This window comes from Perissodus microlepis, chromosome 4, assembly GCF_051167445.1.
Source record: "Perissodus microlepis isolate ML-2025 ecotype Zambia chromosome 4, ASM5116744v1, whole genome shotgun sequence".
In the NCBI taxonomy this organism is placed as follows: Eukaryota; Metazoa; Chordata; class Actinopteri; order Cichliformes; family Cichlidae; genus Perissodus; species Perissodus microlepis.
The window spans coordinates 18319533-18436403 of record NC_140464.1 but is presented as its reverse complement, the minus strand read 5'-3'; the positions used below and the strand labels follow the sequence as shown (position 1 = coordinate 18436403).

General features: G+C 40.4%; 4 protein-coding genes across 13 annotated transcripts; 2 read left to right on the top strand and 2 right to left on the bottom strand.

Annotated features, from left to right (window-relative positions):
• The first annotated feature begins 6752 nt into the window (after nt 1-6752).
• ier2a (immediate early response 2a) lies at nt 6753-7847 on the top strand. Its single transcript, XM_084926270.1, has one exon. The coding sequence runs from the start codon at nt 6853-6855 to the stop codon at nt 7417-7419; it is 567 nt and encodes a 188-aa protein (XP_084782396.1). The 5' UTR covers nt 6753-6852; the 3' UTR covers nt 7420-7847.
• A 4633-nt stretch (nt 7848-12480) lies between these two features.
• Nucleotides 12481-98895, bottom strand: cacna1aa (calcium channel, voltage-dependent, P/Q type, alpha 1A subunit, a). 8 transcript variants are annotated; one of them, XM_084926262.1, is made up of 49 exons: nt 96871-98892; nt 77840-77946; nt 77418-77557; nt 69317-69408; nt 68531-68683; nt 68041-68228; nt 66006-66109; nt 65741-65856; nt 63668-63712; nt 63475-63558; nt 62266-62472; nt 61853-61965; nt 61504-61616; nt 61288-61419; nt 60994-61066; nt 60538-60655; nt 58197-58264; nt 57932-58038; nt 55502-55552; nt 54502-54670; nt 53638-54233; nt 53199-53548; nt 52988-53111; nt 51608-51737; nt 51112-51171; nt 50895-51007; nt 44338-44437; nt 43994-44154; nt 43671-43811; nt 43380-43581; nt 43129-43293; nt 42820-42930; nt 41178-41261; nt 37404-37520; nt 36756-36821; nt 36350-36447; nt 36085-36235; nt 35428-35555; nt 34136-34232; nt 30034-30139; nt 29380-29487; nt 25416-25516; nt 23681-23796; nt 23446-23578; nt 21927-22040; nt 20660-20698; nt 18959-19175; nt 18419-18690; nt 12481-16830 (listed from the first exon to the last, which is right to left on the bottom strand). In XM_084926262.1, exons 1-49 carry the CDS (start codon nt 97199-97201, stop codon nt 16036-16038), a joined length of 7506 nt encoding a protein of 2501 aa, XP_084782388.1. In that variant the 5' UTR covers nt 97202-98892; the 3' UTR covers nt 12481-16035. The 8 variants fall into 8 exon arrangements, with proteins under 8 accessions (XP_084782388.1, XP_084782390.1, XP_084782389.1 ...); XM_084926264.1 differs by having other exon boundaries at nt 23681-23772; XM_084926263.1 differs by lacking the exon at nt 34136-34232 and adding an exon at nt 33174-33270.
• Nucleotides 98896-99163: 268 nt separating this feature from the next.
• alkbh7 (alkB homolog 7, RNA demethylase) lies at nt 99164-107924 on the top strand. Its single transcript, XM_084926261.1, has 4 exons — nt 99164-106194; nt 106558-106731; nt 106815-106939; nt 107095-107924. Exons 1-4 carry the CDS (start codon nt 105922-105924, stop codon nt 107213-107215), a joined length of 693 nt encoding a protein of 230 aa, XP_084782387.1. The 5' UTR covers nt 99164-105921; the 3' UTR covers nt 107216-107924.
• Nucleotides 107925-109619: 1695 nt separating this feature from the next.
• Nucleotides 109620-116257, bottom strand: gtf2f1 (general transcription factor IIF, polypeptide 1). 3 transcript variants are annotated; one of them, XM_084926257.1, is made up of 14 exons: nt 116184-116257; nt 115583-115659; nt 114534-114583; nt 114246-114318; nt 113839-114032; nt 113450-113620; nt 113111-113316; nt 112859-113009; nt 112685-112740; nt 112112-112243; nt 111920-111999; nt 111524-111665; nt 111242-111374; nt 109620-111082 (listed from the first exon to the last, which is right to left on the bottom strand). In XM_084926257.1, exons 2-14 carry the CDS (start codon nt 115592-115594, stop codon nt 110878-110880), a joined length of 1605 nt encoding a protein of 534 aa, XP_084782383.1. In that variant the 5' UTR covers nt 115595-115659; nt 116184-116257; the 3' UTR covers nt 109620-110877. The 3 variants fall into 3 exon arrangements, with proteins under 3 accessions (XP_084782383.1, XP_084782386.1, XP_084782384.1); XM_084926260.1 differs by having other exon boundaries at nt 111926-111999; XM_084926258.1 differs by having other exon boundaries at nt 116176-116195.
• Nucleotides 116258-116871: the final 614 nt, after the last annotated feature.

Sequence of the window (116871 nt, the reverse complement as noted above, 5' to 3'; positions counted from 1 at the left end):
ACCCAATATATATTTTACACTATTAACACTGTCGTACTGTTACATTCCCATGTAGATGGCAAGCTATTCTTCAGATGTGGAGTACAAGCATTGCTTGCACAAAACAAATCGTCTTCCAACATGATGGCTGCTGCCCCCTTGTGGACCATGAAGGTATTGCTTTAGGCCAATCCTATAATGAATACATAGAAGAAAGAAAGAAAGACCTTTAACAAGCGCATTTATTCATATCACAATTCAATAAAACAAACAAACGCTCACAAAATCAAAGGAAACATCACAATAAACCACCCAAACCCACACACACTTAGGTCCATGTGTAGTTAGCAAACAAATACACTGAATAATAATAGTACTCTAAAAACGCAAAACAAGTCCACCATCCTCCCTCAATGAACATAAAACATTTTGAATACACCACAAATCTGTAAACATCTGTAGATTACAAGTTACACTATAAAAAGCATGCTCCACTTTCAATCTCGATGCAACTAACCCCTTAAAACTAAGTGCTGCATCAGTCCAACCCTGTCCAAGCATTTTATTCTTCCTTGTTTTCCAAATTGCTAACTTAGCCATACCAAGAAGGAAATTGATTAAGACATGAGCCTTCTTTTTAGAAGCTCTGTACTTAAGACTAAAAACAAAAACAGCCATAGAAAAACGCTCACCCAGGGCTTCCACCCATTCCTGCAATAAACTAAACAGGCTTTTTAACCTTACACAGGACAAAAACAAGTGTTCCAGTGACTCCTGTTGTTCACAAAACAGACATCCACCCCTAGTAGTCGGGTCAAAGCTCTGTGTCTGTTCGTAGCTATCAATCCATGTATAATCCTCCACTGGAGGTCACCCACCCGTTTCTCAGCGGGTGGCTTATACAGGACCCTCCATCTGCCCTTCGGGGCAAGGTCTGAACCAAAAACCTGAGTCCACCTCGACTCCCTGACCCCTGCTAGAGAGCACAAGTTCAGCACCTTGACACAACTTTGATACAGGTGCTTCTTCCCACATGAACTGAGAACACCCAACAACGGTGTTCTCAAAGAGAGAAGCAGTCCATCCTCCTCATGCCAGCCATCAAAAGCTGGTGCAGCTGAAAGTACTGGAAATACGTACTCATATCCATTATGCCACTGGTCAGCCAGATTGCAGCGTCCAGCAAATACTTTCATTGACACGGGTAAGTACTCCCAGACCTCTTCAAGGATCCTCTATAAGATCCTGGTGGACTTGATGTTAGTAAGGTCGCACATCCTTTCTATCGATAGTCTTGCAAGGTGACCCAGTTTCACAATCCCAGCTTGAATGAACTTGGTCCTTATTGTAGGTGATTACAGCAAACAATCCCGTACAAAAAAGTCATTGTGAAACAATGGTTCCTCAAAAAGCAGGGTCACGGAAAATCTTCAGCGTTTTCCAAGCATCCAACACTGAACGATAAAAAGGTGTTAAACCCGTCATCTCAAGCTCTGAAGAAAGAAAGAAAGAAAGAAAGAAAGAAAGAAAGAAAGAAAGAAAGAAATAAAGAAAGAGATTTTATATAGGATTGAGGTCCTGAGGTCCTAGGGGATTCCATGACACTAATGTGTTTCTTCTTTAGCCACTCCTTTGCTACCTTGGTGTTATGTTTTGGATGACTGTCATGCTGGAAATTGCAATTAATTGTGGCAATGGCTAGTGTGTAGCTCGGGAATTCTCTAGTTTTTCTGGGATTTAAGTGATGCCTTACTGAAGTAAAGTAATGCATTGCCTGACAAATTTGAAATGCAATGTAGATATCTGATACTGAATGAAGACATTAATAATGCATGACCAGAACAAAATGCAAGGCAGCCGTAATGCATCAGCTTATTCTCGTGTACCACAATTATCAGAAGACTGAATACTCCACTCTTTAAGACAGGAAATGCTTTGTTATGATTTTGTTTCAGCAAAAAAAATAAAATAAAAAATTTAAAAAAAAATCCAATTTTAAATGGCAAATAAAATGTTACAATTAAAGAGCAGATGACTTGCTGCCAGACATGATGTGCTGTGTTATAAAAAGTTACTGAATGCGGTATGACAGACTTCTATCTCTGTCCTTGCGGCAGCAGATCAGAATCATTCTGTTGTGTTCCTAACCTCTTACTTTTGGGCGTGATCACCATCTCTTTCATCGTATTCGCATTCAGAAACAAATCTCCCAGACCACACAGTTTTTCCTTAGGTGTTATGATCTGCAGTTGAGACTCTGAGGTGTACAAAGTGAACACGGTGGAGGCACTGTCCCCTGTGGAGCTACTGTACAACAGATCACCAAAGCAAACAGAGTACTCTCCAATCACAATTCCTGTGGTCTACAGTGGCTTGCCAAAGAATTCGGCCCCCTTGAACTTTTCCACATTTTGTCACATTACAGCCACAAACATGAATCAATTTTATTGGAATTCCACGTGAAAGACCAACACAAAGTGGCGTACACGTGAGAAGTGGAACGAAAATCATACATGATTCCAAACATTTTTTTACAAATAAATAACTGAAAAGTGGGGTGTGCGTAATTATTCAGCCCCCTGAGTCAATACTTTGTAGAACCACCTTTTGCTGCAATTACAGCTGCCAGTCTTTTAGGGTATGTCTCTACCAGCTTTGCACATCTAGAGACTGAAATCCTTGCCCATCCTTCTTTGCAAAACAGCTCCAGCTCAGTCAGATGAGATGGACAGCATTTGTGAACAGCAGTTTTCAGATTTTGCCACAGATTCTCGATTGTATTTAGATCTGGACTTTGACTGGGCCATTCTAACACATGGATATGTTTTGTTTTAAACCATTCCACTGTTGCCCTGGCTTTATGTTTAGGGTCGTTGTCCTGCTGGAAGGTGAACCTCCGCCCCAGTCTCAAGTCTTTTGCAGACTCCAAGAGGTTTTCTTCCAAGATTGCCCTGTATTTGGCTCCATCCATCTTCCCATCAACTCTGACCAGCTTCCCTGTCCCTGCTGAAGAGAAGCACCCCCAGAGCATGATGCTGCCACCACCATATTTGACAGTGGGGATGGTGTGTTCAGAGTGATGTGCAGTGTTGGCCAAAAAGTTCCATTTTGGTCTCATCTGACCAGAGCACCTTCTTCCACATGTTTGCTGTGTCCCCCACATGGCTTGTGGCAAACTGCAAACGGGACTTCTTATGGTTTTCTGTTAACAATGGCTTTCTTCTTGCCACTCTTCCATAAAGGCCAACTTTGTGCAGTGCAGGACTAATAGTTGTCCTATGGACAGATTCCCCCACCTGAGCTGTAGATCTCTGCAGCTCGTCCAGAGTCACTATGGGCCTCTTGGCTGCATTTCTGATCAGTGCTCTCCTTGTTCAGCCTGTGAGTTTAGGTGGACGGCCTTGTCTTGGTAGGTTTACAGTTGTGCCATACTCCTTCCATTTCTGAATGATCGCTTGAACAGTGCTCCGTGGGATGTTCAAGGCTTGGGAAATCTTTTTGTAGCCTAAGCCTGCTTTAAATTTCTCAGTAACTTTATCCCTGACCTGTCTGGTGTGTTCTTTGGACTTCATGGTGTTGTTGCTCCCAATATTCTCTTAGACAACCTCTGAGGCCGTCACAGAGCAGCTGTATTTGTACTGACATTAGATTACACACAGGTGCACTCTATTTAGTCATTAGCACTCAACAGGCAACTGACTGTACTCAGACCAAAGGGGGCTGAATAATTACACACACCCCACTTTGCAGTTATTTATTTGTAAAAAATGTTTGGAATCATGTATGATTTTCGTTCCACTTCTCACGTGTACACCACTTTGTATTGGTCTTTCACGTGGAATTCCAATAAAATTGATTCATGTTTGTGGCTGTAATGTGACAAAATGTGGGAAAGTTCAAGGGGGCCGAATATTTTTGCAAGCCACTGTATATGCCAGGTAGTCAGTAATCCAGAAGATGGTGGATGTCTTTGCTTATTTTTCCAGTAGATTCTTTTGTAGTAGCAGCTGAATTGTGTTAGGTGCATTTAAGGAACCAAAGAAGGTGATCCTCACAGTGTAGCCATTACTATCTAGATGGGAATATAGTTTTTGCACTACTGTGACTGTTTCATCCACCCTCAATTTTGGTTGATATGCAAACTGCACAAGACATATTTTCATTTCTGGTGGGCTGAGATTAGTATTTTTATCTCCCGTGAGGAAGCTCCTGTGGTTTGAACACAATTACTCAATAGTTATTAACCTCTGATGGTGTCAACTTCAGTACAGGAACCAGAATGGATGCTTTTCCACAACACCAGTATCTTCTCCTGCTTCAGACTCAGGTTGTAATTGTGACCCACCTGTGCTCTCCAGTCTGCCCTCTAGCTGTCTGTCACCTTAAACCCAGTGATTTTATTTATTCCGCTTAAGACATCCCTTGTTTTAAGCCCCCAGCTTCCTCTTCTATGAGTTTTTGCATTTCCTCAGTTTCACCCTAAGGCCATGCTGCGCTCTCATCAGTTCTTCCCCATCTCAAGACCTAGAGAGTAAATTCTTTATGAGCACATATTATAATTTTTTAATAGGCAGCAAACACCAACGTTTTGAGTCACTTCCATAAAACAACCACGAGAGGGGAGTCTTTAACTGATCTAGCATTTTGTCACAGGGGACCAGAAACAACTTTGAATTTACCAAGGTTAAAATTGACCTCTACCTTTAATGTGGGAGCCCAGAAAAATGATTGCAGGAGCAGTCATTTTTACACACAGTCTGCTCAAAGTCTGAGCAGAAAATAAAGCTCAAATCACTTCACAATTCATCTGGTAGGTGATTTTCTTAAACTTGTGTAGCTTTTAGATGATGTAGATGTTTAGTCCAGATTAGTCTACATCTAATCTGGACTTTCTGTCTCGTTCTCCCACTCCTAGTTTTCTCGCTTCTCTTTGGTAGATTTGTTTAGGGTTTTCAGTCTATGTATTACCTGTTTTACTAACACTGAGAGTTAATGCAAATGCAACATTTGACAATCATCTCCAGGACTTTTACTTGCTTACTCTGTAAAGAGATAAAGAGAAAGTCCCACAAGTGTCTGTGAAACAGCTTTTGGGGGAATTATAATTGTATTATAATTAATTCTCCTAAAAATAAATCACTGTGTATAAATAATGCCTCTTCAGCTTTTTTTACGATTTTGTTGAAGGCCTCAAACTAAACTGAAATAACCAAAATGTTGTCAACTTTCAAAAATGTGTCAGCCTAAGTCTATTTTTCCAAGTAAGAACATGTTTCAGGGGTTCAGACCTATCATTATCGAGAATTTATGTTTTAGTGAGAGGCATTCTCAAGAAAAAACAATCACCTGCATGCCAGAAATTCCTTAGGAATTACGCAGCTCGAGATTCAAAGTCTTCGCGTTTCCTTCATGACCCAAAAATCTTATGTAGCACATCTTTAAACCGGTACAGTATACAGTAATTTTTAAAAGTTTAAACTTCTCATATTTATGTTATATTTCATGTAGACCGCTCTGGCACTGAAAAGGGAAGCGGGCACACTGCGGTTTCTGATCACCCCATAATGTAGCAGAGTGAGTTTCATTGTCCAAATATGGTCTGAAGGAAGCAGCAAGCACTGACGCAATCTGGTGTTGTTACTTTAAATGGCTTCAGGAAAGCAGGGCTCCCACTCACGTCATGGGTTTTCCTTTGCGCTGGCCCACTACAGCCGGATGAACTAAATATGGGCATCTGTGTGTGCGTTTGTGTGTGTGTGTGAGAGCGCAACACACTCCACCTCCCATTTTTCTTTCTTCCTGCAAGAGGAAGCAACACCCTGGGGGGATGGGCGTCATTGGAGAACTCACAGACTGATTGGTATTAACCCTAGAAGTGAAACATAGTTCGTCTCTGGAGTAAAAATGTGACTGAAAAAACAAATAAACAAAAACGATTGAATTTATGCACTTCTTAGTAAATCTGCTACAGATTGCCTGCAAGCAGTAGAAGCTTGTTGAGTGCAAAAACACAGGTAAATAATTTCCTTAGGGAGAAATAATAATAATAATAATAATAATTATTATTATTATTATTATTATTGTTGTTGTTGTTATTATTATTACTATTATAAAAACCCGCATTGTTGTAAATGAGCAGTGTCATTAGAAGAGACACTATTGACTCTTTTAAAAAACACAGCCAGACTCCAATTTTTACATTTATTTATGAATTGGTACTAACTGATGTCAGAAAAGGGCTTTTTCAAGAAATTATTGTTTATTCTCTTTTCCATTAATTCACTTATGTGTTATATATCTCTACAAAGATCTGCAATAATGTATATACCTTGGACACTTCATAGACACTAATAACTGTATATAGGTTTATATCATGTGTAATTCATATTTATATTTTGATGCCTCATATTCACTTAGCGCTCTGTTTTACATTATTATTTTTCATTATTTCTAGATACAATAAAGCTGACTTTGAATAATTTTATATATTGTTTATCATAATAATCATCGCTGTTGATATTATTATTAGTAGTTATCGTTGTTGCAGTAGTAGTTTTATCACTGGGCGAGTTATTTTCTGCTTTGTGTGCGTGTTTTGCAGCTTACAGTAAATAGCCGAGCTTGTTGTGTATCTTTGAGGATTAAAATAGCTACAGTTGTCTAACCAGCTGGTGCACGGCTGTTTGAAACAGGAGTCTGGGTATGAGGCCGGTGGGCGGGCCTCTCGTGTGACGCTGCACTGAGTGACGTCAAAGAGGTGATAAATAGCTGTCTCGCGCTTCGTCCGTGTCTGTGTGAAGTCAGAGGGGGAAACACGGGATATACAAACCTTTTGACTGTTTGTCTGGGAGTAGTTTCAAAACAATCCGTGACATGGAGGTCAGCGCAGAGGCCAAGAGGATCATGGTCGTGGCTTTGGGGAAACTGTACAGCTCCCGCACCCAGCGAGGGGGTCTCCGTCTTCACCGGAGTCTCCTGCTCACTCTGGTCATGAAATCTGCCCGGGACATCTATCATGCGGCCCAGGCAACAGCTCAAAGTGCCGCCCCGACATGTGAACCACAACACCCGGCTGTTAATGTGATAACCACAAGGCCAGCTGCCGCTCAGGGGCTCCAGAGTCCCGCTTCTCACCCAGCTGAAGAGTCACGGACCGCCGGTTCATCCACTGAGCTACGCTGCGCGCGGCACGCGCACATCCGCGCGGAAAACAAGGAGAATGTGTGCCCGTCCGGCCCCGCACAGCACTCCAGGAAAAGACGGGGCAAAGCGGCTGCTGAACCGGACTTTCTGCCCTGCAAGAAAGCAAAACTCGAGCAGGTGAACTGTCATCAGCAGCTCATTGTCAGCTCCGTTTTGAGTGACTATGTGAAGTGCAGTAGTGAACTGCGAACAGCCCCAACCCCCATTCCCGTGCAGACAGCCATCGCAGCGTGTTGAAGACCTGCTGAAATTAAAAGCAGTGAACTTTTTAAGGCCTGGATGTCTGGACGTGTCCATTTTGCAGGCTATACCTGCTCCAGGGACTGGCTTTGGATGGATGACCCAAGAGTCCCAGTCATGGCTGAGCAAGGAAGCCCCGGAGCATGCCCACCGTGGAGGTCTCAGTGACTTGTGATCTAATTTATGACCTCACCTGATCAAAGGCTGGACTATCATTACGCCTTAAACTAGACTGTATGAATTGACTCTATGTACATTTTACACAAGTGTGTTTGGGGACCATGCTGTCAAAACAGCAAATGTACATTTTTACTGAAGATTTTTTTTTTTGCGGGGAGGGGGGGGGGGGGGGGGGGGGGCGGTGTAAAACCTTGAATGACTTTATCTACCTCAGTATTTATTAAACCTTTGGTATCTAATATGAATCTGAAGTCGTGTGTTGTTTATAAGCTGTCATATTACAGTACAGATAGCACAGTGAGAGACCAAGGTGTTGTGTGTAATGGGTGGCAGGGTGGAGCTGCTGTGAGGTGCAAGAAACCGTGTGAAAGTTGGATGTGGGTGTGTGTTTGTTAGTCTGACAGGAAACTGGCTTGGGTGTTTTCCTCCCCCATGCCTCTTCCACCTCCAGGCTGATTTGCAGAACAAAAGCTGGGACAATTCCAAGGATGGGGGGCTCTAAAGAATGAGGAGGAGGAGGCTGTCAAGCCTTTTGACTGACCAAACAAGGAGAACAATCGGGGTCCTGTTGCCATCCAAGAACTACACTGCTGTTTTTTTGTTCACATTCGTATGCATTCCATACGCTCTAAACCTATAAACGTGGATAAAGCTCTTGGCTCTACTACTATTTGAGTGTTGCAGCAATTTGCAATTATTTAAACAAATCAAATAATTAGACCTGTTTTTCTGATTAAAATTAAATTTCCAGATTATTATTTTTTAATCTGTATTTAAAGGTTTAAAAGGCTTATGATTGTTTAGCTCTACGGAAAGCAGTTTGTGAGTTTGTTATGTTTTTAAAACTCAGTATAAAAGTCACAGCATGAAGCAAGTACAACAGGGATTCACCCGCTGCTGTGTTTGTGTTGGGGGAAGGGGGTTAAGCCTGGAAAATAGAAGCAGGAATGTGGGGGAAGTGCCTGTGTGGCCTCCACGAGGCCTCAACTTGTGCAGCTTAGTCTTCCGGCTGAAACCGGAGGGCCCAGAGGGGCTGGGAGGAGTGGCCGGAACTGTCTCTACATGCCTGTGAAAATACACATCAGACACATGAAACTTTTAAGTGCATGTGTGTGGCTATTCCAGTGCAGACTCCTTCTTTACTCCACCTTCACCTTTTTTTTTATTTTTGTCCACACACAAGCTCATTTGGAATTTACATGCTGACAAACTCAAGTCTTCTTCATGGGGAAGCATAAAGGAACTTATTTAATATATACTTCAGAACTGAAATACAAAATACAGGGGGAAAAAATAATTCAAATTAGACCAATTAAAGCAACTAAAATGAGGAAGCTAAATGAGCTGACTGAGCCTTTTCAGGCAGATGTGTCAGCGAGCCTCAGCATAGTGTTGCAGAATGGAGGAGGCCTGTTTAATTATAATTCATTTTTATGCTGAGCAAATCATCATATTGGGTGTGATTATTATGATTACTGAGAATATTGTAGCTGACAGGCATCTGAAGTCTTTACGTTTCACCAGTGAATCGCGTGAATTTCAACAAAACACGTGTTCCTGAACACGTGACAGCTGACTGCCCTTACACTGCCCGGAAGGTTTCTGTGTCTGGTGTTTGTGCTCACACCAGTTGCTGCTGATGGTAAAAGCAAATATGGTTTAATACCACAGTTTTCTTAAATTCTCGAAGGAGAAAAAAAAAAGAATGAAAACAAACAACAAAAAAGGGAGTAACTGGATTTTATCATTAGTATGTGAGCAACCCTGATCCAATTTTCATGCAATCATGAGAGCACTTTAAAAGGAGCTGGCCATTTTACTGTGCTTCTCAAATTTTCCAAAGTAATCTCCAAAAAGATAGCAGGGTCACTGACAATCTCTCTGTTCTCTGACTACTTCATAAAAGTCAAAATGTGTAATTAAATTGTGAAGGTGAAAATTTTTAGCATCATCAGTTCTGCAACCTCCAGATCAGGGTCCTTTCTTTTTGTCAGTAAATGGATTGCATTTATATAGCGCTTTTCTGGGCACCCAAAGCGCTTTACAATTCCACTATTCATTCACTCTCACATGCACGCACTGGTGGAGGCAAGCTACAGTTGTAGCCACAGCTGCAGCTGGGGCAGACTGACAGAAGCGAGGCTGCCATATCGCGCCGTCGGCCCCTCTGGCCAACACCAGTAGGCGGTAGGGTAGGGTAAAGTGTCTTGCCCAAGGACATAACGACCAGGACAGAGAGCCCAGGGATCAAACCGGCAACCTTCCGGTTACAGACACGCTTCCCAACCCCCCTGAGCCACGGTCACCCATTACTACAGTACAGTACAGTACTACCGTCTCCAAACTCACAACCATTGCAAACCTACCTTTTTATTTTGCTGCTATCCTTCTGTCATAAATCAGCCCTGACAGTCATTTCCAGCTACTCCACCCTGCCTGCAGTAGGGTGTATTAAAACTTATCCGCCCTCACTACCTCTCCTCCTTTCATATTCACCTGTCTCCTTCTCATTTACACACATGTACTCTATCTTACCTCTACTGACTTTTTTTCCTTTTCTTTCCAAAGCATGCCTCCACCACCTGTCCAGGCTCTCCTCCACCTGTTCCCTACTCTCACTACAGATTAGAATCTAGTCTGCCAATGTTGTAGTCCATAGAGACTCCTGCCTGACCTCATCTATCAATGTGTCCCATCACTACTGCAAACAAGAAGGGGCTCACAGCCAAGCCCTGATGTAATCCCACCCCCACCTTGAACCCATCTGTCATTCCTACAGCACACGTCACCACTGTTTCGGTGTCCTCATACATGTACTGCACCAGCCTCACAAACTTCAATTCCTCATAGTACCAAATATCCTCTCTTGGCACTTTTTGTTATACACTGTTAAAAAACTTTGAAGGAACACTTTGAAAACACATCAGATCCCAATGGGAAAATTTTTTGTTGGATAGCTATACTGATATGGACTGGGTAAAGTTTTAGGAATGAAAGGATACCAAAGTGATTAATGGAAATGAAAATGACCAACCTACAGAATCCTGAATTAAAAGACACCCTGAAAATTAGAGTGAAAAATGCTGCAGACTAGTCTACTGTGCCAAAATGTCATTGCAGCAACTCAAAATGGGTTAGGGTTAGCAGTTTGCGTAGCTCCTGCCTGCTTTTATGCATGCCTGACAATGTAGGTTATGCTCCTAATGAGATGACGGATGGTGTGCTGGGTTGCCAGTTTTGACAAATGCCAATTGGGCTCCTTGTTCCGGGCAGTGAGTACAGGGTCCACCAGATAATGTCTGGCCCTCAGGCAACCCTAATGAAGTCTGTTTCTGATTGTTTAGTCATAGACATTTATAACAGTGGACTGAGACTTTTATACCAGTATTCCTGTACTTCCTTCAATTCTGTGACTATCCCACATTTTCTTTGCTAATCCTTCATAAAGTTCTTCGTTTGGTAATACATTCACCTGCTATTTTATTAGGTACACATTGCTAACAAAGTGGTTTTGCCTTAAGAGCTGTTCACAGATCTTGGTCCTTATCAACATGATTACATCATGCAGTTGCTGCAGATTTGTCAGCTGCACATCCATGATGTGAATATCTTGTTGCACCACAACCCAAAAGTGCTCTATTGGGATGAGATCTGGCCAAGTGATTATTTGAGTTTTGTGATATGGTGCATTACTCTGCTGTAAGCAGCCAGGAGAAAATGGATACACTGTGGTCATAAAGGGGTTGACATGCTCACCAACAATACTACAATTAGGCTGTGGTGTTTAAACAATGGTCAGTTGGTACTAAGGGCCTCAAAGTGTGCCAAGGGAATATCCCCCACACCATTACACCATGACCACCATCCTGAACTGTTAATACAAAGCAGGGTGGATCCATGTTTTCATGGTGATTAGGCCAAATTCTCAGCCCTAAATCTTAATGTTGCAGCAGAAATCGAGACACATCAGAGCAAGCAGTTTTTTTCAATCTCTCATTGTCCAGTGTTTGTGAGTGGTGCTAATTGTAGCTTCAGTTACCTGTTCTCAGCTGACAGGTGTAGCACCTGGTGTGATCTTCTGCTGCTGTAGCCCATCTGCGTCAAGGTTCAACATGTTGTGCATTTAGAGATACTCTTTTGCATAGCTTGGTTGTAATGAATACTAATTTGAGTTACCCTCACTTTTCTATCAGCCCAAATCAGTCTGGCTATTCTCTTCTGACCTCTCACATCAACATTTTTACTCAGAGAACTGTCGCTCACCAGATACTTTCTCTTCTCCATAATGTTCTCTGTAAACCCTAAAGATGGTTATGTGAGAAAATCACTGTGGACCAGGTGATTTAGGATCACTTAAATCACCTTTCTTCCCCATTCGGATTTTCAATTTGAACTTCAGCAGGTTTTCTTGACCATGTCAGCACACCTACACCGAGTTACTGCCATGTGACTGGCTGATGATATATTTCCATCATCCGTGGTTGACGTGCTGTACCTAATTGAGTGTATTTCTTTAAAGTGATTATAAAAAGCAGAGTAAAAGTAAATATATATATAAAAAAACATGTGCTTACTTTCACCATGACTGCAAATCTTTTTTGTAATAAAAAATAAACCAGTTGTTAGCTGTTTTTTTGTGATAATACTACACAAAGGTATTGTGGCCAAGAAATATGAGTACAGTTTTAAAGTTCATGTGTGGCTTTCATTTTCTGTGAGTAATGCTTACAAGCGTTTATTTTTCTTGACTGACTGACAGGTAGAGGAAATGGACTGAGAAACCTATGCACTTTCCTAGGGCACACACACACACACACACATGCAAATTCAAAGCTGAAGAAGACTTGGCACACAAAAAAGAAATGACACAAAGCAGTATGCATTCTCTCTGGATTTTATTCTTTAGGAAGAGTTTCTGTTTGGAATTACAAAATGCACTGGTAGAAATAGCGGTGAGACTGGCTGAGAGTGTGACAGGTAAGAGCGTGAGAGAGACAGGGTAGAGAAAGAGAGAGAGATAGAGGGAGAGAGAGCGAGAGAGAGAAAATAGAGAGTGAGTGAGAGATCAAAGGACCATCAGCCAGTTTTTAACAAGTACATCAACAGTTTTGGCGAGCTCCTCCATCCCTTGACCCTCCCCCAACACAAAAGTATAAGGAAGAATACACCATCGTCTGAACTGTACTTTCTTTTCTTTCTTTATATTTTTATTTTTTTCTGTTGAATTAAAAACAGTTCTTTTTTTTTTCATGGTGTCCTGAACATGGTTGTGCTGTGCCTCAACCCCATGTAACAGAAGAAAAACAAACAGGACTTTGACTCTCACCAAAGTCTCTTTTTTGTGTTTTTACTCTTTAGATTTTTTTTTAAGTTTTTAAAACATTTTTTGTTTTCAAAAATAGAAGGAAAAAAAGGAAACGTTGCTTTTTAAAAACATCTATCTATTTATATATCACTTTTTTCTTTTTTTTTTTAAATTCCTCTGAATTAATTAATCTGCTTTTTCTTTTATGTCCTGAAGATGACTTTTTAACCCACGGTGTGGCATGCACATAGCACATGCATTTCTGGAACTAGATATTTTTTCCTTTTTTAAAATCTTTTGTACTTGAAAAACGAACAAAAAGGAAAAAAAAAAAACTTTTTTTTAAATTTATGTATTTTTTCCCCCAGTAGCGACTTTACATTGCTTTTTGAAGACTTTGTGTGGTTAATCAGCGTGTTAGTGGATTTTACTGCAGCATATACACAAAGATGGAAGGTGAACATTTTGGGGCTTTGCACGTTCCATTCAGTGGTGGGGGCAGGTGGGAGGGGCTTTACTGACATCACACACGCACGCACACGCACAACCACAGAGCTGAAGGTCGTTACAATGATTTGACTTGAATGTCTTAAGATTTCAGAAGAGTTCTGGAGAATTTTTAAAAAAGCATTCAGAAAAACAAAACATAATTTTATTTGAAACACACCCACCCGTGTGCATACATACACGCAAAAACCCACTGACACACACCACAACCAGGAGCTACATACCTTAGTGTGCTTTCTAATTTTACATGTAGTGGTGTGAGAAATATTTTTTGTGACATTCCACTGAGGTTGGAAAGACACTAATAGGCAGTGTTTTCTATTTTTTTTTTCTCAATGCATTCTCTGGTCAACATGTGATAGGCCTCCAGGTAAGATGTGGGTCAAGTAAAAGAATGAGGAAAAAAAAGGAACTTAAAGTAAAAAATAACAGTAATGTTGGGTCTGACGGTGGTGTGCGTTAGTGAAAAGTGTTAGTTTGAGGCACACAGAGAGAACTGAAACTTATACAAGAGTGATACGCACAGAACGCAGGTGATTTTTAGGACTACAGCGAGGCCCAGGCATCCTTTCTCCAGCCCGTCTGCTACAATACGACTCACACACCTGATTTTTACACAGATAAGGCGGTCTACTAGCGAGAGAATGAGCTAAACTGCATTTTTGGTGCACTAACTGTATAAGTATAGTGAATAGACCGGGACACTATTTGTCACACAGCGCCATCTGTAGGTCAAAGGCGATGGCAAGTGGATTGTAAAACCTGCAATTCAATGCATTTTGATGTACAAATTTCAAATAGTTATTAACTTTGAAGAAGACTCAGAGTAAGAGGACAGCTCTGTCCTCCTGATAACTCATTCTCCCACAGTGTAGTGGTGTGTTCCAGCGCCACCCAAGGGTTGGAAAAAGGATTATTTTCAAATCTTCAAAGATCAAAATAAAAACAAGCACACAGAAGAAAATATAACACCAAATATGGAGAACTCGCCTCATTCTCACGCTCATCATGATCTTTACAAACGATGGTATAAGTTTATCCCTTATTACGTTCAGCAACAAAGAAAACAAAGATGAAGAGTTTCTCTCCTTTCTGCACATTTCTATTGGTCTCTTTCTGCTGCCTCTGTGTTAACCCCACACCCTGGAAGACTTTTGAGATGTTACTGATTTGTCAGACATAATTCACCGTATCCATGTTTATACCCTGCGTCCCATTAAACCATTTTTTTTTTAGCCTTAATTACAAAAAAAGGTAACTTCCACAAAAATAAGTACAATTCCAGCTGTATCAATGGCAGGCATTTGGCACGGAATAGACAGTAGACGAGCAAGCAGAAGAGTTATCATTTTGTTCCCTCTAGATATACATACAGTAACTATCCAATCTCCATGTAACTTTCGGGCCACTGGTGTTTTTAGCGTATGTGAAGGTACAGAGAGAGGAATGTCATTCAGAGGAGAGAGAGAGAAAAACAGAAAGCACTTTTAATCATAAATAAAAAAAGAGAGAGAAACCCTGCAGACCATAACAAAAAAACAGGACTGAAGAACATTTTCCCTCTGCAGACAGTAGATTCTCAGTGTTACTATTATTAGTATTTTTTTGTATCATTCATGCAGGATTCCATAGAGTGTACAACTCTGCAAGTCTACAAAAAACGAAGCTGTGTGGGGGTGCAACAGAAGATTCAAGCTTCAATGTTTTGAAGAAGTAGAAGAGAAGGAGGAAGAAGAAGCAGCTCCAGGAGTAGAAGAAATACTGCAGAAAACAGTTTGTTTCTCTGTTTCTGAAACCCATCCTCCACTATTTTTTTCCTCTCATAGGTCATAGGTTGAGGTTGGTTAAATTGTTTCTGGGAGGAGTGCAATCTCTCCAGTAACTGGGGTAAACATCCCCAGATGCACCCATCCTCTCCTCCAGATGTCCACGGAGGGACTCGTCGACCCCCGTGCAACACTACCCAACTCTCCCACCCACTTAGCCTCCCTCACCTCTTACAGGTGGAGGGCTCCGTGTCAGGTTTTTTTTGTATTTAAAAACACAGATGATAAAACTCATCAATATTCAACTGGTGGCTGGGAGGGTTGGTTTGAAATCTTTTTGCAGCTAACTTAACAGAAGTTAGCTCAGAGAAGCAAAGAAAACAAACAAACGACAACAACAACAAAAAAAGAGGTCGCTCATTTTTGTCTCTGACTGTAAAGTGTCTTTTGTCGAGTCGCAACTCTTGACATCTTGTAAGTGGCTATAGCTCATGGCCAGAGGCATAATTTAAGACACAAAGACTAGTGTCTGACGCTCCTCCAGTTTGGTCTCATTTGGCATCAAAAGAAATGATCGACAAGACGCGAGCAGAACGCGGAGGTGTTTCGTTACCTCCTCGTATCGCTTTTGGATCTCCAGATTCTGTCTCTGCATTCTTGTTCCATCCCATGACACCGGTTGTTTCATGTAGCTCACCGTCACTTAGACAGCAGTGGAGGAGAGGGAAAAACAAATCGAACAGACAAGAAAGAAAAGTTTATATTTTTTTCCCTTGGCAGTCAGTGCTCTGGCTCATCTTCTTTCAGTATTTAAATTTTTTTTTCCTTGTTAAGTCCCACCCCCTTCCCCAGAGGCTAGCACCAATCGTCATCCTCCGTTTCACTGTAGGGTTCATGCAGGCCTTTGCGAGGACCCCTTGGATGCCCAGCCGGAGGAGGGACCTTGTGGGGCCCAGTGTGTGGGGGTCCGTGGACATGTGTGGAAGGTGATGAAGAACGATAGCCATTGGGTAGCCGGCGCTGGGCGGCAGACTGAACTTGGCCCTGCACAGGCCCTGTCAGAGCCGTTGTTGGCGGAGGCGCGTGATGAACAGTTCTAGGCGAGGTTCGGCTGGGCTGAGGATGGGGGTTGTTGACTGGGTGTGGCTGTGGGGGAGGTAGGGGATGGGGGTTATGCTGCTGTGGTTGTGAGGGAGGTGGCAGTGGGTGGTTGGCATGAGGGTGTGGGTTGCCCCCCTGCACGGGGTTTGGCTCATAGGCAGGTGGTTCATGATGGGGCTCGTAGTCCTGGTAGTCCTGGTTGTAGAAACATCCATCCCCTTCTATGGAGCCCCCTCCTCCACCTGTGTCTCCCCAGCGCAGTGGGGGCTGATGACGTGGTGTGCCATGGTGGCCCAGCTGAAGGCCAGCAGGGGGAGGACCCTGGCCTTGGGAAGGTTCTGGAGAAAAGCGGCGAGGGGCAGGAGCTGGGGCTGAGGGTCTGCCTTGTGCCACCCCAGGAGGTGTGGGCATAGCCTTACGGACTACAGGGGAGTAAGTAACATGGGGACGGGGTGTTGCCGGGGTCTGAGGCAACTGCCGACGGCCCCGCCGTGGTGTACTGGTCCCCGAGGTTGAGGGGACAGGGCTTCCGCTGACTGAACTACTGCCCTACACAAAAAGTGAAATAAAGCAAATAAAAAGAACGAACCACAAATTCAACGACAAAACATGTAGAATAAAGTAGAGGATGGTAAAGATTTAGCGTGAAGCCAACAGAGAGAGAAGGAAAAGAATGCAAGACAGAGAGTCCAGATAGAAAAGCAAGAAAAGGACCAGAGCAAGATCCACAGCAACAATAAGAATAAAAGCACCATCCATAAAAGAGTGGCAGAAATGAAAGGCATTAAAAAGGAGCAGAGCAGATGATGTGGATAAAAAAGATGAGATTTCAAACAGGACCATACATAAAAAAGCAACATGTTACGCAGAGGAAAGAAAACAAAAGACGACAGGAGAAAAGAAGGATAAAGGGTTGATTTCCAGGATAACAAATGCAGTACAGGGTAAATATGGTAACTAAACATACATAAAATGTGTCTGGTTTTGCATTATTTTGAGCAGGCTGTGTAGCATGTATGTATAACACAAATTCAAATAAGAAAATCCACTTCCTCCCCTTTAAAGAAAGCTGTTGTTCCTGCAGTAATTATAAAAATATATTACAAAATCAGCGTGTTTAGCTAAATAATATGCATTACCAAAAATTCATGAGCAAAGAAAATTTAGGTCTAAAGTATAGTGGGCAATAAGCTTGGAAAAGAATGTCATAAGGAAACATAGTGGGGAGGGCATGACAGAACATTTAGACAGGGCAACTGGGAACAGCAGTAAGGTACTCAAATATACATTCTTTATGCATATTTGTTTGGTTGTTGGTGGTTTGGTAGCAAACACTTTTTACTCATTTCTGCATTATTATACCAACAATAATGCATGTTTATGTGAATATAGTGAAACATAAATGTATATACAAATATACATAAAGATACACATGCTATCTGCTGTCATTAACATAATGCCAACAATTAAACAATGGCCTCTAATCTGAGGGCAGAAGACCTTATTAAACAGTTGGACCTAGGTTCTGAGACTGGTGCATTAAACTTGCATTCTCTCTATTGGCCAGCAGGGGGCAACCCTTCTGGCTTTCAACAAGAAAATGATTCTGTTTGTCACATATTACTTAATACTTTTTGCTAATGAGTTTATGGCTTAATTGTTATATTTAATTCTTATTTATTACAGAATGATTTTTAATTTTAATATATGATTATGTTTATATTTTATATCTTGTGTATTTTTTAAAGTACGGATAGCCTGTAATTGTGAAGTCACTACCATTCAAGAAACTGAAACAAGCCTTCAGAACAGTAGTCCACAAACCAACAGGTGATGTCACGCTACATCTATCTTTTTTTATACAGTTTCCAATCAGAGGAACATTTCTAACACAACTACATCAAAAAGTTACACCTTATGTAGACTACAGCACTGTGTTTGGTTACAGCCAGAAAAGGTTATTGGGGTTTTTCTAGCTGATAGTCCACCAGTTAACTACCGTCAAATTAGAGGCCCAATATTAGACCATTTGAAATGTGTTTGACCAATATTTATTTAATTATTTTTCTCATCAAAAACCAACAGGTGTGTTTTTCCAGCCTAGATATCACGTACACTCAATACCCCAGGAGCCCACCTGTCTGTGTGTCACGCAATCGCGACCCTCGCTGGGAGATCGCGACCAGCGCCGGTCCCTTTCTCGCTCCCGGTCACGGTCGCGAGAGTGCCTGTGGACGTACTCGCCCCCTCGTTCTGCTACATAGCGCTCCTTGTCCACAGAGCCGTGGTGATGGTGATGATGGTGGTGGTGCTTACGGTCTTTGGAACGGCCGCGATCCCTGTCTCGATCCTTGTCTTTTGACGTGAGGTCGCCAGACTGAGTGGTTGTGCTTAGGTCTGTGCCCAGGCCTGATGACAGAGTGTTTAGAGGGGTTCGTTATTATTGCACTCCAGCGACACATTCTAGCAGCCCTTGGAAGTAATGGCTAAACAACAACAACAACAACAAAAAGACTTTTATGTGCTTTTTGTTCAGTTGTACAAAAATTGGATTCATTTATTGCAGAAGGTGAGATGGTTGGAGAAAATGAGTTCTAGATAGTGGAAATATCTTCTACAGTACCTGTCAAATGATCAATTATGCAAAAAATGTGTGTGTGTTTGTGGTTTCACCCACCTGTGTCAGCCTCAGTGTAGCGACAGAGGGACCTCTCAGATGCCCGATGGCTCCGGTCTTTTCGCCGGTGTCCGTGTCTGGAACTTCTTCCCTCTTCTGGGATTGCATGCTCCATGTTGTAGTCGTCTGCCCCTCCTTTGTCTCTGTGACCACGCCCAGACCTGCTGTGGCCCAGGGAGGAGGCGGAGCGTTTCATTGGACTGCTGTCATTGATGGTCTAAGAGAGGAAGAGAAAGAAACCACCGAGGGATGGAGGGAGAGAGAGAAATGCAAGGAGAGGTGTTTCCTTTGAATGTCAGGTTGGTGTTTCATTTATACAATGGGATAACAGATATGTATAGGGGTGTATATATGGGTTTAACTGGGGTCTGTTTCTATGAAAGCCCTCAACGCATCTTCTTCCTTTAACCTATACCAAATCATAGACCCCCAATCATGCTACTTCAAAAACAGAGACATTGCATACAATTTATAAGGCAGGGGTCGGCAAAAAAACCCATTAGCCAAGTTTAGTGCTTGTAAACAATCCATCCATGTATTTCAGTAGCTAAGCATGGCTAAAGCAAGGCCGGTGCAGTGTTGTATTAACATTCAAACCTGGTGCAGGGCTCAGATGCCGACCCCTGATACAGAAGATTAAAAAAAAATTCTAAAGGAAGCACAGGGAAAGAGATGATGGCAAGCGACCATGCCTTCCATGCTTCTGTAACTTGTAATGTTAAAGAAAAAAAGGGGACAGAAGGGTCAATTCAGCACTTCTCCATTTTCACCACCCATTAATGCCCTCGAACATGGCGCATTCCAGGCTGCACAAAACTCTTCTGTTTCTGCTCTGTCTCAGCGTGCTTCCCTGCAACCATGCATGTACATAGGGGATGTCCTGAGTCTGCTAACGACATTCCTCTGCAGTGCCGAGGCCTCGTGACCTGAGGCAGGACAGGACAGCAGGACAGCGCCTATGGTGCCACAAGTTGCTGACCTGGGCATGAAAATCATATCAGGTTACTTCAGTGCTAAATCCTTTTTGCAGCTGAGCTGAGCAAGTTTTGTAGTCATTGTAAATTGTTACAGATTAAATTACAGATGATGGGTTGGCAGATTAACTGGCCTCACAGAAGTAGCACTGAGAATCCTATAAACATATCCATTCATATGCACGTATGTCCATATCCCTCCTCGTTTCTGACACTCTAACCACACACCACATACATTCACGCAAGCATACACTCACTCAAACAAAAAGATCTAAGTTCTAGCATGCAGGTAGGCAGTCGTGAATGGAGACTCATAATGGAGACTGTTAACAGCAACAACACAAAGATAAGCACACAGGCATGAGGACATGAGACAACGAAGCACCAGGAGCAGCAGCTGAGTAAAGAGAGACAGAGATACAGAAGACCCGGAGACAGTCATATGACCGTAAATGATGAGAAGGGACAAGCAGAGTTCAGCCCGAATCCAAACTTTCTGCATTAAGTGCACGAGTGAAGTAGTTAAGGGTCAGTAGGATTGGTTTGGAAACTGGACTTGCATATGAGTTCATGCTAAAAATGGTTGCTTTAATACATCTTAAGAAAACCCCTGCTTAAAAACACACACACACAGAAAAAAACACACAACACAAAGACATGTTTGAGAAGGGGACTTGAATAAAGAGAAAGGGGAGGAGGGAGAAGACAGAGAAGACAGGGTACATACACTGAGGTTACTGCCACGTTGCTTCCCTTTCCTCCGCTGCTGTATGAGCACAGAGAAGACACACACACACACACAAACAATGCCACAAATACACCAAATGTATGGATGTGGCGCAAACACAAAACAAGGAGGAGAAGTGATGGGGAGAGGGAGAGAAGGAAGGGAGACAGGGATGGTATGATATGCAGTGATCAAAGAGGAAGGGTGAAGAGGAGTACAAGTTTAAAAGCGTTAGATTGAGGTTCAACCCAAAAAGAGGATGGGGTGCCAGAGTGGAGAGATGAAAGAGAGAGAAAGAGAAAAGGAGGGACAGAGAAAGAAGGTCCGATTAGACACCGAAGCAGCAGCGAGGGTGGAAGAGATACACTTACCACAAATACTGGGGGTGATTGGTGCCACGAGAGTGTTATACAGACAAGATCACCATGAAAGTGCTCAATCAACAGAAACACGGTCACAACATCAATGATGATAATCAGCGAAAAACACATATAAAAACAAGCTCCAGAACACACAAACACGCACACATCTGTAACACTCAACATCATGCTAGAACCAGTCCTGCTAATAAAGGGGGGGAAGCCCGGTTCGGCACTTGGAAAACCTCTGCTAGGAAGGAAGAGACAGTTTAGCAAAACGAGAAAAAAAAGGATAAATAAATCACGTTCCTGACAAAAGAAGAAGAAATAATGTGGGGTGGGTGTGGGGGTAGAGAACTGCGCATGTCTGTGTGTGGTTTATAAATGTGTCGTGTGTGAATGACAACCAGAGCACTCACTGAGATATGAAACAGTTTAACATGGATGAGGGTGTGGGATGGAAAACAAGGCAACCGCATTTCCAAAAACACCTCCATGCAGGTGAAAAAGAGATAAGGGGAAAAGAAAAGCAAAACAGTTGGGAGAAAAGAAAAAGAAAGGAATGAAAGGTCTGACTTTGCCTTGCTGTGGTCCTTGTGAACCCAAGCCTGGAGGTCAACATGTCAGCAAAACATTTACATGTTTTACCCTGAAATACTGTCATGATATGCTAGCGGACATCATGGTTGCAACCACGTCACCCAGCGCAAAATGTAACCAGTGATTGTAAAAGTTTGTCGTTCGCAACCTCGTCCCAAACATTCTCCACTCTGGATTCAAGAGGCCGCAGCAAGAAATCCATAAGCAACGAGTCAGACCTTTGTGAATGTCATCGTTCCAAACAAAAGGAGATAAGGAGCGGACACAATGAGGACAATGGACAGTGGAAAGGTGAGAATGCTGCTCACTTGGTTGTCGCCTGGGAGGCGGGGCATGGAAGCGGCCCTGCCGTGGCCTTCCATTGGTGGAAAGTGCTCAGTATCCGAGTAACCATCCTGCCCCATCTCTCTCATCTCTACCGTCTGTAAACAGAGCAGGAGAGCAGGAGGTGGTGTGATTGGCTGCCATGAAAACTAATAGGGAGGAGGAGAGGGGGGGGTAAGGTGGAAAGGTTATCCAAAGAGAGCAGAAAGCTGAAGGTCCCAGAGGAAAATCATGTCAGTTGGATAATTTGGTCTTTAATTGTTGTTTTCATTTTTAAATTAAACAGAAAAAAGGAAATTGTGTGTTTTGGTCTTTAGAAAATACTCCAACCAAAATCCAATTTTGTGTTTGCATATGCTGCTGTCACTTGAGTTGCAACAAATGCCAGCAGAAGGTGATTTGTTGTTTCCCTTTTTGTTTAGTGGCACTCAATGCCAGATGGAGGAGATTGTGAGTCACGGCAGGAGTGGATTCTGGGAGGAAAAAACCACGTGCAGCCAAAAAGAGGCATGAGGGGAAAAAAAGAAAGAAAAAAAGAAATCTGATCGGATGATAATGTTAGCCAGGTGCAGGTCCTGGTACATTGTGGGCACTAAATGAGGTTATGTAAAACTGAAACTGCACTGGTGGGTCAGCTGCACTGCAGTTATCAAAAATCCAGTATGTTGGGTTTTTTTTTAATCAGAAACATGCAAATTTTATGTAGCAAATTTGCAAAATTCGATTTTGTTTGGAGTAAATTGCATTTTAGTTAAATCCGAACTGATAATCAAAGAATATCAGGTTGTCTCTCTGGCTACTGAGTTTAGTTGTTCCTTTAGAGCTCTGCTGATTGTGGACAGGTGGCTACAATAAGAGGGCTGACAGATGCATGCACCTGCCAGACCCCCACCCTCCCCCCGCACGAGGTCTACAAGCAGACATGTTTAACGGCATGAAAACAGAGACATGAACCAGTCTGAGTCAAATGAGATGCAGAGATATATAGCCACTGAACAATTCAGTGAGATTTTAAAGAAATAAAATAAAATAAAAAGACTTGTGTGTAGAGACAGGTTTGAGAGATGGAGCTAATCAAAGAAATGTTAAATGTTAGTGATATCTGAAGAATCCAAAAAAGAGGAACTGCAGGAAATAAGTGTAACAACTTCAGTAAAATGATAAAGGCAACAGTGCAGTAACGGTGATGCAGTCTGAGCTCTGAACTTACGACACCATAAGAATGGGAGAGTATTCCTAACAATGAATGTACTGGGGAAAAAACTAAATAAACTTATCAGCTGCCCTGATTTGATCTAATCCTCTATAAAAATCAGGTGTTATGAATGAGCAGGTCACCGCTGAGCCTGGATACGGAATTACAAACTTGAACAGTGAAGATTTTACCACGTAATTGTCCTTGGAGCTACATCAAGTAACACGGCACAAACTATTATCTGTGTGGTCTCTGGCCAGCTTATTGTGCCATTTCCAGCGTGTGTGTGTGTGTGTGAGAGCTTTTACCTGAGAGTTGGTCATGCTTCCCAGGCCATCCACAGGGTGTCCCTCAGGGCTCCAGCTGCCAACCTTCTGAGACATTTCCTGAGCGCGAGCCGTCACCCACGACTGGCTTTCCGGGACACCTCCCTCCACCGGCCTGTGACACACACACAAACACATATTAACAAGTCAAGGGTATGTCTTTCTTCAGCAAACCTGTTCCTGTAAAGTGAAAATAATCCAGAAGTGTCCAACTCACAGGCTGTTGGTGGTGTCTGTCATCTCAGGAGGAGGCAGGGCATTGTTAAGTCCCGGACCCCCATCCTGGGAGGGGGTAGGTGGCTCCACGCGCTGAAATAGTAATGGCGTTCGATTCTGTGTGAGATATACAACATGGCCGTCGCCAGCTATCAGGCAGACTGACAGGGAAATGGGGAGGGGGAACAAGGGCAGAGCATGAAGAGAGGGGATAGAGAGAGGGGGCTGCCGGTTGAAGCGAGACCGGGCAAACGGGAGAATGGAAGAGGGATGAATGCAAGAGCAACGAATGCCCAGCAGCTAGCAGAAGGAGAGAGATGAGCAGACTCAGATGTCATTCTGGGATCAAAGCAAAATGACGATCAGTGAGGAAGCGGGATTCAACCACTGCATCCAGAGCTTCATACAGCAAACTATCACATTACGGGATTTCGTCTGATGAACAGTTGTCATCTGATGCATTAACAGGCTGAAATTTAATGGGTGGGGGTGGGTATGTAAAAAGAGAAGAAAAAAATATTTGCAGGACAATTAAAAAAAAAGATCCTATTCTAAAATGATAGAGGACATTGTAGCAAAGAAACACAGCAAGAAGCCGGTAGCAGGCAGGTAAAGTACACGATGGCACGTGTCAAATAAGAATTGCTACATTTGTTATCAGTCAACAACTGCCTAATGTCCACTAATGAACACTTAAATCTAAAATTTTATTTAGTTGTTAAATTATTTTATTAGTTTTCTTTTGTTTTTCAGTTTACTTATGTGAAAATACTGTAGCAAGCATCCCAATTAGTTTGCAAGGAATAAACACAATGTGAACCCCAACAAGTAAAGCACATCTAAAACTTGTGTGATCCGGTCTGACCTAACTGCATTTTCTATAATGAAACACTGCATAGATCTTTGCATTTCTAGATAATATGGTAGCTGAGATCTGAGGCTCTAGTAAAGTCACACCACAGCCTGTGTGATAAAAAGTATGTATAAAAACAATTGAGTGAGAAATGCATCTGTGTGTGGATGTGGAACATTGCAAAGGACTGAAGGCAGGAGAAAATAATGAGGATCAGAAATAATAAAGAAGGCAGTGGCTTGCTGATGTTTCGGGAACATCATGAGAAGTATCTCATAATACATAACACGTGCAATGACAATATTAAGGGCAAGCAGACCTTTATATTACGGCTGAATAATAATGTTAGGAATCACATAATTTCAGCATTGATAACATATCATCTTGTGAGGGAGATCTATACCTTTCCAAGGTGACAAGCATGGGTAACAGGGAGTTAGAAGGTAGTGTATTGTTACAAGCAGTTGATATAGGAAAGAAACAAGCTCAGCTAAAGAAGCCATTGTGAAGATTCCCATCAAGTTCAGGCATGGGCACATTTGGGATTGTGACAACATTTTAGCTTAATGTGAAAAAAATAACCTGCTACATTCTGTATGAGGAAAACGTTTTTTTTTCCTCAAGAATTTCAGTGCTAGTGTAACAAACTTTGCCCAGAAGGTGGCAGCATTGTTTCTGAGCATTACCTTTGTGAAGTTATTGCGTTTGCCTTTATAGGTAATTGAATGGACACGCTTCCCTAATCTGAACGAATGCTGTCACAGTCCGGGCTTGTATAGATGAAGTTACAGACCTGTGGCCTCGGTTTCAGCGCGTCAGTCTGCCTTTAATTTTAAAGGATCGGATGCAGGTAGAGTGTTACTTCACTGGAGACAGGCAGTACCTGCTCATCACGAAGAGCCTGGGAACGTTTGATCTTGCTCTGCCGGTAGTACTCCATGATCATCATGGCGGCATAGATTTTCCCCACTGTCAGGTCGGTCGCTGCAGAGAGAATGACAAGTTACCCTGCAGGATCAGGCTCTTTGGTCTTTGAGCATAAGGAATGGTAGAGAGGTGTGAGGCAAGCGCACAAGAAGCACTTGCATACATGAACATACGAGAAAATAGTCTTTTCACTGCCAGGCTGATTAAAAACTTCAGTTAACTCTAAAAAACACTTTTATGTGTCACAAGTACAATGCTGTAACTGAACAATCTCCTTCTGATATATGGCTCGTGTTTACTGTGTAATATTACAGGGAGTGCAGAATTATTAGGCAAATGAGTATTTTGTCCACATCATCCTCTTCATGCATGTTGTCTTACTCCAAGCTGTATAGGCTCGAAAGCCTACTACCAATTAAGCATATTAGGTGATGTGCATCTCTGTAATGAGAAGGGGTGTGGTCTAATGACATCAACACCCTATATCAGGTGTGCATAATTATTAGGCAACTTCCTTTCCTTTGGAAAAATGGGTCAAAAGAAGGACTTGACCGGCTCAGAAAAGTCAAAAATAGTGAGATATCTTGCAGAGGGATGCAGCAGTCTCAAAATTGCAAAGCTTCTGAAGCGTGATCATCGAACAATCAAGCGTTTCATTCAAAATAGTCAACAGGGTCGCAAGAAGCGTGTGGAAAAACCAAGGCGCCAAATAACTGCCCATGAACTGAGAAAAGTCAAGCGTGCAGCTGCCAAGATGCCACTTGCCACCAGTTTGGCCATATTTCAGAGCTGCAACATCACTGGAGTGCCCAAAAGCACAAGGTGTGCAATACTCAGAGACATGGCCAAGGTAAGAAAGGCTGAAAGACGACCACCACTGAACAAGACACACAAGCTGAAACGTCAAGACTGGGCCAAGAAATATCTCAAGACTGATTTTTCTAAGGTTTTATGGACTGATGAAATGAGAGTGAGTCTTGATGGGCCAGATGGATGGGCCCGTGGCTGGATTGGTGAAGGGCAGAGAGCTCCAGTCCGACTCAGACGCCAGCAAGGTGGAGGTGGAGTACTGGTTTGGGCTGGTATCATCAAAGATGAGCTTGTGGGGCCTTTTCGGGTTGAGGATGGAGTCAAGCTCAACTCCCAGTCCTACTGCCAGTTTCTGGAAGACACCTTCTTCAAGCAGTGGTACAGGAAGAAGTCTGCATCCTTCAAGAAAAACATGATTTTCATGTAGGACAATGCTCCATCACACGCGTCCAAGTACTCCACAGCGTGGCTGGCAAGAAATGGTATAAAAGAAGAAAAACTAATGACATGGCCACCTTGTTCACCTGATCTGAACCCCATTGAGAACCTGTGGTCCATCATCAAATGTGAGATTTACAAGGAGGGAAAACAGTACACCTCTCTGAACAGTGTCTGGGAGGCTGTGGTTGCTGCTGCACGCAATGTTGATGGTGAACAGATCAAAACACTGACAGAATCCATGGATGGCAGGCTTTTGAGTGTCCTTGCAAAGAAAGGTGGCTATATTGGTCGCTGATTTGTTTTTGTTTTGTTTTTGAATGTCAGGAATGTATATTTGTGAATGTGGAGATGTTATATTGGTTTCACTGGTAAAAATAAATAATTGAAATGGGTATATATTTGTTTTTTGTTAAGTTGCCTAATAATTATGCACAGTAATAGTCACCTGCACACACAGATATCCCCCTAAAATAGCTAAAACTAAAAACTACTTCCAAAAACATTCAGCTTTGATATTAATGAGTTTTTTGGGTTCATTGAGAACATGGTTGTTGTTCAATAATAAAATTATTCCTCAAAAATACAACTTGCCTAATAATTCTGCACTCCTTGTAAACAAACTATGGTCTCCAGTAAAATGATTAAAATAGTTTAAAAAGAGATACAATCTGTGCAGATCAAAGCATCATAGAATGAGAGCAACTACTGATTTATACTTTAGGACTCTGTGTTTTTCCTCAATATAACTAATGGTAAAAAGAGAGATTTGCCCCTAGTCTATAAAGCTGCCTGCCACGGAGTGAAAGGACATCTGTAGAAGGTTTATCTATAGTAGGACACCCTCTGATCTCAGGCACAGAAATGGGTAGAAGTGTGAATGTTGAGGAATGGTGACTCTTGCGTTTGAGTTTAAGAAGGGAAAAAAATGCAGTATTCATTTTGTAATTTTGTGATTGCAAATGAATACTCTACCGCCACCTGTTGGACACAGATGGTAGCTTCAGTCTTGTAACCCTGAACTAGCAAAAGTTCACAACTACCTTTTTTTTCTCTTGGGCTGCTGACCTATTATGGCCAATGCATGCAGGATTTGTCCATGTACTGTATTGTAGCATGCAAAGAAAGCCCTTTAAGTGTGAGGCAGCATTAAAAATGCCAAAAAGCAACACATCAGTAGTTCACAATCATAGCAGGAAGTCACTGCAGCTAGCCCGAAATAAATCATCAGGGTCTGTTACTGTCATTATTCATTTAATGGAGGGACGTGAGGAAAAGTCAGCTGAATTTACGTCATGAGTGAGTCAGAGAGGAAATATGCCCAAATGCATAAGAAAGTACACTCTGTCATTCTCCGAAGGAAAGAAGTTTCATAAATATTATTACAGGAGGAAGTTTACCCTCATTAATGATTAGAGAGCACTCTTGGCAATTCCCGGGCACAGAGCCAGCCATCCCCACTCTGGCTGCATTGAAAAAGCAGCATTGGGTATCCATACTTACGGTATTTAACCATGACAGAGTATTATTGAAAGTCATCAGGAAATGAAAATGCCGATACATTTCTTTAGATGGGAAGCAGTGATACGGGTAAAGAAGAAGAATATTACTTTTTTTGTCTCACTCACGAAGGTCTTAGAACAGATGGCCAAATCACGTACACGATGATGCACTCGAGACATTCTTATAGACATCCAACTGGGCTGTGTGTGGTTCAAAGATGGGTCTTCTAGGAAGTGACGGTCATAGCTCCTACAGTTCAAAGAGCAAATACGCTGAATGGCCAACATCACGAACATGTGGCCATCTGCCACATGAAAGCATTTGCAAGAAGCTAGTTGTGGTGGCTCCATCTGGAAAGGGGTGGTGGTAAAGAACTGCAGCACATGCCAGGCAATGACACTTTCAGCTGAGGCTCCGCTGCTGTGATAGAAGTGGCCAGCCCCTGTGGCAATATGATGGGCAAGCATGACTTCCCCATGATTCAAGTGGGTATTTCACATTTCCATAATTTTTAGCTTCTTATGGATAACCAGAAGAAGTGGTCTGCAACAATCAACCAAAATTCATCCCAGTAAGCTCAGGTTACTTCTGAGGGTATGTAGCAGTTAACAGACTCCAGTTTCTACAGAGAAACAACAAGCAGAGCACTGCCTTTAACAAGTACGAATACCACCTGAAAGACTGAATCTTTGAACCAGTGTTGTAGTTTTCCTTGTTTTGGATAATTGGGGATTAGGGGAGGAGTGTAATGCATTAGAATTGCAGGAGACTGTATTATTGCACTGCCACCCATTGGACATTTTCGATATATTCAGTGATGATGGAGAAAGGGTTTTTTCAGTAAAGAGCTGTTGTCCTTGTGTAGTTCAGTCTCAGTCAGTTTTATTGATCTCCACTTCAAGATACTGCACTATTGCGTGGGTGTGCGGAGCTGTTTTGTGTCTACCATGCAGCTTGTTTCAGTGCTTCTGTTTCTTCATGATCATTTTCACACAATCTGAGTACTGATGTGTGAGACAGATGTGAAAGCTGATTCAGAGGGTGCAGCACTGGAAAAAGACTGGTTTGGAGAAGCAGACCTCAGGGGGCATGGAGAGGAACAATGGTGGAGCATTAGGTGGTAGCAGAAAATGGCACTGCTGTGGTTTACCCAAACTCTGGTCACTTACACTTGTGTGGTGTCACCAGCAAATCCAGATGCTTCTGGGAGAGGTTGGGCCAGATTGCCATCATCTCTTTCCTTAGCTCTGCATCCATCTGGTGTTTGTCGATACCACCTAGACATATTCATTAAAAAAACAGAAGCATGCACACACATGCAGATACACACACAGATGTATGGACATCCATGCCCAAGTATGAGAACACAAATGAACACAAAACACAGAAAAATGCACATTAAGAAAGTTTACCCATACACACAAAACAACACACATTGTTTATAGCCATTCAGATTGAAAGGAAAAGGGGGAAAAGACATACAAACATGGAAACAGACAAACAGAAAAAAAAGGTTCCTTTTATTAGTCATGTAATTAAGATAAGCTCACAACTGAAGTGAAACACAAGCAATCAACTTTGTGAGCTACATTCAGTCTCACCTTCAGCCTCACACTAAATCTAGAAAAGTTCTACATATAGAATCTAAAGCCTTGGAAATAACAACACATCAGTTGCTGTATAGAGGATTGAGCATCAAGAAGAGTTCGAAGTTTCTGGTTCAGCACAGAAAAGACAATTCTGCTTTGAGGATGTTGGGGTTAAGAGAGAAGGAAGAAGAAAGCATGTGAAAATGTGACAAGTGAAAGTCAAATTGTCCGTACCCTTGGCAATCTTTATGTCCAGCGCTGTGCGGATCAAGGCCATGAGAGTGGAGTTGAAGTGGACCGTGTTGTCATCAGCCACGGGCAGATCCATACGGAGCAATCTCTGCGAGGAAGCCAGTCAGGCAGTAAGAACATTGAGGAGAAGGTGGGGTGTATGTGGAACCTCCAGGTGAAAAGGGGGAAGGGCTCTGAGCTTGTAGCAGGGAAGGAGAGTGGGGAGAAGGGAAGAGGGGGTGGGTTCGGAAGTTGAAGGAGCTGTGCATAGCATCTGCAGCAGGCACCTGACTCTGTCTGTCTGTCTGCCTATAGTGGCTCAGACTTAAGTGTCAAATTAGGCACATATGTGATTATGAGTGCTGAAGTGACAAGAGAGTCGTAGTAATGCCCAAATTCTTGTTCATTTTTAAACATCTAAGTCACAAATTGATTAGTGGAGACTTTTTCAGAATCACATTCTTATTTGCTTCATAACTGTCCAGGAACAGGCTGAGCAGCAGTTACTATTATCCAGAGCTCCCCCTAGTGCTTTGGAGGTTCACAGTGAAAACAACAGAGACCAGATGATAAACCAATAAGCCAACCGAGGGACTGGTCTAAGAAAGAGGAACACTGTGGTTTTTGTTTATTGGTTTTATCCTTTGCGGGTCTTGTTGGTTAGTAACAGACATACACGAATAATACGACTTACATCAACTAACAGAGTGACGTTCATGCATGTTTGGTGACAAAAAAAAAAACAACCCGGCGACATCCAAGACATGCAGCGCACCATGCATCTCCCCCGTCCCCACATTCCAAAAATATGCCTCTCCTTTAATCCGTCTTTCCCCCCAAATCCTTCTTGCGCATTCCACCCCCATGCAGCATGCAATGCAGGCACAATATGCCTCACAGGACGAGCAGCTGTGCAGCTGTACACAGAAAGCATCCTCTGTTGGCGACATTAAAATGAGTTTGTGAGTTGCTTTAATGTGGCTGTTATCGGAGGCATTAAGAAAAATAGTAGACAATGAGGCTACGCTGACATTTTCTGATGTCAAATGTGTGAACAAATGGGTATAGACTCGAAGGGTTAATAGGTGAGAGAGAGCAGCGTTCTGTGGAAAAAGAGGAAAAAAAACAACAACAACAAAAACAAAATAAAAGCCCACCATGGAAGCGTTGTTCTGGTGCTAAGACGCGTAATGATTTTTCAGGTGAACATAATCCAGGCGTGTGTAGGAAATATGAGGTGAAGCGAAATATTTCTTCTGCCAGAAAACAGATATAATAAGAACTGAAAGGGAAAGCTTAAGGGAAAGAGATGATAGAGAAAGAAAAATCAATAGGTTATGAGCTGGAGCACATAAAGAGAAAAAGTGACCGAAAATAGAAAAATAAAAGTCAAAACAATGTAATGTAAAAAAAGAAAAGGAATCACTGCCATACTTAGTTGGCTGTGTCTGTAAAGGGAAAAAAAATAAAGCAAGCAGTCCTGCCTGAAAAGCCATGCTGTCTCTCTTCAGAAGAGAATAGATCAAGGGTTAAAAGCAGCGACGCTAAAAGGATAGCTATTAAGTGGACTGGATGGAAGGTCCTAGTTAAGATTTAGATTCGTCTGGAAAGCAAATTGAGACTTATGCTAAATAAATTTGGATCTAGTAATATTTATCAGAGAAGACAAAGATGCTCAACCATGCATAAAAAGCATTATAGAATGCTAAGCACACCTACCAGGATACATTTTGGTATTTTTACTTTTACATTTCAGGAAGGAGGCTCATAGTTTGAAAGTTTATAGGCCCAAGTTGGATGATGGCGGGTGTTAAACATAAAATGTTCAATTGAAAAACAGAAAAGTAGAGAGTTAAAAAGCTTGGGTCAAATAGCACATTGTATCAGATCACAACGTCAGCAATCTTGACTTCTTTTATGTAATCGGATAAACGTGTTTAATCACATGCAGCTTTAAATCATGTAAAATCTCTGCACTATTTGCCCCAGCTCTACTGGAAGAGAAGTGGGAGGTGGAGAAAGCAATGGAGTGATCGTCTGTGCCTACAGATTGTGTGGCTTGCTGCCTCCTCAGGCTAACAGTAATCTGAAAATGATTTTTTTTTTAACCTGATCACGTGTAGCATGTAATGTAAATGTGTTATTAATGTTTAGCATATTCTTAATCTAACGGTTTGCATGATATCCATTGTACCTGTATTGTACTTGTACTTGTATGTGCAGGAGTGATGCGGTGGTGTTGGTGGGGACTGGCCATGCAGGGGGGAAAGTGAGGGAGTGTACATGTGTGGAGAAGGGAGCAATATGCAGAGATAATGGGGGGGGGGGCTGGAAACAGAATAGAACTGCATTGACGACAGAACCAAAGGACAAAGAGAAGATTGGACTTGCAGATAGAAAAGGCTGCTTGGGGGCTTGGAGCTGCTACATGAAGGGTGACAGAAAAAGAACTGCTTCTGTATGGCAACCAAAGGCTCTCTGAGGAAAACACATCACTGACACAAGCCCTTCTGCTCTCTCTACCATGAGAAGTAACAGAAAATATCTGTGTAGGTTGATATGACCTATTTCTGTGTGTTTCTGTGTATGCGTCTACCTCATCCACAGGATAGAACGAGTCAGAGGACATAAGTCTAATGGACCTTCCAAGCCCTGCTGCACACGCATGCTTCTGTGTAAGTGTATGTATTTAAGGGTGCCTACATGTGTGACACGTTTATCTGCTTAATAGGTGTCTTAATGTCTTCATACAGCATTGATCTATACAGTTAAACGAGGACACTACTGATCGTGAGGTGTGTGCCTTTTGTGTTTTTGTGTATGTGAGCTGTACACGGTGCAAATGAGCTGAGAAGGTCCCTCTTTGTCATCCCCTCCTGTGGATACAGACCCCTTATCTAAACCTGTCAACCTAACCATCCTGCTACCTCCACCCACAAGTCCCACATCACCACACAACGTCACAACACCGACCAGCCCACCCCCACTTTCCACAAAAAGAAACAGGAACAGAACCAAAGAAACAATGACACTAAAAGTTTACACCACGTTGATAATTTAAATCATTGTTCTAGATAGCCTTCCCCCCCAAAAAACCCACATCACCCATAGAAGACTTGGGTGAAGATGGGGGCCTTTCTGACCTTGTAGGCCACCCGAGCTGGACACCTCTTCCCGAGGCCTAGTGGAGGACTCATGTGCCTCAGCATGTCATACATTTCCCTGCAACTGATCCTGCCACTGCATCATCAGCCATGCCACCACCCCGTTAACAAGAAAGAGAGAGATGCAGATATTCCAAGAAGGAGATATACAATGGAGAGAGAGTGAAAGAGTAGCAGAAAAGATTTTAGAGAAAGATAGACAGAAAGCAAGAGAGAGAGAAATGACTGAAACAATGTTTAAAAAAAAACAACAACAGAGAGACAAGGTTATTGGGAGGATTTGGAGAGACTGTTTTGGCTGTGTGGCTTCTCTTTGAGTAACAGTACTCTCTAACAGGTTGTCATATCAGAGAACAGGGTAAATGACAGTGGACAGGGAGGCGAGCAAGAGGAAGAATTTAAGGAATAAATATCCTCTTGTAGTATCAGAAGATAATTCTGTGCAAGAACAGAACAGGCAGAGCCTGACAGCGGGCGCCAAGCTGCTCCTGCTCAGACAGGAGAGGAAAAGGAAGAGGAAGGAGTGAGGGAAGAAGTGTCAATGCAGTTTCTGTCGTTCTCCCAACCCCCCAACAACCAAGAACAATGCAACACTACAGTGGGCGACCGTAGCTTGCTACATTATAGCCATGTCTCCACAGCAAGCAAAAGGAAAAAAAAAATGCTCATATATTAAAAAAAAAAGATTATTTTTTCCAACATGATAAAACGCCTTGATGTGAATTCCCCCTCCCTATTTCGGTTAATGCATTTCGCATGCTTCTCTGGGTGTCTGCATTGTCCCGCACATTCTCTCGGCAGTTCAGAATGCAAGTCGATAATGGTGGAAACAAAGTTGTAAAGTTGAAATGAAGAAGAAAACAAAGCGGCATTCACTCCATTCCCGGATGCTGTGGCTAGCAAGTGTGATTTAAGAAGTTTTGTTTGAATGGAAGTCAAACCTTGCAGGCCACCCTATGGGGGCATTTCTTGCCTAAGCCAAGAGGCGGGTCGATAACTCGTAATAAACTGTACATGTCCTTATAATGTATGCGCCCGCTGCAAGAAGAATACAGGGAGTTAACAAACACGCGCACACACACACACACAAGAAAAACACACGCGCGCGCACACACACAGGCATACACATCAAGAAAGAAGAGGGGACATTGGGAGGAAGAATACAAGATTGACAAGAACACAGTATCTGGAAATACTTTACAATATAGAAGAACTGTAAAAACTGACTCTTACGACATCACTTGAATGCACTTATACAAACTCTACATGCACATACAGAAATAGTAGAAACATAACTGAATGGCACATTCTGTTTAAAGTTGTCCTAAACAGTGCCTTCTTATTGTATTCTCTTCTTCTTCTTTGTTTATTACTTGGTTTCCTTAGAGGTTAAAAAATAGCATGTTAGTCTCAAGAAAGGCAATCCTAACACAACTGTACAATAGAAATGGTGCACAGCATATTTATTGCACACCATATTATTTGTATCTTCTATTTATAGTAGTGCATTCTATAGGAAGGCATGAGGGAAAAACACAGGCACTGGAATACAGATACCATGAAACTTAGCATGTCTACAATATACATTTGGACTACACGGAAGCTTCAGTTTGGAGTGTAGACGTTGCCGTGTTAAGTTTTTGACAGTATACCGATTCCAGAAGAGGGAGAGTGTTAGGATGGGGTGAAGGGAGTTTACAGTAAAGGCGAGGACAGAGTGGGAGGGGTTGTACGGTGTGAGAGAGATAACCAGATGTCTGATGAGGTTATACTCAGATCCGTTACAGCCCCCTTGCAGCTATTTCTTTAGTAAATTAATGTTTTAAAAAGCCGATGCTTGTATGTGTTCAATTCTCTTGTTCACTGTATCACTTTAAAAAAAAGTCTTCACACCAAAAAAAGAAAAAAAAAATCTCAAAATTAAGGAGAAGTAGCTGCTTTAACTTCTTGGGTCTCTCTGTGTGGGCAAGCTTATTAAAATATAGAGAAAAAGATGCATTAAAGGTGTCTAAATATCAGGTTGTAAATAGTGTCTTTGTTGTTGTATGTACAAACTCTTAAAAGTATATTTTTATGATTTTTATAATCTGGTATGTTTACATTCATGTAAACATGCACTGTCCTAAATAAAATAAATAAATAAATAAATATGTGCAAGTACTACATGTGTAAACAGATCTGTTCCTTGTGCTTGTGCCTCTTTACACCTGAGTATAGGCGTTGTATAACTCACCAGGCAGCAGGGTCATACTCCGCCCATATCCTGACATACTCATCCAAATGGTGAGGTCCTAGTATGGATGAATCTCTAGTCAGGTACTCAAAGTTGTCCATGATAACAGCTACAAACAGATTCAGCATCTACGCATGCATGCACACAAACACACACACACACACACACACACACACACAGCGACACACATACAAACAGAAAAGTTACAAAGAAAGTTACAAACAGCCACTGATTTCACAAAATCACTGGTTTAATAGCTGTGACGTGAAATGCTAATTTACTTAATTAGCTTTAACTAAAAGATGGACAATTTTATGTTATGGTAAGTCTTGTTATGTCTTATTATGTCATATTACGTTATAGCAAGTTATGTCATGCAATTTTACGATATGTCAGGTTACAATGTGGTATTTCATGTTACGTTATGATATACTATATTGTGATACATTATGTTACGATGTTATGATCGGTCACATGATGTTATGTTAAGTTTTGTCAAGTCATCTTATGTTGTGCTGTCGTGTTATGCCATCTTATGTTATGTGTATGTTATAATGTGTTTTGTCATGCTGTGTGGCATTGCATTGCACTGTGTTGTGTCATGTAATGTTATATTATGTTATGTCGATCAGTAACTGGGATAACCCGGGGGCTCACCAAGAATGAACAGAAGAAGATGAACGACACAAAGTAGAGGTAGGCAAACTGGCTGCCACAATCTGGATCTACATTCCCTGACTTGGGGTCACATTCCTTACCCCCAAGACACGCCAACATGATCTCGTGCCATGCCTCACCCGTTGCACTCCTTCAAACATACAAAAAGATTATTTTACCTATCCAGAATTGAATGACCTCAAGAGAGACTGGGGCATGCATGGAAATGTATATGATAGGTTTACAGAGTTACATATAAAAGCACCTAAAGAGAAGCATAAGAGCCTCTACAAAGGTCCTGAAGTTGTTATGTTGGTTGATGGCACTGTCTTCTTCTTCTTCAATTGCAATATTCCCAAACAGCTGTCAAACACAATGATACTGTTAAAAGTGAAAACTAGACGATGGTTGTTGATCGCTGAACATTTAGTCTTTTTTGCCACAAAAACATACAGGAACAAAGATTATAAGTAACAATCTGAAACTAAGACATAAATCCCATTTTGACATCTTTGTAATGTTCCTTCTCTTGCTATTATACTCCAAATATGATCACTCTTTTCACTATCATTTAGTATGCTGCACTCCTCGTCATTATAGTTATACTATAAAATATATTTAATGCATCCCAGCAGCACTGGAGCACATTTTAGGTTGAGGTTCTCACCCACCTGCATCCCAATGATGGCGTAGATGAAAAACAGCATGGCAATGAGGAGGCAAACATAAGGCAGTGCCTGAAAAGAGACACAATAAATGTTAACTAATAAGCTAGATCCTGCATCTATCCATCTATCTATCCATCCATCTATCCATCTATCTATCTAACTAAATGACACCTGGTGGAATATCTCACAATTAATAAGTGCCTCTATTAGTCTTATGAAAATCCCTCCATGGACTCCAGAAATTTCTGAAAACCATTGTTTTAAAATCCAAGTTAAAAGTTTAACCTCAAACATGCAGTGAAAAAAAATATGAAGACCTTCGTCCTCTCTTGGCTCCTGTGCATGATACACATACACTGTACCTTTAAGCACGACAATGCTACCAATGTTAGGAACAGCTTCCTCTAAAAGAATTGCTGGCAGCCAATTTAAAATGAACAATACCTTTTAACAACACGTTTTACAGTTTAATATAGGGTTCAAATCAAAATCAAATTCGTTTTTTTAATATACTTTTGCACTGCACCAAAACCTCTTTTGTAAAAGGGGGGGGGGATCTATACAGTGAATACACTGCACTGACATGTAGCGTCTACACATATCAATGCATGTGATTTTTCAGGGTAATAAGCTGTATAATTGGAAGCAAACCTTGAAAGACTGAACGAAGGTCCAGAGCAAGATTCGGATGGTTTCTCCCTGTCTCAGCAGCTTGATGAGACGAGCTGCTCTGAACAGCCTTAGGAAACTTAGGTTGATGAAATTATTCTACAATACAGCCACAGTATAACCAGAGAAATGGGGGAGTTGAGGAAGGGAAAAGCAAGGGAAAGGGAACAGAAATAAAGGATTATGAAAAGGGAACAAGAGGGGGGATTGGGGAATGGAAAGGGAAGGAAAATAGTTAGTCGTACTTCAAATTATGCAGGCAATCTTCCTTACAGACGAATAAAAAAAAATGAGAAGAAAAACAGTCAAATCCAAATTAAAGAAGATTCAAACTCAATACAAATAATAATAAAAAATATCAGGAGCCAAACAAGTCAAAGCAAACCAAACTCAAATCAGCAAGGCTCCAAACAAGCTTTTCATATCCAGTAATGTAGAATCAAACCATACAACACAGGGGAAAGGAAATCATCCAGATCTAACCAGTTTCATCCAATTGGGATATATGTTTTTAGTAATTGTGTTAGGACTGGTGAGGAGTTAGAGTGCAGGGACTTCAGGACACTTCTTGGAAAGACAACCAAATGCACTAATTCTCCGAAGGCAAAATATGCAACGTTTCAAATGAAGCAAGCTGCAGCATGCAGATGTGAACCAAACACAAGGCAAAGCAGCCAATGCAAGGCAAGCAAAAACGGCAGCTCATGCACCATCCAATAGGACCGACTGCCAAAGTCATGTGACATACAATAGTGATGTCACTGTCAAATAAGAGCAGAGGGTGGTTCAAGGACCAACAAAGGTCATTACTACATAGGTGAATTTCTTTAGGTTACCATTTTCCACTCTCATCAGACTGAACACGTGACTAATAAACTGTACATAGTTTAGCAGATAAATCTATTAGACTGCAGGTTGAGATGTGAAGTGCTCAAAAGTAACTGGTAGCAGCACATGCAGGCTTTATTCAATTACTGCTTATATTGCATTGCTGCATGTTTGTGTGTATGTCTGTGTGTGCAAGTTTTGTGAACAAAGGGTTTCTGCCAGTGGCATGCAATGGGCAACATGCATCACTTGTTCTTCCTGCCACTGTCAAAGCTTTGGATTTAATATGTTGTTACTAGAAACACTCTCCCAGCAACTTTTATACATATATGTGGATAAATTTTACCATCTACTGTAGTTTCTAAAACCCAATCCTTTACAAACCGAATATTAGTGTTGAGTAAAGGATATATTTCAGCACACGCATGTGGAGATATACAGTGACTAGCTGGGAGATAACAAACGCAAATGTACAAGTTAAGGGTTCAGAGTGATCATAGCAAAGCAGTCAAGCAAACTGTACACATTCCAGAGACAGAACGTTGGCTGGGATGCAGCTGAAACACATGCAGTAAAATAAGATCTCCAAAAAATTACAAACCATCTACATGTGGATGTTGCAGAGTTATGGTTTATAGCAGCAAATTTTTGGATTATTGGTTGGTTCGAAGAACAACCAGAGAAATTGACCAAGCCAGTTGTCATGGGTGGACACAGAGGAATCATAGTGCATTTTGATTGGATGGAATCACAGCAAGTAGTAGGTGTTGAGGGGAGAAGGGGATTGGAGAAGTAGATTACAGTAGATCGTCGTTAAGTTTGAGGACGATTTAAAGAAAGCATGTGAAAAGATAAAAACAAGAAAGAAATCAACAGTCATTCAAAGAGAAATTAGCACAAAGGTAAGTGTCTGTAGATTTTACACATTCATAATGCTGATACCAAGAATCAAGGCAGCATGAAAAAAGAAAATACATGGATTCTAAAAATCCATGACTGTATGTTGATACAGTCATGGATTTTTTTAAAATCAATCTGTCTCAGGAATAATTTGTAGAATTTCAACGGTGAATAAAATCTTGAGTAGAAATAATCAAGACCAAATGAACAAAGATTCACGCTCTGTACCAATTAATAAATAAATAAACTAATAAATAAAAAATAAAAAAAATAATCAGGAGCTAAACAAGTCAAATCAAACCAAACTCAGAAATAGAAGATTTTCCTATCCAGGCAGGTAGAAACAAACAATACAACACAGGGGACAGGAAATCATCTAACCATACTCAATCAATTGGGATCTATATTTTTATAATAATGGTAAGACTGGTGAGGCATTAGAGTGGAGAGACAACAGGGCATCTCTTTGAAAGGCACTAATTCTCAACCTTTCTAATGAAGCAAGCTACAGTACTAAGATGTGACCCACATACAAGGTAACCAAAAACTCATACACCACCCAATAGGACTGACTGCCAAAGTCATGTGATATACAGTAAAGATGCAACTGTCAAAGAAGAGCAGAGGTGGTTATAATAATGTAATGTTTGCAATGTAGGTGGATTTTCCACGTAGTTGAGGGAAGAAATATACAGAGCACACAGCCTCCACTTATTACGGCTTATATTGCATTATTATAAATCGTTAACAAAAAAGAGAGAAAAGCCTTTCAGTAGTAATTGTTACACTGGCTCTTGATTCTTGGTTACAGCTGCAAATACTCTACAACTCTGACTTCAACATTATTGGGGATAGTTTTTGAACTTCTTCTTAAATTAATTCTGTCCAAGAAATGGCTTCATCTCCTAAATACAGATTATGTATTCCTATCAATACCATCTGTTATTCAGAGTTCACTTCTTACGCAACAAGAGGCTATTCTTAAAATATGTCCCAACAATATACAAAGAACGTTGTCACCAAAGATTTAAAGTACCAACCTTCAAATATTAGCTTTAGGTTGAGTCTCTCTGATTACCTGCTGTATGTAGATTTATACAAATGTACTATTTTTGGGGTTCTACATTAAATACCTTTGTCTCAGATTGTCAATAACCATCTAAACACACCACCTCAACAACTTTGTATTGCCTACATATACAGCTGTACGGCATCTGAAAATAACAATGTCACATTTAAATAGATTTTTAGGATTGAACAAGTGTTTCACAAATGATGCTCAACCCAGTTTCATGCATCACATAATAAATGCACTGACACACAATTTCATCTCCTTAATGGACATAGTGAGGTAATACAACATTTGAAAAATCTGAATGCAAGTCCTAAATAAACTGAATTAACTCATTTTGTTTACTTGGTTCAGCGTGTCATTACAGGCAATTTGGTGCAATATTTAGCAAAAATGTAATGCTGCACACCAAATCTAGGGCACTCATTCATCATTGATCTTAATATACCCATAATGTTGTTGATGCTGTTGTTGTTTCAGGTACTTCTGATGCAGTTGCAAGCTGATGCACCCACTGACCACCCTGATATTATAATAAACTAAAAGGCTGCTTGGAGAGGCTATGGCTCACTATAGGTAATCAGCATGCTTCCTGCCTTCCTGCCTGTCAGTGGCTCGGGACTGGTTGGCTGTATTCCCATCCCACCAACTGGGACAATTATATAAGACTTTCAAGAGATGCTCATGCATGACTGAGCAACTCAACACTGGCCTCTAACTCATGCTCTCTCCTTACTCCTTGTCTTGTCTACTTAATGTTTTTTAGATGGTGAGGCAGATGTGAAAGTCCACAAACACATTCTGAAGTTCACCAAACAAATACCTCAGTCATACCTGTTTAAGAAAGAAACATGCTAATGTAATATCACATCTGTTTGTTTCCAGTTTGACTTTTCAATACAGGAGTGTAAAAACATAAACATCTGTACACAGACACCTCAAAATGTGGTACTTACCCCAAGCTCAGTAACGAGGATGTCTGTAATGCTGCCCAGAACTGTCACACAGTCAAAAATATTCCAGGCATCTTTGAAATAATTCTGTGATCAGCATAAGAGAGAGGGAAAAAAGAAGTACAAGAAAGCGAGAGAAAGAAGAAGAGACGAGACAGGGACAGAGAAGAACAACGAGCAGGATAAAGAAGAAAAAAGGAGGATATGAGGTGACATGAGGCAAGAGTGACACAGTAAAAAGCAGAAGAACATTGATGTGGCAAGGAAGCAGACAAAGAGTAAGGAGGGGAAGAGATAAAGATTGACAGAGAAATTGAGCAACGCAACGGGATGGTGCGCAGACAGATCACATGAAAATAACAAGCAAAAGCATGTATAAGTCATATTTAAATGAAAAACCATACCAAGGAGAGAAAAAAAGTAAGAAGTAAAGAATGAGAAAATGAGACAGGGACAGAAAAATACAGAAGGGGAACAAGAAAGTGGAAGAAAACAAATGTCAGTGTAGGACAGGAACAGGAAAGAAATTAGATGAGACAAATTGACCATCAGTGAAGGGAAGCTGGAAAGATACCAGCACACCAGGGACACATTGTACTGCATCACAAGACTATAACATCCATCAAACAACACATACAGTACAGCAAAAACCAATTTGAATTTCTTTCAGTTTCAAAAACTTTTAAAAATTGTATTATAGCCCTCCATTTATAGATATATATGCAAAAAGAAATTTCAATCTATATTTGATTAGAGATTTTTTAAAGCATTCTTTCAATACGTGGGGACACTCAAAGCAACGAGTCATGTAATACTCGGGACAAAATGCTAATAAGAAGCCTCTGCTTCTTTGCTTACCCACATATTGCCTGGAGCCAAATTGTGCATTAGACAAGTGGAAGGACCAGGGGAGAGCAAGGGAGGCGGATATTAAAATAAACCACTTTGACACACACACACATACACGCACGCACATACACACACACGGACACTAATATCTCTGAGGGCTGGGATTATGTGTGCTTACGACATGCCTAATACGTACATAAGTTTATCCATGAATCAGAGCTGATGCTGTCTACTCACCACCCGCTCTCTAATCTTTGCTTCTCCTTTGGCCGCCTATATGTCACTCACTTTCATTTTTTCAGTTAATATGTTATAATCCCCCCTCTGTCCTTTATCACCTCCCATTCATTCCCAAACTATCTCATCTGTATTTTTTTCTCTCATCTGCATCTTTTGCCAGTAAAATAACTTCATCACTGATTTTTTGTAGCTTCTGATTTGTTTAAATTTTTGGTTTTGTAACTGAAAAACAAATCATTTGATTATTGCCAACAATCCGAATAGCATTAGACAGTGTAATACATAGATTAGTGGAGAAAGTGGGGGATACAGGGTAATCTAGTTGAAAGTCAGGCCCAGATGAAGAGCTGTTTTTGGCTGTAAAGCTCAACTCATAAATTTGTCAGTTTTTTGTTTTGTTTAGTATATGGGCATTCTGTTCATTTTAAATGATAAAATTCATTCAATACAGAAAAAAGGCATAAAAATAAATATCTATATATGTTCATATTGGCTTCTCGTATTTTTACAGAGCAGTACATTGTCGCCACACATAAACCCAGAAATACTCACTCACCAGTGCTCCGAAGGCGATGATCTTGAGTACACACTCCATGGAGAAGAGGGAAGTAAACACTATGTTCAGGTTGGCTAACACAGTTTCATAGGTGTCGGAGGCTCCGTAATACTGTAAACAAAAACACACATAGCAAGTATTTGAATCATTCCAAACTAGTAAAGGCTGCTTGTATCTTTTTTTAAGGCGCAGGCAACAAGAGCTAATGGTATAAATTTAGACATTAAGTTCAGCAACTCGGTGGCTGTCTTGGTGTTTATGTTGTTCTGTGCGTTACTTATTCCTTGTTTGGGGCTTGCAGGCCTTTACCTTCATCATCAGCACGATTGTGTTGAGCGCGATCATCGCCATGATGGTATACTCAAATGGCGGTGACACCACAAACTCCCACATACGGTACTGAAAGCTTAGCTTGTTTTGTGGCATGTGGCGTGTCAGAGGCTTGGCGTTGATGGCAAAGTCTATACAGGCTCTCTGTCAAAAACAGCAGAAAAATACATTTTCGGTTTGCATCGTGCCTTTCCATCATGCAACGCTCCAGTTTCGGAATCCTTGCTCACCTCATTCTTTTCTAAACTGTAATCTTCCATCATCTTGTCGCCTTGTTCCTGGAAGGTGATGATAATAAGAGCTACGAAGATGTTGACGAAGAAGAAGGGGAAGACCACGAAGTACACCACGTAAAAGATGGACATCTCCATCCGGTATCCTGGACTTGGGCCCTGATTCTCGTAAGTCGCATCGACCGAGTGTTTCAGCACCCTGAAGTGACAGTGAAGTATTGTTAGAGGTTGTCAATATCCACAGTTGCTCTATTTATGAATGAATATATTCACATATAGGCTACTCACTGCGGCCACCCCTCTCCAGTAGAGACAGTGAAGAGGGTGAGAAGGGCCCAAGCCACATTGTCGTAGTGGAAATCGTACTTCTTCCACTCCCGCTTCTGCGCCCTCACTTCGTTATCACGTTCGTACACCAGATACTCGCCTCTGAAAAACACAGAATCAGCACAAGGACTGAAAGGAAAAAAACTTATAAACGTTTGCATTAGGTATGACACAGAGGATGGAGAGGAGACACTTTAATCTTTAAGGATTAAACCAAAAGTTATGCAGGTCACCAGGACATTTTCACAGCGCAAGGTGAAAGGAGTTGGTTTTTTTTTCCTGACCTGCAGTCGCGCTCAAATTCTTTGGATTCATCAGTGCAGTAAAAAAAACGCCCCTTGAAGAGCTGCACAGCAACCACAGCAAAGATGAACATGAAGAGTAAATAGACGATCAGGATGTTGAGCACATTCTTCAGAGAGTTCACCACACAGTCAAACACAGCCTGAGGACAAAGCAAGAGAACAACATAATATTAGGGGGGGTTAAAGAATAATAGATGATGGTAGATCAGGGTGTAATTTGTATAATTTTCTTGGTTGTTGTACTTACATTAAGGTAGATTTCATCAATAATCTGTGTAAAAGTGAAAATTAAGTAATGGAGTCTCTTTGCTGCGCAAGCGTACCTTGAGTTTGGGAAGTCGTTTAATAGTCTTTAGAGGTCGTAGCACTCTCAGTACCCTCAGGGACTTGATGGTGCTGATGTCTTTTCCCTTGCTGTTCCCCCTACACGTGTTTACACACCAAAAACAAAGAAGACATACATGTACACACAGGAGAGTTAAAGTTACAAGTCTCAGCAGACTTAGTATACGCAGCACATGAAAGCCTTAGTCCTCTCGATTCCAAAATGGCGATGGGCAGCCATTTCTTGATGGCATGTGTGTCCGAGTTAACTCAAAATCAATGAGTAACTGCGTCTGGGTTAAGTGCATAGCAACGCATGCAGCATTGCTATCATATTACGCTTTAGCCTTATTCCTAAGTGTGAGGATAACATCGTAGCTACATGCTAGAATTAGGTGGGGATTTATAACTAGAGTACATGCTATGGGAACAACTGATATCATTCCTGTCTGAATGCTATCTCCCTTGTGTAGTGTTTTGCAATGTATTTCAATGCCTTTCAAAAACACTAAAGCCTCAGTTTGCCCATGCGCAGTTAATGGTGAAATCTGTTCATGCTGCATTGAAACCTTGCTTTCCATGCTGCAGTATTTCTTCTTTTAAGCAGCAGTTTGAGTGGTGGAGAAATTTATTCTATAGAGAGACATTTAGAGAGAGAGTTTAGTTGTAGTCTCAGCGAGAACAAAATTGTATTCTGTCGTAGGGCAGTTGAGTAAGAGGAGCAAAGCAAGGGGTTCTTCTGCTCGTCACCGTAAATGCGTTAAAAGTTTTAACACATTTTCAAAGCGCTTTCAATTTCAAGCATATGCCACAATTTGGTAGTGTCGTTGTGCATAAAAATGGGAAAAACTTTTTAAATGAACAGCCAAACTCTCTCTTGATGACTCATCTAGTTAATTTCTATAAGCTCCAGGATTAGCTTGTTTCACAGCATTGTTCAGACAGCATGGAATCTTGTCTTGCATGGTTTTTGGCCAAGACAAAGATTTTATAAAGCATTTCCCAATGAAATGCTGAGCCAAACCTCTCTTTGTTTTTTTCACTTTGGCAGTGTAACTGTCCAGGTACATATGCCATAGAGTCTTAAATTATAATAGACCTCAAAGGCTATGTTCAGACTGAAGACATGGCAGATTTGTTCCTTAAATCAGATGTTGTGATCAGACTTTCCTTATCTTCAAGTGTTACAGTCGGATTTGTGCTTCCAGACATTACCAACCTATCTTTATGGGTTGCTGTGGTAACGCCATAGGTATCTCTCTAGCTATAGCAAGTAGCTTAACATCCCTAGCTACTTGCTATAGCTTCCAAGGTGAAAGGTGTTGTTGTCCAAACTTTCTGAATAGGTTTCTGTAATCTAGACATGTCAAATACTGGATTTGGGCTGGCACTGTGTACAAGGCTGCAGGAGCCTAAAGAAACAATGCAGGAGTTAACTGATGCTGACTTTATGTAAACTGGCTGCGATTAGTTTCATAGAAAATTTGACTGTAATTCAAATGCCCTGATTTTAACAAATCCTCACATATCCAGTGTACAGATCAGGGTGAAGAGGTCACTGAAAGTGATCCTTAGGGGGGCAGCAGCTGTGTATACAGCTGCCTGTGTCTTACAGCTGTTAGACCAGATGGCAGACTGGTGGTGGCTGTGTGTGTATTTGCACACAACCACCACTAATGTGTGTATCTGCATGAGTGTGTGTGTGTGTATGCAAATCACTGTGTCTGTGTTTTTATCCATCTTTGGTTAAAAGTTTCTTTCTTGATCATGTTCATATCCATATTTATTGAAATAAAAATGTGTGGAAAAACCTGCAATTAAAGCACAAATATCTCCTTTGCATCTGTGTGAATCAGCTGAGGACCTGACAGAAGTTAAGATGAGGTTTAGTTGTGTTTGAGTCCGAGTTGTTCCATGGTGAACAATGGGTTAAAAAAAAAACTGAAAAATAATATAGACAGATACACATTTCAACTGTGACAATGGATGAATGAGAAGGAAAGAGATGTGTGATCAGAGAAACAGATACCAAGAGTGCAGAAGAAGAAAATGAGGAGGAAAAAGTGAGAGAACTTTACCCGCTGCCGCTGCTGCTCGTAGTCCGAAGAGAGATATGAGTAAGAGGTGAGAACAACAAGACAGAGGAGACAAGGTGGGATAAAGAAACAGAATGGGACACAGAAAAGGAAGGATTTTGAGGGAAACATCCATATGAGAGAGAAAGGGGAAAAAAAAGAAAAGACAGTACCTTCTCTTGTTAGATCAACCAACCTACTCACAGACTCTTCTTACCAAATAACAAAATACACATTCAGATAATCTCTTACATTCACAATTTGGCTCCCCCCCACCCCCCCACCCCGCGCAAAAAACTGCTTGATGAGTGTGCAAGATTTCAAATGGTAACTAGTGCTACTCTGAAAATCATCGAATGTGTAAAACATCATGATTAACAATTAAATATTCAAATTACTATTATTAAGGACCAGCAAGCCCACATATAAACTCATTTCAGGCACATAACAGAGTAAACACTACCTGGTGAAAAAAAACCATCTTAGAATGTCAACGTGCGCTTCAAGGCAAACCAAACTTGATTAGTCATCATCTCTGACTGAGCCTGTCTGGATCTGAACCTCAGTCTGACTGCAGAAATATGAAGGACAGCTGCATAAGTGGTCCAAGACACAGCAGCCCTCAGACCAGAATAATTTGATTAAGGGAGTGATAAACATCTCCAACAAGACTTCTGATCGCTTCAGGAGTGCTGTTTGATTTCACCAATTGAATTAAGGTACTATCTGGATGGGTAGGAATCTTTTCTTACTGGTTCAGATCTCCCATCAGCCATTAGCACGATAAACCTCTACTACAGTCAAATTGGGCTTGTTTGTTCGTTTTCTTCAGATTAAGGCTACATTATAATTCATACTCAACATTTCCACTGGATGAATTTGGTCTTGCAGAGAAGATACACAGAGAAAAAAAATTCAGCAGTGAAACAGAAAGAGGTTGGGACACACAGAAAAGGTGGAGACAAAGATCTCTATATACAAACAGAGAGACACAAATTCAACTAAAATGAGGGGAAAGAGCGTTGGTTAAAACACACACATATAAAGATGATTCACATAGAGTGAAAGTCTTGACAATGGATCACCTCTACCAGAACCGTGGAGCACCTGCCGTGTTCATGAGTTCTTAATTCAGCTGGACTTTAACAATGTACTACGGCATAGTTATAAAGTGAGCAGATAAGCTGGACAACCTAGTTTATGTTAGATTAAACCAAAACTATTTTAGCATAGCAGCATTTGAAAGCTGGAAGGTTTTCATTAGTTGAGATTATTGGTAACTTGTTGTGTTTAACGCTTACCCACTGGTGGGGATAGACTGCTGAAGGCACAGACCTGAATCTTGGTGAAATGATTCACGACTATTCCCAGTGACCGTGCCAAAATTTCTAACATTTTTTCCATAGTTCCAGAGACTCTCATTGACTTCAGTAAACAAAATACCGAATGACAAAAAAAGCCTATTTCTTCATTTAAGCGTGCAGAATATTTTCTCCGGTATATCTGGAGAAATACCCGTGAAAGTGCACTGTTTCACAGACTTTTCCGAGGCCAGAATGATGAGAAAAGTAAGTACATTTTGAGTGTCATCGTGATGTATGATAAAAAGAGGTGGAAGAATGGACACAAAGTGCAGAGGAGGAGCAGTTCAGTAAAGGTGGCATAAAAGATGGGTCAATAGGACCGCAAAAAAACCCAACTGTTTGAGGAGCTCTGAGGGGACAACGTCACAAGATATCATTCTGGGACTATGAAAATCCAAGGTGTCATCTTTAGTTCAAGTCATTACTCAAGTGTCAGTTTTATAAAGTCAAGAGTTCAAAATGTATTAATTTATTTGTATCACTTAGCTATTCCCATATTAATTTGCAGTATATTAATCGAAGACCTCAAATGGTTAGATACAGACCACACTCACAGAGTCTCTGAAAGTTTCTCATTTCAGTTCAGTTTAAATAAAACTGTCAAATATATTTGGATTAATACAAATTCTGTACTGTATCACCTATTTACACTTACAGGAGCTGCTCAGCCTGGAAACCCATACTATGAAGCTCCTAATTCATAGTTTTTGTGTTGTTGTTAAAGTCAGAGGAGGTTTGGAACTCTGCAGCAGTGCGTTGGTGACTTTTTTGCACTGTGTACCTGCCTAACCCTGCTTTGTAACTTTTGTAAGGTCTGCCATATTGTGGTTGTGGTCCATTTTGCAGTAATACCAGTTACGGTTGACTGTGGAATATTTAAAAGGGAAGAAAGTTCATGAACTGACTTGTTGTAGGTATGGTGTCTTATATTATCACCGTGCTTAAATTCACTGAACTCTTTAAAACAACAAATGTTTGTAAAGGCAGACTGTATGGCTAGGTGCCTGATCTGTGGCAAAAGCTGTAGTTAAAAGAGTGTGAAGCCCAAAACTTTTGTCCATAAGTGTATATTACTGGTGTTTAAGTTAAAATGAACAGAGCATCCTCCATCCAAGAGGCTCCAAGTCCACCAACTTCAATGACCCAACACAGAAGAATGCTAGGTGCCTTATAATCCAAGTGTCCAAAAGCTCATAGCAGTTAAGCTATGTAGGTTTGCTTTCAGTCACTTCCACAGTAAAAACAATATCCAGTGTCTTCACATATTGCAGACCTGTGTAAAAATCTATGGTATATCATTATCATTAATTTGAGAGCACAAATATATTATACGGAAACATATCTACTAGGGGTGCAACAATACTAGTATCGATATTGAACCGTTCGATACAGTGCTTTCGGTTCGGTACGCATATGTATCATATGCTGTCTGTGTTGGATCTGCGTTCGACTACTCCGCCTAGGCTGCACTGTCGAGTGCAGATCCACTGAGCGCAGCGCAAGCTAGCAAGACAGAAGCTAAGCTCGTTGCAACATGGTAACTGCCTTAACGCTACCCGAAATTGAACCTCCACCACCCTCATTCAGAGCTGCCGTTTGGTACTATCTTGGTTTTCATGTGAAGCATGACCCTGATGGTAAGGGCGTCATGGACAAAAGTAAAACAGTATGTCGCATGTGCCACGCAATGCTCAATTTGTGGGAACTAGTGCGTTAGCACAGTTAGCTTGTTAACGTGTTGGCGCCGTCCAGCCCCACGCACGGGGTGCTCCGTGGTAACTCGTTAACGGAGATTTGACGCGTTATGGCGTTAATGTAATTTTAACGAGATTAACGCTGACAGCACTAGTGGGAACACAACGAATATGACTGCACATTTACGCCGACATCATCCTAGTGCAAAGACAAGTGGAAGCAGACAAAAACAACAAGCACACATGCTACAAACTTTACCCGAGTCATTTAGACAGCCGTTAGCACATGATTCTCCTTATGGGGACCTGATATGTTTAATATGCTGCTGAGAATATAGCCCAGAAGAAGCGTATAGTATAGCTTTTATTTTGGAAAGAGACATTTCTCTGTTATAAACTCTCTTTTCCAAAGATGAGTGATTTCTCGATCAGAGAGATTTTTTTATTATTATTATTTTGTTGTTTCAGCAACATTAAATTTAAAAACTGTACTTTTGAGTTAAAATATATATTTATAATTTTAATAAAGGACAAATTAAAAAGGCATGAACATTTTTTTGTATCGAAAAAATATCGAACCGTGACACCAAAGTATCGAACCAAACCGAACCGTGAATTTTGTGTATCGTTGCACCCCTAATATCTACATATATGTGTGTATATATTATATCCAAAGCATGACATCACATTAATGCAGACTTCTAAATCTATAAATTGCTTTATATTCTCACATACCATGCAAAAGCAAAATTCATGCTTTGTACCAGCATAGCGCTTATTATCTACAGCCTAACTCAGTAATCAACATGTAGTCGTATTTTTATCTTTACAGCCATGCAAATCAAGTAAAGATTAAAGTACCTGCTTTGTAGTAGAGAACGGTGTTGAGATTTTTGGTGACCTGGCCGGGGTTTGCATGGGCCCTTTTACTTTAGAACGCCCTGGGCACTAAAGGGTTACAGGTGCAAAGGGTGGTCCTCACCTCTCACATGGGGAGGTAGATAGGGAGAGGATGCTGGGATCTATTTTATAATGTGGGAGTGTTTACGCAGAAGCTGGAAGGAGCTTGAAATAGGAGGAGCTTAAAAATTAAAGGACTGCAGGAGCAAAATGTGAACGTGAGAGAAATGAAGTAAGGACATGGCCAAAAAAAGAGGACAGGTCTTTTGCACTCTAAATAAAGGTAAGACTTGGGTTTATGGTGGAGGATAACAGGAGACAAGAGAATGAAAAAGTGCCAAGATAGAAAATGTATGCGAGTGAATGAAAGAAAAGTGTGTAGGATAGAGAAAGTAGAGGCCAAAAATCAGCCATGGTTGAGTGAAGAAGAACCGGGGACGCTGTACTCCAAGGTACCAGTGAGAGTGGAGAGGAACGGGTGAGGAGAAAGGAGAGCAGAGGGGGAAGCAGGAGGGAGACTTACGCTAAGGCGTAGGCGTAGGCCACCAGAGCACCACTAACCACTATAAAGTCAAGGATGTTCCACAAGTCCCGGAAATAAGAGCCCTGGTGCAAGACCAACCCCAGATCCACCATCTAGAAAAGAGACCAAAAACAAGGACCCATTACAGCCTTTATCAAAAAGAGGAGAATGTTTGTCTCAACACTGAGGAAAAATGCTGATTCTTCATTTGTCTCACCTTTACTAACATCTCAAAAGTAAAAACTCCTGTAAAGACGTAGTCAAAATAGCGCAGAACCTGCACAAAGAAAAAGTGAGCATATGATGATTTTGTATTTTAGATAAGTGCAGTGTTGCACTTATTTTGCATCATCTGATATCATATTACTAAAGAAGGCAGTACTTTAAACTTCAACTGTTTCCTGTGCATGTGTGGTCTGTGAGTTTTGCTCATTTTGCTGAGTCTGAACACAGAAAATCCTGAATATTGTGTGTGCCACTTAATTGTCTACCAACTATAAAACTGTCAATAATAATTTTAAGTGCTGGATTTATACGTTCTATCTCATACTCTATATAGTTATTTCATTTACTGCTCAAACCTCCACGCACGTAAGGCTAGGGAGATGGCAAAAATAACCTTAAGAGTAAATACAAAAAATAATAGATAAATTATATGCATAATATTTTAGTTGCCAAAAGAACCAATAATATATGTATGATGAATTTCTTACATCGTTTCGAGGGGAATTGGGCCAAACAGGGTCTTCAGCTGCCAGGGCAATACTGCTCATTGCAATGACCAGCAGGATGCACATCTCAAAATAACGCAGGGTGCAAATGTAATGGCATGCTCGTCGAAACCTAGGAGCAGACAAAGATATTTGTTTTTCTCTTGCATTAATGCAATGCATACCATTATGTTTAATTTATAAGTATAATGAAGGCCATTGTGGAGGCTAAACAAAATTTAAATCCCTCTCAAATACTCAACTAATGTTTAAACAGCTCTGTTTTAATGTTTACACAAACTAGACCTGCTCATTTGCTAAAATTAGGCTTTGTGTCTTCAACAAATTTTAGCAAATGACCTCTTTTCATGCTATGCCAACCCACAGTCTAGAATACATGACATAATGATTGAGCTTCATTTGAAATAGTTTTTGAGATAGTGACAGGCAAGTCAATCTTTCCATCAGCACTGTGGGCAATTGTGGGACCACAGTAGAAAAGCTAAAGTAAAGCAGGGTTTACCCAAATATCAAACTGGGAATCCATCAGTTTGTCAGTGGCCGGGCAGTGGCAGTCTTTTCTTGGTTTCTGGTGTAGCTATCAGGATCAGATAACTGATATGTGGTTCATGCCTCCATTTTCCATCCATTGGGCAAACCATTGTAAGGTACAGACAATTTAATAGACTGCTAAATCCACACCAAACTGCATCAAATTAACTAAAGAGGCAAGAGTAGCTGTCTAGACACTAACTACATCCTTCGCTACCCTCAAAATATTATACCAACAATCAACTTTATCTCATACTTTTGGATCAAAAGTCAACTACAATAAAGCTGACTTTTGACTGTGCAAAGTGTAGGCAACAGAAAACAGCTATACAGCATTAGAGGAGCGGAGATATGGACATTACTTTTTTTCACTGCACAAAAGGACAAGAGCGTGAAGGTAAAATGGAAACTGCATCCATTATAGTATTATACTGCTTCATCCCTTTGCAAACATCTGCACAGACAGCATGCTAACGCAAAGCTAGCCAAGAATGATGATAAAGCTGAGTGCATGTTGACCCCAGCCCAGCAGCCAGAGCCTGAACTTCAACAAGTAACAAAAGCAGTGATGAGCAGTCAGGCTTGCAGCCTCTGTTTTGACCTGTTCATGTTTCTCATGCTTTCAAGTCTCTTTGGGCTGGTTTTCATCTTTGCTTTGTGTTGCTGACTTTGTGTTCATACTTAAGGAAAGATGTGTCCTCATTAGGATAGGGATTTAGCCAAAGGTTTGTAATTATGGTAATTATGAGACAGTGTGTTTCAGTTTGCATTGTGTGCATATACTACGTGTGCTAGCCTGTGCGTTGGTAATTGTTAGTACGTATCACTTACGGATTGGTGGTCGAGAAGATGAACATGGAGCTATATGGAGGCATGGGCCTAGGCCCTCCTTCCCCTCCTTCCTCATCATCATTTGTAGGAGGTGGCAGAGGTTCAGTGTTGGCATTTTTATTAACTGAAGGTAGGAGGAAAACATTGTAAAGAGCTATAAAGTAGCAGAAGAAATACAAAAGAAAAGAAAAACACATCCATTCACCCTTACCTTGCAGTATGGCATTGGTGGATGGAAAAATGGGCATGTCCACAGCAGTATAATCAGGGTGGGGCAGCCTGATCACACTGTTTGCACGGTGATGTCCGACATTCCCATAACTATCTAATGTGACCAAACTTCCACGAGTACCACTGTTAGCAAGATGAAGGGCAGATCCAAATCCAGGGGTGACAGTGTGACTGGCCACTGGATAGGGGCGACCCTCGCTAGGTGGTGTAGAACCAGACACCAGTTTGGTGTTCATGAGGTTGTCCATGTCCTCACTGTACTGGCTATTCTGCCTTGAGAGACTCTTTTGGATGGGCCGTGTGGTAGATAGGTTTGGGACACTGCAGTCCCTAGGAAGAGGTCAAAGAAAGAATTACAGCCATCAGATTAGAGGAGATTGTAAAAAGGATGACTGAAAAATTAAAAACGAATGACATACTTCCTTCTGTGTGAGCACATCCGCTTCCCCTCGCCCTCTGTTTGGCTTCCACGCCGGCTTCTTCTTGACCTCTTCTCACCGCCATTGCCTGCTCGCTCATGCTCTCCTCCTTCCCTACTCCCATCCACTCCTTTGCTCTTATGTCTTCCAGATTTTCCAGCTCCTCCCCCACCTTCCTCACCATCTTCAGCATTCTTTCGATGTGACCTTGGCTTCCTGTGTTCGGACTGCCCTCCTCCTCGACTCCCAGTCCGCGTGTGGTGATGGCGCCTGGGTAGCCTCTCCTCTGAACCCGGCCCAGGAATCACTGTAGCATCCAGACGGACATGAGAGCTGTGGTGATGCTCACTTTTGCGGCTCCGTCTACTCTCCGTGGATTCTCCCCGCTCCATGGGAGGTCTGGGTGGACCTGAACCTCCTCCACCATCCCCTCCCACTTGGCCATGGTGCTCAGGATGGTGCTGGCTGACACAGAAGTCTGAGTTGTTGCCAGTTGTCTTGTTTGTGTTGTTATTACGATTTTCATGGGGGTCCACCACTAAGGGTCGATCAAGATGGGTCTTCATGTCTGGACGGATGTGACGTGAATAGTTGACCTGCAAGGAAACGAATGGATAGCGAAACAGCACAGAAGGAATAATTACAAAATATGTAATTCATGAGAGGAGGCAAAACTTCAGAAGACCTACATTTCAGTTATATATTGGAAATTTCCAACCAATATTTAGACCATAGTTGGTAAATAAGCCACCGATAAATGATTAACAAGAACAAAACCAATAAAAGTCATCATCAACACTCGTGGCCATAACTTGTGTACACTGATAGCACAAGTCTAGGGGCCCTTTTTGCCTTTTCCTTTACATTGTTGTGCTCCTCCCTCCCTGTCCTTGCCTTCCAGCGGTCATCTGCGTCCAATTCGTTATAGAGGGCCTCGCGGCTGGATGCCAGAGTCTGCTTCCTCAGCTCCTTGGTGCGCTGCTCCCACACTGACTTGCTGACTCCCTTAATGTGGTTCTTCTGCTGCTCTTTGCTGCAAAATGAAGCATGGTGGAAAAGGGAGAAAGGGATTGGCCTCGTTAAGACCTGCTTTAAGACTTGATGCTATGCAAATGAACGCACAAAGACATGAGAATGATGAAGTGGAAACCAACACTAAAAATATAAGTACATCAAATAGCAAGGACATAAAGACACACTGGGGGCCACAGACACTTAAAGGGTCATTTGACTGGACCTATAAAACAACGCAGCTCTTAACAGAACAGGGCTTTGGGTATCTGCACAGCTTGCCAAAGCACAAGGCAGGACGGCCCAATTTTGGTAAACCACGTGGGAAACAGTGTGGAGGATAACACTGAGGCAAGGTCAGAATTTGTTCAAATTATACACAACTAATCATCCCATGCTAAAGTACATACAATTTAATGGACAGATTTCGTGCAGAGCAAAAATAGCCATCGAGCTGAATTGAATGGTTTATATTAGTTAGAATAACTGATTTCTTGTTTTTGCAAAAAGATGAGATAAAAAACACCCCCAAACTGTCAGTGACCACCTCCTTTCTTACCCTCCAAAATTTCTACCAACTTTAACTCACTTTTCTCTCAGGGCCAACAGTCAATGACAATAAAGCAACAGCCGTAGGCAACAGAAACAGTACTTTAAAAAATAAGCCAACATAAAGAAAAAGCTAAAAAAAAAAAAAAAAAGCCAGATATGTACAATAATTTGGAAAAAAACAGACGTTACGAACAAAGGGCCAAGAAAAGGATAGAGATCTAAAACATGAAAAAAGCAAGGAATGGTTGTAAAGTCAATAAACAGAAGGAAGTCATAAATGAATAAACAAATAAATAAATACCAGTCCAGAAAGGGGTCAGAAGCGTTGTGACACTCACTGTGTACTTTGTTGCTGAGGAGGGAAACAGCTGGTGAGTGAGATGACACAAAAGAACAGAAGGAGGATTTCATTCCAAAATGGGCTATCCATTTATTTTTTTAAAAGAAAGGAAAAAAAAAACACAAAGTGCCAACTCTAAAAAAAATTATCGCTAGCCACGACAAAAGTGTTACATGTCTAGACTACTAAAAAAGTAAACTATAATCCTGAAATCCAAAAATGGAAGCAAATCTTAGAATATTTTTTGTCAAAAATTTAAGCATTTTGGAATGCAACCCTTCGTACACACAGACACAAAAGACACACACACACTCAACAAAATCCATTTTCTTCTATCAGTCATTTTCCCTTCCCAAGTGCTGCTGTTGTGCGCTGATCAGTTTTACTTCTTTATAATGTACTGCACATGTTTACCCTTCACTCTCTTTTTCCACTGAAGCTGCTACATTAAAAAAATACTTACCAAAATATGGTCCTGTGAGTATATCCTACATGACAACATACACTGGCATTATGACAACGTGTTTTAAAATTTTAATAAAACATGTAATATCTGCATATTTTTGACCTGTAGTGAAAACTGATAAACCCTGAAAAGCTTACAGTAAGATTTAAAAATAAACATTTTAAATATGAAATGCTCTGCTTTGTCTTAAAGAGGGTAAGGGGCACTTAAAAAAGTAGATACATTTTGGTCATGAATTTATTTCTGAATTCAGAATTTGTGCATGATCCTCTTCCATAACACAAAATAGCACGCTAATAATTTAAAGGACCAAATCTATAAGGACAACCTAATTTAATATGATTTTTATTATTTCCAAAGTCTTCTTTAAGCTTATTGAAAACACAGTGCTGAAACTTTTGAAAAAATTATTCACTATCATTAGAATAATACTTCCTAAAATGTCTTTGCACTCTGTTTAGAATGCATGGCTGTTTAAGAGAGGGCAATTTCCTTTTGAGAGTACAAACTGGACTTGTGTTGCCTTACAACTGGTTTTACGTAGTTTTCTCTGAGTCTGCCATATCTTCTTAAGAGATTCTTCATGCACCACTGATGTCCCCAAGTTTAAAATCCCTCCTTGGGAAAACAGGGACGATCTCCTCTTGAATTTAAATGTCTTTCTGTCTCTATCTCTCTCTTTCTTTTATTTGCACCACAGAAATTAGGGATTTGGATTTACACTGGCACAGTAGAACGTAAGGCAATCTGCAGCCCTACAATGCTTAAAGCTTAACCGAGACTCTATGGTAAACCTCTGTCCTACAGTCTGCTTTCAAAAGATTCAAGCAATTAGGCAGCATGGTTTGTGAAGGTTGTTTTTCTGGATAAATTTGGACAAACAACCATGGTAACCTAGAGAAGAAATGCTGGATATTATACATTACCTGAAAACTTCTTTTCTCACACACTCACATACATCCACACACACACACATACAGACAGATACACATAAACTGTAGTGAAAATAAGACATATTTATATCATAATTCCAAGTAAATTAAACTGATTACACAGACACAGATGGTCACTTCATAGTGAAGCACACTACACGGCACAAACAGTAACAAGAACCTAAGCGATTCATGAAATGATGGAAATGTTAATAAGCATATGTGCGTGTGAGTGTATTGAGCTAAAACTCTAGGGCATGTTTGTTCATTGTACCTGCGAGTGACAATGAGTGAGCACAGTCTCACACACCAAAATGCTAAGGACACGACTGTGCTATTATGTATGGTATTTAAAAGCAAACATGGTACCCCTGTGTTGTGCTGAACGTATTTTCATGCACGTATTTGCGTCTAAGAGCAAAGTGTGTGAACTTTACCAGACGTGAAAGTACAGAGCCTTGTGTGTACAGAGAAAAGGGATCAAAGAAGTAAAGGAGAAGAAAGAGATGACAGAGAGAAGGACGAGAAGCAAGTATATGTGTGTTTAGGCTATCCCCAATTTCCTTTCCTTGCCAGATAGATGAAGACATTGTTTATTCCACTATGATGACAAAATATACAGAGAATTTTTACATTCATGAACTTTAAATTTTATATTGAAACAGAAAAAAGTCAGTTTGGAAGATGCTATTTGATCAATGAATATATTGCAATTCTAAGGAAAAAGTGGGGCTGTGTACTTTTGAAGGGTAATTAGTCAATAAAGCTCATTGTGATGAAAGACTATTTGCAATCACCAACATCACCACACGTTCATAAGGTGATGAAGTGATGTTTTAAGAATCCAAACTTGAACAGATTATGGTTCACTGACGGTTTTCCTGACTTCAAACACTCAACTGTGCTATACCGTCCACTTCCCAATGTGCTGAGTCCGACATACGTACTAGACTCCCAGATGGTGACACAAAAGTAATAGAGACAGAGACTCACGCTGCAATGGAGAGGTTTGCAGCAGATAGTGGGCTAACTTCAGCCACTTCCTTGGCTTTCTGCAGGGCAATCTTCTGATTGGCAGCTTCCTCTTCTTCCTGTTCATCCTGCAAATGTGGATTAGAAAATAAATCAAAACCCAAATATGATAAAGGCAGGAAAAATTCACATGACGGAAGCAGAAGAATTTCATTGATTAGAGGAGGATAACTCGTGGTTAATGTGTTAGTGTAAGAAACTGCACTCATATTAGACTGTACTATACCTTGGTCAGTTCCTGTGCGTTGGCCAGATTGTCCACAGCGATGGCCAAGAACACATTCAGCAGAGTGTCTGAACACAGAGTTAAAAGCAATCCAGCATCTGGGAGATTGTTTGTGCAAGAGAATACAAAATGTACATAAAATAATTGGCTAAGCCACTTATATTATAATGTACCTCTTGGCAAGTTGATGTATTGGATTGCAGTGTATCATTATTGCTACAGTATCATCCTTGTTACAGATCCCTTAACAGTGTGTGGTTCGACTTACAGATGACAACACAGGTCAGTGTCAGTATATGCCAGGACAGTGGATTTATCAGAATCTCAATTAGGATTATGACAGTGACATCTCCGTGTTGACAATCACCTTGGTATTATAATCCCAATTCCAGAAAAATTGGGACGTTGTACAAAATGTAGATAAAAACAGAATGCAGTGGTTTGAAAATCTAATAAAACCCATATTTTATTCACAGTATATCAAAGAAAACATCAAATGTTTAACCTGAGAAAATATACAATTTTAATTACTGACAAAATGCTAGCAATCTAGATCATGAACTGTGCCTGACAGAGGTTTAACCTGCGTGGCAAAGAAAGGGACTTCTAGAAGTGTCCCAAGCCCATGCAATGATTGACAGAATGACAGAATTCTGCCTGTTTTTAATTCAGTGCCACCTGAAGGCGAGCATCCATTTCAGGTTTGTCCTGTCCTGTTTGTCCTGCTTTTGTATTTGAACCCTTCGGATTCTGGTTTATTTAATATTCGAAGATTTAATGTATATATTCCTGGTTCTGGTTCTTTTAGTTGTTTTTCTTATTTGTGTTATATTTGTAGTTTCTGGTCTTAGTTTTGACATCTGGTCTTTAGGTTCTGTTTCCATGCCTCTCCTATGTTGCATGTTTTGTCAGCCTTGTCTTCATGTTTGTTTAACTCTTGTCTCCACGTTCGGTGTTCCCTTTCTGTCTCCTTAGTTAGTCTGCTTCCCAGTGTCAAGTGTTATCGTATTTCCTGTTTTATTTTGACAGTCTCTCATCCTGTGTTCTCTGTGTTCAGTTTTGCTTCCCTGTCCTGTTAGGCTGTATTAATTCCAGCGGTGTTCCCTGCTGTTTCCCTTCCTCTCAAGATCCTGTGTGCATTTAGGTTCTCTGTATTCCTCCGCTTGTTGTCACATCATCCCTGTCTGCTATGTGCTTCCCTGTGTTTCCACACAGCGCTACATAACATGTCCCTTGTGCACAGAGATTCCTCTGGATTCTGTATTTCATGATATTATGCACTGCAGATGATCAGATATTCAAAGCACTCAAAATTTTGCATTATTACAGGAAAAGTATTCTAATACTGTTCTGCAATTTGTTGACAGTTTTTTGCAGATTGGTGAACCTCTGCCCATCTTTATTTCTGAGAGACTCTCTCACTCTCTGACATGTTCTTTTTACACCCAATTATGTTACTGACCTGTTGCCAGTGAACCTAACTGGGTGCAAACTCCTTAAGGTGTTTCTTTTTAGGTCACTTTTTCCAGCCTTTTGTTGCCCCATCCCAACTTTTTTGAGACATGTTGCCACCTTCAAATTCAAAACGAGCCAGTATTTTCTTTATAAAGCAGTAAAATGTCCCAGTTTTAACATTTAATATGTTTTCTATGTTATATATGGGTTTGTCCACTGCATCAAAACCTTTGTAGAACTGAGATTGTACATAATATCACTCTGTAGCTGAAGATGAAGAGCTGACTCTGCCCTCAGTCCAGCATGAATAAAAGAAGCATGACTATTTCTCAGAGATTGTTCTTTTTCTTACACGTTCTCACTTTGATCTTTTGTCAGCCGTGCCGAAGAACAGGTTGTCAGTGAATAAAACAGTAAATACAACACTGACTGAAGCTCTGGCAAGTGACCATTGGAGAGCGCCTGGCCCCTGCAGTGAATTGAGCTTCTCAGGCAGACCATCATGCAGGTTGTTTGTCGGATGGTTTCTGTGCAATGTCTCAATGTCTCGATGCAAGACTAATTGCTTCAATGTCGATATGCCAAAAAAAAAGATTAAAGGAAGTCAGGCTAAGAAAAAAAGTAGCACTTCTATTCAGAGTAACCGCAACTACAAAACAACAGCAAACAGCAATAGGTAGAAAGAAGCATTCTAACTATTCCACTTTTTAGGCTGTCCTAAAGAAAACTGTAAAAAAAAATAAAAATCTGCATTTAACCTTTGTATGACTTTTTACTGAGAGTAAAGTAAAAATGTGTAAAACACATCTACAAATGTCTCCACTCTAAATATCTGAGAGCTGCGCATGCATGTAGGCTTATCTGCAATGTCACTGTCAAGGGATACAGTTGCCAAAAAGCGTGAGTACAATGAAGAAGACGGAGAAGGCCATGCCCTTGTTGACTCCACCCTGAGATTTGATGCCATCATACATCACCATATTCCAGTCCTCGCCGGTCAGGATCTGGCAAACATACACAAATATTCAGACGATGCTATGACGAGCACTCTCACATCCACATATTTGCTCAAAATGCTATAATCAAAGAACAGACTCTTTTCTACACACTACTTAAATATTTGAACATGTTTTAGCAGAATTATGCTCCCACCTAATAATCTTTAAGGGTTCTAGAGTAGCATTTTACATTTTATATCACTTCCTCGTGCGCAAATCCTCTTTAGTCCTTTCAGCGTTTAGCTTTAATCCAGCTTTGTCTTCTATTTTGCGGCTTTTTCTCCCTCCACTAGCCTCTCCTTCCCCTTTTCTCCTTTTACAGTACATCGCTCTCCTCTGCTTACCTGGAACACCGTCATTATTGCTGCGGGAAATGTATCGAAGTTGGTTGGAGGGGTGCCACTTTCAAAATTAAACCTAGCAGTGAAAGAATGAAAAAATATATATATAATAGGAGCTGAGAAAACAGTGAGCATAGAGAGAACGACTGAGAGAGCCAGAGGCAAGCACAACAAATGTTTGTCTGAAAAACCAGCGCTCTGAAAAACTGCCTTAGGTCAACTGGCAATTAGCAAAAACCAATAGGTTAGCAGAAAATTAAATCATGGCTGTTAAAGGGGAAGGAGAGAGACACTGACTGTCCTCCGAAGAGCTGCATGCCCAGCAGCGCAAAGACGACTATGAAGAGGAAGAGCAGGAAGAGCAAGCTGATGATGGACTTCATGGAATTGAGCAGAGACACGACGAGGTTACGCAAAGACGCCCAGTACCTGGGAAACAGACACATGGAAATGATGATAATACCATGTCCTTTATTTTAATGTATAATCATTACTGTATTACAAGTGACTCACTTGGTGACTTTGAAGATCCTCAATAACCTGAGAGCTCGTAGCACACTGATGCCAAACGATGTGCCCGGTTGGATGATGGACCAAAGGACTTCAAATATGCTACCACATATCACCTAATATAAATGTAAACATATGCAATTATACATAGGTATTTATTATACTGAGCAAATAATCTACAGACATCAGCATGCAGTATGGCACATTTGTGTTTGTGTAAAGTCTATAGCAGAGGTTTTTTTCATGTATTGTTTTCATCCCACAGGTGTAAAGTCCGTCTATAGACCCACTTATGAGTTTGTACATTGTGTTATTTTTTATTGGGTGTGGACCCAAGCTGAGAGGGGCTCACAATGCAGTCGAAGCAGTTGAAGGAGGAGTTGAGGTAGGCCTGTCTGCCCAGGCCGTACAGTTTTACAAACATCTCTGTCAAGAATATTCCCAGGAAGATGAATTCGGCAAAATCTGCACAGAGGGAAGAACACAAAAAGAGACGAGGGTGAAAACCTGAGCGAGTCTCTGTGTGTGTATTTGTCCCAGAACCATTTTTGAAAAAGACTTAGTCTGCATGAGAGGAAAACTGTGTGTGCTTGGATGCGCTTGTGTTAAACGACTGGGTCAGCTCTTTCATGGATTTAGCCACATTAATGAAGAATTTGCTCACCCACTCCTTTTCCAATAATCTGTGATGAAAGTATTTGTGCATTTGCGGAGATAATCGGCCCATACTTGCACTAAGTATGCAAGCATTCACCTCCTACTCACATAGAAAATCTGAAAGTGGTTCAGGCTGGTCGTAGTGCACAACAGCCACACACAGCGTGTTGAGGCCCACCAAACACAGCACGGTCCAGTAGAAGCCCTGGGACTTAACAACGTGACGGATAAAGAAGCGAAACCGCCGCTCCCGACGCTTGAAAGTCGATCCCTCCAGCTTGGAGCTCTTCAAGCTGGCACGAGCAAACGGTGAACCTACCATTCAAAAAGGATAAATGAGGCACATCGTGTATCAACAGCTGCACTGTGACATAAATGAAAAGAAGTCAATGAGTGACCAAAAAGGCGACACAATCACTGGCACTAAAATGCTTTTGCCTGTATTTTTTTTAATACAGGCAAAAGATCCCATCCCATTATTTCTGTAACTTATTAGGAGAGTAAAATAATGCATTATTCTTTTATAGTGGACAGTTACCAAAGTAGAGTCAACTATATCGATGGAAATCCTATTTGCTGGAACACTACAATTCAATCAACCTTTCGGCACTGAATCTGCTTTTTAAGTACAAATTGATGTATAATTCACTTAAAGGTAGCACATGATCAAAGCTGTCTTATCAATTTTGAATTTCTAGGTTGCACCATGTCCATTATTGCTCTAAAGAATGAAGAAAAAAAGTTTGCTTTCAGAATCTTAGAGAAGTGCCTAGAATGACTGTGCTGAAAAAATGGTTTGAGCAGAGAAACGGGAATGAGATAACAAGGGCAAGTTAAAGATAGGGGAAAAAAAGATGAGGGGCTCGAGGACAGTGAAAATGTAACATTAGGAGTGCAGAGCAGCAGAGAGGGAGAAAGGAGAGGGAAGGGCAGGAGAGGGATGGAGAGGAGGGTCAGGTAATGCTGATATGCAAGATAAGATAGCATCTCTGTGTACCTGCAATTTGCCTTTGACTGTGGGTCTGTTTCTCCTGTGTGCTACTCTTAATGTGGGGATATAAATCCCTTTTTACAGTCATAATGGGAAATAAGTGTGTTTTAAAGCAAGATTATCATGAAGTTAGGTTTAGGTTAAGAGCTGTGGTAGAAATGTGTAGGGTTTGGGAGCTTTTGCAGAAAAAAAACAAAACAAGTAAATGCAGTGTTCTCTGAGGGGATGTAAAATGGCTTTGTTGTGTGTGTGTGTGTGTGTGTGTGTGTGTGTGTGTGTGTGTGTTAGTGTGGTAGACAGACAGAGAGAAACACAACACATCTTACCTACTCCCAGGTCTCCCTCCCCTTCCTCTGAATTTAGAAGCTCAGCTTTGCTTTTGTGGTTCTTTGTGGCTCTCCTACGAGAACCTGTTATACAGTACAAATATATTTATACATTTACCCACAACACAACAGTTCAGCTATTCATTTATGCATATTTATATGTTACATTCGAAAAGAAAAAGGAAATTGATACCATCATATTCATTTTCATTCTCATCATCCGCCAAGATGACCTCTTCTACAAAACACACAAGCAAAAATGGGATATATTATACATTTATGTGTAAGTTCCACAACATCTTCATACATCTTTTTAAATCATAGTCTCTGTTTCACTCATTAGTCCCTCTTTTGTTTTTTTAGCTTCTGTGTTTTTATGTAAAATTTGTCTTTTCAGGAAGATCAAAGCTCTGTCCCCTCTATCCGCCCCTTTAGTCGCTTTGACCCTCCTTTTCTCTTATTTTCTCTCACATTTCCTGCCTTCAACAGATAGATACCAGGCCGGAGAGGTGGACAAAACTCTCTATCCAAGGGTCTGTAATCTGTAAGATATTCAAGATATAATATGTGTTATAAGTTCCATTAAATTTGTGTCACTGCTTTACTGGATATGTGTTATGTTAAAGGTAAATGACATTGAAAAAAATGGCAAAAAGAATTTAGATACCATCCCCATACAGCATGTCTTTTACAATATAATGAACAAACCTCCCACCTCAAAACACTTAATTTCTCGGCTTGTTAACCTTTTTTCTTCGGCAGCCCCCTCTTGCCATATTAAAGAGGCTTGGACAAGGGACATTGGTTTGGTTATCACTGACGATTTATGGGCTGAAGTGTTAAGCCGGATAAAACTATGCTCTGTTAACGTCCGGCTTCAGTTAATTCAATTTAAGGTTGTCCATAGACTGCACTATTCCAAAACCAAATTGAACAAGATTTTTCCTAACGTTTCCCCCAAATGTGATAAATGTAAACTTGTGGACGGTACTCTTGGCCATCTTTTTTGGTCCTGTTCTACACTTACAGCCTTTTGGACTAGTATTTTTAGTTTCTATAGCATTGTTTACGATAGGCAACTGTATCCTGACTGTCTTATGGTGATCCTGGGCTGCTCCAGCGACTCCTTGGCACTTCCCTTTGCTGTTCAACAGGCCCTCATGTTTGGTATGGTGATTGCCAAACGTCTGATTCTGGGGGAGTGGAAATCCGCCTCCCCTCCCTGCTTCAAGAGGTGGCTCGAGGAGATGGTCTCCTGTTTATACTTGGAAGAAATTCGGTTCTCTACGTCTGATTCCATGGAGAAGTTCAGGAAGATATGGGGGCCCTTTATAGACCACATTAAGAAGGACAGTTCACGCCCTGGGTCCTGACCATGTTGTTTAAACTGCTTTCATTCTGAGCTGTTGCCCATAACTGTTATTGCATAATTGTTATCGGCTCCTCCTAGCGATCTTTGGATTTGATCTTGTGGATTGGACTCACTGGATTGTGAGTTGTTTGACATGTATACCAGTTGCTTTTTTTCTTCTTCTCTGCTGTTCTTAATAAGTGCTGGCTGTGTACCCTGTTGTGGGGTTTGTTGCTCTGTTTTTTGTTTGTTTGTTTGTTTGTTTGTTCCTGTGTTTTGTTTTTGATTTTGTTTTGTTGTTATTGTCTTTATTGTCTGTGTTCCTCTGTCCCGCTGTTTGTGAATGTGTAAAATTTTTGAAACTTGCATAAATAAATACATTAAAAAAAAAAAAAAATGGCAAAAAGAAAGCACATGCATATAGAGCAGCTGCAATGGGAAACTTTTGAATAAGAGCAAACCAAAACTTGTCAGTGCTAAGGTGTCAGTGTGTATTCAGCTATAACTATAGAATACAATGTAATATGGATCCTTCTTCCCTGAATAACAACTGTTGTGCAAGTGATTGTGATAATGTCATCTCTGTGATTATAACTCATGTTTACTGTGGCTGCTTTTATGATAAAATCCACAAAAAGGGATTTTTGGCCTCATTTTTTAAGTGTTTACTTAAAAAGTGATGGTTTACTTTCATTCCAGCATCACACAAGCTGGTCTTCAAAATTACAGCTGAATATATATTAAGTCTTCTGAATTTCCAGTGGTTTGAATGTTAATATCTAAGCAGAAATTTGCTGTGACATCTGACATGTATTACAGTGTAATACATGTATTAATACATGTATTACAGTGTAATACATGTCAGATGTTTTTATATGGTCAAATGTTGCCAGGCATGCACTCAGTCATACATACCAGCTTTACAGATCCACTCCAGGTAACCGTTAAGTTCCCTTTCAATCTGCTGCTGTCTTCGGAGCTTCAGAAACTCACTCCTGTTCTCCACACGCTCTCTCTCTTTGGCGAACTCGCTGCAGACACACACATGACACAAGTATATACCCTGCACATCACATCGAATGTGTGACATCATTTGATATCAACATTCATCACCTGAGACCTCTGTAAAGCACGTTGGGACTGTTTCTTTTTATATATTTACACATGCACATAAACTCACCCCGACAACACACCCAGCACCAGGTTGAGCATAAAGAAAGAGCCGATGATGATGAGGGGGATGAAGTACATCCAGTTCCATGCACTCCCTGAGGCATCGTTGCTCTGGAAACACACGTGAGGACACACACGCGCACACACACACAAACATAATTAATCAGTAATCAATGTTTTGCTCTTTACTTGAGTATTTGATACAAAGTGAATTAAAAGAAACCAGTTAATGTTAGATAATGGTTTATAAATGTGAGCTTTGGGAAGTTTAACAAAGGTTAATATTAATAAGACGAACTTTTCAATTAATTTGAATCAAAGGTTGAATTTTTTTTTTTTAAATGACCCTTTTTCATTCATTGAAATCAGCAAAGTGGGTACACCTGAAAAACTGAGCAGCTGTAGCTATATATACATTTTGATTTGCTGAAAGCTGAAGGCATCAAAATTCATTCTCTACCTCCCTGCTTTGTCACATAGAGGTACGTTCATGTACATATATATGCACCACCACCAAGTTAAAGATATAATACGCTTTATATAGCCTAATTAAAAATAACCTACTGCTATCCTAGTGACTTATTCTTTGACGTTGTCATTAAAGAGTGGAAACAATGTGCTTTAAACTGCTGTCTACGACTTATGGAAACATAAACAAAAGCAGGCATGACATGATTTTGCTTTAAGTCATCTCAGTAAGTAAATGCGTATCTGCCACTCTATTTAGCTGCTCCGACAGAGTAAATAATGTATAACAAATGCTTTGCTCTCTCACTCTCGGTCCCTACCATCCTCCCTTACAGACCATTCTTTCATTATCATTCTTTATTCAGTTCTTATTGTTTTGTCTCTCCTCCTCCTATGGAACCCCTTAAGAACGCCCTCCATCTGCCTTTTCATCACTCCCTTATCTATCTCAATGCTAGTTTAACCTTTTCTTCATTCCTTTCTCCATAGCCATCTCCTCACTGTCACTGAACAACCTTTACAGTGATTTTATCAATCCCAACTTGAGACCCGGGCTTTTCTTTTCTGTTTCGAGCTCTCTTTCTCATAGCCTCCCTCCCTTTTCCTTCCCGTCTCCTCCATCTTTCCTTCTTCCTGCATGTAAGCCGGCATCGCCGCTGTGTACCCAATGTACCGCAGACCCTTTTTCTACCATTAAACTTTTATTGCTCCCCTCCCGAGCAGCTGCAAGAATAACTTGGGCTGAACAGGCCTTTTTAAATATAGAGCAGCACCGGGAAGGAGGGACAGAAGGAGAGAGACACAGAGGGAGAGGGACAGAACGCAGGAAGACAAGCAGGAATAAGGGGAGAAAGGGAAGGACAGAGGGAGAAAGGTAAAAGAACTGGGTGGACGGAGAGGGAAAGGAGATGGGAAAAACAGATGACTACAGTAACAGTCAAAGACCCTCATCTGCCTCTGGTCTCCACGGCAACCGTTGCCCCTGACAGCAGGGAACAATTCAGTCTTGGACATGAGTGATGGCATTGTTGGTACTCATTTAATAGGTAGATAAGCAGTTTGCACAGGTGAAATTGTTGAAGGTTTTAACAGTCTAATTTTTGTACTTGATTAGAGAACGCACTCTCAAATGGCTTTGAGTGAAAATACTCCTGTTAAGGGTTAGGGTTGTTAACAGGAGTTTGTTTAAAAATAAGTCTGACAAGCATGAAAGCTAACCTAAGGTGCACTTCATTAGATCTTTTTGTTTGCTGTTTTGTTATAGATATTTTAGCTAATGTGAAGGTTTAAACAGCCACAAAATATGACAGAAATATTTTTTTCCCATGATCACCAGATAGCAAAATAAACTGATACTGTATTTTTCTTCTAAGATGAATTAACAGGCAAACATGATAAGAGCAGGTTTGTGGAATTTTAGCATGCTGTAGCATTTTTTTTCTCTTTTATTTTTGCCTTGCTAGATTTAACACCTTTACATAGACATCCTCTGCTTTCCTGGGTGCACTGGTGTGGCCAAAACGTTGGTCACTGAATGTGTACTAGTGTTGCAAATGCTGTTCAGCTTGACATACATAGTAGAGCAGGTCAGTCCAGCCCTCCATGGTGATACACTGGAAAACGGTGAGAATAGCAAACAGGATGTTGTCAAACTGGGTGATGCCGTAGTTTGGTCCCAGCCAGTACTCTCTACAAACGGTGTCCTCTGGACACAGCCGAGATGGAAGCTCTACCCCACATGGAAACTCTACCCGGATCTCTTCTAAACATGCGTAAAAGTGGGATAAAACAAGTATGAGCAATCAAATTCCATGTACGCGCAAATGTATTTAGTAATTTTAAATCCCTCTTGAGGAAACGTCAAATACTTCAGATGTTGAATGAGGCTACATCTGCAGAAACTGCACAGTATACCAAAAATGTACTATTTTAAGTTCTAATTTTAGCATTGCAACTATTTAAAGTCTGCCTCAGCGTGAACAGGTGCACTCTTCTCTGAGGAAAACTTGGAGCAACTTAATCCCGACTGAATTATTGCCAAAGTGTAAACACAAAATCCTTTACTTGTTATGTTGTCGAAGCAGGTTTTGTGGAATTTGCCCATGTAGAACTCGAGGCCGATGATGGCGAACATGAGGATGGCAAAGAAGAGCAGCAGGCCAATTTGCAGCAGAGGAATCATGGCCTTCATGATTGATTTGAGCACCACCTGTAAGCCTAAAGCACACAGGTATAGAGTATTAAGATTTTATGAAGAATCATTTTATACATTTCATTTTAGTCTATCCGCTGTCTTTATCCTAAAACTAATTTCAATTAGTGTGCAGTTAAGCTACCTTTCTGTAAAGAAATACTTGAATATCCTAATTACACATTTATACCCAATCATTAAACTTTTACATGTTAAGCTGAAGTGAAATAAACCATAAACATATATATTGTAGCACCTACTGGTATGATGCTCTAATTGGCTTTTCATAGAAACCCAAGTGACTTTTATGATGAGTAAGCCCTGGTATGCCTGTTCAAGCCCATAGTGGAGAACAGGCTATTAATAACACTGCTGTGGCAGTAGTGCTGGAACATTACTGCCACTATAACATTTAAAAAATGAGCAGAGTGTGCACAGAAGTACCACTTTTGTTGTTGCATTATGCAGAGCAACACAGAAGCTGCATAAAACCTTGACACAAAATGCTTCTCCATGCTATTTTGATCCCCAAATAAAATTTAAAGATGTTCTGCACTTATCGCTTTCTCAATTGTTAAGCAACGACAAAGATGTGGTTCAAGGTAAAGGTGAAGATAGTCTTTTTTCAAATTTTTCTCAGATGAAGAATATCGACTTACTGGGAATACCGGACACCAGTTTGAGAGGCCTCAATACTCGCACAGCCCTGAGTGTCCGCAAGTCGAATTGTGAGCCCACAGTGGATAGAATTCTAAAGGGAAAAAGACAAATGCACCGAAGTGAGCACAGAGAATCAATATTTAAGCTAGCCGAGCTTGTCAAAGTCTGTCAACCTCGCAGTTTCTCCATTTCTCCATTTTCTCATACATGCACAAACCCATGCCAGATCATTACAAACAACTGGGTGAGCTCTGTATGTAAATCCTGTAAGAGCTGAACTGATCGATACGGCTGACAAGTGAAGTAAGACAGAGGAGTGTATCAGGGTGAGAGAAGGATGGGCTGAATGGAAAGTGTTTTTGTATCAAGACGAGAGAGCGACTAGACAACGAAAAAGGAGAAAGATGGGGAAATGGAGAGGAGAGGGAAGGAACAGGATTAAGGAAATAAAAAGAGTGAAAAACAGAAAGATTATGACTTGCTTATTTATTGTTACATGTTTGATGTTTCTCTTCTGAGTAAACACATATTAGCATGTGCTACTGCAACTATATATTCACTCATCATCAAAATAAATGCCATAAACAGCAAGTGTGTGTGTGCGTATGGGTAAGTAGAGGATTAAAATGTTCCCTCGTGCTGCCAGACTTGTAGTCAGTCCCATCGTCTGACGCACACTGTGAATCATCAAACTTCCCACTTCTCTATCTCTCTCCCTCTGTCTCTCTTTCGTCCAGTCTCTCTGACACATTTCTACCTGCCTGTGTTCCTCTAAGAGGCCTAGTGACATTGCAGTCTTAATCACAGGTTTAAGGTCTGCCTGATTCCGTCACATTTGAATAGAAGGGAAAATTGACACCAACTCCGGGTTTTTGGTTGAAGGTATGCGTGGTTGTGGTTTTCAATGTGGTATTGTATTACCAGGAAGCCCACCCCCCAAGTGGTTGGTGCTTCATCACGAGTGTATAGGCTGGGGTCCTTGTAATGACATTGTGTGATATCAAATGCCTCATCAGACGCTGACCTGTAACTGAGAGGATCCTAGTTTAGTAGGAGGCGTTAATGCACTTCAGCTGCATGATATTTCTAAAAGAACAGATACCACACAGAGATAATACTCAGTGTTATATTAATGGGAACTCAACCTATAAGTTGCAAAAACTGAGTATATATATATATATATATTTTAAAAATTAATCAGAATACTCATTGGACTCATCTGAAAGCCCGGAATTAATCAAGTTCAACTAATTTTTCTGTTCAGCAATGCAAGTAAATAACTGTAGTTTGGCATCTTACTAATGATAATAATAATTTGCTTTACTATGCTTTCTGCTTAAAAACAAAAACAGTGAGTTTTATAGCTGAAAACGCTGCTTTACCAGGAAATAACCGAGCTGCCCTCTGCTACGCAAGATGACCAACAAAGCAAGTACAGATTTAGTGTTTTGCTCAAGGATACATTAGCCTGAAAGATGCTTGGCAACAACAGAGTGCTACATTAATGCAAGTTAGGATAGCCATGAAGGGAAGATGAAGATGATGTAGTCGAGGATGGTAAATTTGCACTAGGTATTGCACAAGGGGAAAAAAAACATTTACCATAAGTGCAACTGGGAGGAAAAGAGTGAGTTAGATAGATGCTATACTGATTTTAAATGTAAGGGCAAAAAGAACAGTGGCTCAGTTGGAATATTTACCCTCTAAACTGAACTGTGTTGATATAAAAAGGAGAATAGTGGAATTTCATAGAAGGAAAAACCTGTATATCATGCTGCAAAAACATCTGTGTGCTGACATGAAGAAACACATCTACATTTACATATAAAAGATGAACACGTGTACCTGTGTCAGTATTTTTGGAACCGCAGTACAGAAACTATTTGCCAAAAAAAACAACCTGTGATTACAAATCCAATTATTTTATCTATTTCTGTGATGTGACTATGATTACAGTAAAAAACATTAACAACGCTGATGACTGGACAATAATGATAATGAACTATGATGATGATGATGACTGTGATGGCGATAGTAACAACGATGATGGTAATAACATGACGGTGATTTCATCTGCCATCACAAATAGTGTCAAACCGATGAGGCAGTTCCTCATTCACACTGTCTCCACGGTTACCGGGTCCTTTCTCATTCATAAGTGTTTCCATGGCAACAGGGACCTTGGCTCATTGATAGAATCTCTGTATCACCTTGGTAACAGGGCCAAGGGAGGAGCTAGATTGATTGTTTTTTTTGTTTTGTTTTGTTTTTTTCGTCTTCTTTTCTATTTAATGTAAATGTTTTGCAGCTTACATGCAGTGCTGCACATCTGCACACCGATACATGCAAAAACACCCGTGCACGCAGATGCACGCATCTGCACAGCAAATGGGTGTTGGTTGAAGCTTAAACATACTGAGAGAAAATAATTTTATTCAAGTGTGCACAATGGAAACTGGGTCATTTGGAATAATCAATGGAAAACAATTTCTTCCCTGCCAGGAACAGATGCTCTCTACTGTACATCTTTAAATTCACACACAGAATGCACACACACCTGCATTTAAGCAAAAGGAGAGCAAATGGTTAAGGGAATCAGATGAAGCAACATCGCTATAACAAAAACCTCATCCCTCCACTTCTGATGAGAATCCAACGCATTATACAAACAACATTTATCCCTGCTATCTCCCTCTGCAGCTTCCTGCTGACTTCAGCTAAAATCCAGCTAAATATCTCTGTCCACATCACTGACTGAATCTCACCATCTCTGCTCCAAGTTCTCCTGTTATCTGTCCTTGTCTCCTTGGTTGCATCTGTGACTATGATTCAAATATTTTGCATTAAATGCACCAGTATGCTCTTTAATGTTTTTATAACATCAATAAAATATTAAGTGTCTCTTGAGCCAGCAATCAGACCTCGACGATCAGCTGACACCCAGAATTTCTCCCAGAATTCACAAGAGCCCACGTCTCCTCCCGCAGGTGGACCGGGAGATCCATTGTAGGGAAAAGAGACCAAAGCCAGGAGGCAAAGCTGATAATTTATTGGCTGATCTGGGTTTCTATTCTCACCTATGGCAATGTGGAGAAAAGGATTGCAGATACACACAAAATGCTTGATCCTCAGAGATAGGGTGAGTAGCGCAGTCACTCAAAAGGGGCTTAAAGTACAGCCACTGTCCTACACAAGAAAGGAGCCAGTTGTGGTGGGTTTAGCATTTGAATAGAATGCCTCTTAGATGCCTCTTAGGTGAGTTATTCTGGGCATGTTCAACAGGGAAAAGACCCCAGGGTAGACCCAAGACACATGGGAAAGAACATTTTTCTCAGCTGGCTTGGAAGCACATTGGTATGCCCCTCGTTCCTCAAAGAGCTGGTGGCAGTGACAGTGGAGAGGGACATTTGAGCAGTTTTTGACAGTTCTGCTTAGACTGCACATACATTTTCATTGCATTCATTTCTTCTTTTATAATGAAATTCCCTTTAATAAATTGTAAACTGTGGGAATAAAGCATCACATACAGCTTTGCATTAGTCTGGTAAGCACAATTCTAGACACATTTTTTTTTAAAATGGGGAGGTAGTACCTCTAGACCGCCCTAGACAGTATTTAATTATCTGAATGTTAAAGCTGCAGGAAATTGCAATAACTTCAAAACACATTTTAAACAGGAAGGCATACTCCTTAGGGATGGTGCAGTTTTGGTTATCGACCAATGAACAATAAGCTTGAATTTAATGGGACAACCAGATTGCTCAATCCAGTTGGCCTACACTAACTACTGATATACTTATTACAGTGTGCAAAACCCTGTCAAATCTGCCTTGGTGCACGTGTTGAAAAAGACCCTAAGTCCTGTCAAAATCAGTTTTGAACCACAACGATCCCAAGGAATTGTTCTACACAACAGTGTGTTCTTTATGTTCCTGTTGTCAAAATGCGATGACAGGAGAGATTTAACAAGTGGGGTCTTTCCTGCTGTTGAGACAAACTCCTGACTAAAAATACAGTGTATTTATATGGGTCAGTTAGAAGGTTATCCATCTACTTGGATTCACACAGTTCAAAATGTTTACATCTCTGAGCTTTGAAAGACACACAACAACAATGGCTACGTTTTGAGGGTAAAATGATGGCTGTAGAGCAAACACTGTGGACACAGCAGCAGTTGAAATAGGTTTTTAAGATTAATCTTGGCAGAGTGGCAGACAGAGCTCGTTAAGCAGACAGGTGTGAGCCTGGTTGCTATAGAGACTGCACCCAGTGGCTCCACACACACACAGACAGACATGTGCCTCTCTGCTGCTGCTTTAAATAAACAGAAAGTGACCCAGAAACAAATGCTTCCCAAGAAAAAACTACAAGTCGTATTGACAAAATTCTTTCACCGTAAGCGCCAGCAATGTCCAGTCTAAAAAGTTCTCAGTTTTCATGCCTGTGGATTTTATTATATGGATGTGGTGACAGTGTAAAGACAGCCTGTACTTCTGATTTTCAGGTGAATTTTGGGAGCATTTATAATATTGGAGTCTATGGAAGAGTTGCAGGGAGGAGGCTATGCATTCTTGACATTTACGAAAGAACCATAACATCTATTACAAATGACTGAAATAGCCGTTCTAGCTTCATTCATTTTTTATGCTTCTTTTTAGCTGTTGAATCTAATCAAAAAGTCCTAACACGGGTACAGGAAAGCAAAAGAAAGAGGAGGATGCAATGCAAGAACAGCTGTAAATTAAATGTAACTAGGCTAATAATCAATAGTGGGTGTAGAAAAATAAACAAACAAACAAACAAACAAATCCAACCAGCTTATTTTCACTGTCAAGCCACTCTGACAATTAACTACAGCACACAGGTCAACACCCACAAATGAGACGACTTGGAACAAGACCGTAGAGTAAATAGCTAATCTCGGTGATGTATTCAGACATGTTAAGTGCTATTTGTGTGTTTGTCTTTGTATGTGTTTGAAGAGAGTGCCAGCAAGTGCAGGGAGGGCGAGCAGGACACGGAAAAGAATGTTTGAAGTGGAAATGTCTGGGCGTGTGTGTGTGCGCGCGCCCATGTGGTCACTGTGTTATCAAAGGTTTCCACCAAAGGTTGATAGAAAGGCCAAGTAGCCTTTCATCTTCAAAGAGCTGGACTGCTAAAAACACACTGGCCATTCATAGAAAGCACAACAAAGAACGAGTGCGCCACGTGTGTGCAAAATGTATTGACTGCAGGCAGCGTCCTCAATGCATCACGGGAATGTACTATGTGTGTACACTATGTGCTGCTCGGGAAATATTGCTATACACCACAGTTGGTTGACAGGGAGGGTTACAGCGTGATGGCTGCTGTTTAGGCTATACACCAATGTGGTTGTTTCTTTGAGAAATAATGCCTGAATCTGATCATTTCACGCCTCCATCCATCCATCCACCCATCCATCAATTTACTTAGCAGCAGATGGGGTGGAGCTGGTGACACCCAGATGACACTGGGGAGAAGCAGAGCTGTCAATCAATGACAAGGTTTTCACCATTTTTAATTAAATCCACAGCTACAGCCCAGAGTATGCAAAGAAAACCTGCACAGACACAAGAAAAACGTGCAAACTGCACTCAGAAAGGCTTCGACCAACCACCACCTTTGTATCAAAGCATTATTGTTGTAAGGTGACAGTGCTGACCCCTGTGTTGCCCTAACTTCACACCTGAACCTGCAAAACAGTGGCTCATAATGTATCAGACACTCAGCACAGCATCATTGCCATTGGATTTTCATGGGTGATTTGTCAGGTCTAGAACAAGACTGCTTATGATGCACTTGTCAGTCATCTGTTAGTGATGGACTCGCTGAGAAAATCCACTCGTTAATGCTGATGTTTTTTAAATTTGTTTGTTTTGTTGTTGCTGTTATTTATTGACCCCTTTTCTGAGAAGTCAACAAAAAATCATTGCAAATAAATAACCATCTTGAAGTCTTGCAACTCTTTGTCAAGCTATTGTTGAATAAAATCCTACATGTTTATGACACTAAATTCCAAATAGGGCCACAAAACCACTTGGATAAAATAGATGTCATTAATGAAGGCCATTATGTTTAGAAAGGGTAGTCAACAAGGCTAATATATGCTGATAAAATAGTGCATACATAATCCATTGAAACCAATCTAGCTTTTTTTTTTTCAATGTGTGCCATTTAATAGTGATTGCCCTGAGGTCATCAGATAACACTTCTTCTTTTGGCCGCTCCCTTTAGAGGGTCAGCATAGTAGATCATCTGCTTCCATCTCATCCTAACCCTTGCATCCTTTTCTCTTACACCAACCGTCTGCATAAGTCTTCCTCTGATATTCCTCTTTTCCTCCTGCCTGGCATCTTTATTGTCAACATCCTTTGTCTGGTATATCCACGATCCCTCCACTGCACATGTCCAGATTTACCTCTCTAACTTTCTCTTCAAACTGCTCAACCTGAGCTATCCCCCTGATACACTCCTTTCTAATCTTGTCTCCCCCCAATGACAATTCACTTGAGAATAATCTACCAACAGATCGAGTGGTAAAATAGAAAAAATTGGCAAAAGAAATCGAAGATCAGCTTTAAGGACATTCTAGTTTCCTTCTGTTGTACCTCCTTATCCTCTCGGCATTTCACTACTTCCTGCTGTCATGCTGACACTTGTCTTCTCACCTCTCTTCTCTGTTTCAGTCGCTCTATCGCACCATGCTGAGAGGAACTTGGCTTCGTGATTGCTCTTATTAAAGCATAAGGACATACTGCTGCACTGGGTGTCTGCTCAGTGCATGTGTGGTGTCCTTGTGCAAGACAGAGAAATTTGGGCAGAAAGGAGCAATCACTGGATTCACCGGTTGCTTCGTCTACCCCATGAAGTCCCCACCATTCACCCCATGCACACACAAGTGGACATAATCCCCTCAACACGATAATCTGTGCCACCACTCCCAAACAGCGACGTGATTGTATTGCTGCTAGAATTTGCAAAGTTGTTAAGAAACAACTTTTAAATAGATTTGAAAAATAAATTATCAACCAGTTTACCTTTTTTTTTTTTTTTTTAGCTTTTTTGCAGTTTTTATGTTTTGCAGCTAATTTGCGCTTCGGTTGAACATCAACAGTGAGACATGCAAACACTGTCGTTTGTTAATGCATCACTCATGCACTCATACATTCATCTGTGTCACATCAGCCTGCAGCGTCACACAGGTGTGTAGCAGTGGTAGATACATAAAAGAGGCTTACTGTGTCTTTAAAGAAACACGAAGGATAGCAGGAATGACATTTGACAGTCAGCTTAAATGATGGATTAACAGATGGATGCGTCGGGAAAACAGAATCTAGCACAGACAAATGAGCAAGAATGTAAAATGTAAACCCATTTGAATGTGTGTAGACGCCATCATTCCGCTTCTCTTCTCTGCCTTTCATTTATGTCAATCAAACCTATTATCTAATGTCTCTGGTCTCTGATCTAATAAGTGAAGGCAATAGTAAATCCATCATTTTAATCCCATCATGTCTGAACTCGGCCTTGTTGACACCGTTTCTGTGACAGGTTTCAGGTTGCATTCCATCGCTTCCCTTTGCCCTCGTCTTCACCTTCTCGTTGAATGTTCAAATCAAATATCTCATTTACTCATTCCCCTTTCTTACATTGTCTCTTTCCATTCATTCCTACTGTGTCTCTCTTTCTATTGAGGTAGCGGCACCTGCATTTTTTCTTGCCTTCTCTCCAGTGCTGCTTCCCCCTGTGCTCCCCACCCCTTCTGTCGCTGTCTATATTGTGGTGACATTTGTTCACTACCCAGGCTGCTGGCTGCCTGCAGTTCTGCTCTGTGATCTGACTGCTGCCTTGCCCAGAATGGGGCCTTTCATTAGGTCAAAGGAGCAGGAAAAGGACACTTGCACACATACATGCATACAAACATACTAAAACACATGACAGATTTTGACATGCTGTTGGAAAATCCTTTGTTATGTTTGAGTTTAGTCAGGCACACATTTAGATCTGACTAAAGGTTACATACTGTATTATGTATGTATGTGTCTGTGCTTGTCTCATATACATTTGTTTAATACTCACCCTGTCAGCACTACGACAAAGTCCATCACGTTCCATCCGTTTCGCAGGTAAGAGTTCTTGTGGAAGGCAAAACCAAGCGCCAGGATCTTTATTCCCGACTCAAAACAGAAGATTCCTATGAAATACGGCTCTGTATCATCCTGGGGAGCACAAGGGAAAACAAGCAAAGGAGGAGTGGAAAGACAGGAGAGAGGAAAAGCAGGAAAGGTTATGAGGGTTTGAAAGGCACAGAAAGACAAAGTAAGTTAGCTGGCAGTTGGCGAATGAGTTTCAGAAGAAGTATTTTTGCAAATAGTCTCATGTGCCAAATAAATTTTAAAAAATCAAAGAAAGAATTATCTCACAAATATACAACTATCACCTGAATTTAATTGCATTTACATGTATAACACATGCAATTTTGTCTTGGTTATTCAGCTTACCAGGCGTTCTGAGAGCGGCGTCTTGTCCCCATCAGGCAAATGTTGTTCCAGAGCCAGGACAATGCAGTTGGCAATGATGGTGGCTAGAATCATCCACTCAAATGGAGTGAGGAAGTTCAGTGAAGGAACAAATCTTTTTTAATTGAACCACAAACCACCACATTAATTTCTTGTTAACACAAATATCTCATCACCCTATCACACGGGAGTGATGCAGCTGAAGCCCTTACTGAAATGCCCAAGTGAGCATCATTTAAACAAGATAAAAGCTCAGATCAACTCAAACTGGTTGCTTGAACATGACAATCAGTTCATACGTACTCCATAGTCACCACACCTTACCACGCCTAGCAAAAAAAAGTTTGGGAACCACTGCCTTAATCCAACAGAGCACTAGTTATTTAAAAGTGTTACAAATAATGTGCAAATTTACACATACTAGGTGAGGAGTTGCTATTATCATCTTGCCATTGTGGCAAGAACAGAGCAGCTCCAACAGAAAAGTAAAAAATTGCAGCACTGCCTTGTTGGACAGATTCACTTATAACATACTGAGCTAATTTACCTGGCCTCCTAAAAACGTCAGGGCAAATTAAGGGATAATATAGAAAACATCCCTACCCTAACATGAAAGGTCAAAAGGAAGGTCAAATATATATGCAGTTTGAATTCACTGAGTGCAAGCAAGTGTGAAAAGAAAATATAGCAACTCTATCTCAAATGGACCACAGTCTGGCTTCTCTCTGCCACTATTTACCCACACAAATACACACACACACCCACAAGCCATCATTATGAGTCAGTTAAATATGTTCTGCTAAGTATATTTTCTGATAACACGCCACCCACACGGACAAGCAAAACAAAGATACACTTTAATATAGCCTGTGTCTTTTTGTGTAAGTGTGTGATAACCAGTGTTGGGCAAGTTACTTTGAAAAAGTAATTAATTATAGTTACTAATTACTTCTTCAAAAAAGTAACTGAGTTACAAGATACTAAAAGTATTTAATTACTTGAAAAGTAACTATTGCATTACTTTAAAAAAAATCTTTAACCCTCTGGGGTCCACCGTATAATTGGCCATTTTTAACCACTTTTGATTTTACCTCTACATTACACCTTTAAAAACTATTTACTTTGCCTTGTTTGGTATCATTGTTTTCAGCACAACCTCACGTGTCTGAATTTACAGTTATGTTTTCATTTTGACATACTGTATTAACACAATTGATCTAAAATCAGACAAAAAACATAAAATCCAAGTAGAAAAAGTTAAATTTTTTACTGTAACAACCACAAACATGTTTATTGAATCATATTTCATAACTTTAAATGCAAATTAAATTGTCAATTTGAAAATCATATGCACAAGTTTTGCAAACAACAAGTTATTTGCAGCCATTTACCTTTTACTCTTTTTTTTATAACCATTTCAAACTATTTACAGAACAATCAGCTGTTCCGCATTCAATAAGATGCCACACAAATTATTTGTGCCACTCCAAAAAATAATTTCTGTCCACTATAAAGGAGAACATCACAGCCTGATACCTGCAGGCCTGACAACAGCAGGTGTATCACTCCTCCTGTTTTTTTTTTTTTTACCTGGAGACAGCACAACACCAAACTATCCACAACACTACACACTAACTACACAAGACAACACACTAACTACACACTCCAAACATGCTAAATGTCACAAATTGCTCACATCTCAAAACTGTCTCTCTCTCTTTTTCTTTCTCTCTCTCTCGCCGTCACTCCTAAAACTTCCCCCTCTTCCTAAACAACCAAAAGTCACGTTGCCATATCTTTTTTTGATTGGTCGACAAGGTACATTTTTCCACCAACACCAAAGGGCGTTTTTTTGTTTGTTTTTGGGGGTCATAAGCAGAGAGTGCTTGCTAGCGCTGTCATTAGACAGTAAACGTGACGAAACTATTGAGGAAAAAACTCAGCATATATTGTTTATCATGACTCTGGTTTTACGTGGCCTATCAACACAATTTAAAAACTGGTATATGTCACCTTGTTGCTTTGTCATCTTAAAGTGGTCATGTGATAGGCTTACCACGACTACTTTAGTGTTCCTCAGTCAAACAGAAGCACTCATGCGATCGTTTTGCCCCCTTAGCTCCAGGTATTGTACCAAAAAGTGATCGTCGGCCAGAAAGTGATTGCCATTGGCGGGAGCGCGCGCAGCTGCTTAAAGCTGTAGCGCCCAGATTACTTACAGCTACTTCCATGCAACTGATATAAGATGCGGTAAGCTGAACACAGCATCTGTTTGTTGAAAAATACTAAGGCAACCGCACTGCATTTTCTTTTTAGTAACGGTATCGACGTTGTAACTATAGAAATAGTAATTAGTTAGATTACTCGTTACTGAAAAAAGTAACGCCGTTATTCCCATCACTGATGATAACATGCCTGGGCACTGACTAAGGCTTACTGTGGCATCACCATTTGGCTCTCGGTACGTAGCATCCAGCAACTAGTACAGAAACTGAGCCAGAGATAGGGAGAGAGAGAGAGGGAGTACCTTATTACATATATCTAAATCGTTCTTTTTTCTCTAACACACAAACACGCCCACGCATCCAGACACACAAATGCACACACAGGCCATGTCTTCCTAAGTTAGTGCCTCTATCTCATTCAAATCATGGGATAAATTATTACATTTAATGGAATCAAGTAAACAGACTAAGAAAAAAAGTGATCAGAGGACCAAAAGAAGTAACTAAAGTAGAAAAATCACACTGTGTGTAAATATACACAAAAGGCATGTTCAAAATCTATTCCTTCCCTTTCTTCATCACCTTTCTTTCCTACTTTCATGCTTCCTTTGGGAGCAGCCATTCCCATGGCAGGGGTGGGAGGGGAAAACTGAACAATGAAAAGACAGAAAGGGCGAAGAAGCTATTTATAGAACATTCATCATGTGTTAAATGTATGTGAGTGTCTATGTGTGCTGAGATCGTGTGCATGTGCTTGACCACTTTTCACACATTACCAGAAAACCCAAGGCGCTGTTCAATTAGCCTCCTTGCTCCCAGCTATGCATATAAATGTATGTATACACATGTGAATGTGTTAATCCATGACAGTGCATGAATGTAGCTGAGTGAAAAGGGGAAAGAGAGAGAAGGGAGAGGAGCAGAAAGAGAGAAGAAGGCTGATGTATGTAAAAACCAAACGTGTCTGTATGTTTCTGTTATTTGTGTGCAATTGGACTGTCAGGAAAATCAATACTTGGATACTAATCAATACTAAAATCAGGTAAGTTACTCATTTGCAGCAGTACTGGTAGCAGCCATGCCATCTTGTGAAACACTCATTTCGAGGCTTCAAAATGCGACATCAGAAACTGATAGCTGGGTCCATCTTTTATACTGATCACACACACGCGCAATTCCTCCACTTATTAGAAGCTAATTAAGTATTTGATATTTCAACAGGTTTAAACAACACTGAAGTATTAAACAGTTGTCATAAATGTTAACCTGGCTAGCGCACACATTCATTTTAGCAATTTGATGAAATAATAAATACATGATGCTGTGTGGATTCTCTGTTATCTTTTATTTATTTATTTTGCTTATCAGCTGTTTATTGTCTGGCTTTGTTTTGAAAATGTGCATGTGAGGATGGATGACTCACTTACTGCAGACCAAACCTACCTACGGGTACAAATAAAGTAACATGAACCTTTATATCTATTAGCCACATTAGTCTTCTGTTATCATTACGGCAGCGGCTAGTGGCCAGGGCGAAATATAAAATAATAACGCTAATGTTGGAGGAAAACGTTACCAGTCCTGTCCATCTGTTAAGGTATTTGGACAGTGTTAATTTAACAGGGTAATGCAACTATTTGTGTCTAAAATCTCTCTTAAAGTCTGAGATTGAAGTTAAGAAAAGTGTCAAAGCAACTAGACATAAACAGTGGCTCCCTTAACAGCTCTATTTGAAGATGTAGTGGTAAGTCAAGAGAAGCACTACCGCAGACAAAATATTTTTGTCTTTTTGTTTGCACTACATTAGACTATAGGATTACATTACTATATATATATATAGATAGATAGATAGATATAGATATAGATATATAGATATATAAATATATTGTATTTTGGTTTTGGCACATTTGCATCATGTATTGGATTCCAAAGCACTAAAGATTGGCTCTTTCTTACTCAGGCAATATGTTTGTTTATAAGTGAAATAACCACAGAGACAGGTATTTTTAAAATACACAGATACTTATGGTTCAAAACCAGGTTATAAGTAAATGACTTATTTGAAATGACTCAAATATTCAATGGTAAATCATCCTCCTTCCTAAATTGCTATATATATATATATATATAGAGAGAGAGAGAGAAATTTCATATTTTATTGATTGCAATAAAAGCAATAGATAAACTGGGCTGTGATTTACTGACATTCAGCATGTGTATGTGTATGTACACTGTAATAGGGACAGCAGTAGGTTGCAGACAAAGATGTCTCGCCAAGTAAAGGTAAGTGAGGCCACAAGTGAGGCCAAATTACACACACACACACACACACACACACACACACACACACACACACACACACACACACACACACATATCTATATATCTGCAAAAACATTGTTTTTAACAGAATCTGTGAAAAAAATTGCCATATTGAGACAATTGTTTTGTTACAAGTAATCATTAACATTTACAGAGGACTTCCATAAAGAGGTAAAACAGTGTCTACAGCTACTACGACTACATGGTGGAGGCTCTGTCATGGTTTGGAGCTGCATGCCAACAAGTTGTGCTGCAGATCTTGTCAAAATTAATGGAATTACACTGGGAAAGTATCTCAAACACACTGGCAATACAATATAAAGGTGGTTATACCAAATATTGACTTTCACGCTTGTTAGAATTGTACAAACTCTATTTTTGTGTCGTCTACTGTATGTCCATATATATTCGTACATGATTTCAATAAATCACTGCACCCATTTCCCATAAAGAAATGAGGCGTGGCTCGAGACTCACAGTATTCCACAGAGGCCTTATGTTTGCTTTCTCCTGCCTCCTCTCTTCCTCGGCAAAACCCTTGCCTATATTTCCTTCCAGCTTACTCTGTTAAGCCTCCTCTCTCACACAAGTCTGTGCTCGCATACGACTATCCCCACTTCCAGTCATCTCCCAAATTGTTTTCTTGTCTTCTTCCCTTTTGCTTTCCCTTCTTTTCGCTTAGTTTCTCCCACCGTCTTCCTATCCCTTCTCAGTCCACCTTTGTCTTACCGAGCACACCCATCAGTCATCCCTATCTGTATCATGCCATCTCCATTCAATATCGAATGAGAGGAAGAGACAAGGAAAGAGAGATGCTGCGTCAGCATGAGGACACAGACAGCGAGAGCCAGCTTGTTAGGGAGGAGGAAAATATATGGAGAGTTAAAATGAAAGAGAGGGAGAGTAAAAAAAAAGGAGAGAGAAAGAAAGAAATTGTCCTATGGGCACAGACATGATTGAAAGGAGTGAGTGGTGGGGAATAAAAGGGAGAGAAGGAGGCAGGGCATATTAGGGGGAGGGAAACAACAACATGGTTGGGAGTGGGGGGGTTGGGGGCAGAGACTAAGAGTGCAGGACAGGAATACAGCAAAAGAATAACAAAGGGGTGTGAGAGTATTGCAGTATTTCGTTTCTGTATGCCCTTTTGGAACTAGGTTAGTGGCAGAAATCACACTTACTAACACACACACATACTGTACTGTACATACACAGATGCACAGTGGCATACAATACTGTGAAAAATAATTGCCGCCAAATGAGCACATGTGCAGATTAGATCATTGTAATTATTTGAAAACACACACAGTGTTGCTATCACAATACCTAAACACTTCTGCCCCACCCTCCACTGATCTAATCTTTTCCATACTGACATTCAAGCACACATGATGATGCATGGACACACATACACCAACACTAGACGTCACTTCACTACGCTATTTTTGTCTGCCAGTGGAGTCCAGACCAGCTGCTACCCTTTAGGAAGGTGCCAGCCTCCCTATTAAGATAAGGAAGTGTGATAGCATGGGACTGTTTTTTGTTTTGAATTCTGGCATTCATTTTATGTCTGATAAAGCATGCAATGTTTATAATGTTTGTAAACATAATATTTTCACTGTTTATAGTGGCTTATTTGTCTTTTACTCTTAAATACAAAAAAAAAAAGAATAAATGAGGGGTACAATGAGCACTGTGCCTCTTTCTCTCATTATGTGAAAGAGGCCCATGTTTTAGGTATCCTACATTTGTTGTTTGTTTTCTTGCTGACAAACATCCAAAGTAACTTATGAATACCAGTGTTGCAAACACGTATTTGGCTTTCAAAAATGTGCCAAAAAGAGTTTGTGTTGTTTTCAAGAAGACAAACAGGAAGATGTTGAACCGTAACTTAGCAGCCTTCCCTTTTCTCTCTGTCAGTTTATTTATATCCCTCACTTCTTTCCCCTCCGTCCCCTTCTCTCTCTCTCTCTGGGTCCTGTTCCATTATGCAGCAGTGGCAAAACAGCTCAAATCATTTCCTAATTTCTTCACTTGCTTATCACTTTTCTCTCAGAAGCACTGATTTGGTCAAATGAATAGGATTAAGCAGTGTGGTTAAAACCGATCTAATTATTTTGATAATCAGCTGCCCTAAAGATAAGAGACACGGCTGAAGTGCTCCATTTTAGTCCACCATTATGCGATTTCAATAGATTCTTATGAACTGCAGTTAATGTTTCTTTTAGCAATTCAAATCTGGGCTTTCAGTTTTGCTTTTAGGAAGATTTGGGTAAACAAAAAAAAAAAAAAAAAACCAGGAATGGATTAAAGTTTTTTGGGTTTTTTAAAGAATTATCCAGCAATAATAAAAAACTAAATGGTCTTTAAATTAGTTTGTGATTTTAAATAATCCCTTCAGTATCTCCCTCCTTAACTGCAAAGCCTCTTTACATGAGACAATATGCCTCCAGAATTAAAGCAAATTCATGCTGCTGGTCCAACCAGCACCAAAAATAAAGGTTTTACATTTTACATTTGACACAGCTTTGATTGCTTTGCCAAATGAATGGGAGCACCCAAAGGCCTGTTTAGCCCTGCTTGGCCTCTCTTACTCTCACTTAGCATCATTCAGTGTGTAAAGGCCTCACAGCCGCCCACTCTCCCTCCGTGTTTATTCCATACAGCATATGTTGTGCCCGCATCTCACCCCTGCCACTGCCTCCTCTCCCTCATCACCCACACACAGCCGAGTTGTCACTTCGTACAAGATGCTGACGGTGCTGTGTGTGTATGTGTGTCTGCGCTCTATGTAAAGTGCAGCATTTGACTTTCTTTTCTTTTATCCCTTTTTTTTCTTTTACATTATGTTAATGAGAAGTTTGTTTGTGTATCGAATGGCACTTGCTGATTTAACGGTGAGAACTCACTTGCTTTTCACAACCAAAGCGTACTCGTGAATGTGCAAGCTTGAGCATATGCCAGCACGCCCTGCAGGTAGAGTGCAGGTTTCCAGCAGGGTTTGTGTAGTATCAGCTGCTACACGTGACCAAAAAACATGAGCATGAAAAAATCAATCCATCACAGACTCTCTCTCTCTATTTTCTCTCTCTTCACGTATCCAAATCCCAAAAATAGCTCTTCCCCACGTCACTGTACCCCTCCACACATACACACACACACTCGCAGACATAGACACATTCTCAGAGAGACACACCTAACGCAAACACACACGCGCACACGTCCGAACTTGCGACTGAATTATTCAACAGAGCCCGAACGCAGAGCTGAGAGAAAAGGAAATAAGAAAAATCTGAAGGGAAAGGAGACGGGGATGAAAAGTAAAAGAGAAAGAAAAAGAGAAACAATTTTATCTGCATACAGTTAACATGGATAGGCAAACAGATTTGTGACCAACAGGCTTAGGATCATTCATTCACATTCATAGATAAATATTATGATAAAGGATGGTTGTCCAGATTCATAGTTGGTCAGCTGTTCATTCTTGTTTTGATTGGGGGAGGGGGGCAAACAAACAAAAAAACAGGATTTCATGAAATTGAAATTAGATAGTGTGGTTTTGTTTTTCAAATGGTAAAGTAGAAGATTTGTTCAGCAAAATATGAATCGTATACAATTAACTGAAGCACAGTACCAATCTATGCGAAAAGTATTTAGAGTAGAGGCAATCAGCTGATATGCTGCAATAACAGAGTGACCAGCACAGCCACAAGATCTTGACCCCATTGAGCAGTTAAGGAAGTACCTTAACTAATGGGGGGCTGGGGAGGTTTAGCACTCTATTAATGTAGTGGTATCGATCTGCTATATCACTAATTGTGAAGCACTGATGGAATAGCAGAGTTGGCCTAGGTGCATCTCTGCACATAGTGGGTGACACAAAGAGAGAGAGAGAGAGTGTGTCCAGTCTATACCAGTGAAAGAGCACCAAATCACCATTAATATTGTCTACTTAAAAAATAATGTATTATTGGCTGTCATTGTCATTAGTGGGTGTAAGCGTTCTGATAGTATTTTCAGCTCATTGCATGTGTTTTAAACAGCTAGCATCAACTGTAGGCTCATAAGATACATTAGCTAACAAGTGAGCTGTAGTTTTTGTGAATTGTCTGTGTCTTTTAATACGTTTAAAGCCGAGCGCTAGTGATACAATATGACCGAAGAGGTAAAAAAAATCGAAATCAAAAACATGATGGTGTTTAGCACTGGGGGATTTCACTTAAAGACCCAAATCTCTGTCACACAGCTAGCTGCTAAACAACACAATGATTTTGATTTTGCTCCAATTGCTCATTGACAATATATTAAAATAGCACTCACTGGTACCATATGAGAAATAATGTAGCTTACATGCATCATTTACTCTCTGTGATCTGTCACCCCATTTAGCTTACTTGAAGTAAGGGCATGGTAAGCTAGATCTTCTGATGAGTTCACGAGCTGTTCTTTTTTGAGTGTGGAATGACCGCACAGCATAGATCTTTAACAACTTTAAGGAAAAAAAACAAGAATTGCTTGCACAAGTTTTAATGTATTATCTCTAATCCACACAAGGTCAAACTTATGCACACAGGCTCAAATATAAACATATGCCTCCAATGATATTTGGTTAACTGTCTTGTAGCTACTTGCACTTTGACCAAAAGCTTTTGGTAGCCACCAACAAGCTCCTGGCATAATTCTGGCTGGATATTTGATGTTTCTTTTTGGCATAACTGGCATTTAAATGAGTTTCCTGGCAGCTTTTAAATGTAGTCTATACATTTTCAATAGAGTTGAGGTTGGGGCTTTGGGAAGTCCATTCCAGATGCTTAATGTTAGCCTGCTTTATCCATTCCAAAACCAAGTTTGATGTCTTTTTGTGCTCATTGTCATTTTGAAACAATCACTATTGTCCAAGTTTCAACTGTTGATCTGAAGAGAAGTTTAAGAATTTGAAGGTAGTCCTCCTCCTCCATTATTCTATCCACTTTATGCAATGCACTAGTACCATTGGCAGCAAAGCAGTCCCAGAGCATGATGCTGTTACCACCATTTGGTACAGAATTCTTAGATTAGGAATATTTCGTCTTTATTCCACCTCTTTTGTAATTTTGCCTCAATGTTTGTCTTGGCGGACTAAAGAATTTTCTCTAGAAGACATTTGACCTGTCCACGTGGACAGCTACAAATCTCAGTTGAGCTTCAAGGTGTTGATCTTGGAGCAGCGGCTTCTTACTTGGTGGGCACCCTTTCAGTCCGTGGCAATGTAAAACTCACTTCTCTAAGTTTCAAACTGGTGTTTCAGCTGTTTCCAGTTTCAGACAAGCTTGAGCCGTGGTGGTTCCTGGGCTGCTCTTTAAACAATTTTCTCTCATCTGACTGTGACAGTTTGGGTCTTCTTACAGACATTAAGGAAAGTGGTGGCACAACTTGTGTCCAATTGTTTGAACTGATGATCTTGAATCTGCAGTTGTTTAGTTGCGTAACTCTACCATTCTATGTCACAGATTGTCACTGACTTCCTTGAACTTTTTCATTTATCTGAGTTTTGGACAATCCAGTTAGTGCTGTTAAGCAAATCCCTTTTATGCTCCAAGGAGCAAACTGCCAGTTGTAGTCAATCATGATCATTAATGAGAAGTTAATAGGCCTTGGCCTTGTCAAGTTGAAAGACATCGTAGAAACTTCAGTACCAATTATCAAAAGATTTAAGTGAGTATATGCATATATTGGAGCCTGTACATATACTTTTGACCCTTTGTGGATTAGAGAAAATCCAAAATAAATTCAAAGTTGTGCACCCATGTTTTAAGTGACTGAAAATGTGTGGTGCACAATATTTCACCCTGCAAAAAGAACAGTTCAAAAAAAGAAATTAAGTATTTTGTGCAACAATTTTGTTCCAAAAATGACTGTGCTATCTGTTGTCTTCTGCTTGAAAAGAGTAGACAATGGAAAAAGACAGAGAGACCTCACAGAGAACTCAGTGTTCCCTACTTCTATGAAAAACCATATATCATGCCCTGCAGATGATCAATATCAGCAGAGCACACTCGTTTAAACCACTGTTTTATAAATATTCCAAAAATATCGATTGATTCATAAAGGTATGAAGAAGGGTATACATGTGCATGAGCAGAACAGGAACAGTAAGAGATAAGTAAACTAAATGAGAATGAAGTTGCAGCTGTCAAAACGTTAACATTTTTAGACTAACGTAGCAAAAGGCTCAAGCAGCCAGTTAGGCAAAGGGCACGATGCAGTGGGAGGAATGAGAGGAACAATGATGGTAGGACTGTGAGAAGGAGAAGGAAAGCATGATGGACAGGAATTGAGCAAATGAGAAAAGTAAAGGTAGTGAAACGTGAGAGGAGATGACAAAACATCACATCCTATTAATCAAAGTGAGTGAGAAAAAGAGTAAAAGAGAAAGACGAAGGAAAAGAGAGGGAAGGATTGGCATTAGCTCTCATTGTGTGCATGTTACTTAACATTTAGGGATGTCGTGAGGACAAAAATGTTCCCACATACCATTTATGGTTAAGACTTGGTGTTTTGGTTAAGATAAGGGCAATGTTAGCTTTCGGCATGTAGCTGCTCAGTGCAATGCTTGTCTGAGTGACAAAAGCAAGTTTGCGTTGAAGTCCAGGCTGCATTCAAGCAGGCCATCCCAGAGTGTTTGTCTCTCCAGCACTTTGTGTTAAATGATTTATATGCAGACAGGCAGTTTGGTTGTCTCTCTCCATTGTTTCTCATTAGGCTTACTGACTTCCACCCTCCTCTCTCTGCTTCTGTCTTCCCATTGTCAATCTCTCTGGTGAATCAAATATTTGATTTTCACTTTTGGGATTCACATATTCAATTTTGTATTTGTAAGTATGTGTGGGTGTGATTTAAACTACCTCTTATTGCTGCCAATACACCGTATATGTGTTTGCAGTTCTAAAATAAGGATCCTTAAAAAAGTAACATCTTTAATTACACCCAAAATTAAGTATACTTTCCAAGTCATGTACCCCCAACCAACCAGCCGACAAGGCAGAGCAAAAAATACCGCTGATTACAACAAAAGTGCAAGAGTCCAAAAAAAGGGTTATTTTGGAGAGCTGAAACAGCCTTTTACCTCATCTTAACACTGTAACCCTCACCTAACACAACAGGTTAAGACATTTGAAAAACACATTCTTAACAAAGACTTGCTATTTTAGTTTTTTGTTAAGCGTGGCTACAATGAGACCTCTATGTGAACTGGAGGACATAAAAGGAAAGAGAGCTAAAGAAAGGAGGGCAGTGTATCATCAGTGAAAAGTGCTCTTTTCAAGCAGCTCCTGTTATTTTTAGTCTGGCCTGATGTGAAAGACGAACTCTTGGACATAACCACACTGGATTTTTTTTAAAAAAAAGTAGAAAAAAACAACCCATATGAGAAGTACATCTGTATCAAATGACAGAAAGAGAAACAAATAGGCAGCAAAGAGATGGCTGTCCAGTATCTACAAAATTAAGCCGGTGTTTTTAGCTATCAGCTAACAGTAGCAGTCTGGAGGAAAGCTAGTAAAGAGTTATGATTCTGCAATGATTATCGGCTTACAAAATGTTCATGTTCACAAACAAAGCGTGTTGCAGCTACTAAAAATAGCCATCCAGGAGTCCGAATTAAGCTATTATTATTATTATTGGGGCGGTCGTGGCTCAAGAGTTGGGAGTTCGCCTTGTAATCAGAAGATTGCCGGTTCGAGACACTTCACCCGTTGCCTACTGGTAGTGGTCAGAGGACCCGGTGGCGCCAGTGTCCAGCAGCCTCGCCTCTGTCAGTGTGCCCCAGGGTGGCTGTGGCTACAATGTAGCTTGCCATCACCAGTGTGTGAATGTGTGTGTGAATGGGTGGATGACTGGTTGTGTAAAGCGCTTTGGGGTCCTTAGGGACTAGAAAAGCACTATACAAATACAGGCCATTTACCATTTACCATTATTAGATTGACTTAATAAATCACATTTTTGAGATAATTACCTGAAAGTTTAAAAATTTAGCCCCAAATTTTGACTTTCGACTGACAAAAAATAACATTGTTTTTTGTTTGTGGAAAAAAGCTCCATATTCCCTGGACCACATTGACACTGTATAAACAGTAAGTACAAGTTCCTGCTATTCTCTGTATGTCTCAGTGCAGAACTCAGACAGACACCTGAAAAATCCCAGTGGGTTTCCCAAAAGGCAATTAATAAAATATCATACCAAACAGCATATGTCAGCAAATGTAGGAAACTTCAATCAGACTGTCCTACAAAAGTATGAAAATTTTTAAAGCACTTCCACACTCTATTTCTTATATTTTAATAGCCTTTTAAATGATGTAGGTAATCATTTTATTTGTTTGTTATTAGAATTTTCCTTTAGGTACCACAATGGTAACTGTCTGCAAAAACACAATTTAAAGCTTCAAAGTCCACTCGATGATGTGCATTAGGGATGTAACATAGCAGAATTTTGCAAATTTCAGAACACAAGCATTTTCACAAACTTAACAATTCAAATCCTCCCAAAATAAATTCTACAGAATTTAAGATCGAAAAGTTTGTATTTATGTTGTTTCTTTTGCCAGTGTGCAAAAACTGTTTGCAAGTCTACAACTTGTTTTCCATTTTTCCATGCACAATTTGGTGTGTTTGCAAGATATAGGGAATGAAACTGCTATAACTGCTTTATTAATGGTTTGTCTTTCTTCCTATGCCCTCTAAAGCTGCCCACAAGTACATGTGCATTTGATCAACAATCCAAGAGATTTTACAAAATGCCCTGTGCTTTTTCTTATTGGTTTTGTACCATGTATTTGATGAATGCAGCCCATCCTTTATTGGGGGGATGGATTATGTTCTTGATAAGTCATATGTGTAACTTCTTATATGTTCCTTTGTGATTCGTGCGGCTATCAGACTATTTAAAAATTTACTTTTTTATCAATTATCAACCTCTGTCATTAAAGAAACACAAAAGCCAATAAAGCTCATTAAATTTGACTAAAATTTGAACGAATTAAGTGTTCTGCAAAAACAAAACTAATGGTGCAACTATCTCATATTGCACTGTTAAAAAATTCCTTCCAAGAATCTTCATCGCACCAGCCTCAGCCACCAAGTATCTATGGTCTTTACAGCATCTGTTACACTTTTAATACCACAGAAAAACAAATACACTGTTTCCTGAATTTTGCTATTGAATTGATACCAAAGCATTAGTCATGTCTTAATAAAAGCTTTTTAAGAATGACCCCCTCACACCCACCCCACAAAAAGGCCAAATTTGCCAATCTTTAATGGTCAGTCATTTTTGTCTCCAGTTCCAGAGCATTATCCATGTCTAGCATCAAATACAAAACTATAATATGATTTAAAAAATGCCCTTTAGTGTGCTGGCATGAACACAGAGCACAAGCACACCAATGCCTTACAGCATATACAGACCCTGAAAAAAATTAATTGTTTCTATTAATACTATTAAAAATCTGGTAAATGCATTTGTATATAAATAAAGCTTTTGGATGTTGAATATTTCACCATTTGTGCAAGGAAATTAAGGAACCATCATTAGAAAAATAGGTGTAAACATATATAATAAACATAAGCACGACCAATAATGGCACCTACAGCGTATGCAGAATTTTTGAATAAAATCTTCAATGGCACTGGATGCCCAGGCAACGTGTTAGGTTACAGAATTCTGAATACTGAGTTTTGCACATTATATATAGCAACAAAATATTAAGAGGCCACCAGAAATTCTTAAATATCCCTCACGCCCACATTAAGATTATTAAAAGGCATAATTTGTGTTCCATTTCATGAGAACAGTGTTGCTATAGATAGAATATACTGCATATAGACTTCTCTATTTACAAAAAAACAACAAAAAAACAATTGATGATGATGATGCAATGGCACCATATGGTGTACATGCAGTGTCTACTTGTAAAGCTGCGTCAGTGTGTATATGTGTTTGTCTGCACATGTTAAAAAATTAGTGTGTAATGCATAGATGTAGATTACCTAAGATGACCCAGCATGACACATTACTTAAACAGAAAAAAATGAATTACATGAAAATGCATTTGCAGGGTTTACAGAATCTCATTGGGTGACACCTGACACCCTTGGACAAGGTCATTCCTATTAGATGACCCTTTTAGTTTCAGCTTCCCTCTGCTATATGCTCTAACATGCATTGTGCAGTAATTTCAGGTACAGACATTATTGCGACAGAATAATTCATAATACTTGTTCAAATACAGGATTGTTTATTGATGAATACGACTAAAATGTAATTTAATTACTATTGTTTCAGCTCTTAACTGTTATTACACACCAGAAAGAGCCTCCACAAGATAACATTTAAGTCTTTGACACTGAATTGTTGCCAGCTCAGTTTCAACGGTTACCTTTGTTCTGGTACCAACTTTTTACACTAACTTTTTACGCTAACTAGCCTTACTCACTTCTAGCTAGCTGACTCACTGTGACTGCACACATTACCTTGTTAAAACTGCAGACATGCCAAAGATACTCAATGATACCAATTATTTTCAAAAATGGTTATAAGCGTGTGTATGATGTCAATCAGCCCCTAAAAGTCTAAGCAAAGTGTGTGTGGGGTTTGCCATTACTATTCTGGTGGAATTAACTATTCACTGTTAAGTAGCTCACACTTTCCTATCAACATATAACCCACAGCAGTCATTTAATTAGCAACCAAAGACTTCCTGTGTCCTGTGACTCCTAAGTTCCAACACTTGCCCGGTGGAACCAACCTATGGACTGAAGTCTGAAGCTCTGAAAGATGACACATTTTTTATATAAATTTGGTAGAAAGAATTTTGTCACTTGTGATTTATTTGTTTGATAGTAATTGACATTATTTGTAAAATATAGTTGATGCTAAAATGTATATCTCTAAATGCATTTATTGTTTAGAAAATTAGTTTAATTTATAGATTGGTGACGAATTAAAGGGAAATTGTAGAACAGTGAGGGGATCTGGTAAGACTGGTATGTTACGGGAGGCTTTTTCTGGCTTGTTTGAGACCTCCCTTAGAGGGAGATCACTGCAAATCACTCTGAAGTTGTGAGTGATCACCGTTGTCCTGGGATGAAATATTTCTATCATGTTGGGTGTGATCTCTTCCAGGATGACAATGCCCCTAACCATAGGGTCCGTGAGGTGTCATTGAATTTATGACTATAAATGATGTGAATCATATGCTATGACCTTCACACTTCACATATTTCAAATTGAACACTTACGGACCGACATATTAGATATCCCTCTCTTTAGCATATCATCAAAGCGCCAATTATTTTTCAGATAAATATTGTTGTAACAAAAGGAAAAAAGCTAGGATTAAATCACATCTGAGCACTACTGCTAAACTATTCACAGTTTGTTTGTTTTTTATAAAAATGAAATGACACAGTATTGAGACTGTACCCCATGATGCTATTTCTATTTAAATTACCAAATATTAGCCTAGTGTATGTAAATGTGCACGTGAGAGAACAGTTATTTATGTGGCACTCCCACGGGCTCAGTTCACAACTAAATAAAGCCGCAGGTCACGGTTCGACCTGTTAGTGAGTCCACTGAGACTCACACGTCTGGTGAATCAAAAAGCTGTTTCAGTCTGCACTCAGAAAAAAAACAGTCAGTTAAATCTACCAAATAACTCAGCATGCAACACTTGAATGTATTGCAGGTTCAAATTCATCAATTACTCTATACATGAATATACTTTAAAATTACATTTGTTTTATGTAGTAGATTTAATTTAATGTTGTGTATGTATTGGTTATTGATTCAACCTTATGCCCAGGTAAAGCTCTGTAATTTAAAATGTTTGCAGACAGAAGGGGAAACAAGAGTTTCCAGAGAAAACAGGTAATAGTTACACCTCATAATTAACAATAAGTAAGTAATTATCGGGAGGTAAACCAACACCCCAATGCTGCCGTAACAAAAACAAAACCATTTAAAAAGTGCTTAACTGATTTATTGGGCTGCCTGTCTTAAAAACCACAACTGTTTTAGAAGTAGGTGAAAAAAAGTCTAAAACCTGTATTGTTAGTCATTAGGCAAACAAAAAAGTGCCTTTATATTTATACACAAATTTGAGCCGCCACACTGGACTTCTTATGAAAGTCAGAAATGAATCATGTATAATAAAACTTTTTTTTTGTTGTTGTTCAGAAAGGTAGGTAACTGTAGTTTGGCATCTTAATAAAAAAAAAATTGTGTTTCACTATTTCTTCTGCTTTTCTATAAAACAACGCATTTGAAAATTCACGGGCAACAACAATAATTATATTTTAGCATTAAAAATATGATTTGGATTAAATAGTTTATGCATACTGATGGATTAACATTAGAGAGACATTAAAAAATATTTAGTTAATTCTATTACTGTTAATTTATGGAAGCTGTGGCACAAACCTTACACTGGGTGGTGGTTTTGCATGTGACGTCATCAGGTCTCTCAACACCTTCCCTTTTTTTTAATAAGAAAAAGCTAGCTTTTTGTTAAAAACTCAAATATAGCTCAAATTTTAAAATAACAAGAAAAATGCACAAAATGCAAATGAATCACACAAGACACAAAATGTGGACAGAGACATGCAAAATGATTCTAAATGGTTTCAAAGAGATCCAACGTGACCACAAAGGAATGCAAAACAACTACAGAGGGGGGCAAAAACTTCAACCATGGCACACAGAATTACATAAAACTGAGAAAAATCAGCTTCTATCATCGGTTTTACAGCTATTTACATAATTCGGATTGGGGTGTCCTTGTGGCCTAAGAGCGTTGGCATTAACAATGAACTGCAGTGTATGTGGTTTTGCATGTGACAGTGAATACCACTCTTCTCATTTGGTCTATCTCTACAGTCTGCTACAAAGTCTGATGAAGGAATAAAACACAAGAAATATTAGATCAAATAAGCAAAAAGGGAATAATGCCCGGCCATAAGCATTCCTGTCTTCATTAGCGTTATCTTTGCAGGCACTACCAAATATGCTCGGGAGAAAAAATCTAAACAAACTAAAAAGAAAAGAAACTATATTTTATTTCATAATGTGAAGCTATCTGGTAACGGATACGACAGTTTGTAAAGTGACTGACTTCTTCAGACAATTTGCTATAATAGGAAAAGCACAAGTGGTTGTTAATAAAAACAATTCATGCTCTCAGTAAGCAAGTTGACTGTATGTTTAACTGTTGATTCGGTGGTAATGTATACATACACATATAACCTCAAAATCCCTGCACACTCTTGCGTTTGCTCAGCAACACATCTGTCATTTAGTCACTAAGACATGATTCAGAGGCGCTCTAAGTATCTATGCACGGGAACAACCCAATTAGTGTGTGTAGTTATGTCATGGCTCAAGCATCAGCATAGATCAATATAATCATTACTCGAATTTTCCCTCTTGTCATTAACAGTTGCACAGAAACTCACTTCCACATTTGCATGCATTCATGCCTGCATACACAAATCCTGGAAATGAAAATACCGAAATCACTTTTCATTTTCTCTCCCTAGGAAACCTGCTGGTTTCAGAAATGTGAAAATGCAGGGGATTGCTGGAAATGCAACACTGTCACACTTAGTGGTTGGAGTAGGCCTACACAAGCACAGACACGCACGCACGCACACAGTGTGAAATGATGACACATTCATTCAGTGACACCTGCATCTTCTGTGATTAAGATGAGCATCCACAAAATTTGCAGGTTTCTATATTCACACTGGCATACTTGAGTTATTACCCCCCCCCGCCCCCACCACCACCACCCCCCTCTCTCCCTCTGTCTCTCTGCCTCACACACACACACACATCATATAGAACACCTGCATCGTGCTGATATGGGAACTTGTGTAGCCACAAGAACACACGTACACACACATTTAACTAATCTAAATTCCTTTTCTCTCTTTTGGTTCCCCCCCCTCCTGTGCTCCTTCCTCCTGTTTCTGTATACTCTGGCTGGGCATTGTGACTATACTGCACATGCTGACATCAGCAACCAGATGCGCCCCCTATACCTCCACCACAAACTCAAACCACACACACACACACACACACCACTTAGGAAGCGTATATCAAACAAGTCTCGCGGGATTGCGATGTGAAATTGCAAACAAATGTGATTAATGGTGATCAGAATGGTCCACTGTTACAGAACCACCCTCGTTAATTGACTATTAATTAAACACCCAGCAACTCCTCTGTCGCCTACTGTAGCCTATACCTCATTCGTGACTTGCACGGATGGATCTGCTTGTTACACCTTTGATACTGGGACATAACGTAAAGTCTGCAGCTCATTTAACGGGAAAAAAAGTGAAACATTATTAAAAACAGCTGTCTGCACACAGGCCTACCTGTAGGCAAGGCCTCTAAAGGCGTTTACTGCACACATGGTAAAGGATATGGCCATTCGGTGATCTTTTTGGCGTATTTTCTCACGAAGTTGTCCTCGCTGAAAATGAACAGCGAACGGTTGACAGTGAAGCAGTTCTGGCGTACGGGGATGGGGTTATACAGTGCCATTGTCCGGGCTCTCTGCGCCATAGACTGCTTGTACATTCTCTGGGCCCCGGGCCCTCCAGGTGGGCCGTGGCCATGGCCGTGGCCATGCCCATGACCGTGTCCGTGGCCGTGTCCATGGGGTCCTCCTTGCCTGCTACCACCCCGGCCTCCCGGGCCTCCTCCGCCAGGTCCTCCGCCATACCTGGCTGGTACCTCGTCTCCGAACCGCGCCATTCTCTGGACACCAAAAGCCAATCTTCACGAAGCAGCGGAGAAGGAGACCAATGCTCAGCTGTGCAACCACACAACATTACATCCCATCTGGATCAGAACGTCTCATATGCACAACGGGTTGTCTTGTAAGCTTATGCTGAACACCTGCACCCGGCGAGCAGTTTTGCAGCGCTTGGTTTTAGCAGACGAGGACGCCCATGTACTGTCTCCTTTTCTGTGCGTCTCTGCCAACGGCCAATTGTGGGTGTGAGGAAATTAAATGTGTGGTCGGTTGGCTGACTGGTTGCACTGTAGGGTAGTGCTGTGGGGTTTCTCAGTCTTTGTCCACTCTTATGTCCATATAAAGCAGGGTTCGCCCCCAACATGAAATCATGGTGAGACTGTAGCGAGTTAACATGAATGTTTCATGTTGCCTACGGTACATGCCTGCCTCAGAGCGCACCCGAGCTTCCTGCACCTTGCTGGACGTTTCATGTCTTTGCTCTGACAACGTTAACGCCCGAGTATAACACAGGCCTCGATAAATAAGATTGTTAAAATAAAAATAAATAAATAAATAATAAAACAGCTTACAGCTATCCACGACAGTCACTGGCGTTCAGGTCGGCATTTTGGAAACAGTCGCGTTTCCACAGACTTAAAGGCATTGAAATGGAAAAGCTACTATTATTTATTTATTTCTGAAACATCCGCAATGTTTGGTACAGTGTGTGGTAATAACGTGGCTCCAGCCACCTTACAGTTGTTTTACCACTACACTCCGACAAACCTTTGGACCGGAAAAATGTGACATTTGCTATTCACGAGCCTTATTTCAGAATGTGAAATTTCAGAAGGCAGAAATGAGACAGAACAAATACCGTTTTTCCGTGAATCATCGGTGTCAATGCTGTCTTACTCCGTAGCTTAGGTAGAATAATTTTCTCAAACGATTTCATCAGCACCCATCATCTTCTATCCCTCACCTGCGTGGCCATCCAGAAGCCGAGCAAGGGACACGCGAGCGACGGCGTCAAAGACAAGGGTAAGACGGTCGCTTCTCCGCCGCTTTACACCCTCTCATGATCTTGGTTTGGCCATTCTAGGTGTAGCAGTACGAAAGTCCATCACCATTCCCGCCTTTAAAGAAAAAAGTCTACCTTCGTCCGCACCGATGAGCTCAAATGTCCTGGCAGAGCGTCCTTCGTACCTCTCGCTCTCTCCCTCTCTGTCTCTCATTGGAGTAGTCCGTTCCTCACGGCCTCTTCTCTTCTCTGCTCGTCCGGCAGCCCCCAAGGGGAGGGAGAGAGGGACGAACGGACAGGATGGATCGATGGATCGGTGAATGGATGGTGACAGGATGAAAGGGAGGGGACTGACTGTTTCCCTGGGATTCGGGCCCGAGTCTGTCTATAAATGAAATAAATCGCTCCTCGCGGTGTCTCTCAGCTTGTGTGAACTAGAACGGGAGTCTGCTCAGTTCTGCAGCCAGAGCACATGACGCACGCAGCGCGTCCAACTTCCAGACCTGTGTCAGGGATGGAGGCATCGCCTACTCGCCTGTTTCTTTTAAGGTGATTCGGGCTACATAGCCCTGTCCGGCTGAACTGAAACACAGATATCCCGCTGGTGTCAAACTGAGGCGGACACTCTTGTCTGTCTTCTTCAAAATAAGTATTGTAGGGTCTTTTTTTATTAAGAGCGTGTGTGCGGCGGAGGGGAACTGTGCGCGCGCAAATGTACGTATGGCGACGGGGTGGGAAGGATGCTGGGGTGGGGGGGGGGGCATTATGCAGCTCTTGCAAAGATACAGCTGCAACCCAAGCTGACAATGACTGCGCGCACACGGGCTCGTCAGTAAAGGCGCGTCAGTGTGTGTACGCGCGATCCTGCGTGTGTTTGTTAGGGAAGGTGGTGTGTGTGTGTGTGTGTGTGTGTGTGTGTGTGTGTGTGTGTGTGTGTGTGTGCGTGCGTGCGGGAGGGGGGGGGGGCAGGCTATTCTTAGCAACAGACATTTGGAAATTAATGGACGAAGAGAGCACTCCTCACTCCCTCCCTTCCTCCCTGAAACTGAGTCTAGGATCTTCTTTCCTGCCTTCATCGCTCCCTCACTCTCCTCTCCTCTCCTCGAGGCTTTCATCATCGCTCCACCGAAAACACTGGTGCCTGCTGAAGGTGTGACCATATGGTCTGCGCTAAAGCCCAAGCAAAACAGCAAATATTTTCAGTGACAACACAGAGGGGAGACAGGGGAGGTGGATGGACGGCGCCGAGAGATGATGTGATTTATTTCACAGTGACAACATTTCTGCACACACCACCATTCCACCTTAAAGCATTTCTTTCTTATTTTCTTTCTTTCTTTTTTCTTTTCTTTTTTTTTTTTAACCTAAAACACATCGTTTTGAAAGCAAGCCTCCAAGTGGACACGGGAGAACGGTGGCAAAGAGCTGTTGTCATATGTAATCACCCAATATACACCTTCAGCAAAGTGCTGGTGCCACATTATATTAAGCCCCTGAGAAGAAGAGAGGAAGCCCAAAGCCGGGTCCAGGACAACATCCCCTTGTATGTGAGCTAATTGATTGACTCCACACATAGCCGTGTCAGTGAATGGGAAATGATCTAGCATATAGAGATTTAAGGGTGCCTGGCAAATCTAACAAACCGAATCAGCAGAGGCGTGCGGCACGTGTGAAAGCCAGTCGATACTTTGCCACCTTAAACGCCTATCAAATATGTCAGAAGGGGATCGTTTTGCTCTGTGTGCACTTAAGCAAAGAATTCGGCCATTAGAGATACTAACCCGTCCTCAAGGGCATGCAGGAATACAAAATTTAAATGCTGATCAGAAGCATCGATATACTGGTATACATTTTTTACTGTTCTTTTGTTTTGTTGGTATTTTACTTTGATACAACTTTGGCAATATTGTTTTCAATACAATTTCAATTCGACTAAGAAAAACCTGATGACTGCTATCCTTGGCATCACTTCAGGACAATGGACAGCACCACAATTCAGCACCGTGGAGAACAACGTGAAATCAGAAACAAAGCCCCAGTGTTACAAACCTGCACGATTGCACTAGTTCATTGTAGGTCTGACTCACAGGGAGATGTCACTTCAGACAACATGGTTCATGTTTGTGTGCATATATACAAATTGCAATCCATTACCTTCATTTATTTAGCCACAATCCATTACATACCCCTTTTCTAGCAATTGAAGCTGTTTCGGGCTATTTTTCTACTACCTTACACCTCAGTCTTAGTGATTATACTCAGCTAACTGCAGTTCAGCGTAATTCTTCAATTAACTTCTTGTTTTTTTTTTTGTTGCTTTGTTTGCTTGTTTCTACCATTTTCTTTCTGTCTGTTGCAGTATCCTTTTGTGGGGGGAGGTATTTACTTTACTTAGGCTAAGGATGAGGTTATTCATGATAGTTATGATTTAGGCGATTGGGAGTAAAGTGATTTTCACAAATACACAAAGATAAAGATCTATGTGAAACAGCTTTTCAGGACCTTTGTTGTATCATGAAGGAAGTCCTGAAACATTATCATAGCAGAAGAAGAAAAGTTAATTGCAGTACTTCCAAATTTATAATTTCTCAAATTTTACTATTTCATTTTTCTAGAATTAGGCCATTTGTGTGTTTTTGAGTCCGACCTCAAATACACACAGGTTCATATTTTTACTTAAAATATATGTAAGTAGTACAGGAGAGTGACAGTTTCAAAGGAAAAAAATATGTTGTAATTCTCTATTTTGCTTTTTTTTTTATTAATGATTAGATCTAGTGTATTTTAAAAGAAAAGACAAACAAATCATCTTTGGATTATTTTAAAAGAAACCAGATAATATAATAGAGCAAAGTTTTTCTTTTTTTAACGCCAAACACTCCAGTATCCATGTGCAGGGGCACTGAGTTGTGGGCTTTCTTGTAGTCACTCTGGGCAGTGCACAAGTTGGTCTGCCTGGATACTGCCTTAGAGTCTTGTGTACTGCTCTGTCAGCCAGGAGCTGGTGCTTTGGCCCTTTGGTGTTACTTGCAATGCCCTTCTGAGCTGTGCTCATGTATTACTCATGTGCCTACTCAGCTTGGTTGCTACGATGCCTGAGAAGAGCTTCAATGTAGTGGAGAGGTTGGTAATGGCCAAGTAGTTGTTGGGATCCTTCATGATCAGGACTGTTCTGCTCTGTGTGGATGAGAACCTGCTGTTAGTAGAGCATATATTTGTGCTCAGTGATCATGGAGATCTGTTAGCTTCTTCAGCCAGTAGGTACAGATCATGTCAGGTCCTTTCTTTATTCTGGAGACTTGTTGTTGGAGGTTGCTGTGGTCTGCTCTTAGGGGCGCCAACCACTTGTTGTGTGACACCTCCTTCTCACAGATGTTTTTCCAGTATTTGTCATTTTTAGCTCTTGTTGGGTCTGCCTTGGTGCTATTCTACCCTTTTACCTGAGAGCACACCCTCAATGGATTTTTGAAGAGTGTTTATTCTCTTGGCCTCTGCTTGTCTGGTATATCTCTTCAGTCTAGTGCCCAGAGCTATGCCTCAGCCTCTGCTATGAACATCTTGTTGTACTTTTTTTTCATTCTGGACCTGTCCATCATGATGCCCTTCTGCACCTCACTTAATTGACTAACATCCTCCCGCACATATTCTTCATGCTGAACTTCCTCTATCTGAATCCTTGATCTCACTGGGTCAGCTGACTTAGTTGCATTCTATCAATTTGATCTTCTCAGTTCTTGTACATATGTGCCCACTTCTCATCAATATGTCCCAGTTTCTCAACACCTAACACGGAACCTGTTAAGCCAGGCAATGTCCCTTGAGTACCCCTTGCCCAAGGTAGGCTGGGGTAGCATGCAGGGCCTAGCCTGGGGATCCTTAGTGAATGAATCCCTGGCCAAGATTCAAAACCACAAACCTATTGTTCTAAATAAACACAAGAAAGTGAGTTTGGCAAAGACGTTACGCCTTATATCTTGTGACAAAATGCAGAGTTGGGATTAGTTAACACAATGATGTATTCATTATTCATTATTAATGTAATAAGATAATTATACTCTGTGTCGGCTGTTATGTTTCCTTCTTGTGAGTTATGTGCGTTAGCATTTAAATAACGTTACTAATGATTGTCATTTGAATCTTGTTTTTGAAACATTGTCTTTCCAAAACCTCTAGACTGTTACATGTTGTGTGTGTTTGTTCATAAATGTGTGTATTTACACTTGTGTGTGTTGATCTGTGAAATTATCTATTACCGTTCAGTGCCAGAGGCTTTAAGGAGCAGCATCCTTCTGTCCAAACCTGTTATTCCACACAGCCGGCATAAGAAGCACTGCGGAGCAACAACACCAAGGCCACCCATGCACAAAACATTGTTACTTCACCAGAGCACATGAACTGTCTCTATAAAAAAGACTGCGGTAAATGATAAATAGGCTGTTTTTATTGTGATTTTACTTCTACGACTGAAACCACACGTTTTTCCTTACCTCTCTCATTTAGTGGAAGAAAGACGTTTTGGGCAACCCAGACTTTAGTTCATATGATGTTCACAGTAATAATTCATTTCATAAGAAGGTGCAATGGTAAAGATGCTGACTTTGTTCATATCTGTCAGTGGGGCATTGTTTTTTAATCCATCAAGTTAAATATCACAACTATCCCGCATATTTTTCCTGTTAAGTGCTTGTAATTGTCAGTGCAGTATGCTGACTGCTTTTTTAGAACTTCAGGTAGTGTTTTAAATTCAGTTTGGGGTCAAAAATCTGTGCAAAAGTCTCAACATATGCCTCATTTTTTTTAATACTGTCTTGAATTTGTCTTGGTCTGCAGCAATAGTTCTCCAGGTTTTTGTTAAGATCAAAGTTTTTCTTTGGACAATGGCTGCTTTTTACTTATTGTCAGTCCAATCCTTGTACCTCACCATTTTAGAGGAATTTTTGTTGTTGTTGTTTGTTTTCTGTGAACAGTGACCCCAGAATTATCCAAGCATCAAAATGTCACCTCGACTCAAGGGATGAACAAATTTTAAATTGCATCTTTTTAGACTCTTTGTTATTAGCAGCCTCTTGCAAAAGCACAAAAGAAGAAAAAAATTGCAAAGCAGGAGGTGTTAGAATTACAGAACAATGTTTTTACCTGTTATGTATGTTTGTGCATATACAAATTGCACAGCACTGTAGAATATACACAAATACGGACAACACGGACATCTTTGAAAAGAAAAGAATGATTCTGCACAACTGGCTAGAGAACCAAATTAAGTTTGACTTTAGTCAAAGAGGGAAGATGAATAATCAGGACAGAATTATTCGTCAACCTGTTAAAAAATGATGGAATCATGGATGTAAATGCAACACACACAAAAGCTAGTCTATCCCATCCGTAGAGATTGAACATGTCTGAATAGTTCTCTGTTGTTTTTCTTCCTCTGTCAGATGTTCAAATAGCGGGTAGCTGTGAGGCTGCAGCTCAGAGGCGAGGACCTAAAAAGGAGTGTCGTGACTCAATGATTCATAAGACTGAATAATTCAATCGCTGGATGCATGTAGAGCACTCCGCCCCTGCTGAACCCGGCACTCCACAGACCAGTCGCAGATTTTCATGTAAACCTCTGTAACACTGGCTCACATTATACACAGCAAACAAAAAACGACAGATTGCTCTAAGGGTCAAACGTGTTATTTTCCTGTTGTTACAGCATCATCATCTTTACATAACCCGAATTCTGAGGTATTTGAGTACTCAGGTGTTCAGCCTCAGAAAACTGTGTGTGTGTGTGTGTGTGTGTGTGGGGGGGGGGGGGGGGGGGCTGATTCAACAGAAGGCATAGTGATGCCTCCAGGAAAATCTGACCCATGATAATTCAGTGAATCACAGAGCCTTTAAATGAGTCCACCAACTGGGAATTGAAATATGAACCCACTCTTCATAACGCTTGTCATGGCTGGATGAATGTAATGCTGGGGGCAGCAACATGGCATCCAACAACGAAGTGGGAATCACGTCAGTTGTATGAGGAGGAGATATGTGTGTTATTGTGGATGTTCACTGACTGAGACCAATATTATAGGCTCACAGAAGGAGCACAAATTAACCTTGTTTATGCAGGGGATTCATGCGGATGTTTGGAATCACGTGCACACATATCTGTCTCTGTAGGTGGAAGGATGGTGGACTAAAGTTTATCAGTGCTAGAAGAAGCACACGTTTTACATTTTTAAACATCCAGAATTATTAAGGTAGTTATAAGTAGAGTAAAGCAGGTGGTCCTCTACATGGAAACATCTTTTTCACTTTATCTTTGCATATTTAAATCACAATTTAACTTCAATGTAAAAGCAATGCACTTCTTGTGGGGGTAAAGGAGATACCTCACTTTCCTTCTATAAGAGTTTGCCTGGATACAAACCAAAAGAGAGAGCAGGAGAGTGGACGTGCTAACCTTAGTGGTAAGTAGGCCAAGTAAGCATTTTTTTCTCTTTGGGATTCTCCAGTGAGGATGAAGTCATCATCTCCTCTCCAAACTCCCTCCTTTCTCCTGTTTTGTTTTTTTTTTCACATTCTCCATTTTTACAGCTTTCAAAATTTCGCACAGATTCAGAGTCACTCAGTGGATCAATGAAAATGTATAAACTCTTTTTATACATTTTTATTACTTTCTGTGTTAGCATTTTTTTTCTTAATCCAGTTTCTGCATAAGTTGTCATGAAAATCCTGTGCAGCAGGTTAAGAGATTTAAAGCCTGGCAATTACAAAAAAAGGTCTTTGTGTATATTTTGTGAAACACTATTGATACAGTTAGTGATGAACAAACTGGGAAAAACACCACCTCCTGTGTGGAGGCTTAAACATTTTTACTAGTTGAAATGTGCTGATTAAGCTGATTCAGTTTGTAATCATGGGCATTCAGTTCCCTCCAGTGTTCACACAGATAAATTGCAGCATATGGTTCCCTGTATTTATTAAACCTGTAAGAGAGTTTGCTCTCACTGAGCCTTTACTGTGGCTGGAATTAATGTACATAAAGGTGTATTAGACATATGGGTCACATATATATGAGACCAGACCACAGGATCTGATACTGTTGACCATACTATTTTCCTTCCACAGACTTAGAAATCCGGTTATCCCAGGTTAAAGGACACACATACAGTGATGTGAAAAGTGTTTGCCGTCTTCCTGATTTCCTTTTTTGTATGTTTCTCACACTTAAATGTTTCAGATCATCAAACAAATTTAAATATTAAATATTAAAGATGACACAATAAACACAAAACTGCAGTTTCGTAATAAAGGTGTTTATTATTAAGGGAAAAAATCCAAACACTCATGGTACCATAGCAGTTCGCCATTAAAATAAATAAATAAAATATTTAAAAAGAAATCTGTATAGAATATTTTTTGTATAATGTTTTATAACGTTTTTTTGTAACTCTAATTTGTAATACTATTTTTTGTAAATTTATTTTCATTCTTATCCTTTTATATGGTTTGCATGGTACGGGTGGCATTATCTTTGAGATGACGGAGGTCAAACATTTTGTCAGCTTCTTTCCGGCGTTTTACTGAAAAAAAGACTTCGAGCCCCACAATGCTTTGCGTTTCCAACATGGCGCCTCCCATATCTGCTTGACTTATGTCAACAAGACCGGAACGCCGCTGAAGGTAAACGGGGGCTTTATAAGGACACTAACTAATAATACATCGACAGGTACGATGAAAGTGTTGTTGGCTGTGTTAAAGCAAATCCACAAGCCAGCTCTTTGCACCGGTAACCCGCGCTGTCTGAGCTCCGGGGCCACCAGCGGCCTGTTACCTCTCCGGGATGAAGCTCCAATGGTGGGCTCCAGCCCGGAGCTGGTGCAGAAGCTGGGCTCGCAGGTGGAGGTGAGGACGGACTTCATCACTGAGGCAGAAGAGGCTGCTTTTCTGCGGGAGCTGGACCCAGGCCTGAAGAAGAAACGCTACGAATTTGACCACTGGGACGATGTAAGTCAGGTTCATTGTTGACTGAAACTTTAGGAAAGTTGAACGTATTGAATATTTAAAAAGGTGGAGGTGAAGGTGGTTTACTGCACTGTGATTAGAAGTGCTTCTGATAGTTTGTCTAACCCAACAACGTATATGAGGCAGGAATAAATATTAGACACACTTCTGACAGTAATGCAGTCCAACACCCCCCCCATTACCTCAGTGATAAACAACATAAAGTACAGTAGTTCGTTTTTAACTGCATCACAGAGCTATAGCTGTATTCACACCTAACACTGTCACTGATCAGTGTAGTTGAACTGTTTTCTCTTCAGAGTAACACAGGCTGTGAGACCGACTTTGTTTTTCCTGCACATTTAGGCAATCCACGGGTACAGAGAGACTGAGCGTCTGAGGTGGGGCGCGGCATGTGAGGAGATCTTGAATCGGGTCCGATCTACAGCATTTCCTGAATGTAGCCAGCTCCTCGGCCCTGTGCATGTTATAGATTTGGACAAGACCGGCTACATCAAGCCCCATATCGACAGTGTCAAGGTGGGTTTGCCAGGATTTTTGCACAGTAGCTTTCTAAAAAAAAAGTTGCACACATGGTGATCTTACTCTCTAACTTTTTCCAGTTCTGTGGAAGCACCATTGCAGGGTTGAGTCTGTTGTCTGACAGTATTATGCGCTTAGTGAAGGAGGACACACCCAGTGAATGGCTGGATCTGCTGCTTTCCCGACGCTCACTCTACATACTGAGGTGCTGCATTTGCCTCATATCTGTCTTAATATTTCCTAAATATGACATGTTTGAGATTTTGATTAATACACAAGGCTGAACGGTTATAGTAAAGAAGCAGCTGTGGTAGTTTGCAATTAACAAAGGTTCATCCTGTCCTTTTTACACCTGTGCAGGGACCAGGCCAGATATGAGTTCACTCATGAGATCCTGAAAAATGAGGAGTCTGTGTTCAACGGGCAGAGAGTGCCTCGACAGCGACGCATTTCTGTCATCTGTCGTAACCTTCCAGGATAAGCTCCAGCTCTAATATCTGCCTTAACAGCAGCAGATCATCAAGTCCAACTTTGAGGTTTCTGCCAGTGATACTCATGGAGATATCAAGGCTAAGATCTTTCAAGTTTATTAGCGACTATAAATGTGTGTGTTCAGAATGTTTATTGGACGTGACGCTCTTCTGGTCATGCTGTTGAAAAAGACTATAAATTGATTCAATTTAAATGGCATTCTTCTAAATTTGCACTGGATCTTGCCGAAGACGTCAGATTTAAACGTATCTGAATGTTGTTTTCTTTAAAATGTTGTTTCAGATTTGTGTATTTATACAATAATTTCATCACTTTGTTGCGCTTTTCTAATTCTGTATAATACAGAGTCTCTTTGTGAAACATTTCCAATGTACAATAGCAAATAAAATTATGATCTTGAATGCTTTAAAATCTTTTAACTGAACACTGTGTGAGAACTCACAAATTGGATTATTAATGAATATAATTAGGAACAAATTACACAAATACGCAGCTGGACAACACTTGGAGTGAAGTGCTGTGAAACAACAGCACTTTACTCCAATTCTTTAAGTACTGACATCACTACACTAACATCTAGTGTTCTAATTGAAAATAGTGTGTCCTTCTGCTCAATGGTTTGCCTAAAAATGCACTTTAATGTTTATAATGTGTATAATTTCCCCAAGGGATCAATAAAGTATTCTGATTCTGATAAACTTTTTTTTTTTTTTTTAGAAATTAAGACCACTAGATGGCAGCAGCACATCTTCTCTGCTAAGGCAAATTCATTGCAGGAGGAACCGCACTCTATTCGTTGATCCTAAGTGAAAGGGATCAAGACATAAAGTACTTAAACATGACTTCCTGGGCAACCCTATGTACTTCTTTAGTCTTTTAACACAGGTAAAGAAGACTGTACTAAATTATTTATTTTATTGTAATGACTGCATAGAAGTTGGGTTTCAACACACTGATGACACCACAGTTGGGGAGTCAATATAATAGTTAAATAAATAGGTTACAGAACTTCTGGGCCTGGGATTAAAAGGTAAAATGCATCTTTAAAGACAATGTCTGTGATGTGCTAATTATCATGTTTATTTTTTTCAAACAGGGGCTCTAGACTCAGGCTGTGGAGGGGCTTCCCGGGATGCCCTGACCACTTCATCCATACCCATGTGATTTTTTTTTTTGAATGCTCTGTTGCATGTTGTATCTTTTATCTATACCATCCTTCAGGTTTTGTTTTGTCTTTTGTTGTTCATGGTCTTTCTTCTCTTTCCCAGCTGGCCAAGGCAGATGTTTGTTCTTCTCTGAGTGTGATTCTGTCTCACATATAAACCTAATGAAATGGCAGCCATCTGCTGTCACTGGGTGGGGGTGAGAGAAAAAAGAGAGCAAAGAGAAAGAGGACAAAAGGTAAACTACAGGAGTGATGGGCAGAGTTTAATAATTGCTAATGACTAAATACAGAAGTGATGTATAAAGACAGACAAGTAAAAAGAGCAGCTTGAAGAAGAAGCACTCAATAGATCGAGGGAAGCCTCCCAGCAGCCTAGGCCTATTACAACACAACTAAAGGATGATTCAGGGGGTCACCTAATCTAGACATACCTATATGTTTTGTCAGAAATGAAAGTTTCTAAACTTCGAAACTGGGAGCTGGTCTCACAGAAGAGAGGTCTGATAGCTGAAGGTTCTGCCTCCCATTCTATTTTCAAATGTCCTAGGGCCCACAAGTAAGCCTGCAGTCTGAGAGTGAAGTGCTCTATTGGAGTGAAATGCTACTATGAGGTCATTAAGATAAATTGAGCCAGATCACATAGGTTCATGGATAGATAAAACTGGGTGTCATCTCCAAATCAAAGAAAATGTACCCAATGCTTTCTAAAAATATTACCTAATGAAAGCATGTATAATATAAAAAAGTACTGGTCCCATCACAGAACCCTGTTGAACTCCCTGAATAGCTTTTGTGTGTGAAAAGAGGCTCCTCGTTCACATGAAAAAACTATAATCTACATGTGTGATACGTGTGATTCACTACAGTACTTTTGATACCAACAGTGTGTTCTAATCTCTGCCGTAACATATTTGGTCAGTGATATTGAATGCTGCAATAAGGTCTTGCAGGCCAAGCAGTTAATAGTCAAGAGGCCATAAGACTTTAACTGGTGCAGTTTCTGTGCCATTCTGCACTCTAAATCCTGACTAAAAGATTTTAAAATAAACAATTTGTTTGAAAAATGATCATTTAATTGTTTGACAACTACTCTTTCAAGACTTTGAAATAAAAGGTTCGAAATTGGTGTACAATAGAAGTGTTTTTGCTTCAAATCGCACCACAATCTATGTAAACTGTCACAGAAAGACGAGGAAGATGAGAAACCTCAGACAACACTGCACACAAATCACTTTTACATCCCTTTAACAATATTGGCATTTTAAGTGCTGTACTTTTTCATCATTAAAATAATTAAGTTACTTGCTGCCTACCAGTTGTGTCAAAATAGTAGCTTCCTTTTACGTGATAAAGGTTATCCCAGGACAGTAAACAAAGCAGCAAACTAAGGTTTTGCAAAAGACATAGTCTTAGCTTCCTGATAGTTATGCAAATGAGCTTTCAAAAATATTTGCATGCACCCTATTTCAGGGTAATCTTTGTCTTTACAGAGGGAGGGCAAAATAAACAATCGATGCGTGTTCTGTGCCCAACTATACTTCATGAACAACAAGTACCCAAAGAAGTGAATGTTAGTTGCTGCCATTTCTTTTTAATGCTTTCTTTGAATTATTTTCACTCTAAGCAACACACATACATATTTAGATGTTTAATGTGAAGTGTGTTTAATAAATCTGTTTATATGAAAGTACTTTCAGGAACAAGTGATTTGATAAACTGACATAAAAATAAAAGTGCCCAGTTTTGTCCTTAAAGGACAAAAGGTTTTTTTTAACATTGAAGGAGGAGGTACAAAAACTCAAATCCTTACTTAAGAATAGTTTTATTAGAAAAAAATTTCTATGCAAGGAATTAAAAACAAACAAAAAAAACAAAACAAAACAGAACTATCAGGTTTTAACTATCAGGTCAAAACAAAATTTTTCATTCAACATAATTTCATGGACAAGTCTGTTACTTAAAGGGAACCTATTGTACTATTCCTTATTTTCTGTTATATACACATTTTTTTCTTCTCTGGGATTTTTGACGTAAATGAGAACTCTGTAAAACAACTTTATTCTTTTTTTTTTTTCTTTTTTTTTTTTTTTTTTTTAGGAGGGGCAGCCAATCAAAACAAAGTTAGCTTGCAAGGAAGTGGTAGGCAGCTAAAACAAAGGATAAACTGCACTACAGCAAAGTGGAAGATAAAAAAATCAACATGTATATATTTTGAACTGGAAATCTTGCAAAGCAATTTTAATGTTTTGGAGTTCAAGAATAAAAATACAGAAAAGAAAACTGACAAAATAAGTCCGCTTTAAGGTGAAATTTCAGACTGCTGCTGAAGGCGGGTCTAGCTTCCTGTGCTGTGGCATATCACAGAACAACCTGTACAGACTATTCTTCCATGGGTTTTATTGAAAACACTATAACCTTTGAACAAAAGAGGGTCAGTTTTAGCACTTCACCACTTCTACAACCACAACATCCCTCTGTTCCTTTGGTTATTCAGTGAGGTAGAAGTGCATTTTGTCGTTTATGTTCTTGCGCTCTGGATTGAGGCGCTTAAGAATCTGTGCCAGCACGTTGACAGTCTGCTCACTGCTCAGGCCGGTGCGCTTAGTCTGGAACTTCTTCAACAAGTCTTTAGTGGTCATTGGTTTACGGATCAGGTAGCGGCGGACTGCTTCCTCTGTCAGCTGCACATCACTGTGGGGTGAATGAAAAGTAAAGAATACAGTTTAACACTCATATTTACATTAAATATCTATTGGTGTATTTATGTTAGCCTTCTGAATCGTAAGACAAGCAGGAAGAAATAACTGTGTGTCTATGAAACTGTATTGAAAAAAAAAACCTGGACCTTACCTTGAGCTTGGGGTGGATTTGCCTGATTGGGGTTGAGGTGTGCTCTTCCCAGAGGGAACGGGGCTCTGGGTGCTGGGTTCCATCTTAAGCTTTTTGGCAGCAGGTGAGTCGATGCTAGGACCTTGTCTCTTACCTGGAGAGAAGACAAGTTTGTTTGGAATGGAATAACAAAAAGAGTAGATTTGAGAGTAGAAAGCTACTTGTGAAGGTCCTGCATATATCTACGTATGTACACTATACTGTGAACGTATGAGCATTTGTGTGGGCTTTTTGAGAAATCACCTTGCTCCAGCTTGCTGGCGGCAGCACGGAGTGTGTTCGAGGTGGAGGCAGAGTCTAAGGATGGAGTTCCAGGACGGCTACCAGTCCTGGAGCTGCCTGCAGAGCCGCGGCCACCTGCACGTTTGGGAGGTGTGCGTTTCTTCTGAGATAAGAAGGAAAAGACGATAACTGATGAGAACGCAAACAAAGAATGAAAAATTCCAATATAGAATAACAATCCGCACTAATATGAAATACTCCAAAGCTTCAGCATTACAAATCTGGTCGCACACTGGTCGAGCCATTGTTTTATTAAGCAACAACGGTACTGATGTTAATTATGATAATGATAGGAAAATATATTACAAACTAATTTGGCTTAAAAAGAAATAAATGTGAATTTGTTCAGTTACGCACACTAACCGCCATGAACAGAGCAGAGGCCGTCTCTCCTTCGATGTCACTGTCATCTGAGCTGTCTGATTCTCCACTGCTGTCTGTGAAGCACAAGAACATAAATCTGACTACTCATACACACACATTCCTCACATATTTTAAAATACTCCATTCAACAGTACGTGTTGTGACTTTTTAAAAATTTTTTTTTACCTTTTTTCTTCTTCTTCTCCATTTGAACTGGGGTTTTCTTCCCTTCCTCCTCCTCTTCCTCCTCTTTTGCTTCCTCATCATTCTGTTTCTCCTCCTCACTCTCTTCCTCACTTTCAGATTCTTCATCAATCCCTACAAAAGGATAAATATTCAGAAACAATCTAAATACATTGATTAGTGAAAAACTAGACACTCCTGGCAGGTATCTGGCCATAACGTTCGTCCAGATGCGGAGCTAAGTTATATGAGACCTAAGTCATTTTCAGGATTGTGTCTACTCAGGTCACCTTCCACTCACCTAACTTTTCAATGCCTAAAATACATTTTTTGACACTGTATGCATAAAATCATACGTTTGGGGGTGCCTGTACCGCAAAAGATAGAATGGTGCGTCTACCAATCAGCATTTTGAAACCCTGAGTCGCCTCTGATGCATCCATCAGATTGTGTTCCTTTAGGGTTTGTATCAATGTGTGTGAGACTGTGTGAACATCCAAGTACACGTCCATTTACATTTACTGTGTGTTATAGCTTCACTTTTATTGAGTATTTTTAACAATAAATTGATCTGACCTTTAGGGTGTTCCTCTGCTTTGACAGGCTTTCCCTTTTCCGGTTCTTCTTCTGAGCTAAATTTGGAACACAAAATAAATAAATAAATAAAACAACAAACACAAACAACAAAAAAACCCCAAACATTGTTGATACAGTGTGAGTCTTTGTGTGCTACCGTGTAACGGATCTGACCTGCTTTCATCTGACATATAATCCACTTCTAGGCCCTCGTAGTCTCCGTCATCGCTGTCTTCCAGAGCCTCGTTGTCTTTACTCTTTTGCTTCTTTTTCTTTGCTTTTCCTTTCCCAGCATCTTTTTTTACCTTTGGCTTGCTCTCTCCATCTGTCCAATAAAGCCAAAGTGTTTGAAGGAAGAAAATCAAAAGATGAAAGCTGGAGATGTTTTACAATAGTCTCTTCTTCTTGTTGTGTCTTTCTCCTTACCGTCCCCCATACTGCTGTCACTGTCATCACTGCTCATCTCCAGCTCGTCCTCCAGGTCATGAATGCGCAGGTCACCCCCTCTTCCACCCCCCTTCTTTTTCTTCTTCCCAGATTTTTCTCCTTCGTCTTCCTCTTCCTCACCCCGCTCCTGCTCTCGAAGACGTCTCTGAAGCATGATGCTAAAGTGATTCACCACCTTGTTCCGCCTAGAAAAAAAAGAGGGTGACTGTCTTAAAATCAAGCATTTAACATCTAGGGTCAACTGAGTACTTATTTTTTAAGTACTCATTTTTCTTCATCACTATTAATCCCAAACCACCCCTGTCCTTTCCCTTTCACCTGCCCCACTCCTCCTCAGCCTCCTCAGCAGTCAGAGTTCGGTGTTTGGCCTGTGGTGTAAAGTTGTACCAGCCGTGAACAGGAAAAGCCTCGAAAGCTCCATCGGGACACTGCGTGAAGATGTAGTAGGATGCATTTTCTGTAACGCCACCCTTCTTTATACCTTTGAACCTTAAAAAAAAAAAAAAAAAAAAAAAAAGCACATGCATAGACAGATGGTGGCAAACAGTAAAAAGATGCACTGCACTGCCTTTGCTTTCCTCACATAAAATCCTTTACAGACATCAAGTCACTGAGATTTCTCTAAATAATAACTCTTATAATACATAATTTTATCTTGCATTGCCAACACTTTTGAAGAGTAACTCAGAGGGAGTCTCTCTACTCACCTCTTGCCAGCTTTACCATTAACCTTGAGAATCCAGGGCTGGTCCTCCACTTTGAATTCACGCGTGACGATACCAAACTTCTTCCGACGAGCTTCCTCACGCTGCTTTTTGCCAAACTCACTACCTGCTGCGCCTTCAGGGGTCTCTTCCTCCCCATATATCTTCCGAGCACTCATATCTCTTTCCATACGAGCCTGGGGAAAGGAGAAAGAGCAATGGAAAAGTGAAAAAAAACCAAAAAACAAACAACCTACTCATTCCTAAATTTATCACATCTTTCTCGCTCTCTTTTTTTTTGTTTAAGGCAAATAAGACTGGCTGATATTCCTTTCTCATATCAACTCTAGCTCTGTCACACTGAAAACCTAAGCTTTGTCTGTGAAGTGTAGTTAAAGTATGAAGCCCACCTGTGTCCATGCTGAACAGTTGACTCTGTCCCCTGCATTAAAAGCCATTATATTGTACTTCTTGCTGGTGTTTCTATGCAAAGAAAAAAAAAATAATATAGTGAGTTATTGTGTAACATAACTGAGCTCAAGTCATTTGTGTCACAGTCATCTTCTAATAGTCATGCACATACACGTCTTCAAGTGACACCTAGAATGACCAAAACACGCATGAACACATGCAAAACAGTGACACAAGGCAAGTCCTGTGCACACAAATCTCTTTGGATATTTACATGTGTTACTCACTTGGGGACACGCACGGTGTATTCTGTGGTTGAGGTGCTGCTGCTGCTTCCCTGTAAGAGAAAAAGTGTTCCTGTTGGAAGCATGTCACATTTGAATAATGTGCACACCATGAAAGCCATGTTGGACCAGTACAGCTCAAAAGTCTTGAGTCTCTTCCTTTATATTTACAAGTAAAATGGAAATGCAATAACTTACTCAAACCACATATAAGGTAAAAACGGAGTTTGTACAATTGTAACAAAACTTTAAAGTCAATATTTGGTATAATTTGCTTAATTCTTCAACACAGCCTGAACTCTCTTATGCAAGCTTTCTTGTCATTTCTTCCAAGATGTCTTCTGTAATAGTTTCCCAGGCTTCCAGAAGAACGTCCAAAGCTCATTTTTTGACAACAAACCTAATCAGACACTTAAATCACTGCCAACCTGCTAAACATGGACAATGTAAAGAAGACCACAAAGGATCAAAGCATTTTCAAGGAAGACTATGGAGACAAATAAAAGCGAGAAAAGCATTGGAAAAAGTGAATATTTTTTTGCATCTGCTGTCAATGTAGTTTTTGGAAAGACCGTTTTTAGAAAGAGAAAAAAGAGAAAAGAGAAAAAAAAATGGGAAACTGGAATTAGCCAAACTGAAATGAGCTGAACTGTAATGAGGTACAACACTGGATAATCTTTTGTGTTACCTGCCTCTTTCATGCTTGAATGATAGGTCAGTGTTAAGTGGTTGACAAACAAACCGACCAACAAAAAAAACAAAAAACAAAAACACTCCTCTGAAAATAATTAGGTGCAAGGAAAGGACTGAAAATGAGTTTACGAGGCAGCCAAAGAAAACTCCCTCAGAAAGCCTGGAGAACTGTTTCCAAAGACCACTTAAAAATACAATTAATTCTGGCTACTTGGAAAAAAACAACATGGAGAAATGAGGGATGGCTCAGGACTTTTGCACAGTACTGTAGATTCACGGCATTAAACATAGCACAAGAGTGGATCAAATTATCAAAAGAAAATAAAGACAAACTTTTGTGTTGTCAAATCAAAGCTTACCAGTGATGTCATGGTTGGTTGTCAGTCTCTGGATTTACGACACCACATCAACAGTTGCTTTAGGCGAGGTGGACACACTGTTACGAAAACAGAGTAATGGTACTAATAAGATAATACATAATAATATATAATTCAGTCAGTTTGTGTTTATTTTTAACTCAGATTATCCAGCTGAGAAACAGAGAACCGAAAAGGTCTGTGAAGGTACGATATCCCTGCACGAAGACATTCAAATAATGCTTTATAAGCGTTTTCAGCAAGTTATGACAATTTTAGGATTAAAACAAACGCGGCAGAATAAAGGAAACCTATCCCCCTTCCATGACTCATTTGTAATATTACAAGAAAGACTGACTAAAGTTAAATTAGGCTACGGTTATACGAAACGAGGTCTAACTTATGTTTATATCTTTGTACGTTAGCTTTAGCAGCACCACATTTTGCAAGCAGCTGTAGCTGCGGTCTGTAGCTAACTGTGAAAACAAGCAAGACCACTGTAAAATCATGAGACCTATCCATCTTCGACCAATGCAAAAACTATTGGAAATTAAAAAGACTAAATATGAAATATCTGCTCATAAATGATCATATACCGTCTTACCGCTGTGTGCACTCCAATTGCACTTGTTCCGTTTGCTTCTATGGTCAACAGGAAACATTTACTGTAGACATTGGTTCCTACCAGTCCCTTTGAAGGGTTCCGCTTGTTCCCTTCCATTCACCAGTTCATCTTGTTTAAGAGTTTCTACCACCCCACTACTCATCCACCGAGGTAAATATTTCCAGAAAGTGGCACTACCTTTAACGCAACATTTACAAACACGCGTGTAAGATGATATCCACAATCTGCACTAATAAACTAGTAAAATGTGTGTTTTAGGGTTTTATTAGTTTTAAATATTTATTTTGTGAATAAATGCAATTTGCCTGTGTGAGAAGCAATTAAAGAGACATAAAGTATTCCTCATAGTACCTGTATGTCAATAGCATTTAGTGTGTAACAGAGGATTTAGCGAGTGATTACAATGATAGCCTGCTCTGTGGAGCAGTTTAATTCAACCCTGTTTCATTTATATTAGATATACATTATATATATATATATATATATATATATATATATATATATATATACACACACACAATATTAGAGACAAAAGAAACCCAAGAATGTGTCACATGTGCTTGCATTGCAGGTTCTGACCATAACAAGAACATACCTTGACATGGGCCTTAGAACACGTGTATGAATTTGTCCTATATATGCACGATACAGTGCATAAGATAAGCAG

Coding starts and splice junctions, on each gene's coding strand:
- cacna1aa (XM_084926262.1), bottom strand. CDS start 97,201: ATGGCGCGGTTCGGAGACGAGGTACCAGCCAGGTATGGCGGAGGACCT. Junction 66,110..68,040: donor GGACTGACCTGCTCTACTAT/GTATGTCAAGCT, acceptor GTGTGTTTCCAG/AGCAACGATGCCTCAGGGAG. Junction 51,172..51,607: donor CCAATTCCCCTCGAAACGAT/GTAAGAAATTCA, acceptor TTCTTTGTGCAG/GTTCTGCGCTATTTTGACTA.
- gtf2f1 (XM_084926257.1), bottom strand. Junction 112,000..112,111: donor GGAGAAGAAGAAGAAAAAAG/GTAAAAAAAAAT, acceptor TGTGCTTCACAG/ACAGCAGTGGAGAATCAGAC. Junction 111,375..111,523: donor CGCCAGCAAGCTGGAGCAAG/GTGATTTCTCAA, acceptor TCTTCTCTCCAG/GTAAGAGACAAGGTCCTAGC.
- alkbh7 (XM_084926261.1), top strand. CDS start 105,922: ATGAAAGTGTTGTTGGCTGTGTTAAAGCAAATCCACAAGCCAGCTCTT. Junction 106,195..106,557: donor AATTTGACCACTGGGACGAT/GTAAGTCAGGTT, acceptor CTGCACATTTAG/GCAATCCACGGGTACAGAGA. Junction 106,940..107,094: donor CGCTCACTCTACATACTGAG/GTGCTGCATTTG, acceptor ACACCTGTGCAG/GGACCAGGCCAGATATGAGT.
- ier2a (XM_084926270.1), top strand. CDS start 6,853: ATGGAGGTCAGCGCAGAGGCCAAGAGGATCATGGTCGTGGCTTTGGGG.